General features: G+C 41.8%; 5 protein-coding genes across 5 annotated transcripts in view; 3 read left to right on the top strand and 2 right to left on the bottom strand.

Moving 5' to 3' along the window:
- Positions 1–13572, bottom strand: part of hivep2a (HIVEP zinc finger 2a) — a 119678-nt gene extending 106106 nt beyond the window's left edge. The window contains exons 1-2 of the mRNA XM_069685515.1: positions 13180–13572; positions 1699–1757 (exon numbers count right to left, since the gene is read on the bottom strand). The gene's annotated coding sequence lies outside the window, so the exon portion shown is untranslated. The remainder of the gene's footprint in view (positions 1–1698; positions 1758–13179) is intronic.
- An 11303-nt stretch (positions 13573–24875) lies between these two features.
- Positions 24876–46987, top strand: aig1 (androgen-induced 1 (H. sapiens)). The gene is made up of 6 exons (XM_069657373.1): positions 24876–25179; positions 29799–29954; positions 33950–34051; positions 44927–45042; positions 45146–45315; positions 46468–46987. Exons 1-6 carry the CDS (start codon positions 25039–25041, stop codon positions 46485–46487), a joined length of 705 nt encoding a protein of 234 aa, XP_069513474.1. The 5' UTR covers positions 24876–25038; the 3' UTR covers positions 46488–46987.
- Positions 46988–50539: 3552 nt separating this feature from the next.
- adat2 (adenosine deaminase tRNA specific 2) lies at positions 50540–52837 on the bottom strand. The gene is made up of 6 exons (XM_069657374.1): positions 52564–52837; positions 52004–52108; positions 51754–51904; positions 51548–51654; positions 51214–51286; positions 50540–50924 (listed from the first exon to the last, which is right to left on the bottom strand). Exons 1-6 carry the CDS (start codon positions 52657–52659, stop codon positions 50896–50898), a joined length of 561 nt encoding a protein of 186 aa, XP_069513475.1. The 5' UTR covers positions 52660–52837; the 3' UTR covers positions 50540–50895.
- A 674-nt stretch (positions 52838–53511) lies between these two features.
- Positions 53512–62138, top strand: pex3 (peroxisomal biogenesis factor 3). Its single transcript, XM_069656329.1, has 12 exons — positions 53512–53669; positions 54334–54465; positions 54616–54697; positions 54876–54919; positions 55090–55211; positions 56276–56342; positions 56433–56487; positions 56702–56840; positions 57021–57091; positions 57175–57297; positions 57557–57653; positions 58916–62138. The coding sequence occupies exons 1-12, from the start codon at positions 53597–53599 to the stop codon at positions 58997–58999; spliced, it is 1089 nt and encodes a 362-aa protein (XP_069512430.1). The 5' UTR covers positions 53512–53596; the 3' UTR covers positions 59000–62138.
- Positions 62139–101269: 39131 nt separating this feature from the next.
- Positions 101270–106075, top strand: atf3 (activating transcription factor 3). The gene is made up of 4 exons (XM_069657717.1): positions 101270–101375; positions 102911–103169; positions 103276–103383; positions 103709–106075. The coding sequence occupies exons 2-4, from the start codon at positions 102912–102914 to the stop codon at positions 104030–104032; spliced, it is 690 nt and encodes a 229-aa protein (XP_069513818.1). The 5' UTR covers positions 101270–101375; position 102911; the 3' UTR covers positions 104033–106075.
- Positions 106076–115649: the final 9574 nt, after the last annotated feature.

Below are 115649 nucleotides of genomic sequence, written 5' to 3'. Positions count from 1 at the left end.
CTGTCGAGATCAGGTGTTTGACCGCCGAAACCCAAGTCTGTCAGTCACCGTAAGTTGTGTGGGTTTGTTTGGTGTACACGGCAGTAGCCGATCATTTGGATTAGCCAGGTCAATCCGGGTCAAGGCACTTCAGTGGCTCAGTAAAGACCTGTTCTTAAGGTATGAAGAGATGCAAATGTTTGTCATAAGGAATAGCGTTCATGCTTAAATATTGAGGAGCTTTTATGTACAATGTCATATTTTTTCACAACAATGGACATAGCACAGAATCAACCCTAGTTAAAGTAGCAAATGATCCTCACAGCAGATGCAGGTGAATTTCTTTGCTTTTAGTTCTTTTAGACCAAAGTCCAGCCAGTAGAATTTTAATTAACCATATTGAAAAGTGGGTATTCATCTCTGGAGTGGCACTGAGTCAGCTCAAGTGTTATTCATCCAACAGGACTTTCTCTGTTTGCATTGGCAAATCATCATCGTCCACAACAGATATCACCTGTGGAGTACCCCACGGCTCAATTCTTGGCCCCTTTTTCTTCTCCCTATACATGCTTCTACTTGGGAATTTAATCCGTATGCTTAATGTCTCATGTTTCGTAGCTATGCAGATGATACAAAGTTATATCTTCGGCTAAAACAAAATCATTTCAACTGCCTCAGAAACTGTCTCAAGGCCATCAAATGTTGGACGTCACAAAAGCGAGAACAAAACTGAGATTGTAGTTTTTGAGCAGCAAATTGCCAGAAATTATTGTTATGTCAAGCTGATTTGGTAAAGGTTATTCATGCTTTTATGTAATGTAATGAATTGCTTCAAATTAGGATTAAACTGTAAAAAAACCCCCATCATTATTCCAACACAAGACTACACACCGAGCTTACAGACCCTCTCTCTGACTTCTCCTGCGAGCACAGAGAGCAGAAAGAGATCATTTTGAGGCTGCTGCTACAATATGCAAAGCAGACAGGTGTGCAGAAACTTTACATGATGGCACTGAGCTTTTTTCATTCACACTCCCGGCTGAGGTCACACCTCCGCTAACGAAGCTGGCCTGTTGCCCCGGCAACAAGCCAGGAGGAAACAGCGAGAGTAATTCTGGTTAAATGAAAACAGCTCGACTCGCTCCTTGTCTTAGCGTCTGTTTCTCTGTGGGAGCATCTCTCTCTCCCGCTCTCTCAACAAAGGCATCAGCCATCTTACATCAGATTGATGCTTATTATCACAAAGAGGGACGATTTCCACCATTTTCTGCTCGATATTTTATCTCTTTCTTAACTCAACTTAAAACACACACTTTCTTCTCATGTGTTTAATTCGTCTTTAATGACTTCACATGAGTAACATTTCAACCCTTTCGCACCATTTTTAAGGGATTTACTTGATGTAATAAATGTAAATTCCATCACTTCCCATTTCTGTTTTTTTTTTCTACTATGAAAAAAAACATTCTGGGAACCAAATGAAAACTTCCCGCTCAAAACATTACCAGAACATCGCACGTAACATTCTCAGAACGAGAGCAAAAACATTCTGGCTGGGATGTCTCTACCTTCTGTAAACAACACCTAATGTGACTTTATGACCCCATTATAGGCAACCAGTTTCCTGTCAACTGTTAATTCTACCTGTGCATTGACTGCGAGCTATAACCACAACACACACACAAACACACCCATGAATATTAGTTTTATGGCTCCTACCTGGTGTAACTGTTTGTCCTCTGGTCCAGTTTAACAAGTCCACAAACTGGTCACAGCCCCTGGGGGAGACAGAGAGAAGGCATGATGAAGACGAACAGTACTTGTATGTAAACATGATGTAAACACACTCTGTGTGCATACAACATAACCTGGTCTATATAAGTACAACACACTACTGGCACATTTCTGAGATCGTATATGATGGCCTCATCATGGTTTCATAACCATTTCCAGATAAAAACAAAATAAGTCTTTGACGCTTCAGCAGTTTTCAAATGTCAAGGAGCACAATGACAGAGAAGTGTGTTTATATTTAAATGAACTTCCTCTTTGAAGTCTTTCAGGAAGTCTTTAAACGCCTCAAAAGAAAAACTGTATTTTGGGGCTCATTATAGAGTTTTTTTGTGTATTTCTACCTTCTTCAACAAACTAAACAAATGTATTATGACATGGTTGGGGTGTGGCTTCCCAGCCTAAGGCCCAAAGCTATGCTAGAAGTATTAACACACTGTCCAGCCCCTATGCATTAAAATCTATCCATCTATTATCTATACCGCTTATCCTGTTCAGGGTTGCAGGGGGGTTGGAGCCTATCCCAGCTGTCATTGGGAGAGAGGCGGGGTTACACCTACGGGCAATATAGAGTCACCACTGAAGCTAACGAGCATGTCTTTGGACTGTGGGAGGAGGCCGGAGTACCCGGAGGGAACCCACGCGAGCACGGGGAGAACATGCAGACTCCACACAGAAAGACCCACTGCATCTGGCCCACCAGGAGGCCGCGGCCCACAGTTTGGGAACCCCTTGTTTACACTTAGATCCAAGTAAAATAAATCCTACAATAATAGTTCGGCAGATAACAAAGACGTGTATTTCCAATCATGTCAGAGAGTACAATCAGAATATATCTGTTAAATATAGCAAAAGCTTAGCAAAGAGACTTTGAACATGAAGAAACAGCGAGCCTGAGTCTGTCCGAAGCTAAATCTGCTTAAAGCAAGTAAAGCTTCGTGTACACGGAATATTGAGCTTATATGGCTCACAGTAACGGTTTATTTGTTGTTAGTCAAAGTGTCATCCCAAAGTTATCGCACATCACAGACTTTTTAAGGTCTAGTGGAAAGTCTTCCTTTAACGATCAAAGTAGTGACAAAATAAAAGCATAGGTTGTGAACAAATCCTTGTTCGTTCCAGGGGTCAAAAGGTCACAAGAGTCTCTCAGCATAAATATCAGTGTAGTATTTAAATGAACGTCAGGAATATGAAGAAGAGCAGAGCTGTTTTTGTAAAGTGACGATCCCGTAGTTTGTAATCTGAAATTTCCAGAAACACTCCGACGTCTTTGTTGTTTCCTGAGCGATCGACGCTGACATTTCAAACTCCTCGATGAGTCCAACAATAAACAAATAAACACAGATGACATCCTGTTTAGAGTCTCAGATCTCTTCTGCCGTCTCGTGTTTGTCAGCTTCATTTCTCTTTTGTCACTTTGTTTTTGTTTTAAAGCCCACTGGGGTTTTAGTTCTGTCTCACCCGCTGAGATGAGACTTCTTTTCATCCTCTGATATTTGAAGTGTTTTTATCTTTTGTATGGATATGCAAATAACTCAAGGTAAACCTACAGCAGTAACTAACTCCACTGTGGAAGATAATATCAGGCAGGACAGCAGAGCCTGGGAAGGATGGTGCTCTCCACAACTTATATGTTATACCTTTTTTTGTTTGTTTTTCGTATCAAAATAAAGCTCAGATGATAATTCTTGAGATAAAAAGAAAAATTACAGAAAAATGCCAAAAGTTGCTGAATATAACAGTGAATTAAAGTAACAAAATAAATAAAGCAAACAGCTAAAATTATGGAGTTTTGTCTTGCAAATGTTATTTTTATTGATCAATTTTCATCACAATTTCAGTTTTACATGTCTTAAATAGTAAGAATTCATCTATTTGAATGTACAAAAAATAAAGAAGAAATGTCACAAACACATTTTACTACACAGTTACATCTGATATATTTCCCCAAATGCTCCTGGTTTTGACGGCGTAATCGGGCCATTGTAAAAAAAAAAAAAAGTCAAAAAGCTGTAAATTTGCCAGAAAAAAATGGCAATTCCTTTCAATTATAACGTCATACGTTTCCGAGAAACAAAAACTAGTAAAATCGTGTTTATAGGAAACTTTTTGAGCCTCCACCCCCCCAAAACTATGTTGTTGTTCCCGGCCCCCTCCCTCTGATTCACCTGTTTCTCTGCCCCGTTGGCTCTGCTGCTCACACAGGCGTGCATGGCTCGGAGCTCGGAGCAGATTCAGCCTCTCTGCACACAAGAAGCAGAGTTCATCGAGGAGAAAGACTGAGCGACCCTCTGCTGCAGAAACACGTTTCTATGCTCCCCGTTTGCCCCAGGGGTTACATCACACATGACAGTTACCCTACGACCTCATGACGGGTACTGAAGGAAACACACCTACATTACAGACAAAAATATACAAAACGAATTTAAATCAGTGGTTTCAGTCGTTTTGTTGTTTGGATGGAGGCTTACTCAACAACCAACCACTCCAAGGTTGTGGCTGGGTACTTTAGTAAGTTGTTACACGTCTGGTTGGGTGTCCAGAAAGGATTTGTGCACAAATGTACGACTTTATAATCTCATATATTTGCTAGTTTATTCTCTGAAATTTGCCTTTTTTTCGAGCACATTTTTGGCTTAAATCTTGGAATTACCTTCACCTCTGCCTCCTTTTTTTTTTTTTTTTAACAAGGCCCTTATACGCCGTCATACCTGGACGTCCCCTACTACATGCAAAATGTTTTACATGTACGTAGAATTGGGTGAGTAACTGCATGCATGAAAGTGAGACTTTCTCACTGAGAAAAAGAGAGTTTCACTCTTCACTCATAACTAAACAACCAATTTGTCGTCGCTGCAACGTTTCTATTTGTGGTTTCAGTCTGTGGGTGCAGACGCGTATCTCTCTCCTGGTATGACTGTGCGGTCGCTGCACGAAGCGGCTCCATATTCAGATTCCCGTCTCATGTTTGAACGACTGAAATACTTTTTTAATCATAGTTCACCTGAGCATCCGGGGGATGATGTCATGTTATCTACAGTTATAAAAGAGAGAAACAAACTTATGAAATGTTAGATAAGAGAAGCAAAGGGACTCTGCCTTTTATTACACCTGAAGCCTTTCAAATCCCTTTTTGAACCTGTTCATGTTCAGCACTCAACTATTTTAGGAAACAAAACTAATGAATGAGTTTTTCTAAAGAGCTAAAACCACAAACCTGTTTTTGCCTGTATAACAGATGAAAGTTTTGTAAAGAGGTTTATGTTAGCCTGTGATCCTCCAACACTCATTCAAGCTGAAAGCACAGATCAGTTTGTCACAGTTAGCTTAGTTAGCAAGCAGCTAGTTTAGCAGGGCTAACCTATAAGGTAACAAGATAGATGGCCAGTGTGACAGCTTCCTAAAAGTGAAGCCAAACCCTCTCTATCGCCCCCTGCTGACTGGCTGCAGTACAGGTCAGTGTATAAAATACACCGTGTTAACTGACCTTATTGGTTTTTGTGTGATGCTATAAAGTGAACCAATCACGGTTGTTGCATTCTGCACGTCCCTGACATGTAGATATATTTCCTTAGGAGTTGCAAGTCAGGCTAAATCAAAGGCTCGGACAAAGAGTCAGTTCAAGACTGTACGTGAGGCTTTATTGCCGTTAGGTCCACTGTTTATAAGAAGAAACATCTATCAGGGACTTGACTGGATGAAGAGCTGCAGACGACAGGCTCTTACACCTTCAACAGATCAAAGAACAACTTTTCCTCTTTACATTGCATACAAGGATTTAGCTTTTGCAGCTGCCCCCCCCATCGTACAGAATAAAGCCTTTTGAATCTGTACACTCCTCTGTATATGATGAATGTATATGACTAATACTGCATGTGACTTGTGATGCATTCACAGGCCGTTTTCAGTAAAGGGAAAGAGAGCGTCGGCCGTGTCAGGCGGGTTTTCTGATCACAAAACAGCGATTTAGCTCGACTGTCTGATGCATAAATGCATGAAGTGAAGCTAATTACAAGCTGTTGAGAAAGTAGGCCAGTTTGGGTAAAGGTCTTTGTCTCTCTCTCTCCATCTCTCAATTATCTCATTTTAAATAGCCACACACACACACACACACACACACACCTGCCTGTTTCAGTATCAGCCTCTTGTATCTCACAGGTTGGATCTGAGCGTGAGGAAATTGGTCATGTTTAAAAAGCTGCTGCGTGATTGGCTGGTGTGGAGCATCTGACAGCAACAAGGTGATCCCTGATTGGCTGAGGGACAAATAATAATGCCCTCATCTGGATGCTGTAAGGGGGGTAAGAGAGGGAGGGTCTTTTTGTACAGCTGAAGAAGACAAGCTGACACACACACACACACACACACACACGGACACTAAAGCCCTTCAAAATAAAAGAGTGATCAGCTGGATGAAAAGACACAATGCTCTGTTGGTGAAGCTATGAAACCTTTCATCCTTCCTCCTCTTCTTGTTTCCTTTCCTCACTTCTCGTTTCCTACCCCTAAGTTTCTTTCCTCCTGTCTTCTCCTCTCCTCTTCCTTATCCCTGTTACTCCTCCCTCTCCTCTTTATCTCCATCTTTCATCAGTTCCTGTTGTCCTTTTCTGTTGCTTCCTTCTTTCCTCTCCTCCCCTCTTGTTTCCCCTCGTCTCCTCTCTTGTACAACTTGTTTCCTTTATTCTCTTCCATTGATTCCTATCCTTTCCTCTCTATTCCTCTCCTCCTGCTCCTTCCCTATCCCTTTGTCTCCCTTCTTTTACTCTGTTCTCCTATCCTTTTCCTCTCTACTTCCTCGCTCCTCCTCTCTCCTCCTCTCTCCTCTTCTCTTCTACTTTTGTCTCCTCTCATCTTGTCTTATCTCCTCTTCTTATTCCTTCACCCCTTGTCTCAACTTCCTCTCTCCTTCGATGGCATTTTACTCGCACTTCCTCTCTGACTTCTTCCTCCTCTTTTCTTCCCCTCCTCCTCTCCTCTCCTCTCCTCTCCTCTCCTCTCCTCTCCTCCAGGTGTATATACTCAAACCAAACCACAGAGAGACAATGCATCAGAAGAAGCCAGTCAACCAGCTCATTAGCGTTTGTGTGTGTGTGTGTGTGTGTGTGTGTGTGTGTGTGTGTGTGTCTTAATAATTCAGCCGTCTCTGTCAGGACTCGGCCTCCGCAGCGCTCTCAGGTTCCTCTGCAGCTCTCAGGTGATCTCAGGTGAAGCTTGCATTGAAAGGCTGCACAATGCAGAGAGATAAACGGAGGCTCAGTTCAGAGCGAAGCTTAAACATCCACCGCTCCGTGGAGGAGGCTCGTTCAGCTCACACAGGTGCAGCCGCTTTGTGTTGAAACAGCTGATGTTTGTTAGAAATGATCCACTCGGAGGTGTCTGAGAATAACAGTCTGGGTGAGGAGACGAGCGCTACAACGTGGAGCATGTTTACTATGTCAGGGCTCTAACTGTGATCACTACAGCAGGACTTTTAAGGTAAAGGGACGCTACATAAACAGTCACTGAGGGCTGCACAATCAATCAAATATTGATCACGATTGTGTCTTCCTACGATTAAATAAACATGACTGACCGTGATGTTGACGTTTAAAATGCTCCGCCCGTAGAAAACTCTGCTGCATATCAAATCAAGCGCTCCCTAAACTAACAGCCGCTCCCCCAGGGGGCGATGGAGAGGTTTGGGCTTCACTTTTTGGGATGCTGGCATGTCATGTGATGAGCGCCTACCTCGAAGCGGCAGTTTAGAGTGGAAGACTATCCACCCAACTCACAAAGAAACTCTGATATTACCCATGATGCACCACATTCAGGTAAAGAACCTGATTTTAAGTCTTAGTTTGATGCTAAATTTGTACATGAGCCTGAACGCAGCACAGAATGGACTGAAAGTGTTGCTCTGTTTATTTAAATGTGAAAGTAGAATAAAAAATGTCCCTAAGATTTACAAATAATCGTGATTACTAATCATATTATATACGTATGTTAGAACAAGACGAGGTCAAAACCGAGTATGCGCCTGACCGCATCAGGTCAATGTGCGCTTCTGTGGGCAATGTGTCACAAGGACTGTTCTCATGAGGTCGATGACAACGTGTTTGAAAGCAGGTAGGTGAGAACAGTGGACGAGCAGCAGAGGAGCAGCACCACCTTCTCCCCGAACAAAGTATCCAGAGCCATATAGACAGAGAGTCGCTTCAGTGGAGGTCCAATATGCTCCATGATCCACCATTGTGATGTCGCAACTCTCTCTCTCTCTACGGCTGTGAAAGTACCGTCACTCACTCACTCACTCACTCAGTCACATACAGGCCGTGTGTAGGGCTGACCCCGGAGGTCAGCCAAAAATAATAGAAAAAACAGCAGTAAAAAGCATCTTAAGAGACAAAGAGTCCTGATTAGATGATCATAATAATGATATTGAGCTCATCTGAAGCCGAATGCATTCGATGTTTCAACCTTGTACTTCTCATCACAAGTTATAAGTGACCTACAAACATTGGCTGCAAAAGAAACAGAAATATGACTTCTACACAAACTAAACTACAAACAATCATTAACATCGTGTGAATTATTTGACTGAGATTTTAATGTTTGACAACTTTAACTAGAAGCTGTTTTTAATCTGTTGTAAAAAAGGCCATAAACGGATTTTCATTCATCATGTTAACGTGTTAATAAGTTGTGTCAACACGTGTTATTATGCTTCTGTTGACTGTTAGCGAGCAGGATATTGAAATATGATGCTGTGTATCCTCGTCTTTAAAAGCAGACACAGTTTGCAAACACGACAGATCTTAACCTGTGACTCAAAGCGGAGATGAAAGCTCGACAGTGTGCGAGAGAGAAAGTGTGAGTGTTCATTCATCACACCATGCCAAACGTGTGCAGTCATTTCTCCCAGTATGATGTGTGCAGCCAGCAGACAGACAGACAGACAGACAGACAGACTGACAGACAGGTAGGAACTAACTACATTTACAAACAGGAAACTACAATTAGCAAAACACAAGGATAAAGACACACAAATCCTCACACTGATTTTAAATCAAGTGACGCCTGTACTCGACTGTAAACTTCAGCTAATGATGTTGAGGATCTTAAATTACTGCAGCAAACTGAGTCCCTTTGCAGAAAAGCTTTCACAACAATGTCATGATAAAATAAAGCGTCTTCTCGTCCAGATCGTGGTTTGCTCCACTTGTTATATACAGTCAATGGTTACAAGTCCTTTCCATACACGAGCACCTGCTATGAGCCGATAACTTCCACGTACAAAGCCCCCGTAAAAACTTTCATTAATGTCCAACCAATGAGATGTAACATGAGAGTGCTGTTTCCTATTTTTCATTGCAGCAGAAAGACACAAAGACTTCTTTTTCAATTTTACAATACGAGTCATGATGTTGTGGCCACAAACATCTGGACCGTTTCAAGTCCCAATCCCCAAGTGGGCTACATCCACACCACAGACCGTATAAAAAGATGGCCGACATGACAGCTCCCTAAAAGTGAAGCCAAACCCTCTCTATCGCCCCCTGCTGACTGGCTGCAGTATAGGTCGTAAAGCCCGCCTCCTCCATGTTAACAGATGGGACATGAGTCAAACTATAAAATCAAAATAGATGCCAAATACATTTGTCATTATAGTTAGTTCTTATCATGCTGATTTATGTCCAAGTGTTCATTTTTCTGACATGTTTACTTTTAATGAGTTATTTGATGCTGTAAAAATGGGGTGTGGCCTCATGATTGACAGCTCTGTGGACAAATGGGGCTCCTGCAGCGTTCTGTTCCCGAGTAGGAGAGTAGAGGAGGAACGGCGAGAGGAGACGTAACTAACACTAACACTACAGTCATTGAACTTTCCATACCTGTGAACGTTAACCTCAGACAACACAAAGAAGCTGTTCTGCTGTTAAACACGCCGGCGTGCGGGATCCTTGCTGTTTTTTCGTTAAGTTAAGTGTGTGTTTTGGTTCGTGGAAGTGGCTACGGCGGCTCCACCCACAGTCTCTGGCTAAAAATGACGTCACCAGCGCAAGATGGCAGCAACTATCACGGGAGCTTGGCATCAATTACGTACAATAGGAGCAGATGGAGACGCGTCGTCCATCTATATATACAGTCATTGATCCACACTAACACATAACTACTGCCACTTTCATGCCTGGTGTCCACAGTACTCTGGTGTTTGGTCACTAAAATGTGAGACCTTATAAATGTGACTGACCTTGTTTTAGTCTGAAAGCTCTGTGGGGTCGTGTTGTGGTGCGTACGAGGAGAAACAGAGACGTTAGGAAACAAAGAACATTTGACGCTCACACACAGGCTGGGTGGGAGAACTAGTGCCTGTTTTGTCTGTTTACACCAGCATGTGCATTCCTAGTGCAGGCGAGCGGTCGATATGTGCTCAAATTTTGGATAAGATTTAAATAAGATACTGACATTAAGTAGAGTGATACATAAACTACATTAACACAACATTAAACAGGTTGGTCTTTGTCAGAGCCATAGAGAACATTAGCTTTATATTAACCGATTGTGCCTCATTTGAGTATTTTAGTGTCTTTACCTTCTTTATCTCATCTCTACCTTTATCAGATTAATGTAGATCTGTGCTCCTTTAATTTGTTCAGCCTGCTATCAGAATCTGCTCCTGGTGTCGTAAAGCACTGCCAAGTGTGGGAACACCCGAGCAGGACGGGGAGCACCAGTTCTTCTGACCGTCGCTAACATGTTAACAAACATCTTGTTTCATTTTACATCCGCCTCCGTCGTCTTTTGGATCACGTGGACGTTTGCCTTTTGGAGAGCACGTGTCAGAAACCTCACGTCCTGCAAGAGCGGCAAAGAAGGTTTTGATATAAAGATGCCACTACAGACTGAAGAGAAGGATGAAAAGTCGGAGCATTTTGTGATTGCAGAGGATATTAGTGGTTAGTGTTTCAAGCAGGTGAAACATAACGACGTCCTGATGGCAACAGAGAACATTCACCTGTAAGCTCAAACACTCGCAGCCTTCTGGAGGATCTGAAGTCACAATCAATCACTCGTGATCTTAGAGCAGACAGAGGTTTTAAAATGAAATGGTCCTGCATGATGGAGATTGTTTTTGTGCCTCTCAGTGAGCTAATGAAGCAGCGCAGCCACACTGTGAGTAAAACACATCCCTTTAAGGCTCCTGTGACACAGCTGCTGCACAACAGCTTAGCAGCATCCCGACTGCAACGCTCCCAAAACTATTTACGCTTTGAACTCTGCCTCTTCTTTCGCTCCTCCTCCGCCGCCAACAATACATGTTGTCCCTCATCTCACACAACTGCAGGTCAGCTGTGGAGCACCAGATTACTGTCCAAGAAGAGACCGATCTGTGACGCGTCGAATCAAGGAGCGTTACATAACTGCAGTAATTGTTTCAGCCCTGCTGCTGTCCAGTTGTCATATTTTGGAAAGAAACCTCTCTCACACACACACACACACACACACACACACACACACACACACACACACACACACACACACTCAGAGCTCCCACAAGGCCTATGTCATAAATTAATTGAATGTTTACTGCAGAAATTAACTCACACTTCACGCACGTTCTCCATACGCTTATCCCGCCTGCTAACAGTGTGCGTGTGCGTGTGTGCGCGCTCCCTCCTACACACTACACACTGACGGCCATCTGAGGTGGCAGTAGGACAGATGGTACGTAGGTCGGTCTTTTCCCCATGCATCCTCACAGACACATTTACCACAGACACGTGCACACACACACACACACACACACACAGCCGTGCACAGTGTGTGTCCTGACAGCAGAAAACATACTGTCATGAACTCTGTAGCTGCAGAATAATAGCCCAGCAAACAGGAGAAGTTTCTATTGGTGCAGTTCTTTGGCAGCTTACAAAGGAGTCATCAGCTGCACTTCTCCTTTCAGCTTCCATTTTCTTTAATTGTTTTGCAGCCGAGTCGTCGTTTCTAAAAATACCTCCTTTAAAGTGTCAATCTGAGTTTAAAATTAGCTGCTCTTCCTGCCAACAAACGGCTCGTGGAAACGTGCCAAAACGCTTGATTTTGTGCTTGTTTTCTTTGTTATAATCTATAACAAATATTGTGATGGATTTATTTATTTCTCGCATGCCTTCATGCTTGATCTTTACTGCTCTTTGCTGCTGCCTGGTCCTTTACTTTGCTTCCTGAGACATATTAAACATCAAAGGGAGCAAACAGTCGTGTTGGCAGCAGCTGGGCAGCACACTGTCACACTTCAGCTGTTCAGACCTGCAGTGCAAACCCCTTTACATTGTCAGTGGTGTCCTCAAACATACAGTAGTGTTTGACCCTGACCTTTGACCTCTGACCTCTCTGTGGAGGCAGCAGGGGAAGAAAAGGGATAGTTTCCCTGCTGCAGGAATGAACAGCGGATCACAGGATTATGACGTCGAGCTTATATGATGAGGCTTTAAATCTGCTCTCTGGAAAAAAGCAGCGAAAGAAAGACTGAAATATTTTCCAGCAGCAGGCTTGTTAAAGAGAGAGAGAGGCAGCAGAAGGGCCAGGCCGTGCGTCGGAGTCTCCCCGAGCAGGGCCCCTCTCTAGACGGCAACACGTCATGGAACATTCCCGGAACCAGCCAGCGCACCACCCACCATTTCTCTCACTCTCTCCCTCTCTCTCTCTCAAACACAGACACACAAACAGAGGAAAGAAACGATGAGCATAAGAGATAAAGTGACTCTCTGCTGAAAAATAACTCCTGCCTTTAACACAGTTTTTAATTCAACAGTCACAGTCTCGCCAACAGGTCACATTTAAATGTCTCAGGAATGTCACAACCGAAGCGGCAACACGGAAATACCAAAGAGTGAGCGCTGAGGTCACAGCCTAAACTCACTTTTGAACACTCAACAAGCACCGAGCAGTGATTATAAGAATGTCATTGCACTATTAAAGATATCTGCGGGTGAACTTCTGAGACAGACCACCACAGACTCGCTCAGGGTTTGTTTGTTGCTGAAGCGCATAAATGCAGAAAATCGACCTTCCAGGCTCAAAATCACACCATCACACCATCCGAGCTTCCACTTTCACAGCTTCATATCCACAGTCCCCCTCCCTCTCCGCTCTCCCTGTATATCCTATCTCTCCCCCGGCCTTGCAGCCAGCCTGGCCGTGCAGGCTACTGCAAATTCCTCAGGATATTACGCAACCGGGGTAATCTGCATGCAATGCAATGCGTGCCCGGGGTATTCCCCCTGCATAGCCTTGCCCTTATAAGCTAAACAAAAGATCAAGTGCCGTGAAAACAGCCCATAATGTCAGTCAGGGCGCAGAAAAGCCCGCTGTCACTGAGATATGTGTGAGAATATGTCCGGTAAGGTTTCGTTTTTCCTCCGCTGCACTCACCTTCTGTCTGCGCTCCGGCTGCGCGCGTCCGTCTCCCTGCGAAAATGACAACAAGCAACCCCGGTGACAGGAGATCCGACTCCGAGCGGGCTTGACACCTCGCTGATTGTCCGTTAGAGACAGCGCAGGAGGCGGTTGTTAGAAATCCACAACAGTCGAGGGAGAGAGCGGTGGAAACGTCGCGGCGCGGCGGAGGAAAAGTTGCGCGTAAAAATGGAAGGAATCCTTTCCGACCGGATTTCTGCTGCCGGAGCTCCACTACTGCAGTCAGACAGACAGCAAATGTGTGCGTCTGACTGTGTTTTGAGTGTGTATGTGTGCGTGTGTCAGGGTGAAATCAGGAGACACATACACACGCACACACACACTCGTACGCACACGGGGGTTATTCCAAACGCCACTTCCCAGAATAGCAGCACAGAGGAGAGAGCGAGAGAGAGAGAGTGAGAGAGACGGAGCAGCAGAGCGCGAGAGAGAGGGCGTGTGTATATGTGTGTCTGCCCGTATGTGTGTCTATATGTGTGTGTGCGTGTGTGTGTGTGTGTGTGTGCACCCGTGTGACGTCGTCGGATCCCCCAGCGCGCAACCAGGGCAGAGGGAGGGGAGGGGAGGAGGAGCAGTGGCCGAGGAGGAGGCTCTGTCTGCCGGCGCAGAGGGAGCAGGATTCCCCGGTCACCTCTGGAGCGACCTGTCTGTCTGCCTGTCTGCCTGCCTCGTGCCTGCCTGTCTATCTGTACATTCAGCTGTAGGTTAAGACTAGAAATGAATGCATTGATGTACAGTTTGCAGCACAAAAGGATCATATCATATCTCATGGTATAATTTGAATTATGCTGCAGGCCTGCAGATTTTCCTTTAAATGAAAGTCGAATTAAAACGTGATTTCGGATATTACATGTTAAATCACTAAACGGCTTTATTATTGTTGATCTGATGTAAGTTAATGATTAAACTTACAGTACAGCGTGCGTCTTACTCATCACTGTTATAATAAATCCTGAAAGGTGAATCCTCTGTATTCAAACCACTCTGAGTCCTTTCATCTGTGAAACACATTTAGGATTACAGAGGAGCTCACTTAGGCAGCCCTCCTGCTAATAAATTACATCAGGCTTGATAAAGAGCTCTTTTCCTTTGTACAGGTGCGGATGCAGCTGCCTCTTTGTGTTAATAAACTACATTAGCTCCTGCAAGCGCCTTTTAGCAACAGGTGGCACGTTTGATGAATGACAGGAGACAAAGCATCCTGTACCTGAGGCGTCAAAGGTTTGATCACTCTGACAGGCCGAGCATCAGCATGAAATATGAAGTACAGCGTGCAGCCTGTGACGTAACCTTCCACTGTGATAATAAACCAGTCAGACTCTTGCACAGCCCTCACATGTCAGCCTTCTTTATATATAGCTCGCATTGTACCTGGGAACAGTTAATGACACATAATGGTCTCATAAATGTCTCAATGGCACATCCGTCTATTCACAGAGTAGCGAGAAGTTACCCAAGAATAGAAGGAGGAACAGATGCTGCTAGTCAGAGGCGGAGTCATCAATGGAGCAGTTAGAAATACAGAGTCTTTTTGTATCTAAGGTTTGATGAGTGGTAACAGGTGTGCACTGATACATCCTGCAAAAGACACGCCCATTATGGTGACATGATGTGTTTGGACACACCTGCAAAAAAACAAAAACAATGGTGCTTAAAAAAGCAGTAAACAAGGAAGTGCCAAAAAGTGCAGTTCCTCGAGTGGCCACTTGAGGCTTGCACCAAAAGTGAGTCAATCCCCATTAGTCCCCATGTTAAAATGTCCAACAGCAGAAATACTATACTATGATTTATTTGACACAGTAGGCCGAAGTGCTAGATTAGCGACGAGTCCATTACGGTACAAACTCTCTTAGCTACTGAAGTCTTACAAATGAAAACTCCGCTCGGCTACCAGCACACAAAGAATCTCATTCTGAGGGAAACACGATGGTGAACTGGCTCATTCTCCAGCTAACAAATTAGTTAGGAGTGTCGACTTTTTGGCTTTGATAACATTTGCTAAACACTCGCTCTTCTCCAGCACCACCATCGAGAAAAAATATTGTAACTTCTGACTCCAAAACACCAAACTCAAGGCTGTCGACAAACCAACAGGTGACATCATAGTGGACATACTGTATATTATCATACTGTCGATGTATTTTACACATATTGTCTAGGAAAAGGAAGTGTTTGCAAATATTACAGAGTTATAGTTTAAATTATTTGCAGTTGGTGGTGTCCTGTCAATATTTGTTAAACGTATAATCAGGAGGATTTTCCCTTCATTTTGTAAACAACACATTCAAACTGGGCCCATCCTCCCGGGCTCTTCGTCACCAGAAGCTCACTCTCACTCACTCATGCGAGAACACGCCCACCCCGCCGAGCTTACACCGATAGCATCACGATTACCTTTGCGCTAGCATGCTAACCGCCGGTTACCTTTGCGCTAGCATGCTAAACGCCGATTACCGTTGCGCTAACATGCTAACCGGCTGTTAGCTTGTCCAACACGGTTTGAGGCACCTACCTGTCCTACAGAAAGAAGGCCAACTCTGCGTCGCTCTTTCACCATGTCCGCCGGTCTGAATGGGGCCCAGCTGCTAATTTGAACCACTCACCTGTATGCTGTGATTGGCTCAGAGAACCACATCAGCGCCCCTCCTGAAAGCGTCCCGTGCAAAGCAAAACAACAGAACAGATGCAGAGGGAAGGGTCTCACAAGGGTCTGCACACACACTCACCAACATGTATAGAGGCACAGAAGTAATGATTTATATTATATTATATTTGGAAGTATATATTTATTATATATATAAAATATATATTTTATTTGTCTAGGAAAATCCTACTCATTATACCTTTAAGTGAGTAAATAAAATGCTTCTTTGCTACAAAGGTTTTGTCTCTTTGTTTTGTTTTTGGCTGCAATACCACAAGTGGCCACTGGGAAGAATCTGCAGCCAGGCTGAGTGACTTGTTTCCAGCCCTCCTAAGCCTACAAAGCAGGATTAGGAAAAAGGGAGAGTGAGCACAACACCAGACAATTCATAGGTCTGAAACCAGGATAACATCGTCAAATGTTTACTTTGAGTGCATTGAAGATCTGTAAAATCTGATTGACTGTTGCACTGGTAGAATAAGGTTTGGTGCCGTCACTCTCTACAGATTAAAAAGATGTAAGTCTGACTCTTCTGTTTTAGGTTTAATTACACCTGTAATATAAGTCATAAAAATACTAACAGCACTGATCATTCTGCAGCACATGTCAGTGAAAGTCCTCCTGCTCACTTATCCTTGCCGTGTGTGCGTGCGTGTGTGTTTGTGCTGGCCAGCGATAAGTGGATTAACGTCTGCTATTTCCCATAAGAGGCTCATCGGGATGTGACCTCATCACAGGTGACCCCGGAGTCCCCATGGCGACGCCGTGGCAACACAGCACCATGGCGACAGAGTGCTGCAGCAGCCTCTGATGCGACAATTTGCATCCGCTTTTCATACGAAGCCCGGCAGGAAGGTGGATGCAGTCTGCAGCTCTGTTTTCAGATGCATGGTGTGCAGATAGAGTATGTGAAAGCAGTTTCACCAGGTTTCTTTCAGAAAGGCTGTAAAAAATCCTTCTGGATGTCATTAGTCAAACTCTGCAAAATGATTTTATCTTCAACAACAGAACAATTTGCCAGAAAATGACTTCAGATGACTCATTACTCAAATAATCTGCCCTGCAGCTGTCATTCTGATGAAGGAGCTGAGAGTTAAACTCTCTGTTACGCGTGCTTACAGGATGTTAGTCATGTTCCATTTCTCTTACAGTTAAGAGAAATCTTAAACACTTTTAAGATAAAAAAGAAATCTGATTCAATTTTATCTTTTCCTTCGACTGCAATGTCATTTCAATCAGGAGAGAATTCATTCTGAGAGGACATGTGTTTAATGTCTTTAGTGATTAGACTCCTTCGTGACATACACGGATTCAAAAGGGGTGCTGAGGCAGAGAGCAGGATAGGAGACCCCCTGGTACAGGGGTGGTGAAGGAAGGATGGATGCAGAACGTGATGAGCAGAGGACTTGTGAAGAGCTGAACGTGGACACTGAACAGTGGATTGGAGGTGAATGGGGTGGAGGAGGGTCACAACAATATGATCGAAGGGACAAAGTGACAGCAGCAGAGAGACGTGGTTTAATACTTAAAGAGTTAACGCCCTGATCAGCTGATGAGAGACGCAGGAACAGATTCTGTCTGTCTGTCAATCTATCTATCCATCCATCAATCCATCCATCCATCATCCATCCATCCGTCCATCCATCATTTGTACATCTATCATCCATCCATTTATCCATTCATCCCTCTAACTATTTATATATCCATCATCCATCATCTATATATCTATATATCTATTTATCCATTCATCCATCCATCCATCCATCCCTCTAACTATTTGTCCATCTATCCATCCATGCAACCATCCATCATCTATATCTATCCATCCATTCAACTATCTATCTATCATCCATCCCTCTATCCATCCATCTTCTATCATCCATCTATCTATCCCTCTATCATCCATCCATCCATCTTCTATCATCCATCTATCTATCACTCTATCCATCCATCCATCCATCTTCTATCATCCATCTATCTATCCCTCTATCATCCATCCATCATCGATCTTAATGAATAAAAGAATGAGATAAAGACTGAGCTGATAACATTGATGACTCAACGATCACGCTAATTGTCCACAGCAGCTCTTAGCATTAGCATTAGTGTGTGTGACACAGAGCTGATTTTCATTAGCTGAGTATCGACTGAAGTAACGAGTGTGGCCACAATCCCAGGAAGTGAGTCATGTGTGGCACTTTAATGTCCCGGCTCACATTCCCAGACTGGGACTCTAAATCTCCCCATTCACTGTTCACTTTAAAGAAAAACAACCATGAACGAGGAACCTGCTGAGCATCTACGGGAAGCTGTGAATAATCCATTACATCAGAGCGGTGGACACACACACACACACACACACACAGCCGCCTCAGGCTCTTGTCCTGGAGTCGAACTGTAACGCTCTGCAAGACAAAGCACTTCTGTGACAGCTGACTGATTACTAATGCTTACTCATACAGACCCACACTCACACAAACACACACACACACACACACTTGCCACCACACCTAGATTCCCACAGACTGACAGAGAGCAAGTTGTGTTAACGCTCTTTTATACATGTACACACACACACATTAACTTTGTGTATCTTTCCATCTTCTGGTCTTTGATTCTCTTCAGGACGCCACATTAATCCCTGTCACACGAACACACACACACACACACACACACAGTCATCAGTGTATTGAGGTGTGGCCCAAATGTTACATAAGTAACGAGGGTAAAGGTCAAACTACCTGGGAGATAACCGTTTCAAGAGGACATCTTCACAGGGTGTGTGTGACTTCAGAGGAGATAGAGAGATAGATGGAGAGAGCGAGAGAGAGAGGGAGGGGGAGAAAGAGGGAGCGAGTGAACACACACACTAACACAGATGCACGCACACATGCACGCTCACATGCACCCACAGCACAACTGTCAATCTTGTCACTTCACTGGCTGTTTGGGGCTAAACAGCTCCCCCTACTGGTCAGCATCAGTACTGACGCTGAGGCAGTTTGTTTATTAAACAAGAAAAACATACTTTAAAGCTGTTAAAATGTTTCATTTACAATTATCTGATGTAATTAAATCCTTTTAAATTTAAAATGTATATTTATGAGTATAATTCATAAAATCTAACTTGTCTATCTTGCTTTTGTTTTGTTCCTCATACTGCTTTTCTTCCTGTACTGTGGCATCTACAGCTTAATATCAATTTGCATGGAGATTAGTATTATTGTTATGATGTTATGTTTTTTACTGCAAATATTTTAAGGACAAAGTCACCAAAATGTTGGATATTATTGATACGTGTACTGGTATTTATCTCTTAGATTTTTTACACTATACTAAAAAAAGAAGGATTTTTATTTATTATTTATATGCTCAAAGCAATAAAATCTTTTGGAAAGACTCCTTAGCAGTGCCCATTTACTAAAACATGTTTTAATAGGAACACATTTTTACAGAAGAAGTAGTCCCTGGAAAAATAATCTGTAAAGGGGACACAGTATCTGTACAGAGAGATTGCAGCTGAATATTTAGAACACATTTTTCCCTGTTTAAGAACCACAACTGCAATATAACCTCATTGTAATGCAGTTGCAGCAGTTGAGGTTTCTGTGTGTAATTTTGATAAGCTTTTTTTATTCCGCAGACAAGCTCTATTAAAACTCACAGAAAGCAGAATTGAATTAATTTCCCATGGTTTCCAAAGACAATAAACATTTTCTAAAATGTGTTGCACATCATCAGATCATTACACTAAATGAGCTTTTGTTTACCTCTTCTAAATTTGAATGCAATTTATTTATTTTAATTGCTTATAAAAATTGGAGGTGTGCTTGACAACTGAATATTTTTGGAACCAGGCTGAACTAGGCTACTCAGTCTTACTGTATTTTAAAATCCCGCTTATTTTATTAAATGCAAGTGTGATTTACTTTGGCTGTAATGATACATTGAAACCATCAGGTGAAAAATACATTACGTGATTATATTATTCTATAGTTTTCTTACATTTTTCACAGCTTGAAATATTGCTTAATAAGTTACACTTTAATTTATTCAGTCAAGCAAGGATAGCTCCAGTATTCCCAAATAGTAAATTGTCATTGGAGGGATGATTATTGATAACGACAATAATAACAAATAATATTACAACAGAAAAACGAGCTTTAGTTATCCTGGGGAGCCTAACTGAAGTGCACGTTACTAACTGTACAGAGAAAGCTCAAAGTCCCAACAATACTATCGAAGAAAATAAATGCTTTTAAAAAAGTACACACCAACTTCAAACTATCTCGATCCAAATCAAAGTCAGCACAAAAATCATCTGTGGATTCACAAAATCCTTCAGCTGTGAGCAAAAACGAGCGTCGCAGTGTTAAATTGGCCTACTTCATGGCAAAGTAGGTTCAGTGAAGTTACTATGGCAACAGCAACCGGCTATACAACTCCTGCTAGCTAGCAGCTACTTGCTAGCTGTAGCTAGCGTTAGCCTCCACACAGGCACACAGCACTTGACAGAAGAAGTAACTTACTTTTAGCAAACAGCGCTAACTTACCGTATTAATGCAGCTCGGTCAGATAGTGCTCTTCATCATCGTCATCATCATCCACATTATCCTCCATGTTTGGCATCACAATTCTCCATCATGTTAGCATCCTCATTACTGGAATTAGCAGTGTGTGATCGTCCACTTCCTGTCGTTTGTTATCATACAGAAGTAATGCGGCCCATAATCAGCTGACACACAGTTGTTGTCTTTCACGGAATCAATTTGTCACTTGTAGTAACTCCTACACTGCAAACTGTTGAAGTAAGGTGTGTTTATGTTGCTCCATATGTTCAATCAGACCGATCCAAACCAATCAAACCGAACAACAACTAGCAAAGTTGAACGGTCATCAACGCCCATGTAGCTAGAACATTATGCAAATGAGTATGAAAGATAGATTTAGCGAGTTTATAGTTTATATATATATCTATGACTATTTTTGATTATTTTGTTTTTTGTAGTTTTTGTATAAGCCAGATAAATGTTTCTTACATTACTGTAATTTTTTTTATTCTTTTAATATAATTCATCAAAATATTACTGGGGTGGGTGGGGCTTAGGAGGGACTCACCTTTTTTCAGGGGGGGCTTAAGACCCCGCTACTGGAAGTAAATACATACAACGGGAAAACAATTAGCATATAATAAATGCATCACATAACAGTTACATTAATTTATTGAAGGTCAGTTAAGGTCAGCCTGTAATTACACTGTACACTCTGACAATTCTGTGCCATCTGTTTCTGCTTTAAGGGAGTCAACATTATGTAACACCCTCTGTCTCTACCAGTCAGCAGAGTTTCCACTGTGGAACAATTTGGAGGATGAAGGAGGAAGACGAGGAGGAGGAGGAGGAGGAGGAGGAAGAGGAAACATTTTACTGCCAGCTCTCCAGAGATCCCACAGAGCTGGCATATTGTGTGTGTAAGAGTGTGTGTGTGTGCGTGTGTGTGTGTGGCTCTATGAAGTGGTAAGCCGACGTCCAGGCTGGTACAGAGAGGCTTATTTCCACAATGGGAAACTTTCCACAAATGCCCACTCACACACACAAACACACACACCCACACAAATACACACACACTCCAGCTTTCTCCTGGTTTCTCATGGATCTACAAGGGTCAAAATATTCCGTCCAATCATCTTGGCATTTTCCACAAAACTCTTCCAAACCTCAAACAAGCTCCATTAAAGTCGAAAAACTGTTTCTACTCTCTGAATAACCAGAAGGGAGGAGCCCTTTAGCAAGGCACTTCATCCCTTAATGACTGCAGGAGAGCTGCCCTGCAACCAACTGATCATATCCCATTCTGCTGCACTGGAAGTCTCCCAGTTATATGATTATATTGTGTAAATGTGAACATCTGAATTAATTAATTAAAAAAACATCAATGCAAAAACACAGATGCAAAAGTCACCTGATTCTCAGGTTGTTATTTCATCCAAATCCAACAAATCATTCCTTCAGGTTTCCTGCATTTTAACTGTTTTACTCTGTGAAGACAGCTAATGCATTTGAAATGCTTTATCTTCAAAAGCTTCGTTGTAGTTGATTACAGCAATACATCTTGATGATTAAAACCTAATGAGTTCACTTTGATTATGTTATTTATTTTTCTACTTGGTTTCTGGTCTCTTCCTCCAAAAAAGGTGTCCTGTACCTGTTTTGGGCTTGATATATTGTTAATGCATGAGACAGCTTTGAAATCCAAACAAAGAAATTTATACTGCAACACTGTGGTGTGAAAAGAGAAGGACAAAGTTATCGTCCTGTCTTTACCAGAAAATTAGTACATTTTTTTAAGTGTGGTATTTTGTTCAAGCACTTAAAATGACCTGGGCAGTCAAACAAGTAATGACTACAAACAACAAAGACGGAAGTAGGCAGGAGAATTTGGCTCAACACCATGATCTTAAACCAAAACAAACCTTCACTACACAAAGGACTTATTTATCATTGACTGGCCTGAACAAGAAAACGGGCCATTAGAGATGGCGAGCAAAGGGAAAACTAATCCTGATGAGGCCAAACGGAGCCTTCATTCATAACTATCAAACCAGTCTGACCATTCGAATCACCAGATGGTGGAGGCACTGCACCATTTCATGTCTAATCAACGTAAAAAGAGGGGGGAGACGTCGAAAGAGTGTTATTCTTAGGCCGGATATAATTAACAGAGAGCACATTCATGTGATTTCATTCATTTTTACTGGTTACACCTCGTGCAGGGACCTCACAGAAACGACTCTGTTGGTTTGTTTATAAGGCTGTTACACTAATGCCTCTTTATAATGCGAGGAGAATCTTGTGATCTTACTGGGAAGTTAAGCATCTCTAAAGAAAATTCCCAATTAAAAAAAACTCTAAGGTCAGTAAAGGTTTGTTTTCTTATGGAACAGCATGCAGCATGTAGCAGTTCACCTATTGCAGATGTAGGACTGTTTTCTAAGCAGCATTTAAAGTATAAGCATCATACAATAAACAATAAAAACAATCTCTGCTACAAGGAAATCAAAGATGGTTTATTGAAGATCAAAAAAGTGTCTAATGTTTCGATGAATAAAGTCCAATATTTGCTCTTTTAGCTCTGTTTTGGTCTCCACCTACTCCTGCGGGACGTGTCTGGCTCTCTATCTTTTAAACCAGTGATTCTCAGCCAGTCTCACCTCAGGAGCCACCAACACCTCCTTAATGACAAATCGCTACTTAAATTTCAGATCTTCTGAAGCACTCGAAATTCTTTACTGGAAAATGGTGCAGTTTGGACCTGAGACAGAACAAAACAGTATATCAGCATCACAGAAGACAACAGTATAATAGTCAACCAAAATGGTGGCAGTGCATCAGGGAAAATATTCCCTCTACAGAAATATGCTAATTACTGTAACATAAATGCAAATACCTGTTGGACTCATCAAGTTTCAAGACTGTAACTGTAGCTGGGATTACCCCATCAGTGAATACATGGAGTGTGACTAAACTGCACTACTGCTGCACAAGTCATAGGAAACCCGTGTCCTTCAAAATAAAAGCGCAGCATAGACTTTTTTTCCCCCAAGCCCACACCCGCGACCCACTTTTGGGTCCCGACCCACCAGTTGAGAACCATGGTTTTAAACGCTCCAGTTTTCTTTCTGCTGTTTGCTGCTGAATAAGACGTGTGTCGTGTGTTTTTACAGCATCGTAGCTGAAGAGCGTCTTCCAGCTGTGGCAGAAGAAGCGCTTCGAGATAGATTTGGAGCTGGGATGCGCAATATGGATTTATTCAGCTGACACCATAACCAATAATAACTTGGCTCACATGAGTGAAACCTTTAAGAGATCCAATCAATTTCACATTTTTCTATTTTAAGAAGAAGTTCATAACCTGTAAGATGTATTAAGCTAAGATGGATGATACATTTACTTGAATTTCTATGCTTCCTCCTTTTTGCAGCACTTGTTATAGATAGATAGATGTGATATGTACAAGTAGATGTAGTGGGCCTTTCTGTGTGGAGTTTGCGTATTCTCCCCGTGTACGTCTGAACCGGGATTCAAACCAAGAACATTCTAGCTGTGAGGCGACAGCGCTAACCACTGCACCACTGTGCAGCCTCACATTGTTTTGACGTGGTCAAATGATTACAAAAATATCCATATATCCAAAGTAGCAGCTTTAAAAAGGACATTTCACTGTCATTTGTTCCTGTTTGGTTTTTTACAAGAACAAACTGTGCAACAGCAACAATATGGTTGCAGGTTATTTATGTTCGAAAATGCAGATTGCAGGTTTCAGATACACAGTTTTAGTTTCCAGTCTAATCAGATAATAATTTATGCACATAAACACAGTGAAACACAATCGCATGAAGGTTGAGTACATCATTTATCATGTTAACATTCAGAAACAGGCTGTGTGATGCAGACCTGAGCATGTGTTCATCCATCCATACAGCCGTGAGTGCAGAAACAGCGCTTCACCATGGCAACAGCATCACCTCTTTGCTCCCCTGCTTGAGGTCTATCAGCTTCCTCTCTTTCTCTCCATCACTGTAAATCAGTTCATTTCTATCTTAAAGGCTGCTCTATTGGCAAGGCGCTGGTTTTCCCTGCATCATGAAAATACAGATATATTGAATTATTATTTTTTTACAGAACAAATCAGACAGTATAAATATTAGTATATTTTCTTTTACGACCATAATAAAAATGTAACTATTCTATTGTAATTATTCTAAAAACCAGAGACACCCATTTGAAGTGGCTCTGTGCGTACCAAAACACCACTGTGAATACAAAGACATTAAAAGACTCAATCACTGTATGAAGCACTTTGAGCTCTACACCCTGTATACGAGAAATGCTGAAAAAAAATTAGTTTCTTTCATTAAAAGACAGCCATGTAATCTTTATGACTTTACAGTACTGTGTCCTATAGTAGCACACTGTCACCCCTCCCCTCCCTTACATCATCACCACAACACGGAAGCAGAAGACAGACTGGGGGACAGGAGAGGCTGCACACACAAGGAGGGAGGTTAATGCAGGTAGAAAAATAGCTTTAAAGAGAAACATTAAAAAAGGGTCGTAAAAGGTGCAGATACATAAAAGTAGACGTGTAAAGACAGACAGAGAGCGAGCATCATGGCGCTGATCCCCTCACAGGTTCTCCGGGTCGCCATCCTGCTGTCTTATTTCTCCATCCTCTGCCACTACAAAGCCTTAGACATGCCGGCACACCAGACCTACGGAGGCAGCTGGAAGTTTCTCACCTTCATAGACCTGGTAAGATTAAATAGTAATAACATTTAGCTGTAATCTAACCCTAAAACACCGGGTAAGTTCGCTGAATGAGCTGCAGGCTCTGTGCTTCGTGTTGTGATCACATTTGAATGATTATTCAGCGTTTCCGCCTCCCTTCACTCCTCCTTCCGGTCTTTAATTAATCGTTATTGAGAAAGTAGGTCGTGTAAGTGCAGTAATTCACATTAAATTGTGTCTGAAGTCGCGTTTGAAGCCAACAACGTGGTTTGCTTGCGAGCTCACGGTGCAGAGGTTGAACCGGAACAGGTGTTGCGGTGCGGAATGCTCTCCTGTCACAAACGGTCCCCTCACGCCGGAACGAGCCGCGTGCACACTACATGTTGTGAAAGCCTTTAAGGCAGGCAACTTCCTGGAATTGATTGAATTGATTTTATTCTGTCATTTAAGTAGCCTATAGCTGATAGAGTGATCAAAATATGCACAAAAACTAACAGAAGAAACATCAAATTAAACGAAATATTAAATATAAAAACTTAGTGTTATGCATAAATTGAAGAATCCCACTAAAAGAGAAAATAGAGATTGATTTTCATACAAAAAGTTATATATAGCTTTGTCTCTGTGGCGTTTTTGTTCAAATTGACATGCTATCTTTGTGGGTGACTCGCTAATAGCATTAGCAACGTCTCTCTTTTTGTACGCATGAATGAGTGCATTGTCCAGGCTGACTGGGAGCTGTGTGTGTTTGTGTCTCCTTCCAGTTTAAACTCATCATTATAGCTTGGAGTCTTTAACTCAATGTCACTTTAAGATCCAGATCACTGGATATGCAGTTTAATGTGTACTGACCCTCAACTTTTATATACAAAAGCAAATCACAAATACAAAATGTTTTCCGCCAGCATTTTGTGCCCAAACTTTTCTAAAACATCATAGCTGATGTTAATGTCGACGTAAGTTCTGTCATTTTAACCCTTTATCTGTTTCATCCATATTTTATTTAAATTAAAGGTATATTCTCGATTTTCATGTAAATAAATGTCACAAGAACATTGGGTCTTTGGGTCTTATTTGCCCATGTGAGTATTAACATCTGACATTGATCTGAGGACACCGGGTCACATGACATGAAAGCTATTTAAAAAAAAGTTCTATAAAAAAAGATTAATTGAAAATAGAAAAAGCTATAAAATCTGCTTGATAATTTTCACTCTACATTCTAAAAGTCATCACAACATGTCGTGATATCAGCATACTGAAAGGTTTCATTTGAAAATGAAGCAGCACAAGTTTATTTTGGTCACTCCTCACAATTGATTGAAAATAAATACACATAAAAATAAATAAAATGGTAACAATTAATATGGATAAAAAAGCTGCAGGCTCGTGATTAACTTAATGAACCTGCTCTCTCCAAACAACATATTTTAAAGTAATGATCTTGAAGATTTTCATTTTAATAAATGTCTGTTAAGTCTCTATCTATCGCCAAATGAGGTAACACAATGGTGACTGAGCCTATAGCCCACTGATTAAAGCCTTTGCATTTGCAGTATATAGTATTATTACAGACTGGGTGTCTGGTGCGACTTTCGCGTAAAACCACAAGCGGTGCCCAGTTAGTGACGTGTTTTCCATTAGCCAGCAGTGGTTGGTCTGCCAGAGAGGGTAGGCGGAGCTAAGCGGCTGCTTCTCCGCTCTCTGCAAGCTTTGCGAGTAAACAGTAATCTACTATGGCTGAACAAACAAAGAAAAGATGGATGACTACAGATACAACTTCTAAAAGAAGTGAAAATCCAAAGAAGAAGAAACAAACTCGACCATTCGACATCACCACAGACAATCATGCTAAAATAATGTTAAATATATTTTTATTGTTGTATAACTAAAGGTAACTCTTCATTCTGTTAGCTAAATTGTTAAAATAACAGATTTTAGTATAGTTCTTAATAACCTTCATCTCCCCATGTAAAAACATTATAAGATAAACATGAAGGGATTATTAATTGAAGACAAGAGTCAGGATCAAGCTAACTGCTAACTATAAACTACAGGACCCTGGGCTACAAGCTAGCTTAAATTTGATGCAGGCTATATACATTACATTTGTTATATTTCTTTTCTCGTATGTTAAAACATTTGTACTTATCTTGTTTAATATTACTAACAAACTAGAGTCACATATGGATAAAAACCTTAAACAAACCCAGCTGTACCTGTTTTGGGTAAGTGTTTGTGATTTAATGTGCTATGTAACACGCTAACCATTTCAAACCGATAGTTAGCAGAAGGTTACCTTAGATTTATTCCTGTTCCTTTTTTATTCTTGGGTTAATAAAAACAAACACAGCAACAAAAACAACAATAATCGTCCTCTTAATATACTTTAAACCTGTAACTTAGAATTTTTATTCAATGCTTATAAGTCTAAGTAGTAATGTGTCAAATACTGATTTACAATGGCCACAAAAACATTAGAAACATTATTAGAGTTGGTTTAGCAGTGTTAAAGTTACGGACTGTGAAAGGGAAAATAGTTTCTTAGGTGAGTGCATACCTGTGTGCGTGCGTGCGTGCGTGTGTGTGTGTGAGAAACAGCTGTGTCATATTTTCCACATAAGACTTTTCCTCCTGGTTAACTGTGCCACTAATGACCTGTGCACACCAGCAGCCAGGAAACACACACGGCTACAACATCTGGATCTTAATCATACCACGTGTGTGTGTGTGTGCGTGTGTGTGTGTGTGTGTGTGTGTGTGTGTCATTGTGCGAACACGTGCAACATGAAACCCTGCAAATACGTGCAACACTGACACAGAAACGCCGATATGATTACTGTGAGATTCACTAGAGGGAAGTGAGTACTGCTCAGAGCCTCATCGCTAGCTGAGTTCTCATAGAAATCCATTATTTATGTAGCAGGCGAGCTAATTCATGTAGGTATGACAGTTAATGCACACAAGCAACACACACATCAATAAGTAGCATTATTAGATGAAAGGATGATGTTCATACAAACACACACACATAAAAAAGGAGGTGAATCTGCACCTGAGTGCTTTAAAACCAGAAAGCTTCAGTGTCCAGCAGCCCCCACAGTCAGTGAACGACACCTGATCCTCCCAGTGGGTGATCAGAGGAGGAGAGTGTGCATCCTCTCCATCTTTCCCTCGTGAAGGAGGTCAGATCCATCACTGTGATTACAGCGACGGGAGACAGTAGGCGATTAAAAAACAGAGCGAGTTTCTCTCTCGCCTTTATGTTCTCACTTACCCTGCAGCTTCGTCTGAATCTGAGCTTTTTAAATTCATGATCAAAGTGAAGTATTTATGATGTGTGCATAAGCATGTTTAGTTTCATCCGAACACAGTTTGTCTCAGTGTTGCAGAAAGGTTGCAGTGTTTCCGAACTGTTGGAGGATTTACTCACAGTGAACGGCTCCTGAGGCGAAGAGTTTCAACATCCATCGTCTAGGAGACGACTTTTAACCAGTGTGGCTTTCACAGGCTAGGACCTGATTATGGAAATAGTCTGTACTGAACAAAAACATCAACATTATTTTTTAGGCCGGGAAGATATGATTAACCCCCCCCCCCTCTTTTTTTTAAGACCACAGGAGGATCCAAAGTATGTCGAAGAGACCATACATCAAGTATCAGCTGATTATCTCTTATTGAAAAGCTATTTATTTCTATAATTTACCGTACAGATATTTAAAACTGGTAAATATTGAACAAGTCTGTTTCATGTATGAAAATCAGCTGCATTGGCCTAGCTTGTTGCTAAATGCTAAGTTGTTTTTAGCGTAAGATTCCTGCAATTGCTTTGGATTTGATTGGATGATTAGCATCACATCAGATGAGTTATAACACATGAAATTGGTCTGTGAGTTTCCTCGTCTGCTATCTTAATGGCTGGAAAAGCTTCTCAGTTTTAATCCTGCTAATGAGACTTTTGGCATCAGAAAACTCCTTCACCTTGTGGCCTTGACGTGTTGGAGCCCTCAGGTGGGCTCAGTCTGCAGCAGAACAGCTTCTTGGAGCTCGATTTGTCAACAGAGCTGTCAATCATGAGGCCACACCCCCTTTTTATATAGCATCAAATAACTAATTAAAAGTAAACTTTTGAGAAAGATGAACACTTGGGACATAAATCAGCATGATAAGAACTAACTATAATGACAGGAAAAATGTATTTGATGTGTATTTTGATTTTATGGTTTGACTCATGTCCCATCTGTTAACATGGAGGAGGCGGGCTTTATGAGCTATACTGCAGCCAGTCAGCAGGGGGCGATAGAGAGGCTTTGGCTTCACTTTAAGGGAGCTGTCATGCTGTCCATCTTTTATACAGTCTGAGTTCAAGTTCTCTTAATGGGTTCAAGGTATGAAACTGCTGACTGAGGCCAAGCAGGTTGAGGAAAAATGGTTGCCCTGCAGAATTCACTGATTGCTTTGTTTGAGTTTTTCTCTCCTCCATCATCTCTGCTGCTTCCTCTATGAATTCTTCTTCTTTTTCATCCCTCTCTCCCCTCTGTAAAATGCACTGTCTCAGCTGTGTCCGTCTCCCTCTCTTTGAAGTGTTTGTCATGTGTAAAGGTGTAAGCTGTTAAAGAGCTCGCTGCTCTCTCTCTCTGTAGGTGATCCAGGCGGTGTTCTTCGGACTGTGCGTCCTGATCGATGTGTCCAGTCTGCTGACTAAAGGAGGCGACAGCAGGGAGCAGGAGCGGCAGCTGAGGAAGCTGATTGGCCTGAGGGACTGGATGATGGCTGTGCTGGCTTTCCCTGTCGGAGCGGTGAGCAGATGGATGCATGCAACCGTACACAGACACACAAACACACACAATAGCCTGGGGAAGGATCAGCCTGGCTTGCAGGAATCAAAGGCTCGACTTATGCGTTTGTAGTATAATCAGCTCTGGCTTGCTCTCTTTGAACTGTGGCCCAATTTTGATTCAGACGGCTTTTTCCTCTCAGAAGACTGAAAAAACATTTGAGAACTCAGCATGTGGATGTCACAAGTGTCAACAGAGCTACATTTACACTTCCAGGCTCGGACATCACAGAGGAATCCTTGTCCTCTTCTCTGAATCAGTGAATACATTCAGGGATTTTTCTATCTTCACTCAGGAGTGTGGTTTTTTCAACTTGAGAACATGATGATCGATTTCACATTCAGATTCTGTAATGCCCTCAAAACCCTGCCATTGCACTAAAATAGCCCCTTCTTCCGTAGGGCACGGTATCGATAAGGATTTCTCAATTCGATTAGTTTCCGATTCACAGGGTCCCGATTCGATTCGATATTGATTTGATTAGGGGTATTTCAGTTACAATATCAATGCACCTTTAACCTGGTGCATTATCTAACATGACCAACACACAGCAGTCAACACAATATTAACGATGTTATGAATGAGACAGCTTATGAACTCTTTGTCCAGTTTCAGATTTTCGGTCTGAACATTTGCCTCATGGTTTTGATTAAACGAACTGGGCTTCAACTTGTGCGAGATTTGGCCACGAGATCTCACAGCGCAAAGAACAAAGCCACACGAGAGTTGCAGGATAAGGCATATTGTATAACAACACGCCGAAAATACACTCGCAGCCAAAGCCGACGCTAACAGAGAGTAACCAAAACATCAGAGCAAAACTAGCTTACATATTCATGGACACACGCGATAAAAAGAGTCCGTCAGCGATCACTGATGTCTCTGTAGTAGCTGCAGTAAACGAGTCCGGGCATGTCTCCTTCACTGCCGTGTTTCAGGCCGATATGCTGAGTCGTGCTGCGTTCAGGAGCGCTCAGACACGTGATTTATCAGACGCATTTTAACATATTATTAAAGCTCGATGTCAGGATTCATTATTCGATATTGGGTCATTCAAATGAGAATCGATTCGATTCACAATGCTTGCACTCAAGCTGTTTGCATGCACTCACACTTCTTGTTGCTTGCACAGATTCGCTCCAGTTTCAGATTTTTTGTATTGCTCAGTTTGAGTCATTCTCAGCCTTGAAGTTTGAAGCTTACTTACTTACAACAGCAGCAATAAACTATTGAACTGCCTTCTGAAGTTATATAAGGCTGATACCATGACACAGATCGTGCTGAGAACAGGAGCTGATGATAGGTGACAGGCAGGTGCTCTTTCTGTTAAAAGATTCAGAAACGCTCCGACAATGTGTCGACACTTCACTCTCTGAACTCAGCAGGGAGATTTTTACTGCGAGAGAGTCGGTGCTTTAAATTATATTTGACCTCCTGAGAATGAATAATAACTACTAATATTATATTTCATTTGAAGAAGGTGTCTAGTGTGGAGATGATTTGTTGCATAATCAGATAGGAAACCAAAAATAACCCTCAATGATTTAGAAATCTGTTGATAAATTATCGAACTAAAAGGTCTATTTTTGTGCCGCATGAAGCTTTCAGGCCGATCTCGAGGTCTCGGAGTTTGCCTAGTTGTCTTTTTTTTTGTCTGCTCCGTTCTGGCTGAAATAACAAAGGTTCAATTATTCTTGACCTGGGATTGAAGAACTTTAACCCAACCTCTGTTTTTTTTTTATTATTATTTGAGTACATTTTAGGCTTTTTCTTACACACCTGTATTTTATTTAATTACATTTTAATTGCCTCCTCTTTGTGTCGAAACCCAGACGTTCTGTGACTTTAACAGCCTTTTATCCGTCTGTCTGCTGGTTCTCATATCGCTTTGTTGTCTGTTTTTTAATTGCTTTTGTAATGGACTCGATGTCATCGTGGGGCCGGCTGTGGCTCAGTGGTCGACTTGGTCGTCTTTCAATCGGAAGGTCGGAGGTTCGATCCCCGGCTCCCTCAGTCAACATGTGAAAGTGTCGCTGGGCAAGACACTGAACCCCAAATTTCTCCGGGTGGCAGAGCCATCACTGTATGAATGTGATCAGTACTGACTGACAGTTAGCAGTGTGTGAATGTGTGTGTGAAAGCGCTTTGAGTGTTTGCATTATATACACCCACCGGCCACTTCATTATGTACACCTGTACAATCTGATGCAGTTCAGTCCAACAGCTTTTATGAAGTTTATTTTTAGTTGAGTCTGAAGTTTGTACATTCAATGATGTTTCTTACTGAGGCCGCAGTTAAAGCTGCTGTTGTGCTGAACTCAATTATATTGAGATGTGTGTCAGGTTTTTGTTTGTTGTTTGTTTTTGGGACCAGTTGGAGTGCACTCTGCTGGACGAACTACATAACACCGTTTTAAAATCACCCCAGGTGCTTTTTATGCATTACATGTTCTGTAAAAAAGTTGTCATCTTGTTGCATGTTGGAAAACGTCATACGTCAATAACAGTCTGTGTGATAGGCCCCACTATCAGCTGACTGAGAGACGACTCGTTCTCTACCTTGAACTAACTTTGGCGCTTTTTTTCTTTAGATTAGATATTTTGGGTTTAATAAGTTAAAAGAAGAGATTTGAAGATGCCCCATGAAGCAAATCAAATAAATAATCGTTGATAAAAATAAGTTTTAATATCTGAAGGTGTCGATATTAATTATTCTTGCTGTGAACAAAGATAACAGCAAACGGTGTTGAGTCGTCCTCTGTTTCTTCAGACAGCCAGGCGGTGACCTCTGTCTGATCCTCGGGCTGTTCTCACAACGCTGGCACACAAACACACACACACACACACACACACACACACACACACACACACACACACACACACACACACACACACACACACACACACACACACACACACTTTAATTCAAGATTTCACTTGGCAAAGTGCCCTGAAGCTCCCGCGCTGAGGAACTTGTACGGCTGTCTGATCACAACCAGATCCCGGGTTTCGACACACGCGTGTACACTTTAAACAGGCATGAATATGCATACTTAACACACACACACACACACACACACTAATGACAGAGAGTCGATAGAAACCAGAGCGCCTGTGAGATAGCTGCACACACTTGAACACACACCTATAGAAGCAGTCAGCTGGCATGGAGCCATGTGTGTTGGGGACAGAGTTCAGTTTACACACAGCACAATAGACATGATTATCAGCACAGCTAATGTCTGCAACACTAACCTGACTGATATGGATACAGAGTGTGTCTGCATGTGTGTGGCTGCAGCCAGAGGTGGTGTGTACATGCATGAGTGTGCAGGTGTGTATATTACATGTATAAAGGTGCATGTGTGTATCTCCTTATATTTAACACAGTGTGGAAACTAGAGGATGATTGGGTATATGTGTGACACACACGGACAAAGTGTGTGTCTGTGTGTATGAAAGCAGAGAAGACCGGTCAGGGTACAATAGGGGGGTCTGGTTCAGGTGCCTCCAACTGGAACCCAGATGACATTCAGGTAATTCCACCCCCCGTCCTCCAGAACATGGCCTGGCACGAGTCCAAACCGTCTGCTGGAGATACGTTAGAGAGTTTGTTAGCCTGTGGTGCGTTCAGGACACGCGGGACAAAAGGTTGCCTTAACTTGCATCGGGATGTACTGGATGCACAGCTGGGCCTTGCGTGTGCAAAGAGAAATAACAAGGCTGAACATCTGTAGCCATGCTAATGATGAACACTGAACAAACATTGTTACGCTTTAAGGAGTGAAATCTTAACTCTGAGTTTGTCATCAGGTTGTCGTCGGATTAAACGCTTTATTGTTATTTCTTATCACTGACCTGCAGAGGTTTGGTAACCAGCAGCAGTTCAATAATGTTGTTGCATCATTAATACTGCATCTGTTTGCTCACTGTGTGTTATCTTTTTGTCTCTGCAGTTCGTGGTGTTCACGTTCTGGAGTCTGTACCTGTACGACAGAGAGCTGGTCTACCCCAGACTACTGGACAACTTCATCCCTCAGTGGCTCAACCACGGCATGGTGAGTCCAATCTTCTCCAGGTTTAATTCACTTCGCCCGTTGACGTCACGTCTACATTGACCCATTATTACCAGAAAATGGTCCCTAAAAATAAATGTGTGCTGCAGGCAGCCTGCAGGGAGCTGAGCCTGAAGGCAGAGCTCTTGATTAACCAATTAATTCAGGCTCCAGCCCTCATCATCCTGCAGAGGTGCCTAAAAAATTACACCGCAAAAATAATGATTATTGCTTTTAATTTAACAAGGAAAATGACTCACTGAGGTTACAAATCTTAGGAGGTCTTGCAATGAATTAAATGACTGATGCAGATGAGATCAAATAACAGCTTTCAAGATATTAACACAAAGAAAATGTATATACATGCACACAAAGGCATGGCAGAGGGAAGTCCTGCACTGGCACACGTTTGCAAGGTCATAACCAGAACTGGCTCATTATTATCAGCAATTATTTGCTACATGCAGCATCATAAATGCAAAGTAGTAACAAACATTCCCGACTGACTTTGACGTCTATTTCAAGAGATATCCGTCATTTCTGTGTCCTACGATCTCTCCCACCTGGTGAGAAGCACTGCAGACATGTCAACAAGCTGCTGGCTGCAGAAAGGCTGCAAATGCATCAAAATCCAACACTGATACAATCTGTTCATCAATTATAACGACATAAACACTGTTTGAATCTGCATCTAGCACGGAGGCTAACCAGAATGCTAATATATTAATCCTACCAAGGCTGATATACTTGCTTGTTAACCTTGTGTGTGCTGAAACAGCCGGCTGCGTCATGAACGTAACTGTTCACATACTTTGCTATGCACTTCGCGTTTTACTGGAGGATACCTCTAGAGGGCACACCAGAGAGCGCAGGCCGTATGTGCGGGATGTAAACAACAGACATGGAGACACTCGAGGAGGTTACATTCAGTGGACAGGACACACCGTCTGCACCGTCCCCGCTCCGTCTCTCCAACATGTTCCTCCGTGCGCGGACGTGACGCTCCCGGACTTGTTTCCATTTAGTTCTGCAGGTTTCCACGTCGACGTCTAAAACAGAACTTATCTGTCTGCAGCTGTCTGACAGGCATGTTTGTCTCTGTGCAGCGGCAACGACACATCGTACAGATGTGGATCATTGTGGACTCGGTCTATCAGCTTGTCTTCAGAACTTTCTGCCTTTGTTGTCCCTGCTGCTGTCACATCCCCTCTGCCTCTACACTGCCCCTTCTGTTCATGTGCAAACTGCATCTCGCGTCTGTGTTATTTTTTGAGGACGTGCACAGCCGACGCTCCAAACAGACGCAGGGTATGCGGGGCAGCCGTCATGCACACTTTCCCTTCGCCTGTTTATTTCATGCTCAGGCTTCCTGTATCTGATTTACTTTTCCCCTAATTCCCATGAATTACATCCACATATTTCTCCCCATGCATGCAGCTTTCTTGGTTTGGGTCTCAGGTCACAAGTGCAGCACTCGTATCTTCGACTCGGCTGTGGGTCTGCTGCAGGATCTGGAGGGGGAGGATGTTTACGGTTGAAAGAAGCACATCTGGGGGACTGCGTTTCTAATCTGGGGTAATACACTGATTGATTGATTGATTGATTGAGGGTAGATTCCTACAGGGCAGGACATGTAACTTAAGTCCTACTTGGATCGCTGCTCATGTCAGTGGGTCATAAACTCTGTCAACTGCTTTATAAATCTTATCACTGTATCACAGAGCTGGTGCAGACCAACCTCTGAATTTGACTAGAGTCAGCGGCGGGCTGCTGGCTTTGATTTGCCGTCTAGAGGAAGAAAATTGTATCTAATGTTTATACAACGACTAACACGCTCCGCTGCATGTCGACTGACTGATAACAGAGTCAGCAGCATGTGAGATAATCAGGGAATTTTTCAGCACGTTGTCTGTCAATGCAAAACCTCCTCGTGAAGCTTCCTCCTGCCAGAACTCGTCCCCTGAGCCGTGTGGAGGCGAAGAGGTGCGTCGTGTTCAAAAAACGATCATTCCCACAAACTGCTCAAACAGAAAGAAACAAAGGCGGCGTGTGTCTGTTTGTGTCTCGTCCCGTACTCCAGAACATGATGTAACAGCGAGTGAGTGGTTGCCACCAAACAAAAACAACCAGAACATCACCAACCGCCTTGAGAGAGTGTGTGTGAGGCAGAAACGTGAGGAGGTTTGTGTGTGTGTGTGTGTGTGTGTGTGTGTGTGTGTGTGTGTGTGTGTGTGTGTGTGTGTGTGTGTGTGTGTGTGTGTGTGTGTGTGTGTGTGTGTGTGTGTGTGTGTGTGTGTGTGTGTGTGTGTGTGTGTGTGTGTGCGAGTCCAGTAAATATTTTGCGGTATTCCATGGTATCACTGTTGTTTGTCTATACTTGCTGCCATAGTAACGGCGCTGCCATTCCCAGTGGAGGAGGGAGGGGCCGGGTGATGCAGAGCGAGGGAGGAAAAGTATTTTATGAAATCAGTTTAACAGTGAAGCCAGTAAAGTGAAGCAAAGTGAGGAAGTGGAGCTTTTAAAGGCATCAGAGACTTCCAATCTCAAACCTCAAACTTGGAGCCCATCGGCTATCGGCTGACGGAGGTACAGCCTCTGGGAACGACAGGCAACTCTTCAGGACTTGCAACGTCGCCAGCGTTAGCAATAAAGGACTTCCTGCAAAGATTTCCTTATCTGTGCGCTGCAGTGTTTACAGTCCGACTGCAACTTGAGAGGCGAAAATGGAGATTAGATCCGACGTCTAACAACAGATTGTTCAGCTTCACGTGCACGCAGATGTCTGCAAGAAGAACGCACCCTGTTCTTCTGGCAGATGCTACTAAGAAGTTCTTCACATGCACTGATTCACTTTGTGTTTGTGTGACAACACGACAAAAGGGTTTTGATTAACATAAGTTTGCAATCATCACAAATGTGTAATTAAATTTAAATTTAGCATGCTAGGGCTTCACGGTGGTGCAGTGGTTAGCGCCGTCGCCTCACAGCTAGAAGGTTCCTGGTTTGAATCCCATTAGGTTCATTGGTGACTCTAAAATGCCTTCAGAACACCGATCGAGACATGATAAATGTTTATCGGACAACCACATGCTTGATTATTAATATTTATTGCAGCAGTGATCACTTTCCATGTCTATATCTTTGGTTTTTTGTGTGTTCAGTTTTTCTGTGAGAATATTTTTATGTTCTCCAAACAACTCTATGACTTTCCGTATTTCGCTTTTCCTAAAATGTTTTTTTCTTTTCTTTTATATCATCCATTTCTCCTGGAGAGAATTTGTTGGGAGAAGTCAGAGAGTGGAGATCACTTTTCGAGTGCTCACGTGAACGAGCTTCATAAGACTGGGCACAGCTACGACCGGTGTCAGTTACACTTATAATAATAATAACTTTATTTATATAGCACCTTTTAGAAACAAAAGTTTACAAAGTCCTTTGACAACCAAGAAACAAGCACAGCACAAAAACCAATAGGCAACAGGAGAACCTGCACAATATAGCTGGACACGAGACCAAGGGGACAAAGCAGGAAGAAGTAGAAACAATAAATAGAAATAGAACAACTAAAAGAGATAAAATAAAGGAAATAAAGCAATAAAAAGAAATAAAAGCTGTAAAAGCAACAAAAGAGACTCGATGCACTCGCTGTAAATTGGAATCAAGAAGTCTGTCGTAAGAAATAAGACCTGTTTTTCCTGATGTAAACTGTGCCTGGGAGGTCAGTCATGCAACGGTTGTACCATTTCAAAATCTCTGTGGCTGCACGTACAATAACAACCTTAGAGCGAGCGACCTGCACACCCGGAGAGGGCAGATTTGTTGAAGCTTTGGATCATGCGATAAGGCGGGCCTTGTGCCTCCTATCCTATTTTACGCAGACGATGGTGCTCTCTATGTGCAGGGTTTATCCTTCTTCTTGACCCGTCCTGCAAATGTTCTCCTAACTCCATTTTTGCAACAGCACCGTTGCTGCGTCCTCGGCTCAGCACCGTCCACGACTATTGTGACTGGTTTTGAGAAACAACAAAGAGCGTTTTTTTTCTTCCTCCGCTTGGAGCAGAATAATGATGGGTTCAGCCAAAGGTCTGTTTGTGCTAGACTAGTGACTCCCTGACACTACGCAGTATATACTGTATGCACTTGGAACCCATTGTCAGAGGTTTCATGTCAGGACCAAAGATTACGAAACAGCCTGCAAAATAAACACGACTCTAAGTAGCAGCAGTTTTAGTCTTACATAAGTCTGAATCTCTCGAGCTGTGTTTCGGCGACCGACGTTTGCATGAAAGGCCTCTTAAGCTACAAAAACACTGGCAAAGAATTTCTCTCCAGATGAAACGATGTGACTCAGGGGCGGGGTCGCTTCTGATCGACGTCTGTTACTAAGAGAACCAAACAAAACCTGAACTGTTGCTTGTTTTTTTTGTTACATGCTCAATTAGGATAATCGTCCGTGAATGTCAACCAAAACAGTTTCCAAACAAGGAAAGGCAAACCAGTGTGTGTGTGTGTTTATGTGCGTGTATTACCAGTTTAACTTGGGATTCACAAAGGCAAACACACAGAGACACAGTGAAGTTTCCAGGCAGCAACACACTGACGCTGTTGACCTGTGACACACAGAAACACACACTTGGTCTCTGTAGTTTTGTTATAAAATCTGCACGCAGAGTATCAGCTGTTTGGTGAATCACTGGAGAATCGGGGTCGACGCAGAAGCACAAACACAGCTAGGACAAACCTGTGATCAGCACCTTTGTGTTGGATTCTTTGCTTTTAGGAGGAAGAATCAGCTTTACTGCACAGGTACAATAATTCTGACTCCAACAGACAAACATGGACAATAAAGCTGAACAACATCGGTAAAATAAACAGATTTATGTTGTCTATTTGAGTACATATATACAGTATATCTACATAAAGCTCTGGAAACAATGAAGAGAGCACTCCACATGTTCCTTAAGTCAGCATCTCTCTCTACGTGTCATGGCCGCCCAACCCGGACCTGAACCCCATTGAAACCTCCTGAATGTGATCAAGAGGAACATGGACGCTCACAAGCCATCGAACAAAGCCGGCTGCTTGTCAGCTGTTTAATGACTCTGCTGCTTTGATAACCATTATCTTAAATTGGCATCGTAACTCGCCTCAGTTGTCGCTTAACTCGACCGACTTTTGAGCCACTTTGTTCCAGACGATCGCCGTGTCTCTCCACCTTTCATCCCTCTGGCTCTGGAGCTGTGAGTGATGGCTGGCCTCAGTCGCGAGGGGTACACTCGTCTGCTGGTGTGAATGTGTATTCACATTTAAAACTCTAAGACGAGCCCACTTCTTCAGATGAATTTGTCTTATATTCAGACCAACGCTTCAGATGTTTAAAAAGTAAACTTCTCAGGTCTCTCTGGTGGACGAACTTTTACGGAGACTTTGCTTGAAACATATTTTTGCATTCCTGTACCGACATACGCAGATGATGACGTACTTTATGTGCTGTTATTTCACGAAGCTGATGATCAGTTCAGGTCAAACCAACACTTTTAGCACAGATTTCTTTCTCTTGGAGAATATATTTTGAAATAAGATGCATTAATGTCAGAACTTCAGATTTAGGGAGAAAAACAATCTAAAAATAATAATGACATAACGCTGGAACGTCCTGAAACGCTGCCTCTCTTTGCCAAACACTGACATTAAACAGCTTTAGTGCACAGTTATTCAGCCTCACATTTCACTGAGTGTGTTTGTGATAGAAAGTAGAACAGGATTGTCCCTCTGTGACTCGATAAGCTCCTTAAGTTAGACGACTCTTACCAAAAATGTCAACAGAAGACTTTTCATTAGAATTCAGGGTTCAAGTGAAGTTCAGTTATCTGCGCAGGGACGCCGGCCGGCTCTCTGTGACATGTTTAACTTTATAATCTCACGTTATGTGGCTGAACGTTTTCTCAGAACGAGCACAAACGTATTTTAACTTCAGCCGAGGGAGCGACGTTTCCAAAGATGGCGGACGTGTCAGTGTGATGGCGCAGCTATAAAAAGCAGGGCTGGATTATCACTGAAAAGTAGGAGAATTAAAAGGTTTTGTCGTTTAAATCAGGAAAGTTGAAGCTCAACTTTAAGACAAACTTATGCTGGATACTTAAAACAGACATGGACTCTAGGAAATCCATTCTCAGGCGAAACCGCAGGATGTTTGAACCCGTGAACCTGCCCTCAGCCGCCTGGCCCCGCCCACCCCCAGCTGTGTATCTCTGTGTGAAATGGTTTGTCCCGTTTTTAGCCCTGGACCGCAGGATCGAACCACCGCCGTCTGCCCAAGAGGGGGGATTTTCCACGGAGGCTGGAAGCTGGCGGCTCGAGCAGAAACCGCAAACCTCGGGGGGGCGAGAGAGACGCAGAGAGAGAGAGAAAGAGAGAGAGGGACAGCGAGGATAAAGGGAGTATTATTTACGAGTGACAGAGACTAAACTTAAACACGACCAAGAGACTGGAATTCCTCTGAGGCACCCTGGGTAAAAGTGCAGCGTCAGGGCGTGTGTGTGTGTGTGTGTGTGTGTGCGTGTGTGTGTGTGTGTGTGTGTGTGTGTGCAGCATAATGATGGGAGGGAAACCTAGAATTTAAGACCCCAGGAGAGAGAGAGAGCTCTTCTGTCCTCCCCTGAGATGTTGTTACTCCCGTTAGTCTGCACATTCCTGGCGTCTTCAGTCTGACCGTTTCAGGGCGGCCGGAGAAGCCGATTGGTTCAGAGCGAGGCTGTGACACCGTGACCGTTTTCTCTGGTGTATTTTATACAAAAGCACACTGCTGCGGTTTTTCCTGTTAAATCCACTTGTTCATTTGTCACTGAATCTTTTACAATTCAGCGACTGTGATGACAAATGTTCAGTTTGTACTCTCGTCGGGCTGGAAGAACCTCGGATGAGGTGCCATCGAAAGCAAAATGTGGCAGATGGTGGAGATGAGATCATTTTTATTTTTTAGCCATGAAACAAAAATTAACAATGAAAAAGGCTGAAAAACAAAAGAAAATGTTACGTTAGTTTATCGGTTCACTAACTAATGAAACGGCACCACTGTGTCATTCTGAAAAGTTGCTCAGTTTTATCAAATTTTCTTTTATTAAATAGATTTTTAAATGTGTAAATAATCTGAATAACGTCTGCTGTACTGCTGTAAACAAACACAGTGCCTTCATAATCATGTACGAGAATGCAACTTAAGTCTGAGCTCTGTTCTTTCAGTAGAGAAGCCTAACCAGGGACAGGCTGCACATTAGCCTTGGCTAGAAGCTCTATATGCACAGTACAGACTAATAGACTAAATAAACTAATACATAAAAAAATAAGACATCCAGCCAGAGGATCATTACAGTGTGAAATACAACATCAGAGCTTTTAAAGCTTGTGGAGGTTAATCGGTCAGTGGTGCTGCAGGACTTTTTGTGACTGATGTGTTTGGACCTTTGAAATCATTGTAGACTTTTATTTTGAAAGAATTAAATCAGCATTTTCGCTTTAAGGTTTTTTATGTTGTATTCCCGAGCTTTGGGTCGTGACCGACAGAACGAGATCGCAGGTACGAGCGGCTGAAATGTTTTTTCCTTCAGAGGGAGTCTGCGCTCAGCCTTAGAGGGAGGGGAGGGAGCTCGGAGTAGAGCCGCTTCTCCTTCGCATCGATAGAAGCCAGTTGAGGTGGTTCGGGCATCTGGTTAGGACGCCTCCTGGGCGCCTCCCTGTGGAGGTTTTCCGGGCACTTCTAACTGGGAACTGGGAAGTTCTGTGAACACGTCATAATAACAGAATAAGTACAATGTTTTTATCGTGAGGTAACACAGCTTCCTTTTGCTGCTTATTTTAACGCCATTTGCAGCACTTTGATTGGTTATTCTTCCTTGTCGTGACGCGACTTTTTCCACTGGAAGACGCCGAGAGCTTTTATGCAACTCCTTTAAGTTTTGATTCTTCACAACTACAGTTTATGTTGATACTGATTAGGGCTGCAGAATTATGGCCAAAATGTGTTTATGTATTATATTTAGCGACTTTTTTTTAACAGAGCAACACTTTCAGTCCATTCTGTGCTGCGTTCAGGCTCATGTACAAATTTAGCATCAAACTAAGACTTAAAATCAGGTTCTTTACCTGAATGTGGTGCATCATGGGTAATATCAGAGTGTCTGTGGGAGTTGGGTGGATAGGGTGTCTCTGTGCAGCGTCTCTGTTCTGGATGTCTTGACGCTGGAGGACGGGGAGCAGCTCGTTCTTCCTCTCGGCCTTCACACACTCATCATGCTGCACTTTGTGTTGTTTTTTCAGCTGCTTCAACAAGTTAGTCGTGTTGCTTTGCGGCGCAGACGCAGGTTTCATGACCTCTTTGATTATTATTCTTTCTCGCCCTAAACCTGAAACACCTCCAGACAAGTGATGACGAGCCGTTTCAGGGGAGCAGCTCTTCGTCTTCTGTTCCAGGCGTTTGACTTTAGTTTCTCCGACCGTCTCTGTTGTTTACTCTTCCACTCTAAACTGACGCTTTGCGGTAGGCACTCATCACATGACATGCCAGCTCCCCCAAAAGTGAAGCCCAAACCTCTCCATCGCCCCCTGGGGGAGGGGCTGTTAGTTTAGGGAGCGCTTGATTTGATATGCAGCAGAGTTTTCTACGGGCGGAGCATTTTAAACGTCAACATCACCGTCAGTCGTGTTTATTTAATCGTGGGAAGACAAAGTCGTGATCGGGATTAATATTGGATTAAGTGTGCAGCTGTAACAGGTTTGAGTCTCCTCGGCCTTGGTGGGTTTTTTCATCTGAAGGAGATATTTGCTGCATCAAACAAGATTAATGTCGCATGTAATTAAAGATTTTTGGTCGCATCAGGTTGTGTCGTTCACGTCTGAAGTTTTCGGCCCTCTGAGTCGAGTCTGAATAAAAACCAAACCTGCAGCGTCTCCTCGTCCTGCAGCCCCGAGCGTCACACCAAACACTGTTCATCATCTCTAACAGTCGGGCTGGGAGTAATTAACAGATGGAAGAATCCCAGTTGTTGTTTTTCTCATCGAAACATAACGAAGCCGAGCAGCCCGACTGCTGGAGACAAAAGACACACACACACACACACACACGCACACACACACTGATGTACAGCTGTGCTCCTCAGAGTGCAACTGAGGTAAGAGGTCTCAACTCTGCTGAGACAATTACGCTTGTTATTTGTGTGTGTGTGTGTGTGTGTGTGTCTGTATTTTGTGCGTGAGTGCCCCCTAGTGAGCAAAGACAGTACTCCAAGTGAAGCCACGTGAGCATATTGATTGATTGACGACATGTTTGATTGAAAACAGGACAGAGGACGCGGCTGGTCGAGTGTGTTTACATGTCGTGAGATTTCATACGTGCTGTGTGTGTGTGTTCAGTGTCTGATGGTGACTCACAGAGACACAAATAAAACATAACTCTCGTGCATGTTTGTTGGAAGAAGCCTCACAGAATATAGCATCACATGCCGTGACCTCCATTAGATGTGTGTGTGTGTGTTTAGATGGATTACACTGCTGTCTAAATACGCGCCCACACTGTGTATAGAGATGAATGAATTATTAACACTAAGCACATCACTGCGGTACAAAGTCAAGTGGTCACATCTTTCCATAGTGCTCAGTCTTTATGGCACAGGATCTATAATATATTAAAAGAACACAACAGGGCCGGACAATAAAAGGTGCTAACTTAAGGCTGTTGGTAAACACAGAAAAATATATAAATAAGGACAAAAAACGTAAACATGTCGCCAAAAAATATCCTGTCAAGTATCAGATACAAACAAACAAATAACAAGTTTGTTTGGTTACTGTAAAAAAGTTTTATGTCACATTTTAGCTGATTTATCTATTTTCTCCCGCTTATCCGGGGTCTGGTTGCCGTGGCAGGCTAAGCACTTTAGCCCAGACAACTTTCTGCCTAGCAACATTTTCCAGCTCCTCCTGGGGGAGCCAAAGGTGTCCCCAGGCCAGGTGGGATGTACACTGATCGGCCGTAACGTTTTTCATTCCACGAATCACATTTTCTTTTGCACCACGTGGAGGGCCGGGTGCGTGTGCATCAACCTACCGGGGAAGACGTGGCACCAGGATGCCTACAAGTAGAAAAGCCTAACCAGGGACGGGTTGCAAATTAGCCTTGGCTAGAAACCCTATGTGTAATACATATGTCTCATGTTCCTGCAACCTGTCACACTGTCTTTGCATCGTCCCTGACAAATAAACTAATAAATAAATAAAATGCACTATGGGAAGAAAGCGAGCCAGTAAACCTTGGGTCCTGTCACTCATGTGGATGTTACTTCGACACCACCTACCTGAACATCGCTGCAGACCAAGTTCATGGAAACAGTACTCCCTGATGGCAGTGGCCTCTCTCAGCAGGATGATGCGCCCTGCCACACTGCAGACATGGTTCAGGAATGGTTTGAGGAACGACGAGTTCAAGGTGTTGACTTGGCCTCCAGATTCCCCAGATCTCGATCCAATCGAGCGTCTGTGGGATGTGCTGGACAAACAAGTCCAATCCATGGAGGCCCCACCTCGCAACTTACAGGACTTAAAGGATCTGCTGCTCACTTGTTGGTGCCAGATACCTCAGCACACCTTCACAGGTCTAGTGGAGTCAAAAGGGTTGTAGCTGATCGGTGTATAATCCCTCCAGCGAGCTCTGGGTCTCCATTGTGGTCTCCCCCCAGTTGGACGTGCTCCACAGGGAGGCACCCAGGTAGCATCCTAATCAGATGCCTGAACCACCTCAGCTGGCTCCTTCTGATGCGAAGGAGTAGCACTTGATTAAAATGGAAGTACCTCATATTTGTACTTGTCTGTCTCTGTCTCTCTCAGCACACCACTGTTCTTCCCTTCATCATCATCGAGATGCGGACCACCCACCATCGGTATCCCAGCAGGTCGTCAGGTCTGGTGGCGGTGTGCTGCTTCGGTGTCGGATACATCCTCTGGTACCACATATGTACTTTTTCCCACACTCCTTAAACAGCCCTATTTTTTGTGATCATTAACTCGACCTGTTTGCCCCCCCCCCCCCCCCCCTCCTCCCCGCAGGACGTGTTGGGTGCACCAGGTGACGGGTGTGTGGGTCTACCCGGTGCTGGAGCGCATCACTCCTCTGGCTCGGGTCGCCTTCTTCAGCGCGATGACGGTGGTGATCTGTGTTTTCTACACGCTCGGAGAAATCCTCAACAGCTACATCTGGGACACACAGCCACAAACAGGTACACGGGAGATTCCTACGTTAGTCTGGGGCATGTGGAAAGAGCCGCACAAACTCTCACTGAACGGCTGTTGAACCAATATTTAGGTATAAAGATTAATTAGTTTAGGTGGCCAGATACCCCCAAAAAATACATGAACAGCAAACAGGCTGCCCCCTACAGGCCTGGAGACTTCTGTTGTGATGCCTGGATGTGCAGCTCGTTTCTGTTGCATCTGTTTTCTGGGTTTGTGTGCTTTTGAGATATTTTGTATTTACTGTGCATTTTGTTTCACTCTTTTCTACGTGTTATAGAATTTGCTTCATTCTGTAATTGGAATACATTTCTACGGCGGCCGACAAAGGCAACGGCGCTGCAACGGTTTTCATTAGAAGAAACAAATTCAGAAACATGTGCAAAAGCCCGAAACACACGCAACGACGGAAACGAGCTGCAAATTAAAAAACGAGCTGCAAAAAGCCGAAACAAACTGCCTAAATGGTCCAGTAGGTGGCACCCTGGTCATTCAGAATCCTACACAGCTAGGAACAATCAATCAGGTGACAGGTGTCGCTAGATGGAGGAGGAGCAATAGTTTTTGACGCTGTGTTTTATGAATGGGTGAATATCTTTTCTTCTTAATCTTAATGGTTGAAGACACAACAGTGACTAAATCATCTTCCAGCAAAAGCATGACCAGATATCGGGCTCTGTTATGTTCGCAAAGCACGACTAAGTGATTCCACGGCGAGTGCGTCAGTTAGAAGCCCGTCTCTGCCTGCAGAATCCATGTTTTCATCCATTGTTGGATAAAATACTGTAATAAAGATATGATTCAAACATGTCCACTCTCATCCTTAAGAATCTTTCAAACTGACGTACACTGAGCACTTCCTGATCTCTGAAGTCACATGATCACTCGCAGAAACCTTCGATCTCTTCTGAGCTTAAAAGTTCCATCGTTAGTGAATCAGATGAAGCACCTGCTGACCGGCCGCCTCCCGCTCTCACCCTCCTCCATCCATCTGCTCAGCAGGTCGGCAGGTAGCGCTCCGCCCACGCCAGAGAGAGGAAGTGTGTGTGTGTGACTTCAGAAGTCTGCAGCCCTGCTCTCCTGTTAAACTCTCACCCTCTTTAAATCTCCCTCCTTTTCTGTTTGTCTCTTTCTCTCAGAAAAGGTCAAAGGTGAGTGATCGTCTCTCGGCCCTGCGGGCATCGAGACCGGCCTCAAGAGGACGAGTCGAGCCCCGCCCACCCAGGACAGCACAAGAACAGAAAACAAGCGACCTCTCCAGAAGTGGACGAGATCTTAACCTTTGAACTTTACTCATAACGATCACATAGAAAAAGACAGAAAATCATTCGTTTCTTCTCCTCATTTTTTAGTTGTGCTTCTTTGTTTTGCGAGGGACAGTGGACGAACGCACAAACACACGTCTAAACACACCTCACACACACACACACATGCGCAGATAACACACGCACACATGGACAGAAACACACTAACAGTATTTATAATCTGCTTCTTCTGGAATGATTTGTTCTTCAAAGTGACTCATTTGCTTCATAAGCTACAACGAAACTGAACATCAATAACGTGTTGAACATCTTCATCATCATCATCCATCTTCTGAGCCTCACTACATGTATGGAAGACAAAATAGATGTTGGTACAAAATCAATAAAGTTTGAGTGGAAAGTTTTTCCTGTCGGTCAGTTTGGATCCTGAGTGAAAGCGTGACTTTTGACCAGAAGATTTCCCGACCTGAAGCGGGTCCCTGTGTGCTTTTATTTTGAAGTCTGTGCAAACAGGAAATCATAGAGTCTCAGGTAAGAATATAAATCATCACTTCTGGGCGTGTGTGAGTGTGTGTGCAGACCCGTGTGAGACCCTTCCCTCTGCATCTGTTCTGTTTCGTTTTCAGGAGGGGGCGCTGTTGTGGTTCCCTGAGCCAATCACAGCGTACAGGTGAGTGTGGGAGCGGTTCAATTGAGCAACTGGGCCCCATTCAGACCAGCGAACATGGACAGGTAGGTGCCTCAAACCGGGCAGGACAAGCTAACCAGCGGTTAGCATGCTAGCTCGACGGTAAATGTGATGCTGTCGGTGTTAGCTCAGCGGGATGGGCGTGTTCTCGCGCGAGAGAGTGAGAGTGGGCTTCTGGAGACGAAGAGCCCAGGAGGAGGGGCCCAGTTTGGATGTGTTGTGGATGTATACATTTAATGTTTCAGTGAGCTAAACATGGATGAAAACTTATTTTCAACCATCTTTGCTACACACTCAGAGAGCGTTCTTGATTAGTCCACTTAAAGATGAAAGACCAACAAATGACAGATCGAGTGAGTGTAGGAATGTCTAAAGGACAGTCAGTCATTTCTACAGTTGTCCTGAGAGCACCGAAAACACAACCACATTAAGAAATCACTCTGACACACAAACACAGCATTCATTAAAGGAACGCTGCAAACAGAGAAACTACAGGCTGTGCTGTGTTGGCTCCAACAGTTGGAGACTAACCAAGCTGTTTAAAAGGTACAATAACAAAGTTTATAAAGTCGTACCATTGTCATATTATAGGTTAGCGCTGTCGCCTGACAGCTAGAAGGTTCCTGGTTCGAATCCCGGTTCAGACGTAGCAGGCCTTTCTCTGTGCAATTTGCATGTTCTCCCTGTGCATGCGTGGGTTCCCTCCAGTTACTCCGGCTTCCTCCCACAGTCCAAACACATGCTTGTGACTCTAAATTGCCCGTAGGTGTGAATGTGAGCATGAAAGGTTGTCTGTCTCTGTGTGTCAGTCCTGTGATTGACAGGTGATCGAGGTGTAACCCCGCCTCTCGCCAAACGACAGCTGGGATAGGCTCCAGCCCCCCGCGACCCTGAACAGGATAAGCTGTTGAAGTATTGTAAGAGTTAAGTATTGTATTAACTCTGATACAAACAGACTCACCACCTCATTCTGAAAACACCTTCAAAAAGAAAGTTTTAAAAAGCAGTTGCGTTTTTCTTTCATTCCTCCTGAAAACAAAAGCAGAAGATATAACCAGATCGAGATCTTTACGACATCGGGAGTGCCGCTTGTGTCCACAGGGGGCGCCAAAATGCACACAAAATTAACCTTCTTACTGCTTTAAAGAAACCTAAAAAATGACTGAGGCGCCACTGATGGTTTTATTCCTCATCTAGGGCCGAGCAGAAGAGTGGTGCAACTCTGAGAACATTTCAGTTTCTTTTTGTTTCTGCAGACGGTGAAGGTTACCAGAAACCACACGCGCGAACACACAGCAGCCACTTCCTGTCAACACAACCTTCCTTCTCAAGCAACACTCCCCTCCTCCTTTTATCAGGTCGTTTCATGATGAAATAATAAAATATAAACTCCTGTGTTTCCTCTTTCACCTTTACACAATGTGACATCTCATGTTACACTGCTTCTCCTTCTCGTGTGTGTGTGTGTGTGTGTGTGTGTGTGTGTGTGTGTGTGTGTGTGTGTGTGTGTGTGTGTGTGTGTGTGTGTGTGTGTGTGTGTGTGTGTGGCTCCTCGTACTGTCAGTTTGGAGAGGAGAGTTTGACACAACACTCTGTTCATTAGCGCTTCACAGCTAGCTCTGCACTGCTCCGTGTGTGTGTGTGTGTGTGTGTGTGTGTGTGTGTGTGTGTGTGTGTGTGTGTGTGTGTGTGTCGTCTCTTCAGCAACACGTCAACTCCTCCACTCTGAGGTGACACATTAAAACATTCTGGAATATTCTGCTCTGCATTCATTAGCATAGATTTACATGCTAACGAGCAGAGAGGAGTCGGACCCGCACGTGTTTGAGTCGCTGAACAAAAACACATTTTATCTGTTTTATATCTGATTTAAACGTCCAAAGGAAATAAGGAAAAACTACATTAAAAACAAGAGTACATTTATGGGAAATTGTCGCGTGAAAAGCTGTGATGTGTTTTTTAAGGGGGGCTGGTGGATGTGCAGATTTCCCACGTTTGTATAAAGAGAGGAAGGTGAAGGAGGAAGTAGAAACGGGGTTACAGGAAGAGACTGAGATGATGAACCATTACAGAACGGAAAGAAGGAGGGATACAGGGAGGGAAGCAAAAAAAGGGGAGGAAAAGAAGGAGCCAATGAGGGGTGTCGTATAGGAAGAAGGAAGGTAGGAGAGGGGAAAGAAAGCGGGTAAAAAGGGAAGCATAAGATGAGCCAACAAGGGGATGACAGACAAACAAAGTGTGAAAACAAGTAAAAGAAGGGTGTAACAAATGATTGGGAAAGGGAGGAGAGAAGGAAGGGAGGACAGGGAGAGGGAGGGAATAAGGAGGGAAAATGCCAAGAAGGAAGGACAGAGGAAAGATTTAAAGGAAGGATATACATAGGAAAGAGGAAATATAAGAGAGATGGACAAAAGGAAGAAGGAAAGCGGGGAAGGACGTAAACACATCGAACAAATTGGAGGAAATAAGGAGGATGAAAAAGGTGATAAAGAAATGAAGGAGAGAGAAGAGAAGGAAATGAAAGAGTCATGAAAGAAATACAAAAGAAATGTGTAAAAGGGGTAAAGAGGAAGAGAAACTGTAGAAAGATGGAAACAAGTCTGAAAGAAATCAGATAAAAGGGGTGAAAAAAGGGCAGAAGCAGGAAGGAAGGAAGAAGGGGAGGAAGTGGTTAAAGAAAAATCAAGTAAATAAAGAAGAAAAAACAGGAAGGAAATAAACAAACAGGAAGGAAGTGGGGGAGGAAGGAAGTGGTGATGAGTGAAAACAAGAGTGAGAAAGAGTTTAAAAATCTCTCCTTTGTTTCGTCTGAGAGGAAGAACAGCAGGACACCTGAAACACACACACACACACACACACCGATCACACACGTACCCACAGACGCACACACTCTGCACAACTATTCAACACTCACAGTTTTTTGAAGTCTCCCCAGATGCAGATACTGCTCACACACACACACACACACACACTGACATGACACAGTGTGTGTGTGTCGATGCGTTTGTCTCTCGAGACGACGATGAATGAGGCGACACAAACACTGAATTGTGTCACTGTGTGTGTGTGTGTGTGTGAGCAGTTAAAGTCGGTCTCGTTGAGAAGCGGTGCTAGACACACACACACACTCACGCTTCCTCACAGTTTCTGTGTGCAGCGTTTGTAGGAATATGAAACAGGAAGTGGTGTGGTGGTTTTACAGTTTCAGAACAAACAATATGGCCGACAAGCAGAAAATACACATTTATTTCAATTGAGTTTTACACTTTCTTTTGTTCTTCCGTGTCATATATTCTGGTTTAAGTTGCACTTTCACACGCTTGTCTGTGAGTAGAAACATTTTACACTTACATAAAGAGTTTATGACGCAGAGCTTTAGATCATAAAAATATGATATATTTGAGGCTACAAGGCATTTCCTTCATATAAAGTTAGCTGGTCTAGTGCGCCCTCTGCTGGCAGACTGACTGAGAAACAACTAATGTTCCAAGAAGTCTGAATGAAACACAAAAAAACACTATACATGTTGTCATTTATTAAATAAAAACAAATAAAAAACGTGTCAATACGAGCATTTAAAAAAGTTAATCTACAGATGAGTTGTTCTGGAAAGCTCAGTCCTTCCTGGTTTTGGGTTTGGGGGCTGAAACAGACAGAAAGGATGCAACTGTTAGAGAGAGGAGAAGAAGAGGAGAAGAAGAGAAGTGGAAAAAGAGACAAAAAAGGGAAAGAAAGAAAGGAAAGGTTGCTTAAGCCAAAGAGGAAACGTGCAGATAAAAGAGGTGTGATTAAGTGAGAACATGAAGAGAAGAGAAGGAAAAAATATAAATAAAGAACAAGATTTATTAAATGAAAGAAGAGAAAAAGGAAGAGGGGACAAAAAACAGATGAACACCAAAGAAAGAAGCAGAGAAGAAGAAGTTTCTGATCACCGTTTGGATTCTCCTGTTTGTAGAAAGTCTTCAGCATCTCAACAGCTTCTTCTGCTCTGTGGCCTGAAACACACTGAACACACCAACACAGCATGAACAGACATACACATTATAAGGCCTAAAGTACGTAAACATTCAAGTTTGGCACCTATATGTGACTCCTTTCAGAGCCATGAGCTTTAATCTGCAGCTAACACGGCCTCACCTCCGATAGGAACACTCCCAGAAGAATTAAAAACACACACAAAAAGCAACACACAAGCACAGTGAAGCACTTTCCAAAGACAAGAGAAATAAAAAATAGAACTAAAACAAACATAAAAAGACGTCAGACCTTGAAAGAGGTCCCAGTCTGAGGTAAGTCTGCAGAGGAGACGTCCAGCACTGAACCGCAGCCTCCAAACCGCTCGTTCCTGCAGCCGTACACGACCACAGGGATGTCTGACGGCTAATGAAGGAACAACACATACACGCATATATAAAGTACACACACACACACACACACACACACACACACACACGGGGTTTAGGGGAGGATACTGAGGAGGCGCAGCGCTGCAGCACACATGATGCACGGCTCCACGGTGACGTACAGCGCCGTTCTCTCACACACGCTGCTCACATCCAGGTTGCTACGTCGACACCAGTCAAGCAGCTGATCCAGGGCCACCATCTCCGCGTGGCGAGTGGCCTAACACAAAAACACACACAAAGAGAAATAGAGAAATATATGTTAATGCCAAACCCCCTTTGAAAATGAAGGCTTTTTACATTCTGTCATACTTCCTACATTTTTGGTCTCGTTGACTTCATTCCTCCCCTTCCCCACGACTTCATCATTGTAGACCATCAGACATCCAACCGGGACCTCTCCGTTCTCGAGAGCATCTTTAGCCTGCAGCAGTTAAACACAGAGAAACATATGCACAGTCCAGCAATGATGTAAAAGATGGATTAATCTGTATATTACTTTTACATTAATTGCTTGATAATTAAGTCTAAAAAGCTTGAAACTGAAAATATTCATCCCTTTCCTGTGGTATTGTAATGTCAATTTATCCTCTGAAAAAAGGATACAAAAACTGGAAACGGTTGAGATGCACAGGGGAAATAACAATAAACCTGGTGCTTCAATATCATGACAAAAATAATAGCTTAAACATACTCCAGTGAAATTAGCTCAAAGTGTCAAGACATCTCTGTCTCGCATTGAATTGATACTTTATAACGTCTGTTTTAATAATCACCAAAATTATATAGAAACTAAACAGACAGGGGAAAGTAATTAGTTCACTTTTCTTTACCTAAATGTGAAATTATCGATTACAATCATTTTCATTTATCACTCACCATGTCAAACGCGCTGGACATCCATCTTTCTACTTCCACCTCACTCGGATAGAAACTCTCCGCCGAACCATCCTTACCGCCCTCCTCTGTACCCATGGCAACAACTTTACATATGAAAAGTCATACTATACGTGAGTAACACGCGTTTATAACTTAGTATAACTTGTTTAATATCATATTCGTCCCTTGTACTCCATATGCCATGCTCCTCCGCCGGTAGGGGAAGATAATACTGGACGGACCAGATCTAGACATGAGCAATCGATCTCCCTGATGGCTCCGCACATCTCATCTCCACGCTTACGCTCCTGTTTGCAATCAATCAAGTTCACAACAGTCAACTAGATATTAACCGGAAACTACGGGATATGGGGTATAAAATAAAAGCTTAATTCTTTACGTCTTCTTAACTCCACAATGGGAAATGTACCTTTAAATCGGGTTTGATAGACCTGGAGCTATTTTTGGATTAGGTTTCTTGGTGACATATATCAGAACATACTTAATTACCTAAATAATTTACTTGACACATTTAAGGAGCCTTCTATCAGTGCCTTTGTCACTCTCAGCACGTTTGGCTCCTGAGCCAGAGAATGTTTTTGTGCTCCCATCAGGTAAGAGATTTAAAATGTAAAATGTTTAATTTTAACATCCCCTACTTTCGTTTGCACTTTTTTTGTGATGTAATAAATCTCTCTTTTTATTTGAAGACAAGATAATACTCAGTATTTTTCACTGATATTAGATAATCATAGATATATTGTTAGCAGCGTATAATTTCCGTTGGATTTAATGCAATCATTGTCTTTTTCGTCTAGATATCGGTTAACGTTTTATTTTGAAATCAACAACCGGAAGCTATATTATTAACCCTTCCTGCCTTGACTCAAAGACTTTGGCACTTTTGACAGTTAGCATGATAGCAAGAAGTTGCTAGCTAGCCGAAAGTCTACAGATAACATGTCCGTAAAATAGTCAGCACGGAGTTTAGAGTTTTTTGAATTTTGATTTCTGAACCTCTCACTTTCCGAGGATGTTTTCATCTGCCTGGAATTTTATTAAACGGCACAAAAGGAAATTTATTTTTACCGGAGCTGTAGTTGGAGGTAACTGATGTTCCTGTTAGCTTCTGAGCTAGCTAGTAACTTTAGCAACACGCCTGACAGCACTGAAAATTCCGAATATGTCAGATTTTCTTACTTAACGATAAAACTGATGCATTAAACTCATTTTAAAAAACAATTTTAAGACCTTTACAGAATCGAGTCGCATATATATTTACTTCGGCATCCAGCAGCCTAATGTTATTTCCAACATAAAGGTTATCAGATAACCAGGTTTTGCCTTCACTAAAGTAGAAATAATAACAGGGACAAGAGCAGATGACAAAAGTAAAATTGAACTGAAATGAACTCTGCGTAGTGTGTTGGTTGTAAAATAGATTTAAACGACTGAATAAAGGTATTTATTTATGTTTTATTTGAGGCTTTGCGATAACCAAGACATCTTTAAATTGGCAGAAAACTGAATGAAGTTTGGCGTGGCGTTCCATGCATGAGAACAGGCCTTATGTTCACTTGTCGTTAAACTGGTTCAATGTAAGTTGAGGATGTAACATGATGACTCAACTTGGAATTTAACAAAACTGCTGACAAATAAGTGTCTTTATAAAAACTTCAGGTTTGCCAATCATTGTGGTCTGAAATTGCGAATCATTTTAATCAAAGCATAGATTTAATGCAAAATTAACTTCTCATTTCCCTTCCTTAGGAGTGTATATCCTGGGTAAATATGCCCAGAAGAAGATCAGGGAGATCCAGGAGAAGGAGGCGACGGAGTACATCGCTCAGGCCAGACGACAGTTCCACTTTGAAAGCAACCAGAGGACCTGCAACATGACCGGTGATGACAATGAATCGTCATCCTTTAGAAATAATCTTTGCCACTTAAGCGTCTATTTAACGCTTCAGCACTGGAAATAAACAACAAAAAGTCCATCTTTGCTCAACACCAATATTTTATTTGACTGTTTGTTCTGTATGTGTGCTGCAGTGCTGTCCATGCTACCTCCTCTGAAAGAAGCCATCATCAATCAACTGAACTCAGAAAGCCTCACTGCACTACTCAAGACCAAGTGAGTGGAAACTTCTTTCACTGTTAGATTCAACAGATCGAACAATTCACACATTTATCTTGTTTAGTTTGTCTAAACTTTTAGGTGTTTTTGTTGTACTACACTGTATGTAATGAGTGTGTGGTAAAGTTTAAAGGGACCCACAGCCTTGATGATGATGTTGATGCTTCTTTCACAGACCAGCCAACAAGCTTGAAATCTGGGAAGATTTAAAGATCCTCAGTACGTTCTTTTCTTCATAACACTATTCAATAGAACAGTTGTAATATTAAGTTGTAGATAATCCCAGAAAATAATTCTGCCGCAAAAAAACAGAAGAATTACCAACTTTTTCACTTAAGAATCGAGATCCAGTATTTGATCACAAGCGTGTATCTTGTTGTCTTGTTCAGGTTTTACCCGCACCATCGTGGGGGTGTACAGCACCTGCATGCTGGTAGTTCTCCTGAGAGTCCAGCTGAACATCATCGGCGGATACCTGTACCTGGACAACTCTGTGGGCAAGAGCACAATGGTGAGGAAACGGATCTGAAGAAGCTTCTTTCTCTCAGTTGTACGACCTGTAAGAGCGCAGGTAATGTCATTAAAAGAAAGGATAGCTGACTGAGGCTTCTCTCAAAAATCACAAGTCTAGAAGTAACACACTTTATATGCGGTGCCGGCATTTTTAACAGAAGTGTTTTGTTGCAACACTTAACATTTGAAAATGACGGCTTTTTAATTATGTTTTGAATTGATTTTCTCTTTATAAACATCATTACAGCTAAATACACAAAGTGGTAAAGAACTGTGTTAAAGAGATCAGTAAAGACAGGCTGCTTGATTTGATCGGAGAATCAAAAGGTCAGACTTTGTTACACACTTCCTGTGGGAGGTTGTACCTGCTTAAACACAGTTACATAGTTCAGGAAATGCATCTTGGGTGTGGAGTGAGAATGAAAGAGGCTCCATTCTCCTTTCTACAAGTCATTGAACGGTCAAACTGAATGTAGCGACTAACTTTGGAAGTGCTGCTAAGAGGCTAAGTGGGCTTTTGGCTGTGACGCATCCGTACACAAAGAAAACAATCCAAATGTCCAGTTGAACTGTTTATTAAACTAAAGACTGAATTCTTATACAAAAAACCAAACGTGGCGTGACGGTCAGCGGTGAGTCTAACTCACCCTCTTTGTCTGAGATCCCGCCACCAAACTGGTAAGCTTAGATAAAGGTGAAACCACACCCAGGTGCCAAACACGGGAAGTGATTGAACCACAAAAGGAGTGCATTAAAACAAATGATAATAATATATTTAAGCTGTTATTTGAAGGTAAAACAGCTACCTTATGTTGCTTTAAAGGAAAGGAAAGGAAGATTCGCTGCAGTGTCATTGTGGTTTGAGAGAGAAATGAAAACTCATCTTTCCAAATGTTTTTTTTGTTTAAATTGGAGCACAACTTAAAAAAAGAAGTTACAGGAGCCTTTGTTGAGATTTCTGGGGTGCTGTGATTTTAGAAAAGGGAATAAAGAGAGCGGACGCAGCGAGGTCAGATGTTGTAGATTTATTGTGTGTTTATTATTTGTGTTTTTTCCTCGCAGACTCCTCTGGCTCCCCCGGACGTCCAGCAGCAGTACCTGTCCAGCATCCAACACCTACTGGGAGACGGTAGGATGGACACACAGCCAATAAGATCTCATAAGAGCACAACACTGTTTAACCCTCTTTGTCTCCTGCTGCTCCCTTTGTCTCTTTCAGGTCTGACAGAGTTAATGACGGTCGTCAAGAGAGCAGTACAGAACTCACTAGGAAGGTGAGTTTGTGTAACTTATAATGACAAACCTCCCAGAGCCCTGAGAGATATTTTAAATCACAACCAGGTGACAGAAAAATCTAAATATTCAGCGTACATTAAGATAAAACAGAGAAAAACTTCACATTATTAAGACTTATATTTCAACATTCTTCGCTAAGACTTACTTAAAGATTTAAGAGAAGCTGTTAAGTGACTGTGTGTTTGTGTGCAGTATGTCTCTGAAGCAGAGTCTGTCTCTGCTGGAGCTGGAGCAGCAGCTGAGCTGGATCAGGGCCGAGGTGGAGGCCGGATCAGAGCGGCCGCTGTCCTGGTACATGCTGGCTGACGACGAGAACGCGCTTGCTGATCAGGTGACTGCATACACACACATACACACACATACACACACACACACATACACACACACACACACACACACACACACACACACACACACACACACACACACACACACACACACACACACACACGCTGCGTACAGACAAAACAAATCTGAGCACATATCAATTATCGTCCTTTCTCCTCTGCAGGCCTGTGGGCTGACAGAAAGCGACGCTGGGACCATCCGACTGCTGAATGAGACAAGAGACATGTTGGACAGGTAAACGCCACACCTGTGTGTGTTTAATTGGACACGAGGACTTTTGTGTGTGTGGTTTTTGACATGTGTATTTGTGACTCCAGCCCAGACTTCACCACCGTCCTCAGCGCCTGTTTGAACCGAGGTTTCCATCGTCTTCTCGACAACCTTGCCGAGTTCTTCCGCCCGCCTCCCGGTGACTCCGCTCCCGAGTCTGCACCTGATAGGTCAGCAGCTTTACCACATATTCATCAGCAAAACTACCTCCTGAACACAACTTTCATTACTATTTATTTGCTACGTCATAAGAAAACAAGTAACTTATTGTTTCCAGCCTGATTATGAAGAATTATTTTCTTTAATTTGCAGACTTTTTATGGTTTTTAAATGTGAAATAATCATTTAAGCCAAGGCACAAAGCTCAGAGTCAACACTCTGTCTCTAACTGTCTCCTTGTTGTGCGTGTGTGTGCGTGTGTGTGTCCAGTCTGTCTGCAGTCAGTCTGCCGCTGGCGAAGATCATCCCCATCATCAACGGTCAGATCAACACCATCTGCAGCGAGACGCCCAGCCACTTTGTTCAGGTGAAGCCAGACAAACACAATTAGAGGCTGTACTTTAAGTATGCGTTTAAATACTTGACCATCCAGATTTTAAAGTCATGTGAAGTCATCATTAGTTCTCTGGTCAGTCAGGCATCAAATATCTAACAGGTAAACAAAGCAGCAGGGCAGGCTGCACTGTTCGTTGTGTTTGGGTGCAAAGTCCGGACTCTGTTTGCTTTTTCTTTGTTTGCCAAGCGTTAATAAAACGTGTCCAGGATGATCAACAGGTGCAGCTCTCCGATCAGATTATACGAGCAATTTGTTACCTCCACCCGTTGACGCGTTTTACGTAGTCTGCCAGGGAGCTCGCTAAACTACACTTCCTCAATCCAGGACGCTGCCTCCGATGTCATTGTGTCGTTCAGAATCGTCAGGTTTGAAATGCAGACTGCAGACCTGAAGAGTTTTTAGATGATCCACCGGTATATTCTCGTCTTATTTCAGATTCTGTCCCGCTCTGAGCCGTTGCCTGCAGAGAAAACAGAAGTATTTCACTCCAGCGTCTCTCGCTCGGCCGTTCCTTTCAGAGGGAGGGGCGCAATGCATGTTGGGTGTTGTAGGAATGTAGAATGGGCAAAACGATGAGCTGTTTTTACAACTTTCTGCACATTGTTGCTTCTATCGATTACAGAGAACACCAGCTATAACAGATTTTTCCAAGGGCGAGTTGCTCCTTTCATGTTTATGAAAGAAGGAACAAACAGTAGTAAAGCGGGCATCAAATATTTAGTTAACTGACTGTTTTTATTAAGGAAATGATTTAGTGAGTTGAAGATGTTTTATTCATTCGTTTAATGCTGCAGACGTTAGGCCTGATGTAGCATTGTTCCAACTGCATCGTTCGGGTAGAGATGCAGGGACCTTCTAATCTAAAGTGTTGGCATCAGATTTGTTGTCATAATTGTTTAAAACGAGGAAGTTTTCAAGGAGCCCTGGATCTGATTTTGTTCTAGTTTAAGAACCAACATAACTTCACAAACCCAGCGTGAGTGAGATGGAGGAGTGGGTGATTTATAAGCCGGCGGGCTTGCAATGTTGAGAATGCCATTAGATCTGATTGATGTGTGGGTATCCTGCTGTTGCTAGGAACAACCGCAAATGTTGCGATGACAGGATCTGGGTCAACCCTTTTTTTTGTTTACAAATAGGAGAATGTGAAAAATGTCAAACCAGACAGAGTAAATATAAATAGTCTGTTACTGTTCTATAAGCACCTCTGACTTCCTGTCTACCCCTCTCAGGACCTGCTGATGAACGACCAGGTGAAGGAGTTCGCAGCCAACGTCTACGAGACCTTCAGCGCGCCACAGGACCTGCAGAAATAACTCAAGCGAGCATGAGGAGAAGAAGGAGAGAGGGATGAAATGATGCAAGCACCTGGACTGTTACTCCCTCCTTCCTTTCCATGAGGCACTTTTCTCCTCGGGACCCTGCAGACTTCTCGCTCTGTGACGATGAAGATTCACGGAATTAATCTCCACTACGAAGCCCGCGTCCCCGCTGTGAACGGCGCCGTTATGGATTACTAAACTGCTGCACAAAGAAGAGGCATGCAACGGCATCTACCCCGGGACCACTGCATCGTGGGAACTGGAGTCTTATTTAACCTGGGAATGAGGTTTCATTTGCCCTGAGAGGTCGGAAACAAGCAGGAAACACAGAGAAGCTGTCAGAAAGTTTGTTCATGACAGATTTTAGGAGTACTTTCTTCTTTCCATCAGCGGTGGTGAGTGTTCTTTTTCTGTTTGTTCTTGCTCTGCACCTTGGGAGGAAGCTTTACACTCTGTTAGTTTTTCTCTCTGTCTTCTTCAGGTTTGTAGGGTTGGTTACGCAAATATGTAGGTGATTTGTTTTCTCCCTTTTTAAAGCTAATATCTGGTGTTTTTAGATCTGACTGTTTTCTTGTCATGGAGTTAAAACCATCCGCAGCTGGTGGGTAAATAGGGTGTCACTACAAAAGACATGATAATCAAAGAATAATAAATAAGGGAACTGATTAAAATGTGTCAAACTTATTAGAGTTGTCAAAATGTTATTTTTACTAAAACACTATTCTTAGCAAACACGCAGCAGTCAGAGTTGTAAGTTGCTTTTTGCAAAAATCAAACGGCAATACGTCAAAAAGTCCCCAGTGAACAGTTCTGATTTTAAATCAATAGACTGAATCTAGAGCATTTACTCCTGGTGTCCAAAAACCTTCTGATGTTTTGAGATGTAGTTCCTCTTTGGCTCAGAAGGTGTCTCTGCTCTCCAGCTGTTGGGAGAATCTCTCTGTGCTGCCATCATTTGTTTACACATGAAGGACATCATTCCAAAAATGTTTTCTCCTCTTTTTAGATGAAATAACATTAAATAAAAATAGCTTTCTGTAGTTCTGCCCGATTAAAATACTGGTATCACATCCTAAAATAGCTGTGATGATGTATATTTAGATTTTACTGGATACAATAATGTCCAAGGAGTGAGCGCCATAACCATATTTTCCTCACAAACGGCCGCTAACATTGTTTTTTAGATTTCTAGAGCAGTGCAAGTCTACCGTTTCTTTCCGTTGGATGCTCATCGTTTCAGTAAAGTTCTGTGGCTTATTGAAAAGTTGAAATTACAAGACCTGTTATCCAAACAGCCAGGAAATAAGTTCATGATTTGCCCAACTGACCCTTCGCCAAGCCCCTCCCATAAACGTCCACTGTCCAATCCTACATTAGCAACCGTAACTAGGCACTGTAGGCCTGTCAAGCCCTCAGATGCCTAACGGTGTGCATATCGAATCTGCAAGTCAGCGGATAACCTCAAAGTTTAGAGGGGGTGTCATATTTTCTTAGCCAACAACTCGAGAGGAGGGATGTCGGACATGGATTATAAATTGTGGAAGACCGCGATCGCAGCTCAATCCATCGAAGATCAACAAAAACTACTTTGTTTATGCTCCATGTTAAGACGCTAACTAACTTGGCTAGTTTAGCATGTTAGCAAACAAAGACAGTTGAATATTAATTTTTTTGGATCATTGTGTTTGGATCAAGATAATGAAGGTTAGAGGGAGTCATAACTAAACATTAGCTTAAAATAAAACAATATATTGACTTACCCTGCTGTGCAAGAACATTGTTGTTCCTGTATATGATCCTTAACATAAATTGTCAAGACGCTTGCATTGGGACCGGTGAGCTGTTGCCTCCATTTTTACGCCCTCTTCATTCTCAACACTCCGCTGACAAACTAGATGAATCTGGATGTTGCTTTCAAATGCCTGTTGTCTTCCTTTCTGTCGACTTCTATCACTGTTATAGTTGAAAACGCCATACTATTTACATGCCGGTGCGAAAGCTTGACAGGCGTAGGGGGGCGGGACTTAGCGAAGGGTCAATTGTTGTCAGTGCTGCTGCATAGTTTCCACACTTTAATTCCAAGCTTAACCCAAAAGGCAAATGGACTCGGTTGAAGTTCTTGAAGACGTTTCACCTCTCATCCGATATTTTACAAGTGAATAAGCCTTTCGGATGAGTGGTAAAACTACTTCAAGAACTTCAACCGAGTCCAGTTGCCTTTTGGGTTAAGCTTAGAGTTACCATGACCTGGATGACTGAGAACCTTCACAGACTTTCCAACCCTAAACACGTCTTGATGAGTCTTACCTGTGTACACGAGGTTTGTTCAGCACATCTGGAGCAAAGTAACAAACCTGATTACACAGATAAAACACTGACAGAGCAGCGACATGGATTTATGAGAAAGGTCTGAGTTAATGAGACGAGCTACAGGTGGCCTAGTGTCAGTCAGTGCTCGGTTTTTACTTGTGAATTCTGGACCTTCATTCACTCTGAATCAAGAGAGTCAGTGACTTTGATTACGGCTATGATCCGAGTAACTGTGACAGCATCCGAGCAGTACTTTGCTCCTGATCAAACACTAAATAAGCTTTGGGGGTTTTTTTGGAGGTAATGGAAAGTAGCTTTTTCTTTCACTGTAACTGACAGCTCATTTATCTAACAATTATTTCTACAAGTTTCCTTCAGCCAGTGCTCTATCCGGTATGGTTTATGTGTCTTGAAAGAAATCCTCTGATTGGCCACAGATGTCGACTGATAAAGTGAAGCCTAGCTGTGGATGTCACGAACCAGGAAAAAGTTACAGAGAAAGTGTTTTCCCAGCTGTGGTTGCTGGTTAGACTCACCTGAAACTATCTTGTGGAGAGAGAACGAGAACCTCTTTCTGTCTTTCTGTGAGTGGAAGTTTTGTCAGAGCAGGTGTGCACCTACTCAACCTGTCAGATTGAAGTTCTTCTCAGGAGGATAACGAGCTAACTTCCCTGCATTATAAAACACACAGGTGGGAATGTAAACCTCTGTATATAATCAAAGATGTTTGCTCTTTGAAGCACAACATCCTGAATGACAGCTGAAATGTACGTTTGTAGCAATTTATTGAAGATATAATAAACCTAAAATGTGATTTCTTATACGTTTTGTGTTTCATTTTGTCTTTAAATTACACATTATTTCAGTTTGCATGGTGGCTTCAACCTGTAGTGGTGCGATAGTGTGTCCACAGAGGGCAGCAGAGAACATCAGGAGAGGAAAATACAGCATGGAAAATAATCCACCATGCTGATTAAAGCTCTGACTCATAACACACCAGAGAATTAAGTCATCCCCTTATTATCGATTAATGAATATAGGCAGTCGTTTCCAAAATAAGTAATATGGCATTTCATAATAAAAGCCCGCCTGGGTGTAAATTTCCGAGGAGCTAACCTGTTTTTTTCCAGTTTAGTTTCATGGACAAATAAGAAGGGATTAACGCGACCTCTCCAGGGGATAATTGGGACTTTATTTTGTTGAGTCCATTAACAGAAGACGCCATGTTTGGTAAAGTTTACAGACAGACTGATTGGACAGATATTTCTGTTTATTCGGAAAGAAAAACATATTGAATCAGTACCTGCTAGAAACGTGAAGTGAACCTTTTCTTCTTCTACAAAAGAGACTAATTTTTGATTCATTAGCTGACTGATATTTACTGTGATGATGGACAGAACTAAAGGAAAGGAGCTACCTATATAAAAAGGTTTATAAGTTACCCTTATGTTGGTGTTTTGATGGAAATAACTTGACTGAAAACACAACAACGCTTATAGACCGAAGACAATAGACAATAGTGCAATGTACAGTGCAAAGGTGCAGAGATAAATATTGATCTGAATCAGGTTATATACAAGATGTAGGTGGTTGTAGTATTTAACAACCTGATTCATAACAATATCTTAAGAAAATATTACACTAAGACTTTTACTAAATGTAATATTCATGCAAAGATAAAATGTTATGGCTGAATTATGATTTTCTTCTTTTTTTTCTTAGTTTTTCATACATTCATTACAGATATTAAGACAGAACTAAAGTATGTCGGATTGCTGAAAGAAATCATTAAACAGAGCCAGAGTAGAAGAGTAATACTCCAAGAAAAAAACCTGAACATTTTGAGATTAAAGTTGTAAATTTACTAGAAAAAAAGTGGCAAATTTATGAACAAAATTGCGGGAAACAAAAACTAGTAAAATCGTGATTATAGGAACCTTTTTGAGCTGCGACCCCCCCAAAAAGTAGGTTGTGGTTCCGGGCCCCTCCCTCTGATTCACCGGTTTCTCTTCTTTGCACACAAGAAGCAGACTTCACCGAGGAGAAAGACTGAGCGACCCTCTGCTGCAGAAACACACGTTTCTATGCTCCCCGTTTGCCCCAGGGGTTACCATCACACATGAGAGTTACCCTACGACCTCATGAGACTGAAAGGAAACAAACCTACATTACAGACAGAACATATACAAAAGTATAAAATCAGTGGTTTCAGGTTTCAGTCGATTTGTTGTGTGGATGGAGGCTTATACAACAAACAACCACCCCGAGGTTGTGGCTGACATCTATATTAAGTGCATTACGCGCTTGAGTGGGCGTCCAGAGAGGATTCCTGCACATACATTTAGTTTTTCTCACACATTTGCCAGTTTTTTTTTTACAATGGCCCTAAAACGCTTCGACTCAGCTCCATACTAATTCTGTACATTACACTGTTAAACAGCTTTTGTAAACAAAGGAACCATAATTTTTGTTAGTGGGAAATGATTATTGCAATGTACCAATGTGAGGCAATTACATTTGTAAGTTGCTCCTTCATATCCTTTGTGCATTGCATTAGAAGAACGTGTTTTTATGTTTAGCGCTACAGTCCTCTGGTATCATGGAACCTTAGTTATCCGACACCTTGTCGGCCTTTTGAGGGAAGTTCCTGAGGATAACGATGAGAATATTTTTACATAACAGGCTGAGGTATGGATGCATCATTAGGTGCAGTCTCTGTGTGAGGTCTAGACTGTCTCATTTTTAAGAGGATGAAGAGTTTCAGTCTGAACTTGAAGCTATCATGTCACATGCTTTGTTTGGAAGATAAGGGTTATATTTGAGATGTGGTCTCAGTCAGATGCAGTCTACTTCCTGATTAGAACTGAATCACTCTGAATCACTCCATCAGTTTATAGGTGAAACAATAGCTTTATCAGACACATGAAGTCTATTACTGCAGTCAATGTTCCTTTGTGTTGAACTCTTGTTAAAACACCATTATACACTATTAATTGAGACATCTTTATTCTTGCTAAATGTTAAAATTACTGTGATGATCACTCCAGGAAATTGTATTTTTAGTCCATTTACGACAAAAAAAATATCTGTAAGACAAAATATTCCACAGATTTTCCTTTTGACTTTAAGCCATCAGGAATTATGGTGACAAATTTATCTCGTTGTCCCTAGAGCAGCCGTTGGCAAAGTTTCTAATCATGGCGAAAACATGCAGACAAAATCTCTACAGCAAAGAAAAAACAATGGTTACGTCACATTTAAGTACAAGGGTCACAGCAGCAGCTGAGAGGAGGAAGGAGCCTTCAAAAGAAAATCAATCATTAGCTTTAAGGATTTATTATATTAAAGGGAAATATAGTAAAATTCAATGTGTAATTTAAGACAAGTGCATGCAGGGAGGCGTGTGTGCATGGACACGTAATGACATTCATTGGTTCCGGGTTGAGTGTGACTCAAGAGATGACTTCATCTTGTTCACTGACCCTCTCTGACATTTTACCTAATAAGGAGGACAGAGGACGTGTTTTCTTCTTGGTGGGCTGGTGCATTAAATGGTTAGAAGAATAAGATATTACCTTACACTGAAACAAGCTGGTGTTTTCAGAAGTTTAAATATTTTTTACAATAATTAAGAATGTACTCATTTAGAAACCGAACATCTTCTGTTTTATTCTTGAACGAGGAGGATCTTTCAACAAAAAAGCAGCGATTAAAGTTTCCTATGATGAATACAGAGAAAAGAACCTGCTTCAACTACCATATGTCTATATACAGAGGTATAAATAGGTATAAACACCTAATGAATTAAAACAAAAGTAAACAGTAAACAGTAAAACAAAGCTGTAATAATATAAATATTCTCTTTAAATACAAAGTTATACGTAGTTGATACTGTTGATAAATATCACTAACCCAAACCCAATCAACACTTAAAATGTAATTTTCTTGGTTGACAAGAATATTTTAGAGTAGCAGAAAAAAATTATTACATTTTAATGTCCAAAAACCTTTTAAATTATTTTTTATTTAACTGTGTATGAATACTAAATAAGGGGACTTAAAGTAAAGCATTAGTCACTATCTATAAAAAAATATATTCATGATAACAAGAAGTGTCAGGACTCCATTCTGAACACTTAGCGATACACTTTTAGCCTGTAACTGTTGTAATATGATGTTAACATGTAAAAAATTATTCATTAAATATGTAACAAAGTTCTTCCCACTGCAGGAAACTAATGACGTAATAAGAACTAAAAAAGATTTCCCCATTTCTTCCGGCAGTCACAACACACAAAAAACAGATTAGTTAGACATAGGTTGGTTAGATGGCATCAAGTTGTAATAGAACAGTATTATAGTTTAATATTTTTAAGTGAGGTTTGGATACAAAACATAATAAAATAGTGAATAAAGATGTTGCATTTTTACTTTGGAATCTAAAACAACATAGAGAAAAACAAAGTAAAATGCTGCACGTGGGACATTTTTAAACTAACAACAACATGGTGTCGAGGTCAGCTTTGATTGTGTCCAGACATTTGAGACTCATGCACGCACACACATTCACACTCGCTTTGTGGGACCTGCACTTAAATTGGTCCCTAAATTGGAGTTGAGTCCCCATAACGTCACTTTGTGGACACACATTTTTGAACACACTTCGTGAGGGCTCTTGTTGAAATGTTGTGTGATTGCTCCTTTAACAAGCCACTTCTAACATTAAACCCTAAAGTCCTAACCCACAAACAACTCTGAAAAAGTAAGGACAAATGTCCTCGCTTTGCAAAAGGTCCTCACTGTGAAGATCTAAAACCCCACTTGGTCCTCAAATTGATGAGTACATGAAAACACACACGCACACACTTTGTCTGGTTGATGGTAAAAAGTCACATGGCACAAAATGCCCTGTGGTCTGCAATGCTGAATGTGTGTAATGAGTTTGACCTCCAGTCAGTTTCCACAGAGTTTCAACACAGAGCTGCCAGTCAGCTGCAGCCTCATGACCTCATGATTTCTGCTCAACAGATGATGAAAACACAACACTCACACACACACAGAGGACTACACTCCTCTGCTGATGGTCTGATACTCGTGTAAAAAACAGCAGGCCTGTCCATAAATAGATCTGGAGGGTTGTAAACGTGCCGAATCATGCAGAGCGTCAGAATGAATGCTTTGTTCCATAAAACAGGCCTTTATTTTCTGAGTAAGTGTGTGCCGTCAGGCGGTTTTCCATTGAAGTGCTGCAGAACAGAGTCAAGTTCAACACTTCAAAAACAGGTTCAGCTGAAATTACCCAGCAGCATATGACTGCGAGTCACATACTGAACTTGTGTTGTTTGTTCCTGCTCTGCAGCGAGTGACTGGCTTTGCCTTGTTTATGGCACAGAGCTCGAAATCCCCCTGTTGCCTGTTATTGAGCTAAAAGTCTGAGCCGCTTGTGTTTCTTAACGCTGTCTGGCATGATGCCGCTCATGACTGAACCACTGACCCACGTTGCAAAATTGGAAATAAGTTGGATTGAGCAGCGTTGAAAAACCTACTATGTGTAATTGATGTGCCATTGTTGAATCTCCTCTTATAAGGTGTCAAAACTGCCAAATGTCGACAATGCTGAACTCATGACCTTAAGTTAAAGATATGGCATCAAGATTTTGGTAATGCAGTATGACTGTTATCAGCTGTACCCTAAAACAAAGTACTCCCATATGTGTCTAAAAAGCGTTCAAATCATGAGAAATCATATATCAAACTGTAACCAAATTATTTTAGCAGCCTTTTACCTAATAAGTAGCAAGTCTGAAATACAATCATCATTAGATTCACAGTAAATAATAAGCACTACAGTTTAGTCATTTTCCCGTCCCTTAACCTTCCGGGATCACACCACCTCATATATTTAGTGTACGAGCGTCTAAATGATTAATTTATCGGTGTGTAAAGACTTTTCCCCCATTTCTAAAGAAATCTCCCCACCCACTCAGATTCTCAACAGCTCAGTGACGTGTTGATCCAAGTGGACGCTAAAAGCAACAAACGCTCATTCATAAGTCCAAAACAGTTTAACCTTGGGAGTGCTGGGAATTCCGTCGAAACTAGTGTGGGAAAAAGAGCATTCAGGCAAAGGTCAGATCACCAAATTCAGGTTAAATCCTTCAAGGTGTCAACTTTAACTTTGTGATATAAGTACAAACCTTATGCAGTCAAGTTCTGGGTCAAACATGGGATTAACAGAGTTACAGCACACTTCATAACTAATGAAAGAGCAGTAAATAACATGTTTACACAACACACAATGTGTGTCCCTGAAATGATGACACACAACAGGTCACGTGCACCCTTTCCATAGAGCGAATCATGCCTTATTCATCCTTTTGTTTTATTTCCTGCCTCGGAAAACTGTGGAAACTTTTGGACTTCCTAGTGATTGAAGATTGTGTGCAAACCAACATTAGTGCTCGAAGGGTTTGAATTGATAGTCGCTATAAGTTTCAATATTTTACAATATTTATGTTCCTGTTTTTCTTTCTAGAAAATCAAATCAAACAACAAAATATGCATTTTGTTTCTTTATGCTCTGTGCCTTCCAAAATTGTAATGAATCGTTGTTTAATCATAAATCTGTTTAACAATATGACGGCACTCAGACCAATGTTTGTTTAGTTACTATAAAACGACTCAAGTGAATGATCATTCTTTTGGTAAAATAAGTCCACTGGTCTTTTTTGTTTTTGAATCCTCGGGTTAAACCAGGAGAAAGACAACCAGTACACGTCTTAGATTTGGTTCACCCATACAGCCACACCAAAGTCCATTTTTAGGTTGCCTTCAGGTTCATACGGACTTTGTAGCTCTATTCACCATCACCTTTCTTAGTCTTGTCCCACTGACATCAGACGCTAGAAGGCTTTGTAAATTGAAGCTACACACGTGTTGTTTTGTTGCTGTTACGTTCCTCAGAATGAGCTAGGGGACGAGGGGACTAACCATAAAGGAGAACCCAGGAAAAAGAAGGGAGGAACAAAGTATAGGCAAATTTAAAAGGAATTTATTTACAAACTAAACATCCGATCTTTCTTCTTTCTCCAAAGACTATTAATCATTTTTATTAGTGCAACGCCAGGGACAACAAACAAAGCAATACTAATCACTAATAAAAGCTGCAATACAAATGCACTAAAGTAAACTCTGATGAAACACTGAGGAAAAACACCCTCCTTCCCCAGAACGAGCAAACACGAGCAAGTTCACGTCTGACACACATGCAACCGAATGGGCCCCGGCTGCCTCCTCTCTCCTGCTCTTTATGCTGTTGCCTTGATTGGTTAAGTGGAAACAGGTGAGCCTAATCACCTGCTGCAGCAAGGGGAGAGCAGCACCTGAGGAGCACACAGAAAACACGACACAAACTTGAAAGGACAGTGTTTTATCTTCTATACCTGAAGCAACATACCTCCACCACGATTCAGTGCCATTCTCCCACTCAATACCTATCTAAAGACAAAGCAGGTAATTGCTTTGTCCCTGTTATTTTAGGATGTTATCTTGTCAGTCTCTTGTGGTTCCTTTCAAAATAATGCCAAATAACGCAGTTCCCTAAAAGGCAGAAGGATATGTTGGAACTCTTTTGGTATCAGCGTTTTAACACTGTACAACACATTTGTGGTACAAACAGGTATAAGTACCAGTATCAGTCATTCAGGCAAGCAGAGCTTTTTTTCCTGTGAAACCTGCTGAGTGACACGATGACTCAGGTCATGTGATTCCTGAGCTGGCATCAGGTTTTTACATAATCACTGTGGTGCGTGGCCCACACTGCCGAGCAGCCAGCGTCTGAAATTTTCCCCTCAGTGTGAAATTTCCTATTGACAGATGAGGATCTGTGGAAATCATGTCAGGTGTGCTGGTTGTTCCAAAACAGTGAGTCAGCAGGATTCATCTACAAGTTTGATCAGGGTTGTTTACTTTTTCAGGTATTTAGGTTAATCGAGTTCATGAGCCGTGAAAAGGAAATCACAAACGGACAGATTCTTTTTTACCACAAAGGATTATCTAACGTGTAATTTCACAGTATCTAAACCACAAGTAAAATTGTAGTATGCCTGCCTGAAGGAAGTACTGATACCTCTGATAATACACCTATTACTGACACGGCAACCACTGACAATTATGCAACTAGTTCTCAAACTGCTAACACGTCTATGGCTTTCTACTACAATATCTATGATTACTAGAACAGCTCTAATTGTGGCAACAGTTTCTACCAATAGCTACGGTAGCTATGCTAACATCTGTGACCACTGCTACAATAGGGTATAAATAAATACTGCCTCTACTACGGGCAGCTGTGGCTCAGTGGTAGAGTCGGTCGTCTTTCAATCGAAAGGTCGGAGGTTCGATCCCCGGCTCCCTCAGGCTACATGTCGAAGTGTCCTTGAGCAAGACACTGAACCCCAAATTGCTCCCGGTGGCATAGCCAACAGGTATGAATGTGATATTTGATTGACAGTTGGGCACTTTACGTAGCAGCCTCTGCCATCAGTGTGTGAATGGGTGAATGTGATATGTAGTGTAAAAGCAGCTTTGAGTGGTCGCAAAGACTAGAAAAGCGCTGTATAAGTACAGTCCATTTACTACAACTTACAGACGTCTACAACAAGAACTACTGCTACAGTAATCTCTTACAACTTAAGCTACTACTTTACAGTTACTGCCCTCACATGACTACAATGTCACAACAACAATGCAACTGTTACTGTTTTAGTCCCTTTAATAGGTTAAATAAAACTTATATAAAGCAACAAGTATAAAAAACAAAGTCATAACACAGCTGTTGGTTTTAGTACTAAACATCTACTACTACATCAGGAAGTTTACCCTCTAATATAACTACTGCTAAATGATTGCTAATACGATTTTACGTAATAATTTAATCACTTTCATTACTGCTCTTACGATTCCTTCTGCCACGTGTACACGTACTATAACTGCCAATATTACTTCTGCTACAGAAATGGCTAACACAATCACTTTCACTACTGCTAATACCATCCTACTTCCGCTTCTGAGTAGGTAGCCAACTGAGAAGATAATTGAAAGAATCATAAGAGCAAGTCTAGACTGTACTGTTTTTTAATTATGTACAAACTCCCAACATGAATCAACCATGAGCACATGCGTGGCAACATTTGGCAACAGTGGAAAGGACCAACTTCCTTTAACAGGCAGAAACCTCGAGCAGAACCAGGCTCATGGTGAACAGAACTCTGCTGAGACTGGATGGGCCGAGGACGAGGGATAGAGGGAGATGTAATAAAGGACTGAATGATGTTAAAAAAGTTCTTTTTTGGGGGGGGAAGATATATCTTGTATCTCTTTCCTCAAAGGTGGGACAAATTCTTGGTGCATTCTCACGAGCAGCTACCTGTGCTGGTACAGCAGCTACTACAACCACTGTTACTAACAGCTACTGCTTGTAAAACAACAGATACCAATCTATATGTTTCTGTTGTCTTTGGTCCTATAATCTTACTACAGCTACATCCAGGGTGCCTCCCTGAAATCTGAATCAGGTGCCGCCCCATAATCCTAGACTATGATTGGCTATCTGCCCGGTCAGGGGCGGGACTTAAGTTAAGATCAAAGTATTGGGCTGTGTTGCAAAAGGCTTCTGGGCACATTTCCTTTTGTTTTTATCTTTTGCAGAGACTTTTGGAGATACATTGTTTTTGGTCCTCATATAATTAAGCATGGGATTTTTGTTTGAGGCCACTCTGTTCATACCTTAAAGTGGTAACTCTCGAAGATCTCTGATTCGTTTGTCTTTGGCGGCACCTGTGGTGATAAATGGTAATTACAGGAGCACACTTCCCAGATATCCAGACAGTGCTGCATGTGTGACGTCCACGGTCGGCTCCGGTTGTAACTCTTGATTTTCCTGGCTGACGGTCGCTTTCCTTTTCAGACTGTTTGCTTCATCTGAGCGTCGAGTTTGTTTCTTCTTCTTTGGATTTTCACTTCTTGTTGAAGTTGTATCTGTAGTCATCCATCTTTTCTTTGTTTGTTCAGCCATAGTAGATTACTGTTTACTCGCAACACTTGCAGAGAGCGGAAAAGCAGCCACTTAGCTCCGCCTACCCTCTCTGGCAGACCAACCACTGCTGGCTGATGGAAAACGCGTCACTGACTGGGCGCCGCTTGAGATTTTTTCCATAAAAGTCGCCACAGACACCCAGTCAGTAATACTGCAAAGGCAAAGGCTTTCATCAGTGGGCCATAGGCTCAGTCACCATTGTGTTACCTCATTCAGCGATAGATAGAGACTTAACAGACATTTATTTAAATGAAAGTTTTAGAGATTATTACTTAAATGTTAGTAGTAAAAGTAGATATAAGTGGAGATAGAAATGGTAAATTAATGATAGTCCAACGTGTGTGCGTACACATATTTAATCAAGGCCACCCCTGCATTAGTCGGTGCCCCAGGTGGCCCCCCCAGTCAAAAAGTGTGGACATGCCCCTGGTTGTATGTTGTACAACTAGAGCTACTTCTGTTATGGCTTCTGTAGTAATAAATCCTTACAAGTTGAACCTGTTTGGCCTCCAAACCTGGAAAGTGAAGAAGGAAGAAAAACACTAGCTGACAATCAACTGAGCTCAGACTGTAATACACACAGCTGATACAGATAGGCACAGTGAGTGACAGGTGAACAGTAGCCGTATATTAAGCTGACTTCATCACTCTGGTTTTAAGTTGCTGTTACAGCGGTGACTCACAGCAGTGAATCATACAATAAAAGCTGAGATCATCTTGTTTCTTTGATTTCTGCTCCACTCTCACTTCTCTGCCTCTTCTGTTGCTTCCCTTCCTCACGTGTGTGTAAGTCAGTCCGTCCTCCCGCTTCTCTGGTACACTATCTGCCTCCGTCACTTACTGTAATGGTAGTAAGAGCACGCTCAGGGCAACTGTGAGTGTGTGTCTACATTATTGATTCCCTCTGAGCCCCACCAGGCAGTAATCTGTGTGCTGCTGCGATGTGATTGGTCGCGTGCCGTCAGGCTTCATTACCTGATAATCCAGGCCTCTCCTGATTGGATGTCCTCAAACCCTCGTTAGGGATTCATGATGATGCAGGCTGAGGTCACACTACTGAACAGGGGGGTGATGTCATCTCACCTGAGCCCTCTGATTGGCCTAGATTGGCCCAGATTGACCCAGAGATAGTGCAGTACAGATACACAGAGAGAGAGATGAAATTATGATTATACTATGACAATAAAGACACAATCTGTGCTGCACATAAAGGATATTCCCAATGCCAAGATTGGAAACACTGGATTCAAACAACTAAAAGTCCATTGTTAATGTTATGTGACCATATTTTGGACTATCGGACCCCACACTGACACAGAAGCTGCGTCCCAATCCAGGGGCTTCATCGTTCGAAGGACATATTTCAAGGCTGATTGCGTCACAGCGCCTTGTCGAAGGCTGTCCCATTTCGAAGGCTCCTTCAGATGCAGCCGACAAATGCGACCTCCTTTTCCCGGGTCACCAAGGATCCATCGGGTGCATCCTTCGTGGCGAAACGTATCCCGAGATTCACTGCGCACCAATTCAAGCGAGACTGCGGCAGAGAAATACACTTTACATGTAAGTTTTTGGTTTCAACTCAATCGAAATGATCAAATTATCTTTAAAATAATAGGTTAAGTTACGTGAGCTAGTTAGCTAGCTAGCTACCTGTTGCTAGGCGACAAGGGTAAGGGCGGGAACAGCTGGTTAAGCAAACAGGAAATCCTCCATGGACATTAGCGTCTATGCAGGCTACGAATGACTCGAAGGATGCAGCAGGTTTTATTTGTTTTGTATTTATTTGTTGTTTTTTCATTTCTGTTTTTGTCAGACTTAATCTACATTGGTTTTATAATATCAATTACATCATCTGAAGAACCCTCAAAACTCCACAGGATCCGTCTACGCCACGACCTCCAGAGTCGTGGCTCCCATTCAAGCCAATGATTGTGATTCCACAGCACGCGCCGTGGTCCGTCTCCAGCGCATCCCTGTGGGATCCAGGCGTAAGGCCCCTTTTTTTTTTCTGGCAGAAAAGCGCTGGCAGGGCGCTGGGGAGCACTGGGATGAAGCACTGGTGCAGTGAGAGAATAACTCTGCACTCCAGTTTTGTTTCTATGACAACATAAGTTTAACTTACTACACATCTAACTTACAATACATAGCACATACAGCATACATAAAAGCACTTACCAGCAACATTTAGTGTCCGGCAAATCTGCTCCCACAAATGTGCTTTTCGGTCTCTATTGTGAGGCTGTTTGTCTGACTAGTGGCTGTAGTAAGTATTGCCAGAGGGTTAGGGTTAAATCAGGTGACAAAGTATAAATATAGGGGGCGATGATGGGTCAAACAGACGCAAGACTTTAACCCAGGACACCTGAGTTCACCAGTACGTTTTGTTTGTGCTCACTAATCAACTTAATGTCACCAACTGAACCCAAAGAAGTCAGTTAACTAACCTAACTAGTGCACTTATTTAGAGCCAAACCCAACACTAACCGAGGTGTGAATGTTACACAACATTAACATCACGCTCCAGGTGTTGTATTGGAACAAACCACCTCTATGACCTCATCTTTCTTGTGTTTTTCTCTGTAATTTCTCTGTTTTTCACATTATATTTTTAACTTATATTTGAGGTGTTATTTTTTGTTTATCTTATTTTTGTGCTGTAATTTTGGTACTAGAATTTCCTTCGGGATAAAGTTCTAACTTATTTGACAGCATTTGTTAATAATAAAATAAGTGAACCTGACTTTATTAACATGTTGCTGATTTAAACCGTTAAAGGTTTGTTTACATCAGTTTGGTACATGCTGTAGTCCAGAAAGAATTACACTTTTAACCCCACATGCACATTAGAACCAATGTTTGAGGTAAAGCTCATAGACACTTAAACACGTGGACAGAAGAAGTTCTGTTTTAAACCCCCAACACTTTAATTAATGGACAATCTAAGCTACCATGTATGAACACTAATTAAATTATGGGAACAGGGTAACTTCTAGCTCTTGAAACATTTGTGTTTACACCTCGATTATGAGCTAACAAAGACGTGTTTGAAGGACTGAGACTAGCTGAGCTGTTACATGAAGAGAGGTAACATTTCATCAGCTATGACATGACAATAAATGGATGCGTAAACAACATGACAACACAAGTTGAGATGTGCTGAAATGACTCACTATTACATGAGGTGAAACAGCATGATGGTACCAGTCTGTAGAAGCTGTAAATCAGGTCACATGACGCCTTAATCTGCCGCCTGAGATCTGCTGTGTCATGCAGCCTGAGAACATGCAGCGAAGGAGGAAAGGAGAGGCGAACACAGAAACGTGTAGAAGCTGCTGGGAAAAACTCCAGCTGAGTCATGATTAGCGGAGCGAAACGGAGAGTTTCAAGGGAAAACAGAGCTGCTGTGTGTGTGTGTGTTTAGAATCTGATTTCACAGCTGGAATCAGGAAGCAGGCTGACTTCTACAGAAATAAGTGGAAGTTTGAGGTTAAACTTTAACTTTGATGAGGGAGCAGCAACGTGAGAGGGAACAGAGGTGATTCCTCGTTGGATTTGTTTTTGGGTCACACTTGACGTCACTGTGACTTTAAAATATATGTTGGATGCAATCCTCTATGAATGTAACCTATGACTAACTTTTAATGTAATCATCATGTGAAGCTTTAATTTCTTTGGTATTTTCATCTTTCTGACAGGTAAAAGAATAAATATAAATACTGATGCTATGTTATACTAATACTGTACAGATGCTAATATTAGCCGGTGGCCCAGAGTGTCATCTATGACTACGAGTCTATTTACACACTTACATATTTTCTTATTAAGATCAACACAGTGATGTAATGTCTTTTTACATACCGCTCTCGAGTAGACAAATAAAGATCAGTAGTGTTTTGACGTCACAGATACTTAAAACAGGTTGTGTGTGTGCGTCTGAGTGCTCTGTGTTTGTGTCTGTGTGTGTATGTGCGTCGCAGCTGCCAAGGCCATTAAACCCAGTTTACACATGAGCTAAAAATAACACAACAGAGTCGCCGGGGTTTGTGACGACACGTCGGGAGGACAGAGCCGAGAGGGCCCCAGGGGCCTGGGAATCCTGGGACACGTCCCATTTCAAAACATTGTTTCCTTCTATGGGTCCTTGATGTTCTCTATTTATTCTCTAAATGCAGATATAAAACAATAAAGTGGGTATTGTTAGGGATTTATTTAAAGTTAGAGCTAAATTTCAAACTTTTTTTAGAGCCAAAGTTAAATAAATACAGTTATTAGTACATTTTAATGTGCAGTAATGTTAGGCATTGTGGATCAAATGTGTTTAAAATAAAACTTTACACCAAACACAATAAAATTGCTTCCAACCAGAAATATTAAGTAAAAAACATAAAACAAAACTGTAAAATAATGAAACAATTTAAACAATTTTTCATGATTTTTACACTTTAGTCTCTAGTTTGCAAAATAAATAATAATATTGATAATTTAAAACTTGATTCATAATGTACTTTTGTTGTTTTAAATACCAAACAAACAAACAAACAAGAGGGAAAGTCAAGTTCACAGATTGACAAAACAAAGGATGCAAACCTTTCAGAATGGAACGCGGCCCATTGCTGAGGCTTCCCTTCTCCTCTCTCTGTCTCTCAGTCCCTCCCTCTGTGCCTCTGCCTCGCTCGCCCAACCGTCTGTCTCGCAGCGTGAAGGGCGGGTAGGTGTTGTCACCACGGTAACAGCCACGTAAACATAAACAGACGGGTTAGTGGAGCAGAGTGAGAGAAATAGAGCTGCAGCCTAAAGCCTCAGTCAGACATCCGCTGACACACAATTAATTATGAATGAGCGGGGTCAGCTGCCAGGGGGATTATGGGAAAGAAGAGTTTCTCTTCAAGTTATTTGAATAAACACGATGTGTTTCTACAGATTTCTTCATGAGGTAGTAATCCACTTAAATGCCTCTTGGTGATATTTCCTCCATCTGTGCTTGGGTAACACAACAGGAACAAAACAAACATGGAAGACAATGAAGAAAACACGGTCACTAGGAAACAACAGACAGGACTGTAGGAAGAACAAGGCTGCATTTCAGACCTAAACAGAAAATAAAAGTAAACAACTAAAGTATTTTTAGCTCCTTTCAGCATGGTACTTCACAGTGGTAAAACATGGAGAAATACAACAACATAAATAAAACAACAATAAACCCCCTGATGACAAAAGTTGTAAAAAGTCTCCAGGTTTGTTCCTTAAACACACAGAGTCAGCAGGTCTGACTAGAAGTTCCTTAGAATAGTCTTACACATAAAAACAAAAAGCATGACCCCCGTTTGGTGTCAATAAATTTGGGATATATTAACTAAAGTTGGTTTGTGATTATGCACGATACAAATATGGGGGTCGCATCGTATTTTTTCGTATTCGTATCGTACAACATCCCAGAAAACATCCCTACAAAGATTGACTTTGACTTGACTTTGTGTCATATGTTATATTGCGTCTTGCATCGCATCATGTTGTTTCATGTTGTATAATGTCACATGGCATTGTATCGCATCGTATCATGTCGTTTCGTGTTGTAACGAATCATATCGTATTGTGTTGCATCATATCATACTGTATTGTGTCATATTGTATTGCGTTGTAGCGTGTTGTGTCATATCGTATCATATTGTGTCATGTCATATCATACTGTGTTGTATCATATTATATTGTAGCGTATTGTATCACATCGCATCACATCACATCGTATTGTATCATATCCAATCATATTGTATCGCATCCAATCGTATTGTATCGCATCGCATTGCATCGCATCGCATCACATCATATTGTATCATATTGTATCGCATCGCATCACATTGTATTGTATCGCATCGCATCACATCATATTGTATCGTATTGTATCGCATCGCATCACATCATAGTGTATCGTATTGTATCGCATCGCATCACATCATATTGTATCATATTGTATCGCATCGCATCACATTGTATTGTATCGCATCGCATGGCATCACATTGTATCATATCGTACCGTATCGCATGGCATTGTATTGCATCGTATTGCATCACATCGTATTGTATCGCATTGTATCATATTGTATCACATTGTATCATATTGTATCGCATCGCATCGTATCGCATTGTATCATATTGTATCGCATTGTATCCCATTGTATCATATTGTATCGCATCGTATTGTATCGCATTGTATCATATTGTATCGCATCGTATTGTATCGCATTGTATCATATTGTATCGCATTGTATCGCATCGCATCACATTGTATCGCATTGTATCATATTGTATCGCATTGAATCGCATCGCATCACATCGCATCACATCAGGTTCAATGTTTCATACTTCTTGGAATCAATTTCCAGTGCGAAATACAGAATCCTTATTAATTTGTTTATTTATTTTGATTGGCCTAAAAATAGCTATTACACCATTTGTTTTGTTTTTGTTTCTGTTCTATAATTACCTTGGTGACAAATGTTGCACATACCTTGTTGTGTAAGCATTTACATCATAGAGTATTTGAAAAATGGGCTCTGCAACCGGCCGCAGGATGAGGAATCCAACCTTTTACTTCACAGAGTTTGACAAAGTGATTAAAGGATTAAAAATAATTGAAACGCATTAACAGATTAACTTATGACTCATCTTCTCTGTTTGTTTTCATAATAACTCACCGTCATCTTTTCTAACACGGACATGTCATGCAGAAAACAAAACTTGAATCCTGCAAGGCATCCCTGGTATGTGATCCTGCCACATTCTCAGCTCGGCCCGACAAAAGGTTCACACTCAGAGGGGAATTCCACTTCATGCCAAAACATTTCAGACACGGAAATGTCAAATCTTCCCGCTTGCACTTAAGAGTTTCGTCTTTCTGTTGCAGGAAACAAACAAGTAACACATGAGAGAAGCACGTGAGACAAATCAGTGGACTTTTCTTATTTTCCCCACAGAGTTCCTCGCTTTGAAGCTGCAGCCATGCAGACACGTGACAGTCGGAAAGACAGATACATTCTGTATCCCTGCAGAGTGTGATCTTCTATGAAAGCATGTATTTTATTTCTCAAATAATACCTGGAAATATGTTATACATGTTATATGTTGTACTTTTGGGAGTTCTTAGGTCCTTTTTTTTTTAGCAGAATATGCATCTATAATAGATTGTTTGTTACATATTATTGTGTGTATATATAATCAGTATTGGTAGGTGCAATTATAACTCTTAAGAAATGTCATATTCTTTTGTAACTGTGTCTTTTTATTTGTTTATATTCCAACATCTAATTATGGATGTTTCACTGAAGGACTGAATGTTGTTTACCCCATCATAAACAATTAAAATGACTTTAAAGCTGCTAAGAACTGTGTTATTATGAATTATTGGTAACATTTTCAGACAAACATATTCACTTGTTATAAGTTATTAATTGCATTTAAAACTAAAAAATCAACTAAAATTGATGTAAATAAGGTATAATGTAGATTTTAAAAGCTAACAAAAGGAACAAAATACTGTCAGCACAAAGTCCTTTTTCTGGCTTTTTTTGACATATATTTTCTTTCTGAGCATTTTTATGATTTATGACAGTATCACAACATGTGTCTCTAACGATACATGTGTTAATGTCATTAGGTTAATAACAGAAATAAACATCCCCGCATGTGAGAGTCTTGTCAAACCGAAAATAAATGAGGGGAAAAGATTACGGGTTGCCCCTTTATCTGTTGTAGCTCAGGCATTATAAATAACTATGACCGGAGCAGCTGGAGTATGCTGGTAGTGTACTGTACACAGGAGGAGGGGGGAGAGGGAGGACGGACAGAGGAGGATGGGAAAAAGGAAGTTTGTGAGAAGAAGAAGAAAGTTAAAGAAGAAGAAAAAAAGGAAGAAAAGTGGAAAAGGAAATCCGGAGAAATGAAAGAAAGTGGTGAGGAAGTGAGGGAGGAATGTAGCTCAGGCAGCAGGCATGTTGTCATCGCTCTGCGCCGCGTTCACACGCTGCGATCTCCGCAGGACGAGTTTAGATTCCTAAAAATCACCACGTCACAGACAGCGTCACAAAGATCTATCTTTACAACGCTGCGCTAATGTTTGACTGCTGCTACAAAGAGAGGACATTCCTTCACAGGGGAGACGCGATGCTGTCAACCTGACCCAGATACAAACACGAACAATGACACACAAACTCAAGCAAGGAGCCAACTTTAAGTTTAAGGACATTTAGGACACTACATTTAAAACTCCAAACTTTTATCACAAAAATAAATAGATTAACTTCCTAATTTACTTGGTGTTTCTTTTTTGTTTTACTTCCACCAAATTTCATTCAAAACTAACTTATAAAAGTCCTCACAGAGAGAGGACATGTTTTATTTATTTATTTAAAATATTTTTAGGTTTCTTAGTCTTTTAACCCCTTCATCGTGTTTAAATAACTACTTTTATTTGAACTGCTTTTATCCTGTTGAGAGATACTTCCTTTTTTCTCTTATTTACGCATATCATTTTAGTTTATGTTGAGCTTCTTTTTTGTCATATATCAATAGTCAATCAGTCTAAAAGTCTCTTACACTTCACTTTATTTGAGCAGGGACGATGCACAAAGAACATTAACCTCATATAAAACAAGGGAAGATGTATTGTGCCAGGTTTTAGCAAAGTACTATTTTCCACCTGTAGTCCCCGGACAGGTAAGATAATAAAATAGTAGGACATTGTAAGAAGACTGGACATTAAAAGAGTACACAATAAATCCCCCACCCCGAAACACACACGAGATTACACACAAAGCTAAACACTGAAGGGCCCGATCAGACAGAATGCGTTGTAGCAGCTGGGGGTATTTTTGTAGTTGTTTTCAATGAGAGGGACGCTTTTGGCGCGCTGCGTCATGGCCATTTTTTCTCACTGTCCAGTCGGATGAAAGGAGAGGCGGGCCTTCTGTCAGTTCACAATATAACGGTTAGGTTAATGACAGATATGATTTAGAGGTTGCCTTAACAACATTAAAAGTGTGGTGCAGGTTTTACAGCCTGCAAAGCGCACTCTGTCTGATCGGGCCCTAACCCTGTATAACCTAAAAAAAAGGCAACATTTTTTTAATCATACTTGATACATATTTGATGCAATTTACTTGTTGCATTGTGTTTTTTAAACAAATAAACAACAATAAAAGTTTACCCCTTAAAAGTCCTTCATAGAGCTCATATATAACCACCCACACCCACTGCACGGCTTACAGAACACATTTTTTAACCCCTGAAACTCAGATAATTCTTTAAATTCTCCCTTTAAACACATTTGTTTTATTTTGTACAAAAACGTTTTATTGTGAAAATCAATTTGCAAAAGAAAATGATGAAAAAAGCAGGAGAGCCAATAACTCATTTATTATTGTGATACAGCAGTTTGCATATGAATAATGACTACAGATACATTACCTGAAACACCTGCTGTATCTCATTTTTAACACGATTTTACCATAAAGTAAGTTAAAAAATATGTTAATATGTTGCTTTAGTCCAGTTCATATTCTTCTTGAACTTTCAGCAACAATTTCAATCCTTAACTTTTCAAACTTGGCAAAACCACGACGACCTCATCCAAAGGTCATCTGGGTCTGATACGTTTCCCATGGTGGATTTTCCATTCGCTGCATGTGTCTGGTTGTATTCAGGTTTATCAGGAAAGAAAACATCACATTAAAGATGGAGAGGTCTCAAAAGCTTATGGAGAGGAATACTTGGCCCACAAATTACATACTAATAAATCAGAGGCTTTTATTTTGGTAAGACAACATCGAGCAGCAGAAACAACTCCAAACAAAGAGTCAAAATGTTCAGTTATTCCTCACTGCTTTGTTACATAACTTTAATCATCACACAGATTTATAACTTACATGAAATGTTTCATCTTTTAGATATTCGGATCAAATGTTATGTTGTCTTTTCTAATCTAACATCGAATTATTGGAAAAAATGAAGCAAATGAGACAAATTCAGTTTTACAATCTGAGAATCAGAACTCAGAGATAAAAGGAGGGAGCAGTTTGTTCGGAAGGATCTGCACATGTGCACTCAGTACCAGTAAATCGTCCTCTGTTGCTTCATCTCAGATTTTACTGTCAGGTTCTTCCATAACAGATCATAACGCTTAATAACATTAGCAGTAAGCACGCTCGACTCTTCTCATCAGTGACACCAAACAGAAAATACCAGCAGCTGCTTCCTTGTTCTCTGGCTGTGACAGAAAACACCTCCGTGTTTGAGGATCCTTACTTCCTGTTTCCGTGCTTGTAAACAGACGTGGAGGAAATTAAAGTCCAGTCTTTAACTTTAATAAAAGCTGCAATTCTGCTCTGTAAAAATACTCTTTTATTTATGTATTTCAAGAGTTTACTTGAGCTAAAATGCAAAAGTATTAACAGTAGAACATACGTTTTATAATGTCAGTAATTCCTTCATCCCTACAGAATGAACTGCAAATGTTTTACACATGTCATACAGGTTAAATGAATAAAAAGCAGAAAACAGCTCAGAGATATAATTCCTAAAACAACATAAAAATCATTAAGCACACTAACAATATGCTTGGAGATTCAGAGGTTAAAAGTCGAGCAGAACGTACTCAAAGAGTTAAAGTACTTTAAATATCCGGTTACAGTTGCTTTATTTTGAAAGAAGCGCTTCATATATTACAGCTGGTGGAGAGGGAGCACATTTAAAGACTTTTGCACGGTGTCGTATTTTATGAATGGATCATGTTTTATTTCATTTCCAGCTGTCAGATCAGAACATCTCCCTCTGAAACGTCCTGCAGTGGAAGCACACAGCAGCAAAGTCATCTGAATTTACTGAAGTACGGTCAGATCTGCTCTTTAGTACAATATTTATGTGTGAACGTGCTCAGCCGACTTCCACCACAACTTGATTAACATACAACCGCACTGTGATGTCATGTCCTGAATTTGCTGATGTAAAAGTCACAACATGTCGGCTTCAAAACAAAACCGCAGACAGCCATGAAACACACGGTGTGCCCATGTGATGCAGGTTCCTGTATTACTGCACACACACACACACACACACACACACACACACACTTCACAGGAGCATTTACATCTCCATATTGCATGATTTAACTGTGTATAGCAGTAATGTGTTAACATGTATGTGGCGTTCTCTCTGCTGAGAAATCTAACGTGAAATAATTCTAATAACAATAAGAATCCTTTAATAAGATAAAATACACACACATAAGATCAGTTCATTCAGCCACAGATTGAAGCTCCCATTATTCATGTGAAATGCTAAAAAAACAGAGCTCCTGTTCTTTCTATGAACGATACAATGAAACTTTAATCATCGCTTCAGGACAAATGAGACACTGCAGCAAAGAGGAGGCAGAACAAAAGAGTCCAGCCTTCTGCGGGTTCACTATCAGGCTTTAAAGCAACTTTAAATGGCTTTAAATCAGGCATCCATCCATCCATGATCCACACCGCTACTCCTGTTCAGGGTTGTGGGAGGACTGGAGACTATGGCCCGCTAACACCCGCTAACACCCGGCTTTTTGGCTTAGTGGGAAAGGTTACAGTCGGCATTCAGACCCGGGTCAAATTACTCTGCAATCGACCCGGGTAATTATCGCCTCGGCTCTGATCGGCATCGATGGGAACACAAAACCTCTGTCAACACGCTAATCTCCGCCTGCTTTCCGGCGGGGTTGCTATGCTCCGTCTGTAACTTCTGCAACTCCTCGTCATCTCAGCTACAAATTCCGCCCGTCTCCGTCCGAGCAGCGCTCGAACATCGTTCCAAATCTGTTGGCGCCGAATTTGATAAACAGACTGAATGAGTAACAGATACAATAAAGACCTAACCACCCTAACATCTTCACTCTTTACTAACCCTGTCTCGGGCGTGTTTGTGACGTCAGACAGTGACGCAGCAGAAAAGAGACCGACAGGAGGATACTTCACTGGTAATATGAAAAGAGACAAGCAGCATTTATAAGCAGGTCTTCCAGGGTCTGAAACCTGCGTCAACGCGCTAAATTCAGTGGGATAGAGGTATATCTTATGTTGTCATTGGGCGAGAGGTGGGGTTACACCTGGATAGATCACCAGTCAATCACAGGGCTGACACAGACAACCTTTCAGGCTCACGTTCCCTCAGCATGTCTTTGGACTGTGGGAGGAAGCCGGAGTACCCGGAGGGACAATCAGTAACTCCTGCGTCACCTGATGTTTCCATTTTTGCAGCTTAGGTTTTAAATTAAGTGTTTCTAAGAAGGTTTCAACGTCAGATTTTCCTCCAAATATTCATTAAAATAGTTTTAGTGTGAAAATGTTGAGAAATGTCCGCTCTCTGAATGCTAACAGACGTGTAAATGTTTGTGTAGATGCACCAAAATGCTTCTGAAATCAAGGAGAAAAAAGTGTGAGAATGAGTTGAAACCAGGTAAAGGATGTTCCTTAGTTCCACCTGTTACATTACTCTCTCAAGCAGAAGCAGAAACGAGTCCAACGAGAACTTTTGGGCCTTGGGGCGGTCGTAAAAATGCTTCCATTTCAGCTTCTGCGTCTCCAGAGCAGGAAGGTGATTAATATGCTTCCCTTTGTTTGAAAGGACACACATTATGATCATGGTGAACTTCCTGTTTGGAGTTTTATTTTGTAAGCAGATGAAGTGAAGAAACGTGCGTGGCTGTAGTTAGAAAGCAGAGGAGGAGGCGCGTGGGAGATGAAACTTTAATAAAAGTTTAATGAGGCCTGAGGGGGAACTGGGTCACTGCAGCACAGAAGGACTCAAACACAACAAAGAGAGCAGACTTAAGCTTCAGCGCGCTAACAGAGAACACTCCTCACTTTAGAATGGGTAACATGTTCTAATGTAGAAAGACTGCATTCCCAGTTATCTGGACTCTATCATCATTGGTATTAATAAGCAGTAATTAGGAGGGAAGCCCTTAGTTAAAGTGATGATCTCAAAGATCTCGGTATCGTTCTCTTTGGCGGCCCTACTGGTGATAAGCGGTAATTGCAGGAGCACACTTCCGAGATATCCAGACAGTGTCGCACAGTGTGACGTCCACGGTTGGCTCCGGTTGTAACTCTTGATTTTTCTCCTTTTTAGACTGTTTGCCTTCATCTGAGCGTCAAATTCGTTTCTTTTTCTTTGGATTTTCACCGCCGGGGTCAGCCCTACACACGGGTCAGTATGTGACTGACTGACTGACTGAGTGAGTGAGTGACGGTACTTTCAGAGCCATAGAGAGAGAGAGGATCTTGGAGCATATTGGACCTCCACTGACGCGACTCTCTGTCTACATGGCTCTGGATACTTTGTTCGGGGAGTAGGCGGGGCTGCTCCTCCGCTGCTCGTCCGCTGTCCTTTATTTTTACTAACATAAATACTTGTGTCCCGCCGGAGACTTATGACTTTGTTTTTATTCAAAAGAAAATTAAGCAGGAACAGCAATAAGGAGCCTGTGAGTGACTTTATCGATCAAATAACTTCCTGGAAAAGTTACAAATAAAGTAAAAAACAACAACACTTCAAAATAAAAGCATTGTGAACAAACGAGGGGAGTCAGAATTCCGGATCGGGTTTTACTTTGAAAAAGCATACCGGACGCGGCTTGCGGTAAAAATAGGCGCGCCTGCTATTCTCTAGATTTTCAGCACGTGTAACGCCAGCAGTGTGAAGACTCATCTGTTGCATTTAAAATAAAAATGAACTCGTCCCGCAGCCATCACGCACGCGCCACGCTTCCAGTGTTGCCCACAAAAGCGCACCTTGACCTGATGCGGTCAGCCACATACGAGGTTTGGACCTAGTCTTTTTGAAGTTGTATCTGTAGTCATCCATCTTTTCTTTGTTTGTTCAGCCATAGTAGATTACTGTTTACTCGCAACACTTGCAGAGAGCGGAAAAGCAGCCGCTAAGCTCCGCCTACCCTCTCTGGCAGACCAACCACTGCTGGCTGATGGACAACGCGTCACTAACTGGGCGCCACTTGTGATTCTCTCCGCATGGTCGTAGAATATGCTCATGCAGAATAAGGTGTTAATAAGTGCTTCATAATGACTCATTAAGAGTCAATATGCTACGAATATGCACGCTAATAAGATACTAATATAGTTGTTTTACATTTGAATTAGTTATTATTATAAACACATAAGTGATGGATCAGCTGTCGAACGTCATTACAAACCTCTGTCTTTATCCCATGACTGCTGATTACACACACACACACACACACTCACACACACACACACACACACACACCTTTTAGTCACCAAGTGTGTGTCATAATAAATCCACATATAGCTGATCTATGACAGTAGAGTAACAAGAAAGAGGAAGAGAGGACGACCAGAGGTGGAAGAAGGGAAAGGAGAAGGAAAGGATGACAGGAGAAAAAGAGGAAGAAATAAAGAGAGAGGAGGTTGGGGGGGGGGGTAATTTAGGAAAAAGGGAAGAAAGGAGAGAGACTTTTTGACGCCATTCTTTTAGGTAAAAAGACGAGTCATGAAGCCACAGCTGCTCTAAGAAAACCACACGTCTATAGTATATATAAAGCATTTCTTCTAATGCTACTAAAGCTATGTTTAAAAAAACACACCCACACCACACATATTATAAAACAAGACAAAAGCAAAGTGAAGATAAAATCTAAACAGCTTATAAAATATAAGAGTAAAAGTTACAGTGATAAATAATACAATGTAGTTATTAGAGAAGACAGGTGCGTCTTCAGCCTTGATTTAAAAGAGTGTTTCAGCAGACCTGCATGTCTCTGGGAGTTTGTTCCACATACACGGATCATAAAAAGTGAGCGCTGCTTCTCCGTGTTTGGCTCTGACTCTGGGCACACCTGTCCCTGGCCACCTGAGCGGTCGGGATGGTTCGTTCTGTGTCAGTAGATCACATGTTGACCCTTCAGCGTTTGTCAGCCAGCAGTAGTATGTAGAGATCTATTCTCTGACAGACAGCGAGCCTCGTATACTTCATGCTTTAGTTTATTATAATATAAACAAACTTGCAGTTGTGTTTCATTCAAACCACCTTGTTTATACTTTATACACTGACACCTGCCCGTATGACACACTTTAATAAAGGTATATATGTGAGGAGCTGCAGCTCCATCAGCACCTTCAAAACCTACTGACAAAGGCTGCTCAGCTCTGCACTCACTGACGGCCTTCATGGCTTGTTTTACATTACAGCTTACATTTACAATGTGCTACTAGCTTTGTGTTTTGGTGTGCTCTTTGTCGTATATTTTACTCTGTACTGTTTGTTACTGACCTGTTGTCTGTCTTGTGTTGACCTGCCAAGGGACTACACACGCAAATGAGCTTAAAGCTGTAATCTGGTACGGTGCATCAGATGGTGACGTTTATGTTTTAAACACGGTCCCTTTAAAATAAAATAAATTAATAATAATAATATTTCCTGTATTTTTTTGGTAAATTCAGCCACCAAAATAAAACAATCTTTAGAGGTTAAACTTTGAATATGTAAAGGTAAACCTGTGATAGAGTTAAACATATGTTGTTCACTTCATTTAAAACATAAATAAATAAGAAATAATTTTGCTTTGTTTAAACACTGAAAGTAACAATTGTTTCTCGTTCTGTTTGACACGTTTGAAACGAGCCCAAGCCTCAGCCGACACCTTCTCGGTCGGTTTCATTACTAAATTTTTATTTGTAACGTACAATTAAATTGGGCTGAAAATAGAGAGAGAGTATTTCTAAATAGCATTTGACTTCACCTTCATGCCCTGAAAAAAGTGACCATTTGTTTTATATATATATATATACAGTTTTATATTTTTAAAATGCTGGTTCTTATTTATTATTCTTTGTGTGTAATCCATCACATGCTGTTTTCATTCTCGATCATTGCCTCATACGATGGTGCGTCTGATTTTTTAGTCGTTACAACATTAATGAAGGATTACATAATTTAAGCAAGTTGCGAGACTCTAAACGTGAATTTTCATTTAATTTTCTACAAGAAATGCTCAAAAAAGAAGATTAAAATTCTTCAACACAGTAAAATAATGCAAATAGAAAGCCTGGTGTTCGACTGAATCAGTTTAAAGTTCTGTAAGGAGGCTGGAAACACTGATAAAGATTCCTTAAGTCATGTGACAACAACTGAACTTTCCTTAAACGTCACCTCACTCACTTTGAAGGAGATATGAAACCGAGTCATCTGTACGTACATGCTGCTTGTTTCTGTCGCGAGTTCGTCACCTACGTGATGACATCATCATCATCAAAACAGGTTGTTGTCAGAGACACAGAGCTGCTGTGTCAGCGTCACACTGCTGCGAGCTGTGGAACAAGTATCACGAGGAAACACACCTTGCTGCCGGTTCAGGTCTTTGATGCAGAAACAGGTTGAGCTGTGTGTGCAGGGAACTGAAGCACACTGCTTATTGTCCTCTGTGACCTTCAGCCTGGATTAGTTCACACAATGTGCTTCCTCTGTGCAAGTGTACCTTTGACACACATCATCATGCTTTATATCCAGCAGTGATTAAAAACACATGCGTAACATTAACACAGCCACAGCCGCCCACTGCTTCGGGTTCAGCAGCAGGACGATCAACTTTAACATGAAAAGATTCTTTACGCTGTTTGTCTCAGGCTGCTGGAGTTTATTATGCACGCGAAAGAGCTTCAAGGCGAGACAAAATGTTTTCAACAAGGAGAGACAAACAAATAAATCACAAAGTTCAAACACAGACTGTGAGCAGAGAAGAGAACCAGAGTTCATGTGATAGAAAGAGTCCAGAGACAGAGCCAGCAGGGTGGCCACTGTCCCGCCAGAGATAGAAGGCTGAAGTATTTAAGTAATTTAAGTATCATGGATGGGTAAGTGAACGCACCACTAGCTTTTCTTAAATGGATACTCATGGGTTTCACATGTTTGGGTGTTTAAAAGTGAGAACTGCATAATTCCGTGTTTTTCCAGAATCTCATGTTTAAAAAAGTCGCCTCTGAAACGGGACGTTCAGAACAGCTGCAGGTTTCTACGTAGAACCTCGCTTTCGCTGAAATCAACCAATCGTCATCATTCACCTCAGGCTGCCCTCTTGCACGAGCAAGTCGTTCTGGCTCGTACATATAAGGCCGAATAACTGATCCCAGGCAACACAATTTTAAAAGATAATCCTTTATTTGTCCCGCAACGGGGAAATTTACAGTGTTACAGCAGCAAAGTGGCGAGTGCAACATCACAATGAAGGGCATATAAAAAGTAACTAAACAAGTGTATCCTAACAAATATGTACCGAACTCATTAGATAAGTTAGTAAAGTATTGCACGTGTAGATTATGGAGAGTTGCAGCGCTCTTAACAGGTCTGTTTTGGTGTGAGTGTTAACTGTTGATTATAGAGTCTGACCACGGCAGGAAGAAAAGACCTCCCTCCGTGAGACACCGCGGGTGAAGGAGCCTGTCACTGAACGAGCTCCTCAGTGGTGTTGGGGTCTCCTGCAAGGGGTGGGACGTGTTGTCGGTCAGAGACGACAGCTTGGCCGTCATTCTCCTGTCAGCCACCTCCTCCACTGGGTCGAGAGGGCAGCCCAGGACAGAGCCGTCGACTGTTGCCCCAGCAGCAGAGAAGAAGATGGCTGATGCCACCACAGAGTCAAAGAAAGACTTCAGAAGTGCCTCCTCCTGAGCAGGTAGAGTCTACTTTGTCCCTTCTTGTAGACCAGTCCAGTTTATTGACACACAGGTACTTACAAGACTTCACAATCTCAATGTAGAATAATACAAAGTTGACAGCATAGCTAAAATATGTCTCCTTAAACTTTTACGAAGTTTAGAACCACCCCAAAGATGCAAAAAGAGGGAGGTAAAACAACCACAAAGAGACACAAAGAAAGGTAAACAATCACACAGATGCAAAATAACAACAAAGAGATTTGAAGCAACAAAGGCCCCGGCTGCACCCTAAAGCCTGAGCGCCGAGCCCTCACGGACTCTAACGCTGTCAGGCGGGCGGGGCCTTTGCGCGGGAGTCCTCGGGGGCTTGAAAACAGAACAAAAATGATCATCACCACATGCTGCCTGGAAACAAGACACGCCATGAAATCTAAAAAAGGACATAAAGCCAACCTCCAGTTTGCATTTGTGTGTTTTGCTTTACAGTGTTCACATATTTGAACAAACTATCAAAAGTCAAAGTGACCATAAACATTATTAAAGTGATTTACCTGCGTGCGTGTGGAGCTTGGGGTTGGGCCACGGAGACAGAAAGGGACTACACAAACACAAAACAACTACACAGAGAAACACACGGACCATAAATGACGACAGAGATGCAAAGCGACTACAAAAATACATAAAATAAAAACACAGATGCAAAAAGAACAAAAAGAGAGGCTACAGACAGGAACAAAAGAAACACAAAGAGGCGCAAAACAGCAGCGAAGACTGTCAGAAAATCGTCCCAAGGAGAGGCGACATAACAACAAATGGTGGTACAAAGGTACAACAGCAAAAACAAAGACAACAAAGACTGCTATGAGACGGAAAACAACATTTAAATCATGCTCGTTGTTGTTGTTTGTCTCTTTCAGTCTGAGGGTTATTGATTTTATGATTGAGTGCGTGTCTCATCATCTCACCATCTCACCAAGGTCAAAGTTCACCCTGCCTCTCACATGTTGTCACGTGAAGCTGCAGCTTTTAACCCTCAGCCTGTCTGAATCTCTGAGTCATCATCTTGTTTTCGGCGTTAAACTGGTTTAATTATGATGAATCATAATGACATCAATCTGCACACGTGATCTGCGGCTCTGTTGGTGTAAATACAACTGCTGCAGCGACGAGAGAAAGTCACTGAAACTAGAGAGAAAGAGCTAAATATAATGATTGGAGTAAATCTGTCAAAGTGAAAGTAAAAGGAGAAGTTTAAAAGAAAAGGTGCAAAGTACAACACAGGGCGTAACCGGTTAAAAGTGCAAAGTACGGGTTCTGTTCAAGTTTAAAGCTATAAAGAAACAGAACGGGGACTTTGATCAGGGGTTAAACTCTGATAACTATTATGAACAACCTGTAGAGAGCATAAGAGTTTGTAGCAGCGGCACAAAAGTTTCAACCTTTTTTTAAATACACACAAAAAACTTTAAAACCCAAAGACATACGACTTTTTCCATCATCCAAGAAACTTTGAAGCTCTGTTTTTAAGCCAGTACGGACGAGGTATCCTTAAAGGGCTCAGAAACACACACGTTAACATCTGCACAAAGTAGGACTGTTCATTTGTCTACATTTGTATTAGAAACGATCATCTGCTAAAGGAAGGTCGTGTGATATACTCAAAAGCTCCAGAACAGCTAAATCAAACTGGATGATAAAACATAAATAATATAAAATATATCTGATTTCAAAGGTTCATCTATCCTGAGAGTGTAAAACATCATGTTGATTAAACAGGCTTTGCAGTAAGCTAAAGCTATTTTGTAAAAAACGTGTTTGTGGGCAACTTTTTAAAAACATTAGTCTCTAACATTATAACTTTTTAAAAACCATTCTGCCTTTAATTTTGGGACAGCTGAAGAGAGACGGGAAGTATGGGGAGAGGAGAGCCGGGGAGCCGAGGGCGGCAGCCGAGCCTGCAGCTGCTGTAGCCTCTGTATACGCGACGCCTGCTCGACCCACTGAGCTAATCCAGCGCCCTGGAAGTTCACAACTTTTTTAAAATATTGCGATTTTATAACAAACAAGAATTGTTTTTGAAAGTACGACACTCTGTTGTAGCATTCTGACTTCTTTACTTAGATTCAGTCACAATGTTACAATTGAATTCTTGAAATAATGTGCTTGAAATGTTACTTTTTCATTAAACATCCTTTTTTAAATATAACGTGAAATATTGAGTCAGTTTATTCTCACAAATGTATTCTTGACTTTATTGTATTTCTATATATATTCTTTCTACTTTTATTTCCAGACTTTATTCTTTACTACTTTAATATCAAAAAAATATAAGTTTTGTCTTGTAAAATAACTACAAAATATTGAAGTTATTCTTGTAACATTACAACTTTTTTGTCAAATATTTCAAGTGTCCCTAATACTACTCAGATTCATATACTGACATATCACAGGAGCAGTAATCTCAACTGAGCAACAAAAACACGATTTTTTAGCCACGTAATAATCAGCATAAATTATCATAGGCTGTAATGCATCCTGTAATAAATCGATTGTTTGGTTGTTTTTATAGCAGAACAACAAATCAGAGAAATCTATTTTCTGGAACCTTCTCTGGTCGGTAAATCTGCTGTATTTTGATGTGTCTGTCTGTCTGTCTGTATTACGGTCGGTCATCAGCTCCATTTCAGCAGCACGCAGATTTACCGGAAAGCGCTGAATCACTCAGATTGTAAGTGCAAATGATCCCGGCCGGCTTCCGTAAGCTTAAAAACCCGTTTACCACATTAACACGTACAGGAAAGGGCCGCGGTATCCATCAAATCAACCCATCAATCAATCCTCCGCGTCTCACACCGCTTCTCATCAGGGGCGTGATGCTGGGAGGAGGAGGAGGGGGGAGAAGGAAGAGAGGAGGAGGGGGGGAGGATTTCCCGGATACCCCGTGATGAAGGAGAAGGAGAAAAAGAAGAGGAGGAGGAGGAAGAGCCGCAGCTTCCCGGAAAGGATGACGCAAGGGACGGATGGAAGGAATAGGAAGACAGGAAGGCACAATAAAAACTACAAAATAAGATAAATTGATTAAAATAAATATATAACAAATAGTGTGTTATTGTTTTGTTTACTGTCCTACAGGTTATAAAATATTATACAATAAAATGACTATTACAAACATTATTTGTATATATAAGTCGTTACATAAATATTACAAAATATTTTACAATAAAAGGAAGAAAGAAAATTTTATAAGAATAAATTTAACATTATTTTTTTATATATTTTATTTAATTGAATAATGTTTAAATTAGTTGAATCTTTAAAAAAAAATACAACAACAACCCTCATTCTAGTCTTTCTAATTCTATAGATTTCTCTATAGCACCTGAGCATAAACAACACCTCCCCCTCCTTCACCTCCTCCTCCTCCTCCTCATTTTATATTCTCAGCAGGAGCGGATTACGTCACCCTGTCTTTCCGGGAAATCTCCTCTCATCCTCCTGGTGGCTTTACCGGGCACCCAGCGGGGAGCCGGGAAAAGACACCGGGATGAAGGGAAGCCTCCTCCTCCGCCTCCTCCTCACAAACAACACTTATCATCACCACCACGAGCACTTTTATTTTATTATCGGAACTTTTCAAAGCCTGAAAATGAGACAGGAGGCAGGATCTATATATCCCTTAGCTCTTCTGGAAATGTACGGATGGAGGGGGTAGATTATTGAACACTTTAACACCCTGAAACTATTTAACACAACAACATTTGTTTTTTAAGCTCTTCCCGTCTCAGATATGTTGAACTAGAACCACAACCATCACCGGTAGTTCAGATTGACGCTTCCATTTTAAGCATGTAAATGTTGCTTTTACTGTAGATCCTCAACATCATAGAAAAGGGAAGTTTGATTTTATCTGAGTTGTCTGCTTTCATTCAATGTTTCACTGCTAACGTTTTAAATTTGCCCTTTTTGGAAAGTAAATGATTCAAAAAAATGTCAAAGAGGTAAACGCTGTTCAAAACTAGTGAGTCTAAATATGACATAAAGTTAGAAGAACGTCCATCCATTATCCACCACTTGTTCAGGGTCATGGGGGGCGAGAGGCGGGGTTACACCTGGACTGATCGCCACTCAATCACAGGGCTGACAAAGAACCTAACGAACATGTGTTTGGACTGTGGGAGGAAGCCAGAGTACTTAGAGGGAACCCACGCATGCACGGGGAGAACATGCAGACTCCACACAGAAAGGCCTACTACTTCTGAACCGGGATTTGAACAAGGAACCTTCTAACTGTGAGGCATAACCGCTGCACCACTGTGCAGCCATTAGAAATACAAGTTTTTAAATATTAACAAGATGGGAGATGCAAAACATAACATGCAAGATCTAAATCAATCAATCAATCAATCAAACTATAACTATAGCACCTAAAGTTCCCTCTCTCTCTCCTTATAAATATATATAGAGCTAGATAGATATATGTATATACTGTATATATACAGTATATCTAACAGAGACTAATCCACACTTGTTTGTTTCAGTAAGTGAGAGTACACAAACACAGTGCAGCACAACTTCACTTGTCTTAAAGGGACAGTTCACCAATTTTCAACCTCAGTCCTGTCATGCTATTATGGGGAGCTAACGCCATTATGGTAGGAAAAAAATGCAATTTGGCTCTGTGCCTTTGGAGGACGCTATCTGCTTCTCCAATGGGCCCTGGGAAACCTCCACCAGTCTACGTAAAAGCATCATCTGACGGAGGCCAGGGAGCTCGCTAAACTACACTTCCTCAATCTCGAACGCCATCCTCCGATGTCATGTCTCAAAATCGTCAGGTTTGAAATGTAGACTGCAGACCTGAAGATTTTTAGACGATCCACCGGAATATTCTCGTAGTGTTTCAGATTCTGTACCGCTCTGAGCCGTTGCCTGCAGCGAAACAGTAGTATGTCACTCCAGCGTCTCTCGCTGGGCCGTTCCTTTCAGAGATGCACTGCGCCCCTCACGCAGTGCATGCTGGGTGTTGTAGGAATGTAGAATGGGCAAAACCACAAGCTGTTTGTACAACTTTCTCCACAGCTATGGCGCCAATTTCTAATATTATCGCTTCTATCGATTACAGAGAACACCAGCTTTGACTGACAGCGGATTTTCCTGGGGCGAACTGCTCCTTTAACTTTGCAGGTGAATCTGATTGTTAACAGTCTTTAGTGCTGACATCAGAAGACTTTTGTGGGGACTGCTGTCTTGTTGCCTGTTGTGTTGTCTGTTGTTTGTGTCTTCAGTTAATGATTTGGTTGTTCGTCTGCCGTTTAATAAATCACATGGTTTTGAGTGACAGGCCGAGAAAGAGAGAGACATACAGAGTGATCTGAATTACATCCAAACTTTATTTTCTACATGTTTAAGCTGCAGCTTGCTGAATGTGTCTTGATGTCCCTAAAATATGTCACCAGTGTTCTCAACATTCATGACATGTTTTTCTTTTCACTTTCTTTTCTACATGGCACAGTCTCAGAATGAGAAACTCCCTGAAATCCTGATACTGCTCCCTCATAGTGAAACTCACAGCTCCGACCATTACGCCTGCTCTCTCCAGCAGCCGACATCCGACTGCGGCTGAAAGTTCATGAACCTGAACGCACCACGCAGCCGAGGAAGTGAAATGAAAGCCAGCAGGTGAAAACGAGAGTACGGGGGGTTAGTTCTCGCTCGCTCTCCCTGCGTGCGGCCTCCTGCCCCACTTTCACTTTGAATTAGTTGAGAATGTAAAACAATTTATAGTCCCAAACAGCTGCTACAGTTCTACTCAAAAATGTGTGGTTAAATCAGCAGTTGGTTTGTTGTTTCTGAGGTGTTTATTTCTTAAATGTCGCAGATTAAATCGTTTATTTTGCTCCCTACAGTTTGCCATCTTTCATAAATGACTTAAAACTAACAAACATGGCCTTTACATAACATAAAACACACATTTCTATTATAAAAACCTCCTCTAGAACCATTTTCACATCCTGATTTATGCCTACTTTCTGTATTTAAACTCTACTAACACTCCTATTAATTATACAGGACATTTAAATAAGCTCTCCACTTCCTCTGACAAAATAACTACCTGTTTGAAATGCAGGTTTCACAGCCGAACATTCTCAAAGTTCACTCTCGATCCCTACATGGACATTTTAAATAAATACGAGTGTCAGTTTCTTGTGTGTTTCAAAATTTGACAAAATTACACAGGGGTTTGGTGGGCGTGACAGAGCTCGGTATGAAACTCTTCATGTGTAAAAATAGAGAATGTAATATTGAGCCGGCGGGTTCGATCATGTGGTATTAATAGGCAGCGGGGTCAGCCATGACTTCACGCCGCAGCATCAATCCGGATTACAGCTCTGACCTCGTAAACTTTTCAACACCCGTCTGCCTGCTGTGCGTGTGTGTGTGTGTGTGTGTGTGTGTGTGCTCTTTAAACGTACAGCATTTTCTTGATTCTGAGTCGTTCTAAATATAAAAATAAAACTACGACCGTGTCTGATCTAATGAAAGCAGCTTCTTCTACATCATCTCTTAAAGGGAGAGTGGATCATGTGTACACCAACTAATTTAATTAATTATTGTCAATTCTATGGAATTAATTGAATTAGTGGATTCACTTTGGGAGGCAAAGCTTGTTTGTTCATTGGATCTGATTTTAGTCTTTAGTAGGTGACAACTGTTTTATTCCTTTCTGCAACATTTAATGCTGATGTCTCAGTTTCCAGCCTGAAGGGACTTCCTGTCCGAGGGTGAAACAGTTTGGAAACCCCCTCTGTCAACGCATTTCTGTTCAGATTACAGCGGGGATTAGACGGGCTGTGCTGGTTGCCAGATTTACAACATATAATGTGACCAATTTGGCCTAAATTCGCCTGCCTAATCCATAGATTGCATGAAAGTTCCTGATATTTTGCTGTTGTTTATTGAGGGAGGTGTCCACCATAGTGGGTAAGTGGCTGAGAAGTAGTTCTGGGTGAGGAAAGAGGGAGTTATTGTCATAAAGTTACTTGTAAGTGGGAGTTCAGCATGCTGGGGAGAAGAAGGTGCATGTTAAACGAGCGAGAGCTATGTGAGAAAGGATCCGTGTCCGGCGCGTTCCGTCTATGCCGCGGTTCTGGTCCGTCAGACGGCGCAAGTTATCGCCCAATGGAAGCGTGTCTGATCCGCAGCGCAGCAAAGCGCTGGCCCAAGCAGCTGGATTCGCTTGAGCTTGAGCTAGCAACACACATCATTCTAGCTCCCCCCCCCCAACGCTACGATATTTTATCAAAGTCTCAAACAACAACAGAGTTAATAAACTCAAGCAAATCTTGTACAATTCAGTATGATGTTCATTTTGTAATATATGTTCCCATTTAGAGCAAAGTAGACGATAAAAGTTGGGTATGCTTTAAGGCGTGGCTACCCTGTGATTGACAAGTTGCTACCATATGAGCTGAAAACTGTAGACCACTAAGGCTGAACTGAAATGAGATTACAGAGGATTTCCTGTTTGCATCACCAGATGTTCCCGCCCTTACCGTTGCGTCACCAAACGCCACTCCTGTTGCCTAGCAGGTAGCTAGCTGCATTGACTCTCGGGATACATCGGGCTGCGAAGGATGCATCCGATGGATCCTTGGTGACCCGGGAAAAGGGGGACACATTTGATGGACGCATCTGAAGGAGCCTTCGAAATGGGACAGCCTTCGACGCGACGCTGTGACGCAATTGGCCCTGAACTACGTCCTTCGAAGGATGCAGTCCCTGAATTGGGACACAGCTAATATCAGAGTTAACTTGAATCACGGATGCACCGAGCTAACTAAGCTAGCACTAGTGTTAGCTTTTGAAAACTACTTGCTACCCTCCAGCTACATTCTCTCGTCCAAATATGGTCACTTCTGGTTTAAAAAGACAACGATGGCAACAGCGAGGCTTCAAACAGCAGACCAAAAACCAACGTCACTGTGGCTACCTCCACTTCTTATACACAGGTAAACTAGTTTGTCTGCTTCGTAATGGAGTTGATCATTTAACCCAACTCTCGCTGAATTTTGCATCCATACGAGGGCCAGAGCAGCTGACAGTCTTACCAAATACTCTCCCCTTAGCACAGTGTTTTAATGCTGTTTCTGTGTTCTGTGATTGATGTAATCACTTCTCTTTCCCATCTCTGTGTAGCACTGCTGATACTACAGAACCACTGAAGCCACATAGTTTTACTTTATTACAGCTCTGGTCACAGCAGGGAGTTTCACATGAATCAAAACCAAAAGAAAAGTTAACATCATGAGCGACCGCTTTATGCTACAGCGTACATGCCACAAAAAGACATTTAAAAGGCACATTTGGGAAGACTATACATGTATTTCAATGCATGTTTTTTGATACCAACAAGGCCTAGACTCACAAAACCTGCAAAAAACACATTCATAGCGTCTACTTGATCACAAAGTATTTACCTAATTAGAATTATAAATGTCTCCCATATTTAACCAAGGAAACAATCCACACTCGGCAAACTAAATCTGTAATTTTTCCGACTTTCTCCTCCTAAGAAGAGGTATTTCATGTTTGTGTAACTGAACCTACATCCAGCCTGCATCCTTTAACCCTCCCGCTGAACGCGTGTGAACCACAATAAAAGCCTCAGCAGGGAAACACCGTTTGGATGATCATTAACCTGCTTTATGCCTGTTTATCACAGCTGGCTGGTGTTCTCCATGACACCGCCGCACACAAACACACACACAGACTGTAAAGGCTTTCCTCAATGGAAAATCAACACCAAGGTGTTTTCATCACCTTGTCACGGCTTCCCTGGAAACAATGCATGACCCAAGGGTGAATGAAAGCACACACACATTTGTCGCAGTGACCGGTGAGGTGGAACTTTCTCGATCATGTCATGTCGGTCGCACAGCAAAGTCATATTTCCTGTTCCATGTGAGACATGAATGCTCACGATGCCAACATACAAGGGGTTGGTTTTTGATATTTCACAATTTCTGAACTCCTGAAGCGTTGTTTCTGAGAAAGGCTGGGTTTGGTGAAAGTGAAAGTTGTAACTTTAGTTGGCAGGCGACAGAAACTCAAAGTTTCTGGATTACAACAGAGCAAGGCTTTGAGCTGGAAACGACAGGAAGTGAGTGAAGAGGAAGGAAAAGAAAGGCAGAAGTCACAGCAGGAGAGGAAAGACTGCGGCTTGATATTACTCAAGCAAATATGAAAACACAAATGTAGGTCAGATTCTCAGAATGGATGTAATATTACTCATAAAACAGCCGGTTCTTTTACTACTAGTTCATGACAAGTTTATTGTACTTAAATTAGAATATCTGAAGATTATAAAGCTGCCGACAGAGGATCAAACGGTCCCTGTGCGAGCCTGAAAAGTGATCCATTCAAAATGAACCAAAAGAAGCAGCTGCGGTCGCAGATTCAGAGACACAAGGTTTATTTTACTACAAAATATACTGCAGATAAATATACTGTGGGGGAATTGTTTGAAAAGTTTCTGGATGATTTAATTTCCTGTTTTCACCCAAATGTGAAAACCTATGGAATTCATTTTAATGCGTTAAGCAGCTGTTCTACGAAAGCCCCAAGCGGACATGCATCCATTTACTCTGTTTTCTCGTGATAACGAGGAATTTCCGGTTGTTTTCTCGAGATCTCGGCGTATTTATTTCTCCAGATCTCAACGCTGCAGCACCGTAACATCAGATGATCATATCGCACTCGTATCCCCAGAGCTGCAAAAGCACAAAACAAACACTGACCTCATTAGTGCGGGCGAAGGCAGCATGGCATGTCCTGCTCTGTAACATCACAGTGATCAGCTGTTGTTCCGTTTAGATCGACAGGAAATTATCCAACAAGCGTTTTGATCTCCAGATAAACGAGATAAAAAAGTTGAGATCTCAAGAAAACAACTGAAATGACTTACTATGATGGGAAAATGGAAATTAAATGTATTAATGCGTGTGGCTTAGGGCTTCCGTAATATTTGACGGATGAAATAACAAACTTTTTATTTCATTCGGAAGATGATGTTTTTGGCTTTTTGTTTATATTTCTTTGATGCAAAAGAGGCAGAAAAGAAACGGGTACGAGAACGGTCGATGCTGTGGTTCATTGAACAGATCTTAAAAAGACCTCTCTCACACCCTAAAAGGTTAGTGTTTTATAACTTTAATGAGCCTAACATCAACAAGATGTCTGACACAAACAAAACTCTCAAAGAAAAACAGCCAAAAAATCGGAGAGAAGTGAGAGGAAAGTGGAAGAAAACCTCCGGAGAGTCACTAAACTAAACTATACTTGTGCTAACATCTGAACAGCTAGCATTAATGTGGCTAAAGAATCAGTACGACTACTTTCAATCCCGCAAGTATAGTTAAGGAAGAGAATACACTTAGTATATTGAAGATACTTCTGTTAAAGAAAGACTGCCTGTTATAAGCAGTAAAAGTAAAACGTCTGCCATTAAACTACTTTAGCTGCTAGCTGCTTTAGCACTTCTCCCATAGCTGCTCTACAGTCTATAAATAGTTATAAAAGTGTATTTTTAAGGCGGAAACCCTCCCTCTCACTGCTCCTGTAGGAAATCCCCGAGCGTCTCAGCAGGTGAGCAAACAAGATAATCCGATTAAGACCAATTAAGACCCAGAATCCCCACATCGTAGATCACAGCAAATCCACTTCCAGACATGAACGTGTTTGACACAGAAAAAATGAGCACAGTGAATGAATCGAACTTCAGGAAAAAATACAGATAAATACTTTCTTTACCTGCCAGCTGATCCTCGAGATGCTGTCCCTTATTTATGTTTTATAAATGAATTATAAATGAACACAAACTTCAGGCGGTCACAGTTCATCTATCTTCTCTCTCTGTCAAAGCTCACAGTTTTATACCCCGGCTGGTGAGATGTAAGCTCAGAATAAATACTATATGTGTCACTCAGCTCTAACAGCGTTATTCACTCGTTAGTGAGGAATGACCGGAGTGAAAATCCATGTCAGCGTCAATTCAGGGAGAGGAGACGCAGAGAGAGGGAGAGGGGGAGAGGGGGAGGAGGTATTTCTTATTGAAGTATTGATTCACGGTTAATCCGCTGAAATGTGGGTGTGAGGGTGTAAGGGGAGAAGAAGGGAGGAAAGAAGGTAAAGGTATGGATAAGGAAAGGTTGTGAGAAAGAAGGAAGGAGGGAGTGAGAAAGGAAGAGACAGATGAGAAGGACGGGAGAAAAGTATGAGAAAAAAGGGACTAAAAGAAGGGAGGGGGAGACAAGGGTGAGGAAAGAAGAAGAAACAGAAGATGGGAAAGATGTGGGGAAAGGAAAGAGGGATGAAAATTAAAGGAAATAGAAGAGAAGATAACAGTAAGGAAAAAAAGGAAAGGAAAGGGGTATGATGGAAAGATGGATTTAAGAGAAGGAGAGAAAAGTAGGAAGGAATAAGAAAGATGATGGAAAGATAAAAAGGAAGAGAGAGGGAGGAAGAAGTTGAAGATGGGAGGAAGAGAGAAATAGAAAAAGTAAGGTGATGATAGAGGGATGAGAAAAAGATGGAAATGAGAGGATGATACGAGTATGGGGAATAGAAACAGTTGTAAAAGGGGGAGGAAAACACAAGAAAGACAGGAAGACAGGAAAGGGGAAGGAGGGATGGAAAGGAGGGAAGACGAGGGAAAAATATAAAAAAATATGTAAGAGGAAAATAATGAGGGGGAAAGAAAGAAAAGGGAGATTGAGGGATGGAAAGAAGTAAGGAATGAGAAGAAAAGATGAAAGAAAGAAGAGGACGATAAGAGAAGAGGGGAAGATTAAAAGGTTTAGGAAGAGGAAAACCCTGGGAGGAGATGGAGGAAGGAAGAAAAAAGGGGGTGAAGAGGAGGGGAGGAGGGGGAAGTCTGTCCCGTTATGGCAGAGCAGCTCTGAGTTGCTGGATTGCATCATAGCAGGCTAAGCCTTCTATAAATAGGATGACGTCACCCCCTGTGCTCTCCCTCAGCCCTCCCCCTCGCGCTCTCTCTAGTAGCATTCCACGTTGTGTCACTACGCCCCGCCCCCGTCCAGCCATATAAAGGGCGGAGTGATGCAACGGAGTGAACACAAGCGCAACTTTGCTCACAGGCAGCAGAAGAGAAACAGAAGAGAGCAGAATAAAAGAGCCGGCTGTTTGTCCTCTTTTCATCCAGTTCGTCTGATCCAAACACTCACAGCTCTAACAGGTAGGACGGAATTCTGTTTCCGGGATGGGTTTGTTGGGGGTGGGGACGGTGTTTCTTTGGTCCGAGAGAGGAGGCGTTGTGGCTGTGGTGTCCCGGTAAGCGGAGGAATCCCGGCGCTCGCTGCGCTGCGTTTGTCCCGGGACACTTCAGTCAAACTTTACACTGACTTTTAAAGAATACATTCTCATTTTACAGCCTTAATTATTAATTTAAAAAACTTTTGAGGGATTTTGTGTGACTTTGTTATGCATTTGAATAACTTTAAAAAGAAATTCAGCGAGAGACAGTCAGCATTTTGTCAGGATGTTATATATCTAAGACATTAATTGTTTTTGTGAAGTAAAATTGTGTTTATTTCGCGATATTTATGTTTTTGAACTTGGAGGGGTAAACCATTCAAAATGAACTATTTACAATGGAAATGTATTTTTTTCTCTTTTGAATTATATGGGTGACACATGTACAACAGAGATGAAGCCAAGTGAAGAATTGTGAAAGTGAAGATTTATTTCTAACACTTTTAAGACTGTTTCGTCTTTGTTATGCTTTATCAGAACTTTAAAAAATTTACAGGTTTTGTGAATTTAAGTGTTCAGACTTCATTTTGAAGAGTTTTCCATCTCCACACTGGAGAAAAAAGCAAAACATTTAATTAAATAATTGATTGAAGTATTTATTCTAATTTAATTTAAAGCATACACACAACATTTTATGGAATTAAAGTGATTAAACACAATTTAGTAACAAGTCATCACAAACGCGAATTCTTGGTAAATCAAAATAAAACCATTAAGTCTAAAAGAGGGCCTTATAATGAGACTATGTAGATCTATATTACACAGAATAACTGCTTACATGTGAGTTATATAAATGTGTTTGTTTTGGTTTTGTTCTCACGGAGCTGATATAACCCTCACACTCATCTCATCAGGCTGTCAGTCATAATTCTCTGTGAGCCAATCCTCTGTTTAGATAACACACATCCACACCTATTAATGATTCTCTTTAATTGTTCGGGCCATTTTCCCCAAAGGTCAATATTTGTTCATGTTGAGGCACTAAAGCAGATTGTGACAGTGACACCATATTTTAAAACTTACATATCCTCCAGTCTTGAAACACAAAGTCATCCTACATCTGCTGTTTTTATCCTCATGTTTTCGGTGGTATCTAAAGAAGTCATTATTACTCAGCAAAATCTTTCATGCTAGCTCCCCAATATCTGTGGCTGTGGAAAATAACTTTACAGAGATCTCACAGGCTTTAAAATCATTTAAAGTCCACATTAAAATATTACTGTATCTTTTTTTCCTTATATAATATTGAGATAAAGTGACCTCGCTGGGTTTTATTGTGTCTTAATTGATTATGATATCAGATAATACCTCAATAGGGCCTTAAACTGTTGAGTTTATAGGGACTTTTTTAAATCCCTAGGACCTTCTTCATGAACAAATATCCTTATAAATAGACCTCCCAAAAACTGGTTCCTTTAACTGCCTTGTTAATAATCATTCGACTCTTTGTGTTCCCAGAATGATGCTGCAGCACCAGGGTCCCTCGCTGGCTGACATCAGCTGCTCCGCCCTGGTTCCCTGCCTCTCCCCGCCCGGCACGCTCACCCTGGACGACTTCACCAACTTCACACCCATCGTGAAAGAGGAGCTGCGGCTCGCCATCCAGACCAAGCGGCTGTCCAACGGGCTCAGCGCCGACATGAGCTCGGACGGAGCCAGCTCCAGCTCGGACAGGGCGTCGGAGCACACCGCCTCTGCGTCCGGAGTCAAAAGAGAGGTGAGGCAGAGAGAAACTATTTTATTCTATTGTTGACACTGACGGTGAAGAGTATAAAGGTTCATTTAGACATGAATACTGACAGTTAATTCTTTCTTATTAATAGGCGACACCTCAGGAGTACGAGAGGAGGAAGAGGAGGAGGGAGAGGAACAAAGTCGCTGCTGCTAAGTGCAGAAACAAGAAGAAGGAGAAGACAGAGGGTCTGCAAAAGGTACGCTTCAACTTCAATGAGTTTTGGAAAAATAATTTTTTTAATCAACAAGTCACCTGTTCTCTTAAAAAACTATTGAATGAAAAGTTGTTCTATCCAGGAAAAACTATGTAAATTCACCGTCAATCAAGACTTTTTCAAAGATTAAAACTGTAAATTAATACAATTAATTTTTGCAAGCTTTTGATTTTGTTAAAAAAGTCTTTTTGTGTTGTAAAATTTGAGTTGTTTTTCGATCCAAAATCACAAAGAAGTGTAACCATCTGAATAACCATATAAGTACAGCATTAATGATTGATTTTCTCCCCCTCTCTCTGTTCCGCAGGAGTCAGAGAAACTGGAGAGCGTGAACGCCGACCTGAAGGCTCAGATCGAGGAGTTGAAGCAGCAGAAGCAGCAGCTGGTCTACATGCTCAACCTGCACCGGCCCACCTGCATCGTCCGAGCCCAAAACGGCCAAACACCCGAGGACGAGAGGAACCTTTTCATCCAGCACATCAAGGAGAGCACTTTACAACTCCACAACCTCACCTCCACCACCACTGCCACTTCATCCCCCTCCACCTTTTCCACATCCCTTTCCACAGTAGCACCTCTAGACGCAGGATTTCTGACCCTTGATCACATTCAGTGTCCCAGTCACCTTTGAGCGACCAGGTGTTTAAGACTTGATGCTTCCCCCTGCCGCCGTCGGAGGAGCCGTCACAAAGACTCATGACCTGAGAATGACATCCAATAAACGCCACCTTCAGATGACTCCTCGGTCCTGTCGCCGTCCACACCGCTGCTAGCGAGAGAGATAAAGAGAGTGGCATAAAGTGACCTCAGCACCTACCACTCCCTGAAACCGTAGCTGCTGATTGGACAGGAAGAGACACACCATGTACACAGCCTTGTTTCCTTTTTACAGTCAGGGCCAAGGACAGAAGCTAAAGCACGAAAAACAAAACAGAAACATCAACTTTGTTTTAAATTAGCTGGTATTTTGAGTAGATTTGCGTCTGACTCAGAGTCTGATTTTTGTACCAAAGCGTGCATTCAAGGTGAGCACATTACGTAAAGAAAGTACACCCATATTGACTGTGCGAGTGTGTCCAGGCATTGAAGTGTCTGAGCTGCAAGTCACTGACTTTAAAAAAGACATTGTTGTTTGTGCTCAGTGTATAAAAAAACAATATATTTATTAACTACTGTATGACATCATAGCTGTATCGACCCTGTCTGCTATACAACCTAAATACAAAATTCGCTGCTACTACTAACCACTCAGGACCTACACAAGCTGTAGAAGTCGATTTCATATGTTCAGAGTACAAGTCAGGTTGTTTGCTAAGACAGTATCAGCCACAGAAGGGAAATGTACGTTGCAGACAGGGTTTATAAGTCTGCACTTAAAGAGAAGCATTGTAAAAGAATACAATATAATCCTTTATGCAGACGATACCTTACTTTTCTTTTCTATTTCAAAACTCGCCGGCAAACAAAATTGCCCAAAGAATTGAATACTGTGTATAATTTCACAAGTTCACTTTATTTATCACTGCGTTCCCTCTTAAGGACAACAGAGCTAGTGTTGCTTTTTACATCTTCTGTGACGATGCAGCTTCACAAGTGTTATTTTTCAGACGTGTTGTTTTCTACCTAAAATCTTGTATAACGTGTTGACTGCGCATTAACTCTGTGCTACTGTATGTAAACACCATATGCCTCCTTTGGTCTTGACAGAGCAAAACAAACAAAAAAAAAAGATTATTTTTTAAAGTGTATTTTATTAACAACATTTTGGTTTGGAAGTTGTGTGTTCACTAGATATCATTAGCTAGGTATCGCAAGTGTTGCATCAGCTTTCGGCTGCTCCTTTAACATGCCTGACTCTGAAGTTGTGCAAGATGATGTTATTGATATTATTTTGTCTGTTGTGACCTTATCAGTATCAAGGCTTTAAATCCTGCCAAATATTCATCCCTCCCTCCACTCCCTCTTCCTCCTGCTAGTTTATCTTTCCAGTGAAATCGTCTCCCAGGAGAAATGTGGTTCATTACTTAAGCAGAAACTGAAAGAGTGTAATGAGCAGAAGTTTAGTTGCACTTATCTTTAAAGAGTCCATCAATTTAGTTCTTAATATTTGTCAAAACCCTTCAACAAGCAGGCTTAACATCAAGTTAGCATCATACTAGCATCCGTATTAGTGTCTAAGGTTATCTTAAAGGTTTGACGCTACTGGGGAATATTTTCACTCAGTTCATAACAGAGGAGTTATAATTTATGTATGCAGAGCACATTACTGTACTTATTGATCACAGTGAGGACTGAAGTTTTATATTTTGTGTTTGCATGGTTTCAGAAAGGAAAAACTTAGAGTCACACGGTTAAAGGGACGCAGGCGTCTGCGTGTGTTCATAGTGTGTGTTGTATTAGTGGTTCAAGTTGTTCATTGTCTCGTTGCTCGTCATGGCTCATAGATCTAATAGGTATTTCGATGTGTTTGTATTCTATCGTGCCTACTTCTACTGGAGGCGTTTGTTTTTTTCTGTAGCTGCTCGACTGTTGGAGCATCATAGCCTGAATGAATAAACTATGGGCTGTCAGGTACAACTGCACTGCTACTACCAATGTGTACTTCCATCTATGTGATCTGTCAACTTTTGTTTTTGATACTTTGTTAATTAAAAATATGTATTTGCAAATGCTACATTCTTTACAGCGTGGTTTCCTTCATATTGTCTCCTAACACACTCTGTAGTTATAGGACCCTGTCCCATTTGATTCAACGGAAAACAGAAGCCAAAGCAAAACAGAACTTTGACTCTTCTGCTGGGATATAATAGTAATGTTTGCCATTAAATAATGTGGTCAAACTACAGGAGAAGTACAGCATATCTTAAACATGGTGCATGAGGTGGACTGGATTTCATAGAACTATATAAAGACATCAAGATTTCTGCAGGAAGATAAACTGTGATAATGGGACTAGGATTATAAAAGCCAAATACACATGAAAACACATACACATGCTCTGATTAGGCAACAGTAGGTGAAAAGTTACCACTTCATAAGTATACTTGTAGGCCTACCATCTAATGTAATCGAATACCTTTTGCCTACAGAAGTGATTTGATTACATGACGCGGTCATTTCTGAGATTGTAGTGTTGTAGCCATTTCTAATCCATATAGTCATCTCTGTTACATCAGCTCCAACCCTGCCATAATTACTAAGATACAAGGGAAATATACTGGGAAAAGTTTTTCATGATAGATTCCGAGATAAACAAAAGGAAGTTGCTGCTTTTAATTCGTTGTGTCATGCCTACATGCGTTTCTCACAATTAGGAAAACTCGTGACATAAACACGACCCACCTACAAAATTCCTTCATGCGAGGTCAGAGCGAATGTGTTTGTGTTTGTGCAGCAGAAAGGGACAAGACTGGGCATGTTGAGAGAGAGAAGAGAGAGAGAGAGGGAGTGTCTCTTGTGCCAGCCGGTGACTTAATGTTTGTCTGTGAAGATAAGATATGAAATACGGCTCACTTAACAAGAACTTTGACTACCCGGACGAATAACTCCACTGGATGTACAAATATGTGCGTGCAACACACACTCCGGCAAACTTGGGCTTCTGTGCAGAAACAGATCAAATGTTAAGTGTAATAGAAGCAGCATTTCTCCGTCCTTGATCGTGGTGTTAGTCTCTAATACCTCGTTTAGTTTATCACTCAGAAATCCATACACTCATCATGGTATTGTGTAACAAAGTTGGTTGGTCTTCTCTGGCACAAAGGCTTTGATGAGCACTTGTATCTTCACATCTATAAATCCCTTATTGGATGTTTGCCATCTCACATAACATCCATGCTGAACTGGACCACTGGACCGTACTAAACTTGCCCTACTAACTGCCTCATGCTTCAAGTCCCTCTGGTTCACGTTTAGCTCTTGTGCTCCAAACGTGGAATTATTTGCAACACGCTGGGAAAACTGACGATCTAGTTTATCTCGGACGAATTGGGACAATAATCTCTTTTTAGAGGCTTAAATAAAGGTTACGCAGGTAACGCTACCGCTACTAAGGTTAGCAGGGTACATTCACAATTCCGAGAAAGTGTGGTACTTATCTGGATGCTGGTTATGGCAGGCGCAAAAAAGTTTCCTCAGTGTGTTGTTCAGTTCAAAAAACATACTGTAGTGACTTGCCAAGTCTTAAAGCTCACCCTGCTTTACTGTCTGTGTTACTCTAATGGGGCCATAATTTACTAAATGAACATCATGCTGTGTCGAAGAAGACTTGAAACTAGAGATTGAAGCTGCGTTCCAGACAACTTGGAACTTGAGAACTTCCCAGTAGAAATTTCCAACTTTCGTACTCGTCAAACACCAAACGTAAATACAAAACATGGCCGACTGTGACAGACTGATGTTTCTTTGCCAAGTCGTCAGCAAATGTAACTTGTTTTTTGCATTTTTAACATTTTCCAGAATAACTTTTGTGGAGAGACGAAAACTTTCTGAGATTATTGAAAGTAACCAGCTACCTTATCACATCGGCGACGTTTCTTATAAACATTTTCATGAAGAACATGTGTTACTGTATGATGGTAGCTGTTTTTCAATTAAATGCAGGCAAATATATATAACGATGCTCTTCAGTTGATAGTTGAATGTAGTAGTAGAAGTAGTGAATGGCGTTCCAGAGCAAATTTTCTAGTCCGAGGTCGTAGAAACTTGACTTCCGAGTTGTCTGGAACGCAGCATTAGACCATAAACTCATCAGGAAAGTTGTTTACTGAGGTAATAAATCATCTGAGAAGTAGGACGTTGTCTCAAAGACTTCTTTTTTGCAACCAATGCACAATGACATTTTGACATTGGTTTCGTTTTTGATACCAAGAGGATACATCAACTTCTTATATACAGAAATGGCAGAGATGTGGACTTGAGACTTGTTGACTTGGACTCGAGTCACCTTGCGACTTCACTTGACAAAAATTAAATTACTTGAGACTTCTCTTGACTTGAGGCATGATGACTCGGATGACTTGCGTGTGTTCATACGTTTGAATGTCGGCTATTAAACATAAAATGATAAACTTCAATGTTGTCAAGTTTCTGTCGAACTATCAAGTATGTACGCAGCGCAAACTGGGAATCATGATTGGATGACTCAAAAAGCTCCCCGGTATGTGATTGTCATGATTGGATGGCTGGCTGTCAGTCAAACTCCTCGCTATGGCAACACGCAACATCAAAGCCCCCAAAGAGAAGCCTCATCAGTCGTACTCGTTACTACTCAATACGCTCTCAGAGCAGACCATCATCACGGCTGCGTCTATGCCAAGATAACACAGATACAATTCACAGTTTTTTAACACGTTATATAAATTGGCCAATAATATCATTATTAGACGATCTACTAACACCTTTCTCTTTATAAAGACCGAATACTACAGGTCAGAGGGCTGGATCTTGGGTGGAAAAGAAGTGACTTGACTTGGGACTCGACTTGACTTGACTTGGCCAAGAAAAAATGACTCGAGACTTGCTTGTTACATAGACCACATGACTTAAGACTTACTTTGGACTGAGCAAAGATGACTTGGTCACAACACTGAGAAATGGAGGAAAATCTGATTAGGTATGCACAAACCTCTTGTCCTTCCTCTTGAACTCTCATGCTACATGGTTGCGGTTTACCATGACAGGAAATGTACGAGGTTCCAAACAATCACATGAGAATTGTTCAAAGTCACTTATATAGACTTCTTTCTGTTATGTAGCCAATTATCTTATTACACAACCAGCTAACCGGCCTGAAGCACCTTACCTCACCCTCTTGGCCGCGCACCAAGATACCTTACACAAATGATGGGAATAACCTCAGGTGTCTGCTTGAAAGTTAATAACTCGTGTTGTTTGACCCGGCCTGACATCTGACTTAAAGGTGATGAAAGCAAACACACTCCATGGATTGATTTTGTGTACCTGTTATCACAAGTTTCTGTTTTTATTCCTAAAGATCTTTGGCTTGGTCTGGAACGAGCATTTGATCTTTAGCTTGTACTCGATGTTATTTAGTTTTAGTTGTCTAATAGAAGTCCTCATTTCATCTCACTAAAGCATGGGTTCAAAGTTCAACACGTTGAGTCAAAACCTATGCTCTGGGATTATACGCATCAACCAAGCTGCACAGCACTGTGAGAGAGTAGGTGGTACTGCTTGAGGGAAATGTTTCAACCTGCTACAGGAGTGTTTGATTCACAACAGGTATGTTAATAACACCTTATAACATATCTCAAGACAACATCCTCATTTCTCTCCTCTAGTTTCCTCCTCTGTTTGGCCGTCCTTAAAATCTGTGGCTTCCCAAAGGTGACATCTGTAGCAGGCCTGATGTATTACATTATAGTCATAAAGTTAACCACTGATGTAACTAACACTAACACTACAGTCATTGACCTTTCCATAAGCGTGAATATCTGCTTTAGACCGACACAAGAAGCTGTTCTGCTGCAGACTAAGGGCCCGATCAGACAGGACGCGCTTTGCAGGCTGTAAAACGCGAGGCGCACCGCACTGCCTTTTTTGTGGAAGTAAACACCCGATCAGACAGAGCGCGTTTTAGCAGCTGGGGGGCGGCTTTTTTTCCTACTGTTGTTAAGGCAACCACCGAATCATTAGCTGTCATTAACCTAACCATTACATTGTAAACTGACAGAGGGCTCGCCTCTCCTTTCATCCGATTTGACAATATGAAAAAACGCCCATGACGTCGGGCGCTTTTCTGCTTTGAGTTGAAGTTTGTTCAACTCGAGGCGCTCGGAGCATTTCCTCAAAAACGCGAGGCGCACAGAGCGGAAAAAAGCGAGGGGCTCTGCAAAGCAAAAGCAGCGCGCAAAAAGCCTCTCATTGAAAACAATGACAAATAAGCTGCCCCCAGCTGCTAAAACGCGTCCTGTCTGATCGGGCCCTAAGCCCACCTGAGGGCTCCAACATGCCAATGACACAAGGTGAAGGTGTGTTTTGGGGCTCCACCGGCCAATCTCTACTGCACACTTTGTTCACCTCACACCGGTGACCCCTGTTTCCATCCAGGGGGTCAGTGCGGACATGGTGGAGGATTATAAGTACTCGAGGGTGTACTTGGATAATAAACCGGACTGGGCCAAGAACACTGACCCCGTCTACAAGAAGAGCCTGAGCCGCCTGAGGAGGCTGCGGTTCTTTAACATCTGCAGGACGATGCTGAGGATGACGCCAACAGACTGAACAAAGTGATCCGCAAGGCCAGTGACGTTGTGGGGGTGGAGCTGGACTCTCTGACGGTGGTGTCAGACAGGAGCATGCTGTTCATTTGTAAATAACTCTTTTGTACAGAACTTTTTTGCATTGTAACTCTTATTTTGTATTTATCTTTATTTTTGCATTTAACTCTGTATGCTTTCAGAGCAACTGTCATGTCCAAATTTCCCCCCGGAGATTAATAATATATTTCTGATTCTCTCCTCTGTCCCATTAAAGGATTAACGTTAAAAAAGTATTTTGTCTGGTTATGGCATGCTTTCTGAGGGGAGTCAGGTGTCTGCGGTCTGTCCTGCAGGCTTTAATTAAATGGATTGATGGGAATGCTGGGGGAGATACAATAGTGGCTCAAACAGCATGTGACATGACGGTATTTGATACGCAAATGAGACGGTTTTTACTATTATGAAACACATTCTGGCTTCTTTCTTCCTGGAAGACTGTTTTCCTGGAAGTTCTGTTTTGCTTAAGTCTCGGGGGTAGATTCTTAGAATTTAAGTCTAGTCATGTATTAACCTGGAAACTAGTTTTTCATCACAACTTATAATAAATTACCAAATTTTATCCCCCAAACTATATGATGTAATGGCATAATAAGTGGAAGGTCATTGTGTTCATGTGTGGTTTAGTCTTTTAATTTTTAACAGGCTCTCTGTGGAGAAGTACACTTGGTTCTGACTTCAAGCGGAAGCAGAAGTGGGGAGTTTCAACACTCTGAGCCTTGCGGAAAGCAGAGTACGGTACACTTTATTCTCGGTGCAGCTCTGGGTCATCACCGAGGACACTGGAAGTGAGTTGCTCTTAAACTGGGCCTCGTTCCAAGAAGTGATGACAGCATTCAACCACTAACTTGATCGTATTACAAATTAAAACTGGAGACACAGGTTTGGTAAGATGATAAGGTCAGTCGAATGAGGCAATCCTGAAATTAAATATCCACTTTATGCCCATATCAGAGAGTGTTATTCCCAGTGATTTTAATGGTGCGTTCCATTTACCTCGGAAGTCTGGAACTGGGAATGAGCTCACACCCGAGTTGGACGCGTTCCAGTACAGTCTATGGTTCCCGTACGAGAAGTCAGCTACAGAACAAACATGAGGTCCACAACATGTCCACAGACAGAAGATCACTGTGAGTACGGCTGATTTAATGAGACACAAATGAGACAGAAGTGATAATAAACAGTTAATACTACAGCTTTCATTTACTGTTGATGCACGGAGATATGAGGTCGGGGTTGGTGAGGTCTGACCTCAGGGGGCGTCCCAGTTGAAATGTACAAATGGAACGCACCATTAATGTTTTGCTAAACTGATGCGTCTTCAGCCTATTCTGACTCCCTACTCGTCAAATACGGCAGCTTTGGCCAACGCTTCCAAAATATGACGATGCAGGTGCCCGTCAGGTGTAATTCCTGGATGCTGTCCTCAAGTGTAAAGATTTGTTGTCGATTAAAGTCACACGACGTAGTATGAAGGCGCAAAATTCGCCTCGGTGTGGAGGTTGGTGGCGATGGATCGGTTTGAGTCCCATGTGAAAACAGTTGACTTCTTTTGAGTCACCTAAATTATGTCAGTTATGTAGCATACGTATGCTACTTATACTAGTGACGTAGGTCAGTTACATATTGGACGTAAGCTTTGTTGGTAATATAATGTACATTAGTTAGGTCAGTAAAATATTGTAACCAAGCAGTTTTGATGCCTAAACATGATCAAACGAGGACCTTTTACGATGTTAACCCTTTGTTTACTATTGATGCAATTTTAAAACTCATAACCTGAGAGGTGTCTTAATTTTAAAGGTCTCACCAGGTGTTGCTTATATATTTCCGTTGCTAACTTCCCTGCAGAGCCATCCGTCCTTCCATTACCTACACTGCGTATCCTGTTCCGGGTCATGGGGGTGCTGGAGCCTATCCCAGCTGTCACTGGGCGAGAGGCGGGGTTACACCTGGACAGGTCGCCAGTCAATCATAGAGACAGACGACCTTTCACTCTCACAATCACACTTATGGCCATTTTAGAGTCACCAATGAAGCTAACGAGCGTGTCTTTGGACTGTGGGAGGAAGCTGGAGGGAACCCACACATGCACGGGGGAGAACATGCAAACTCCACACAGAAAGGCCCGCTACATCTGAACCGGGATTCAAACCAGGAACCTTCTAGCTGTGAGGGGACTAACCGTGCAGACCCTGCAGAGCCCTGCACATGCAAAACTGACGCTAGAGGAAAATTTCGAAGCGCCGGGCCTCTGACCAAGCTGTCGTATTCGATGAGTTGGGAGTGAGGTTGTTGCGAGATTGATTATGGGCTGTTATCTTTCTTTATCGTCTAGATGCGAGAGAAATTTCAGACCTGATATGATGACTTATTATCATCATCATCATCATCATCATCCTAACCGTTAAACAGCAGGATTTTGCTACATGGTTTCGAGTTAGTTTCACTGGCTGAGAGGGGAACCTTGACATCTTGTGAGTATTGCATGCGGCCTGTTGCACAAACCAATAGCTGTTGGTCTCACATGGGATATTGGTCAATATGGAGCCAAAGTATACGCACACACACACACACACACACACACTCACACTCACACTCACACACACACACACACACACACGGGGGGAAAGGGTGAAAAGGCGGGGGAAGACGCTTTGTCATTCTTTCAGTTGAGAGCGAAACTGATGCAACTCAGTCACAAGCGGAGGCAAGGTCAGTGATGCAACAGCCGTGTCATAATCTTTGACCAGCAACATCCTGTGCTGCTGAAGTCAAAGTTCAAACAGCTGAGCACACGAGCACATAGAGCCTGAAGGGTCACGAGTTCATCAGATTGATCCCAGCCACTGCAGTCGCTAGGTAAAATAAAGCCATTGTACTTTGGGGGTATGGGAAGGACAGGACAAGGAAGTAAACCTGTTATGTGTGACTAAGGGACTCTGAAGGGGAAAAACAGTTGTATTTATATATCTGACTATTTTGTCTTCACCAGAACAAAGTATAAATCCAGTTCCATGTGTAAAAAAGAATATGTGTTTCCTGTTATATGTTCTGTTGTAGAAGCTGTGCAGTGTCTCCGAGCTTTTTGAACCAAGTAATAAACTGAATGAGGTTGGGTATCCGTTAACTTGTGCAACTGAACTTACCCAAAAAACGTCCAAACGGGTCATCCACGATATGATGCAACGTGGCTTGCCAGTTCTTGTTTGCTTCAGTGTGGGAGTTTTAATGAACTCTGCTGTTATGAAACTTTGAATTTCTCCTGCTGTTGTTTCCGTTAAAAGCTTTCCTCAAACTGATCACTGGTATACTTTTTGTGAAACAGGAAATACAGCCTGAGTCACCTCCTTCCCCTGTCAAATGTAACTAATAATTGCATTACATTTAAATGTTTCAGTCGTCACAATGTCCAAGGGGGTTATTTTCCACAAGTATTGGTATCTATTTGATTGGGGAGGGAAATACACCTGCCAAGCTGCTTGGAGTAAAAAAGTGGATCAAAACCAGTGGAGGAAACTTGGCATCAAAGATTCTCGATTGATCTCAATTTGTGGGTAAAATGATTTACAATTTTTCTGGGAAATTCTGGGAAAGCTTCAGTAACATTTGCTGGACAAATTACATTTCAAGACATGGCATAAATGTGATTTTATACTTGACTTCTGTTTCTCTCACAACCTAATGTCAAAAAATAAATGTATGACTTGTTTTGAGCTTGGACGCTTTTGAGTCTGTCACAAATCTGCTAAAATCTAGCAGTGTTTTAATTTGGACAATCCCCAAAATTGTTAGTTTAAAGCTGTACTTTGGTGCAAACCAAAGACTGTATAAAATAATGGCCAATGTGGCGTCATCCATTGGCTTTTGGACTGCGTAAATGAAGCCTTGAGTTTGGAATATAAAGCCGCCATGTTGGTTTTCTGGTGCCAGAAGTGACCATATTTGGATGAGAGGGTGGAGCTGGTGAAGGGCGAGGGGTTAACAGTCTGTGTCTGATCCACTGGCTTGTGAATGAGCTAGTTTAACTTCGTGTTTCCCACAGAGGAGACTCTTTTTGTGGTGGTGACAGACCACAGTCTTTTATTTAACAGACTAAGAAGGAGCGACTCGCTGCTGACGTGCCCGGAGAGACAGCGGTGGGTGAACGACTCGTAACGGTAAACTTTAAATAACCGGTCTTCTCGTCACCGCGGTCCGCTGTAAGCTCTCCAACAACTCCTGACTCCTATTTACTGGCCGACGAATAAATAAATGTTTGATAAACACTTGTGACGGCCCCTGCATAGTATAAATCAATTGTATTAATGCATGTGTTTGTTTTGCAGAGGAGCTGGTCAATGCCGCTATATGGAGCACCTGGGCCCATGGCTCAGAGTATAAATACAGCAGCTTCCGGCGCTCTCTCGCTCTCGCTCGCTCTCGCTCTCTGGACTCAACGCCAGCACCTTTCTTAGTTTGGTTCTTTCTGTTAGCACACTCTTCAAACATCTCACCACGCCATACTCACACACCCACATGTACACTACTGATAATACAGATTTCACACACCTCATAGAATTTGTAAACTCCTTAATTAACTTACGTTCTTTTTGTAATAAATTAATTCATTTACTTTTGGCAACTCGTGTCTCTCCAAGTTGTTTGTCATGGCCTTACGGGCCGGGTTATGACACACTGAACAGGCTAACAAGCAGCTAAAGCTAAACCTGCTGCTTAGTGCTAAAAATACATTAATATAATAACTATGGCATTTAACTAACTAAAAAGCCAGAAAGTTCCATAAATCCATCAGAGAGAGAGAGGCAGATTATTTGTCCAAACTTTGCATGACAATTCCCAGAAGGCTCCAACAACACAAACAGACGATAAAAAGTTCAATGACTGTGTGTCCGTGTTGACGTCTAACAGACAGCCAGCAGGATCCATCTGTCAATCAAGTGATCCGGCCCCTATGATTTAAGGCTT

Source organism: Semicossyphus pulcher, unplaced genomic scaffold (assembly GCF_022749685.1).
Source record: "Semicossyphus pulcher isolate SPU_LCO1_2020_fin unplaced genomic scaffold, fSemPul1.0.p SCAF_11, whole genome shotgun sequence".
Taxonomy (NCBI): Eukaryota; Metazoa; Chordata; class Actinopteri; order Labriformes; family Labridae; genus Semicossyphus; species Semicossyphus pulcher.
This window is presented reverse-complemented; position numbering and strand designations above follow the sequence as displayed.

Excerpts from the sequence above, each read along its gene's own strand:
- aig1 (XM_069657373.1), top strand. The coding sequence starts at position 25,039 with ATGGCGCTGATCCCCTCACAGGTTCTCCGGGTCGCCATCCTGCTGTCT. Across the intron at positions 25,180-29,798 it reads TTCTCACCTTCATAGACCTG|GTGATCCAGGCGGTGTTCTT; the intron begins GTAAGATTAAAT and ends CTCTCTCTGTAG. Across the intron at positions 45,316-46,467 it reads GGACACACAGCCACAAACAG|AAAAGGTCAAAGGTGAGTGA; the intron begins GTACACGGGAGA and ends TCTTTCTCTCAG.
- adat2 (XM_069657374.1), bottom strand. The coding sequence starts at position 52,659 with ATGGGTACAGAGGAGGGCGGTAAGGATGGTTCGGCGGAGAGTTTCTAT. Across the intron at positions 51,655-51,753 it reads TGCAGCGCTGCGCCTCCTCA|ACATCCCTGTGGTCGTGTAC; the intron begins GTATCCTCCCCT and ends ATTAGCCGTCAG. Across the intron at positions 50,925-51,213 it reads CAAACAGGAGAATCCAAACG|CCCCCAAACCCAAAACCAGG; the intron begins GTGATCAGAAAC and ends TGTCTGTTTCAG.
- pex3 (XM_069656329.1), top strand. The coding sequence starts at position 53,597 with ATGTTTTCATCTGCCTGGAATTTTATTAAACGGCACAAAAGGAAATTT. Across the intron at positions 56,841-57,020 it reads AGAACGCGCTTGCTGATCAG|GCCTGTGGGCTGACAGAAAG; the intron begins GTGACTGCATAC and ends TCTCCTCTGCAG. Across the intron at positions 57,092-57,174 it reads ACAAGAGACATGTTGGACAG|CCCAGACTTCACCACCGTCC; the intron begins GTAAACGCCACA and ends TTGTGACTCCAG.
- atf3 (XM_069657717.1), top strand. The coding sequence starts at position 102,912 with ATGATGCTGCAGCACCAGGGTCCCTCGCTGGCTGACATCAGCTGCTCC. Across the intron at positions 103,170-103,275 it reads CGTCCGGAGTCAAAAGAGAG|GCGACACCTCAGGAGTACGA; the intron begins GTGAGGCAGAGA and ends TCTTATTAATAG. Across the intron at positions 103,384-103,708 it reads AGACAGAGGGTCTGCAAAAG|GAGTCAGAGAAACTGGAGAG; the intron begins GTACGCTTCAAC and ends TCTGTTCCGCAG.